Source organism: Meleagris gallopavo, chromosome 2, assembly GCF_905368555.1.
Source record: "Meleagris gallopavo chromosome 2, MGAL_WU_HG_1.1, whole genome shotgun sequence".
Lineage (NCBI taxonomy): Eukaryota > Metazoa > Chordata > Aves > Galliformes > Phasianidae > Meleagris > Meleagris gallopavo.
The window spans coordinates 9,642,025-9,786,203 of record NC_139405.1 but is presented as its reverse complement, the minus strand read 5'-3'; the positions used below and the strand labels follow the sequence as shown (position 1 = coordinate 9,786,203).

Below are 144,179 nucleotides of genomic sequence, written 5' to 3'. Positions count from 1 at the left end.
CACTATCAGGAGGGTTATCAGATGAGGGATCTCTGTTACTGTTGTAAAAGCAGAAACAAAAGTAGCTACCTAGGACAGAAGACTGCTTTGCTTCTGTTACTCTTTTCCAATGCAGTGCCCTTTATATATGCAGGCTGAGTGGAATGCATCATAAAAGGTGACATTTTATAACAGCAGTTTGTAAATTTTACAGAAGCTTACTGCCTGTAAATCACAGAGCTTATTCCCTCACTGACTTTATTACTGCAAACTCAACCATGGATAAACTCCATGCCAGTTTACTTGAAATTTATCTTTTTTATTCAGACTGAACTGAGGTCTTTTAATATTCCTTTTCTTCTAATGATAAAGCCATCCTGATAATCTTATTTCCTTTATAGACCTTCTGGAGGACTCTAACGTATCTGGAAAAAGCAATTCCTGGTTTTGGTAGTTCCTACCTTGCACCTATTTTCCCATGATTTTCTTCTGTCAAAAGATGCACTTTTTTCCCTCATTTCAATTACTGTATTTATTTTTATTCCAAATCCTCCTCAGGCACATAACCCTTTTCAGATCTAAACTATTTCCCTTTGCCTTGCTTTGATGTGCTTTGACTCACTTCACAGCCAGACATCACAGACTGTTTTTAACAGGATCTGTGCACAAACCTGTTCTTTATTGGTAGCATCTACATTTATTTCATAGTGGAGCTACACAGTTTATTCTTCCATCTGTGCAGTGTGCATTTGCATGGTTAGCGTTCACAGGAATCAGTGGAAACTGATGGCACAAATTCCTCATGCATCAGTGAGAGTTTGGTGAACAAGGCAGTAAGTGAATCAAGTTGTTTTTCCAAATAGCTTCAAGGAATAAAGTGCACCAATGAATAAGTTTCTCTCCCCCCCCCCATTTACAGCTTTTCTTTTGTTCTGCTTATGGCCCTCTTCATACTCCATTTTCAATCAAAATTGAAAACAAGCCTAGATTCTACTCAAAACCCTCTTTCATGCGTAGAGAAGACCAAACTCTTTGGAAACAAAGATGGAAAGCTACTTCTTCAGGATGGTTCTTGTTACAATTGCTGGAAAATTCAATCTTATTTTCCTTGCCAAGTCAAACAAGATTTGTAGTCAGGTTAGTCTTAGTTCACAGTTCTTGAATTTGGAGCTGAAAGAGGCGTCAGCTGTGCAAAGGTGTTGATTACGATGGAAATGTGCCAACACAGAACTGGATATATTATGACCCTTACCCAAACTCAGCTGCTGGCCCCACAGCAGTTCTAATTCACATCATTTTTATCAAGGATAGCATGAAGTTCCACTATTTCCTGGGTATATATCCTGATTTATATTAAGTGTTTGGCACCAGAATCTGGCCAGCATTAGAATTCCCTCAAGAGTCTGAAGAACAGCTCAAAGCCAAAGTCCCTCTGGGGGCTCATGAAATATTCTAGCCCTTAGCTAAGGAATGCCAATTGTGTTAGAAAAGTTTGTTTTCTTGCTTGGATGAAACAACACCCCTCTTATGGCTCTTCTGACAAATGGCATCAGATTAAAATTAAATTGTGCAGAGCCCGATTGTCTTTTCATTTTTTTCCACGAGTGTTGGGGAATGAGCTATTCCTCAGTCAAGCTGACTGTAACAAACTTAGTCATTTATACTCCAAGGATACATGGAACTTCAGCATGTTTTTTCTTGAATCTACATGACTCAGCAGAAACAGAGCTCTAAGACAGCCCAGACAAAAATAAATCAGTTGCTTAGATATTTGAGTGACCTGCTACAACTTTAGAGTATAATAGGTTATAAACATCTTAATGCAATATTTAGGTATTTTAAAGACACATTCTTGGTCCTACAGGTGGAGGGAAATGTTTACTGGGATATTCTAAAGTCCTGGAAATCGGGGTTTTCTTACACTCACAGGTTGGGACATGCAGATGGTTGGCTAGGTTATTGTGGGAATTATGTTTTGCTCATTATCCTATCTATTGACCAGTAACCTCAATATCATGAGAGGGCATCTAGCAAAAAAGTTGTGGGCTCCATTCATTTACTCCTCATTCACAGCGATGCCTGTGAAGCAGACATCTAGACAATCAAATTGAACAGCTTGTCCAGTTCAGTGTGGCAAGCTGCTAAATGCCACATCAACTCTAGCATGCAAGCTCCCATATGCTTCAGAGGGAAACCTCTAGAAGTCTATGAGGTTTTCCTTTCAGGTTCAATGTTCTCTTAGGTAAGGAAGCCAGCCCTAAGAAATGATCTTAACACACCATAAAAGACCTAGTAGACATACCAATAGGTGTGCCTGCTTCAGCCTTATGCTGCCATGGTGATCATGAAGGTATTCACATAATATTCACTGCTGATGCTGAAATGGAGATTTCATTTCCCAAAAGACTTCCCTAAAGTATCCACAAGCAAAACACATTTACTTCATCTTTGTTCCTCAGAGATGTTATCAACATTTAAAGGCATTTAATAGCTGCATTTTAAACACTCTGCTCAGAGATTAAATATTGCATAGAAAAATTATTCAATAAAATGGAGCACAAATCATTATAATTCAAAAACATACACCTTTGTTTTTTTACATTACTCCTCCGTGACTGCTTCTGCTAATTGTAGGCATGTTTTATTGGGGCTCTCTTTCGGCTGATTTTTGTTTGTTTTTTAAATACATAGAAAAAAGGTTAGAAAAAACAGCTCGAGGGTGAAGACGTTTTCTCAACTGGCCACGTGGAGATGAGAAAAGACGTTTGCTATATAAAATCAGATTTTTGCTCCATATGCGAAACAACAGACGTTGGACCATTCAGAAAAGAGTTCCTGAAAATATTCTATAAGAATGAACTTTTGAGATTATCTATCACATGTGCCCAGGACATTTTTTTTTTTTAATTGAATTTAATTAGCGCTGTGTAATGACATTACATTTTATAATGCTAATCACATAGCATAATTAGCAAATTACATATCATAAATATGTGATTACATGAATTTGCACCACAGAATTCATAATTACACTTAATTACACTAATTGCATCAATCTAAACTAATCAGCCATACAAATACAAGGAAAAGTCATTCAAACAAAGTCTAGAAACTTTTGAGAGCAAGCCCACATTTTCAGAGTACCCAGTGTCACAGCACTGCCTTGTACCTGGAATATAAGGTATGTGTGTGGGCAATAATTGCTCTGACCTAAGGGAGATTTTATGTTCTCAAAAATCTGCTTCTGCTCTGAAGTTAGGCAAACACAGCTCCATACCTTAAGAAGTTGTTGGAAGCTTGATTCTTTTCCTGTCCACATGAAAATATAGGAAATGATACACCTCCTCCCAGAGAAGGATTTGGTTTCAGTGAATTGTCAGTGCCCGAAAGAAAAGCTGGTATGTTGGATCAAGCAAGAATTTCCCTGCAATTCTTAAAACCTGGATGTCCAGACCCAGACTGCAACCCTGGCCTTCAAGCACTCTTTCTAAAATGAATACCACCACTAGCTCTATTACAGTGGGTACTGTAACGCATGAGTATAATTTACTTTCTTTACTAATTACTGTACTATTTTTCTGTCAGTTGCTTATCACAACTCAAGGGAAGGTTTCAATCATGGAAATATGTAATGCTTTTGATGTGCTTTCAGTAATTAAATCTCATCTTACATGTTTGTATACATTTTCCACCTTTGGGGAGCAATTTTGAAAAGACTAATGGAAGTCCTGCTGATCAGAGAGAAAGACAGGCAATTATGGAGTACTCCCTTCTTTCCTTCTCTTTTATCACTCTGGTGTCTGTAATTAAAATGGTTGTATAGTAAATAAGACTTTATATTCCTCAAATGAAAAAGAGTTGGTACCAATAAAGCATACAGTGTGTACAGAGAGTGTCATCAGAAGGGAAACGAAGAGATGAAGTGCATTTCCCCATGGATGCATTCTTTTAAGTCCTATTAACACTCATAATTTAATGATGGGGTGGATAAACACACTATTCCAAGATATTTAAAAGTGACATGACTCAGATGGGGTGTAATGAATGTGCTTTAAAACGCCCCATCCCTTCTCCAGTGATCCATTTCCCTGGAAAATAACATCAGTTTTTCTTACTTTCATAGAATAAAAGAATAGCTTGGACTGGAAGGGACCTTGAAGACTTAAATCCAAACCCCCTGCTCTAGGAGCAGGGCTGCCACTCACTAGATCAGGCTGTTGAGCGACCCATACAATCTAGCCTTGAATGCTTTCGGGGATAGGACATCCACAGCTTCTCTGAGCAGCCTGTGCCAATGCCTCACCATTCTCAGAAAAGAACTTCCTCCTAACAACAAATCTAAATCTCCCCTTTTAGTTTAAAACTATTCCCCCTCGTCCTATCATTATCTGACCATGTAAAAAGTCACTCTCCTGTTTATCAAGTCAAGCACTGGAAGGCCACAATGAAGCCTTCACCAGAGCCTCCTCTTCTTCAGGCTGAACAAACCCAGTTCCCCTGACCATTCTTCATAGGGGAAGTGCTCCAGCCCTCTTGAGTATCTTTGTGGCCTCAGGTGCGTCTGGAAGCCCCAGGCCTGGATGCAGTACTCCAGCTGGAGCCTCACAAGGGCAGAGCAGACAACTATCCCCTCCCTCGCCCTGCTGGCCACCTCTCTTCTGCTGCAGCCCAGGATGCTGTTGGTCTTCCAGGCTGCAAATGCACTCTGCTGACTCACATAACAGATCTGAAAAATCAGAGTTATCTCTGTAACCAGCTGGAGACTGAGCACATTTGTCAAAGGACTCCCTTGTAAAATGTTCCCTTCTTCTGAACCAAGGCAATGCTTCCCAACAGATGTGTTGCAACCTAGGAATGTCCTGAATGGCAACCGGGAGGTGTTAGAAAACCTCACATTCCCATATCCCCTACATACTCTGATCTTTAATGGCCTTTGTCACTCTCAGCAAGTTATACAGTGTTATCCCCACTCTCAGCAATATAACTGTGCTCTCACATTCAGTGAAAGTGTGAGGGAATGACACAGTGCTTTTCTTTATCCAAAAGCTCCTACCTTGAAAAGGTTCAGCTTAAAGTCATTGCATTGAATACAGTTTATGCTTGAAACCAAAAAGTTTATTTACTGCCTAAAACAGCATAGTAAATATTTTCAATATAGAAACGTTAACATAAAACTTGTCTATTTAAACACATCATAAAATTTCCATGAGCATATCTAGCTATCTTCACTCTAACATAATATGGCATCTCACTACACGTAATATTACCCACAGGATTTAGTTCATTGGAGACCTCCAGCAGAGCAACTGAACCCTTGGTCTAGATCTGCAAAATGACTTAATCTCCCAGGGTACTAAACCAGTGATGTCTTCAAAATCCTCTCTCTGATTCCACCTCACTTGAGAGACATCCCAGGTTCTCTGTACTAAATTATTCTTTGAATGTCAGTAAATATAGATATATATTTATTTAAATTCATAATATATATTTATATAAATGTAAATAAAGATACCCTCAAGGACATGTGCCCTGATCACACTGAATGCCTTTGCATCATCTTTGTTCCCAGACTCCACCGAGAAGAACAAATTCATGGCTCCCCTTCCTGCTTTTTGAAAGACTGCTGCAGCGTGTATATTTATTGGTTCTGCCTCTTCACAAAAGAGAAGCAGAAGAGTAGAATGATGATTTCACATTTACCTGAAAGCTCAGAGGCTTCTGCCAACATACACAATATCCACATGTTTCCTCTCTCCCCTCTCATACAAAAGCAAGTCAAAGCTCATGAGGAAAAGGCACCAGCTACAGCTGGATTTCCCCACCAATTTGTTGAAGGTGCTCCGTTTGACATAACCTAATCCAATATCTACTGAACCAGACAAGAAGCAATGATAAGTATGATCTTTTCCTTCTCTTCACAATGCCAGCTTAAAGGCCTCTTGAGTTCTGTCCCATAGATGGAACTATTTTGGAGGTCAGGAGGGAAGTGGATGATTACATTTCTGAAGAAACAGTTTCTGCAGCCTTCTGCTCACACAGCATCACACTTAAGTCTGGATGAATATAGATCAGTTTTCATTCTGATGTCTGCTCTACAAATAAACATTTATATGCTCAGTCACATCATTTCGATTTTAAGGTGACAAACAACACACAAGGCCTTTTCTAAACAACTAACTCATACTGAGAAATGGATGCACTTCTACCTACTTACTTTCAGAATGAAGCACATTAAAAAAAAAAAAAAGAAATCCATGAAGAAATGTTTCTAACCACGCTGCTAATTCTGGTGAAGCTTTGTTTTACACTGCCTGTTACCCACATTTGGCAATGATTATCTCAGATGCCTTTGCTCATTTACTTTGTGCACTGACCAGTCCATTTGCTTTTCTACTCCTGGCAGAACTAATGACTGAAAACCAAGTGTTCAGACAAATCTCAGTTGTTTCTGCATGCAGTGCTATATTAGGCTGTTAAGATTGTCATGGGATACGCAAAGGTATGTACACAGATACAACTATTTCAGGGATACATAGAAAACAACAGGTTATTAGCTAATTCGACATAGCACTACTCTCTGTCCTCTGAAAACAAAAATTCAGTTGTCAAGAAGAATAAAAAAAAGACTGGTGTAGTATTGGGAATGGTTAAGAAAGAAAAGGCGAAGAAACAGCACTATGTCAAATTGTAGTTCTTCATAGCATGCCTGTATCTTGAATGTCTTGCATTCTATCCCCTTTTATCTCCGAAGGAAGCATTATGAATATAAAAGCTCGTGTCTGTGCCCAAGTGAGGAATAGTTCCGCAAAGGAAATGTGAAATAGATCAGAATTCTGCCTGAAAAAGTGTAAGAGAGACCTTTGGTTCCACAAGAAAGCAGCCTGTTCCACACTCTCTCCTGCCAACATGTGTCCATGAATCTGGTCCTTCCAATCTCAGGGAACTTTTATTCCTACAGCAAAATCTCTTTTGCTTCACCACAACACAGGCAGATGGCTTGATTTGCATCAAGGTGTAATAAACAATCTCCCTTTCAGCAGTGCCAGGAGAGGAAGCACCTTAATGCTTCCCAATGAATGCTGAAAGCCCTGGTAGTGAGAATGAAAGCAACAGGAACCAAGAAACACTCTCAGAACTTCATTCAGTTAAACAGACATCCATATGCACAAATCTCCATAACACACAGCAAAAAATGATTAGGCTATGAATTAATAGGAGTATACATAGTTCACTTTTCTGGCTCAACCACAAGGCAAGCAATGGAAGTTTTCATGGTCGAAGTTTCCTCATAGTCACTGGGCAATTAAACTCCTGCCAGGGCAAGCTAGGAAGGAGGCAGAAATATATACTGGGGAAGAGAACCCATACTGCGGTGAACTTGGGTTAGGCCAATGTTTATTATTTATAAACTACATCAAGCCACATTTCTAAATGAAATGCTTTGTTAAAAGTTCAAAATTATTTATCTTTTTAAACAATTGCCTCCCCCAGCATTTCCTTTGCCTAGCCTATTTTTCACAATCACATACTTTTAAATAGTTGCAGTCCCCTAAAACTATGGGACAAATTATTTTTTCCAAATATGTCTGATCTCTTTCTAAACCTCTGTTCTCTCAGTATTTCAGCATAACTGGGTTGCGAATAGCAAGACCATGCTCCTTTCTTCAAATATAAAGACGATTTAATAAGAACGATAGGAATTGAAAGTTAATTATTTTCAAACTATTGAACAGAGCTGAACAAAACAATGGGAATTCTTCTCTTGACATTAATGGTTTTGGAACTGGGCTCTCATACTTTAACTGCCATTTTGACAGTGCGAGATGAACATTTCTTTCTTCTGTCACAGTGTTCCAGAACACCACACCAACAGGTTTGAAACACACCTTGCTCAGCACAGACTGTATGATGCACCTGAGGGAGGGCCTCAGCAGAATTTTCTCCAGCCAAAGCAACACAAGCAGTGCAGATATTATTACTATATTTCACAATACCAGACCACACATTATTAGTATCCGTTCAAGGCTTAAAAAAAAAAAATCATTTTAAAAAGCTCTCATGGAGCTGCTGTCAGGCATAGAGAAGTAGGAATACTTTGGGGACTGTTAAGGTACAACTGTTGTGAGGGTACACTACTCATTGCAGGTTTCTTAGTCTTGAAAACTGAGAGGGTAATGATGCAGAAGCTAAAACCCAGCAACATTTGGGAATGTGGCAAGAATTTGCCTCGAAGCATCAGGGGTTGTGCTGTTGGAAAGCTCTGGTTCTAGAAACCACTAGATACGAACCTGGGCTGAAATGTCAATGAGTCATACTCCTCCTTAAGTCCAGGCCATAATATTGTTTGCCAACTGAAATGCTCTAAATCTGTATAAAGGTTAACCTAAGAAAAATGAATCTAAAAGAAACTTAGAAATGGGACAGTGAAAAATAAATAGGAAAGGTCTTACGTGGCTCAAGTAACAATTCCTCATCTCCCCAGGAAGAACCTCCACATCAGAGGAAAGATGGGAAAACCAGGCATCCAGGATGTGCTGATTAACACTGGGATCAAACTGAAATCAATCCACGTTTAGGCTTTTAAGCTCTGCTTTGTATGAGTTTATGTTTGTTTGTTTTTTTTAAACCAAAAATCCTCCACAAACAGGTCCTCTCTGTCAGGCCTAATACACCAGGTTAGCTAGGAAACACCAAGAAAGCTCCATTCCTCCTCCTACTTCTTTCAGGATGTTGCAGTTTCATGAAAAGAACAGGAAAACTACAACAGAGAAGCAAATGGGGGAAAAAAGAAAAAAAAAAAACTGTTTTACAAGTGAAATAATTTCCAGTGCAGTTGCTCTGTTCTGTCTTAATATTAACCAATGTTTCATTTTCTGGTAGCCCAGTGCAGGCTGATAATTAGAACACATCCATAACAGCCTGTAAGAGCTAGAGAGATACATCCATGCAACTCTGATAGGAAATCCATCTCAAAATGGAGAGGGAACAGGGAGAAATACCCTAACAGCACATGGTGGGCTTCGTATTGGATCTAGAAACAAACAAGGTCCAGTATACTGGAGCCTGCGAGACATAACAGCTGCAACAGACTTTCTCAGGCTGACACTGCCTTAAGGCAGAATAATTGCAACAGCTTCAAATCATACGTTAGGAAGAGAGCTCTAACAACTGCCCAGCGATACCATATGGTAATGCTTTTAGCATGTAAACAGAGAAAGCTGATAAGGGATATAACAGGAGCTTATCAAATCAACAGCATAAGAAATAGCAGATAGGGGTAAGAGGAACAAATGGACATCAGTCTGACCCAGAATGACTTTTTTTTTTTTTTTTACATTCTTCACCTGAAAGCAGCAGATGTGTTACCAGCTCTTGCTTATCAAGGGAAGAAATGAGCCAGAGGGAAGGAGGACAACAAAAAAAGACTTCTGACAAGGCTATTGAAAATGAATTTCCATAAAATATTCCATCCACATCTCAATCTGCTCAGCCTGAGGTACCTCCATGACAGGTACTGTAGTCACCACTTTACAAAAGTAAAAAGTGGTATACAGAGATTTAGTAATTGGCCCGAGGTTACGCAGGCAGTCTATGGCAGAAACAGGTTTTGCGCTCAGATCTTTAACTACAAAACCCAACGTGAAATGCTGAGACAAGGAAAGTGTTCCCAGAGTGGTACAAATTAGGCGATGGCATATACATTGTGCCTCATTGAGAGACTGTAAATGAATGTTAAACATGGAATTTGAATGCAATTATTCTGCCCTAGTCACAGAATATATTCGAAAAGGCTAACTGGCCCATGTCAGCTTTCATCACCCTTGACTCATGTAACCAGCTCACAAAGCCACTGCTTGATGTAGGTGCTTAAAACTAACCAGGGGGTGGGGAGGAGGAAAGGAAAAGAAATCGCTAAAATTCTACTGTGTTTCTTAAGGTGCTTTCAATTTAAATCTTGCTTATTGCCACTGTCACATGCCTTACCTGGCCTACATCAAATGGTGCACTTTTGTGATTTGAAGAATGTAGGCCAGAAAGAATAAACAGGAAAATATTGGAGATTGTAGGACAAATTGTGCGCTGTCACACAGAAGGCTGACTGCATTAAAGCTGACAGAAATATACTGGTGAAACCACAGGAACAAAAAAAGCCAATCTGACATCTCTACAGAAAACACTCTTTCTTGCAAAAAGAAAGATGAGGAATAAACACACAAAATATTGCAATTAATTTATTACTGTTAAACAGGAAGTGCTTGTCTATTCCTAGTATTCAATTTCTGTTCGTGTAATAGTTTCAAATTTGGACCAGTGCACTCAAGAAAGAAAACAACAAGAAAACCATAGGTATCATTATTGCTCATTTCAGTTAGGCTGAATGATCATCTGGAATGCCTGCAAGAACCCTGCTTTGGAATATCCCAATTCTCTACTCTGCCCAGCAGAAGCCCAGCTGAGATTGCTCTGAAGTACTTCCCATGGAGATCGTGAGGTCTTACAGAGGATAAACACTGTTTGGCAAATAGATTTGATATGACTGATTTACTCAGATTTCTGTATTTACTGGTTTGCCACCGCTATAATTTGTACTTGTTGTCATATCTCACCTGGCCGCATTCCGCACGTTCTATAAGGAGGGTTCTGGGAGAATTCATCTTTCGTAACTTTAGCACCACCATGTGGCTCGGTATGTTCTAAAATCCTATTAAGAAATAAATTTTCTCTTTTTTCTCCCCCCTTCACTATAAGGGATGCTTTCACATAGGCTCTAAATAAACAATTGAAAGCATTCCTCACTTGGAACAGGTGCAAGATAAAATACCTCATTCCTGAGCAATCAAAAATCTGAATTCTCTCTTAGGGCTGTAGGGATCCTATTATTCTTCTTCAAAGCCCCTAAAAGCAAATGCCGTTCTGTGCCTGAATGTACTGGCCAAAAATATTTGTAATCTAACAGCTAGAACATTCAGTTCTCTTTCTCAAGTATTTCTTTTAGGTTATTAAAAAAAAAAATAGCTGACATTGCAACAAATAAGAAGCTGTCTGTGCTGACAGCAGCAGCAGATGCCAAATGGAAGACGCTCAGCGTTCACCTCTCTGAGCGCACCGAAGAATTACCCTCCCAGTTCTTCTTGCCATGTATACACGTGCATGAGGAGACAGGACACCTCAACCATGTCCACGTCTCTCTCCAAGAATGCAAGATGATACAGCCAGGTCTTGGCTTGAAGCACCACTTCACATATCTCATTCCATGCTCTCCCAGCTGCTCAACCAAAGAACGAAGTGACCCACACCCCTGCCTCTGGAAGGGCTGGACCATAAATAAGATGCTGCTGACACTTTCCTCAGCATAATCTAGTTGATGAGTGCAAGTTTTGCCATCAGGCAACAACCATTTGACCAGTAAAGAAAATAAACGCACAGGTTTATCTACTGAGCAAGAAGAATTTCTGGGCAAATACGATGGCTATTGTTACCATGTTCATGTGGATGAGGATATTTAACTGCTGCACTTATTCTTTTAGATACGGAGGAACAGGCATATGTTCCTCTGCTTGTTCATTATGTGAACAGACTAATCAATCTGCTACAAGTTAATTTATGAAAAAAGTCTTAATTTAGCTGAATTCTGCTATATCTCAAACATGTAACAGAATTTTCAAAAGAAAGGAAATCAGAAAACCAGAGAACCCCTACCAGGAAAATATTGGTATAGTGGTCACATACGAAAATTTACAGAACAGATTTGCTTAGGGAAAAGAAACAAAGATAGCTGTGACTTACATTTTGTCTTCTCTGAATAATTAAAAGTCATCTCAAGCTGCAGAGTAAATGCAAACGGCAAATTCTGAAGTTTAACCACTGCTGGAGATTTCATTCCCAAGGTCCTTTTATCATTAAAAAGCAAGATGGGCAACAACGCTGCAGAATCAGCATACAGGAGCACAGGGTGTTGACTCAATCAGGGTTTCAAGAGTAATTAAGCACATATACCTCATAGCTTCAATAAATAACCATCACAAACAGCAGTGGTTTGATCACATTCCTCCCATTACTCTTTCAGATATCAGAAACAGATATTTCTACCAATATTCTGAAGCCAAAGGAATAAAGAGTAGGTTTCCATATGTGTATAAGGAAACCAAACTTAAAATGTTTGACATCACTGATAGATGAGTTGGCCATGAAGGCAAAACAGAACCTGATATCCAACCTGACCATTCCCAACACATCTCCATGCTGCCCACTCAGGTGCTCAGATCAGGTCTCTCCAGTTGAATTTAAATTTGAGATCAAGACTTGCAATAGTACAAGAGGCAATGAACTTAAGTTGTGCCAGAGGAAGTTCGGGTAGGATATTAGGAAAAAAAATCTCTGAAACAGTGGTAGTGCATTGGAACAGGCTGCTCAGGGAAGTGGTGGAGTCAACATCCCTGAGAATGTTTAAGGAAAAGTTAGATGTAGTACTTAGGGATGTGGTGGTGATGGATTGACGGTTGGACTTAATCTTAATGGTCTTTTCCAACCTTGTTGATTTTGTGATTCTGTGATTTTGTATTTTAACATAACATGCCTCAAGAGCAAATTCCTTCCACCAAAGCCCATAATTAATAACAGCATTGTATAGATCACGTTTTAGTACATCAGCTCACCCTCGTATTTGTCATCCAATATTTCCTCATTTCATTTACTTGCTTTCTTCTCAGCCTCTAATTTAGCATACATCCATCTTACCACAGCAGACAAGCAGAGGCCCTGCCATCAAGGAAATAGCCATAACCCTGGCTTAGACAAGAGGGCTACAGAAGAGCAGGTGCCTGCTATGAACCAAGTTGCCTGTAGCTTAGAACCCTTACTGCTAGTCTTTCTGATTTCAGACTTCAAGTCACCATAGTCCCAAAGACACTTCAGTTTTTCTATATCAAGTTCATGACACTATGCAGTATCAGTTTATGATAAACCAAAGGCACCATCACAAGGGTACACTGTGCTGGAGCAGGCATATCTATATGTCTCTTCTAGCCCATACTGAGTCAGTGCTTTTCTTCTCGTTTTTGACATAAACAAGAAATTGCTTGTATTATAAGTTCCATAGTTTTCTGGTCCACATAAAGCAAAAAAAAAGAAAAAGAAAAAAAAAGACTATCTGAATAACAAATCCAATATTTATGCCAAAGTTTTTACTAGTACTTACTGAAGAGTACAGGATCGAGTGCTTGTTTTGAAGAGGATGGTACTCTCTCAAAGAAAACAAGCATGCCTACAAATGCAACATTTCTTTTACTAAGGTATTCAGAAGAAATGGGGTACCATTCAGATTTGATATTGTGAATCTTTTGTTGGATACAGTTTAACAGGCTTTGCTCATAAAGACAGGGTGATTAAATTCATATTAAAAATACTGCTCCTCAAACATACATCTTCACCTGCACTCCAAAAAATTAACTCCTCCCCTTCCATAAACTGAGCTCTCTGTCTCTCATTGAAGAGATAACATTGCATCTCAACCCTTAAATCTGGGCTGTGGTATTGACACCTAAAGGCTGAGCATATTGGTGCTCTGCAGAAGAGAACTCCATGGTCCCCTTTCCTCCAGCAAGCCCACAGAGCATCTGTAAAGCCATCTGCATCCACCTAGCCTGGCATAAAGGCCAAGTCAGCCACTTACTCAAATACTTATTCTAACACCTTTGTGGCTCTCACAAAGCCTCCAAGAAACTGTAATTCCCTGTATAAACCTGGTTGAGGCACATAAATACTGTCCTTCTAACACACACAATAAGTGAGTCCATCAGGAAAAAGGCTTTGGGAATTTGGAGGCTATTACTGCTATACAAAGTCAGATACAGTAGTAGCAAACTGCAGTACCAATAGCAAAAAGTAAGGAAATAACATGAATATGTTTTGAGATGCTGGGACATTAATTTCAAGAGGGGATTCTGAAATAGGAAAAAGTTAACACACTTATCCTTTTTCCACCAAATAGTATAGTGATCTAAATAAAATCCTACACATTACTGGAACTCCTATTTCTCTGCAAAGCCACACCATAAGATCGGCCTAAAAGCCATCTGCTCAATTGCTTGAATTTTCTTTCAGATCATTTATTAGAGGATATTTTTAATGTTTTAGCATGACTAGTAAATATTTTCAGGTTTCAGCAATTCAGTGAACCCAACTGAGTAATAAGCTATCACTGCCATGCATAATCCTTCCTCATGGAAAGAGAAGGGGGAAAAAAAAAAAAGCTTTTAAAGTTAATAGCAGCTGAATATAGAACAAGGAAAAGAAAGATTCAGAATTAAACCCTAGGGGCATCCCAGCAGTAGTACAGCTGATCCAGATGTAACTCTTTACCTGGATAGGAGGCATTGCCTGGATAATGATAATTTTATTGTCTTCGACATATGTACACTGAAGTCCATCCTCAGCAGGCTATGCAAATAAGGAAAAAAATGATTCTTTCAGTTTAAGTCTTCCATAGAAGTGTACAAGCACACTTTATAGGCCTTCTGTTCGAAACAGAGAAAGTGATTATACTCAAGTAGTACTCAGAATATCCGGTAAATATTCTCCTTTTATGAATTACTATAGGAAAACTAATGGAAAGACAGCCTTATGGAACTACGTAGGTCTCACTGAAAGTAACACCTCCTATTTATTTCCATGAAAATTACAACAGATACAAAGAACACAATAATATTACTTAATATAGTAGGTACAAAACAACTTTCCAACATAGTCATCACCATTAGCTGTATATTTTCACCAGCAGCGAACAAAGCACTTGTCTGTACCTACACAACCATCTGGAATGTGGCTTATTTTTCATGCCACTGCAGAAATGCACCACCCACCCCTGCATGCTCACATTCACTGTTTGATCTTCCTAAGCATTCAGCAAGCACCAATGAATGTCAATCGATACTATTTTCTGTACATAGAGGAGTTCAGTGACACCTTTTCTTCATACATACACACTTCCACGTCAAATACCATTGTGTCAGACTGCTCCTTTGCTGCCATCTGTCACATAGCAACGAGATTTAGTGGAATATTGGTGGAAAGGTTCAACCTCTACTGCCATAATACCAACATCTGCTTCTAACGTTGTTGGCCAACATCATGAAATAGGAGGCATTACTTTCAAAGCAGCCCTTATACAGTACTGTATGTTGCATCCCACAGAGGCCAACACAGCTGGACATTCAAGTTTTATGCTATTCATGTATCTAACAAGCATCAGCAATGTCTTTTAATTAAATGAAACAGGCTCTGAGTTCTCAAAATTAATTTTACCATACCAGGGGCTTGATTCTGTCAGTCAATAGAAAGACTAACATGCTATTTTTCTGCATGGCTTTCTAAGCAAGTCTTTTAAAACTTAAGCATTTAACTAAGCCTCACAGCGCCCACACAAGGTAAACAGGTAATCAAAACCAATGCAAAGTTCTATGCTTGAACCCAGAAGCAAATAGCACAGATACACACGTTTTCCTGCAAATCAGATGGGGAGCCCTGAAGATCACACAATTGTAAAATGGCTTGGGTTGGAAGACCATCCAGTTTCATCCCTCTTGCCATAGGAAAGGACATCTGGCTTGCAACCAGGCTAACACTAGATTTCTATTAATAACATTGAAAGAGAGTTTCATCAGCCAGAAAAGTACTGTGAGTATTCATATATCACGTTCAAATAGGGCCTTAAATCCCTAACAACTCTGGAGAATTTAGCAGATATGACAAACTGCCACAGGCCAAAGTACTAACTAGCAACATGTTACAACATGCTGCCATGGTTTAGGACAAAAAGAGTAGAACAAAACCACGTCAACCCACCACCCAGGAACTTAGGAAAGAAATTCAACAGGCCCTAGCTATCACATCTGGGTCACTTCTGCCCATCTAGGCAACTTTATGCAGACAGACACATTCAAAACCTCAATTTCTTCTTTCACCCATATAACAAAAGCTACTACCTGTTCTCCGGTAGGAACAGTTGAGTGCAGTTATTTAGTTCCCCCTCGGAAAAAGCTTTTTAGTTGAAACATCTTCCTGAAGAATATATCTTCAGCACTAGCAAAATTATTTTTCAGCATTCCATTAGCAGGTCTCTCACTCAAAGAGGGTAAGGTTGGCAACTGAGGCAGTTCAGCCATACAAGGATGTCAGCACTGTGATTCTTTTCCTTATTTGGAAGATTACCACTTCACTTAACGTAAATATTAGTAGAATTAAACTCTATCACATTTGTGGGGGAAAAAAAAAAAAAAAATGGTTGGCACTTAATTTCACTCCTCAGGAATACCCTTTTTATCCTGGCAGCAATTTTTAATGCGTAGGGAACATACATACACCGTCTCACCTGAAAGTTAATTAATCCTTGAATAAAGCTGCCCCCTGCATGCTGAGGAGGAGCCAAGAGTCAATGAGAAGCTTCAGAACCAGGCATCTCCTGGTGTGTGAAGAAAAGTTAATTTTTCCCCAGACAACACGGATAGGAATGAGGCAGATATCACATAGAAGTTGAGTCAAAGCATTTATCCCATGAAGCAGCAAAACTGCTTCTGACAAGTTCTTTGCAATAGCAGGCAAAGCATTACTGGAAATACCATTAGCCATATACAAGAAAAAAAAATCAACTTACCCAAGTGGAGATGAGGAGCTCTAGCTGTAGAACACACCTTCTTACAAAGACTTTGTCCTAGAGATGTTCTCCCTTTGGAGGCTAACCCTTAAATGAGGTCCCAGAGTCCACCCCTTTGGGTCAGGTGGTGAGCACAGGTGCAAACAATGTTCCTGTGCTCCCTGGGTCGTGCACAGCCCCTCACCAGGTGCTCAATCACCAGTTCAGGCTGTGTCCTAACAGTTCCCCTGCACAAGGTAATGCATTTTAATATTGATCAGAAAATAAATCATTTATCTCATTTACCATTTAGATATAGGGAGATCTGTTCATGTTCAATTAAAAACAAAAAAAAGCAGTAATTCAATGGGAGTTATATGCAGAAATGCCACTGTTGAGTCTTGCAGTCATTTTCTATGTTAAAAAAAAAAAAATCAGCCTTTCATTAGGTCTGTTACATTTCTTAATTTGTTTTAGACTGTTCACTTCCTTGTTATTGTTGTAAATTCACAGGAGATAATTTTAAGCTAATCTTTTCATCTTTTGTAGGAAGCCCTCATCAATAAACACTGAAAGGATGATTAAAATATCACTCCGTGTAGAACAAACTGAGTCAAAATTAGTGTAGGGAGTAAATTACCCTAACAGAGATGTAACACCAATGCCTTAATTTTATGAAAGATTTATTATTGAGAAGAAAAGAGAGAGAAGAAAACCCATACTCCTAAGCTGTAAGACTATAAACAGGTACTTGTCAAAATAATTTTTTAAGCAGATAAATGATATGCTTTGGTCTAATGCATCTTCATTCATGGTGAAGGAATAACTCAGTGGAGAAAAATGGTACAAGCCTCATCAGCACGTTAGGGATATATGTGCAAACATATGTAACATATCTATCTATTCCTCTGCTCGCCAGGAGTTTCAAGAGCCTGGAAGATCTGCTTGCCTTTGACTCTTTCCTTCAAGCACGCACAGTTAGGACACCAAGCTGTCCACAAAGGAACAGGCTCTGGTGGTAGGACGCAGGTGAGTTATTCCTATCACCCAGGCAGCCGTGGGGTGCATTTTGTGCCAGGTGTGGCAGCGGGATGGACTAGCAAGTGCTAGCAGGACAGCTGCTTTGCACAGCCTGAAGCCGGAGTTGCAGAAGGGGATCATGAGCTTCACATGGGACTTGTGTCTGTCTTGAAGGCAGCTTTCAGGACAGAGCTTGACATGCCTGCTTGAATCACGGTTCCAGGATCCTAGGCACAGAGCTCCCCCTCTCCATAACTCTTACTTACATCTTAGTAAGCAAGAGAGGACTTCACCCTAAAATTGACGAGCACTTTAATTAAAACGCGGACTTCTAAGCTGAATTTCACTAGCTCTGTTATTGTTTGGATTTTTTTTCAGGGAGTTTTCTTTCGTTGCTTTTAGTTTTGTTCCTGGTGAGGAGGATTGCAAGCACTGGGATGGCAGCAGCTGAATCAAATGCAAAGCAATCAGCAAACTGCAAGAGGAGGCTCTCTTTCCTTGAGTACATTTCTACCCAAATTTGGAACATCATGTTCAGTGCTTATTCCCATATCCAAGACCAGGGGCCTTCCTCAGCCTTATCCTCTGTTTCTGAAGAAGCTCCAAACACTGCTTAGCTGCCCGACGAGCCCCTCTTTCCCACTCCTTGCAGGGTTTCTCAGTGACTGGCTTATATTCCTCACCCTTCCCATGCCGCTGCTCCACATGGATTTCCCTAAGAACATTCTTGTTTCTGATATATTGAATTTCTCCCATTCTCCTCTATGGAAACAGGCACATAATTCATTTATTTATTCACCAATGTCCGCTACTTCTGTTACAAAATTACCCTTTCCATTTTACAGAATCCCCATTGCCTCATTCGCTTCTTATTCTTTATCTACTTGAAACATCTCTTATTTATTTTTACCTCTTGCCCAATTTTCATTTTACTTTCTATCTTTGCTACTCTTATGCCTACCTTAATATTTTCTTGTTTATTCTGTAATCTTTTGAGGTCCCCTTTGAGTCTGATCTTTCATAATTCCCGTGCCCTTTGCTGCCCCTCTTCCCGCTGGAAAGTCCCTGTTAGCTGCAGCAGCCTTATTTTACTTTTACAGCGAAGCCCTGCTCTCATCCCAGAACAATAGCAAAACTCCTATTGATTTCAGTGGAAATGGGACTCTTGGAGTGTTTACGGCTTTGAACAACACATAAACCCCAGCTCGTGTGGGAGACAACATAATTAAGCAATAAGGCATGACATACCACGTCACACTACTGATTAATGTGTGCGCTGGGTGTGTAATAAATGCAAGCCTCCAGCACACCTGAGGTGCACATTAATCAGCCCTATTGTACATCCTGATCATTATGAAACAGGTTCTTAAAGCATTAAAATGGCCTATTTTTTTTAGTAGTTGCAATAATTAATCGGAGTTGAGAGCTTCTCTCACATCCACAGCTCCACAGGGCTGCAGCAACTTTTCCAGCTCTGCTCCTTTTTATTGCAGAAATAAAGACAGGCTTCACTACTTGCATGGAAAATCTGCTGATTTACCTCTTTGCCTTTGTCACAGCATGGGGGTAACATGGCATGGTGAGGCCAGGGCCCCCCTCTGCTGATGAAGGAGGGTGAGGGAAGGCCTGTTTCACTCAATTGACATCCCCTAGGAGTGCTGAGCTCCTGCCTTGTATTACGCTCAATGCAGATATGGTTACATCCCACCTATACATACCCTGATAACCGCAATGTGTACAAGAAGATGCACTGAGTGGGTCTGTGTTGCAGCTCAGACACCATTTGCACTGTTATTTGCCCAGAAGAGCATTGACAGCCGTGCTTGGGCTCAATCATGGAGGGTCTTGAGCCCAATAAACTGGAAATCATAGCCCCGTTGACCTGTATCAGCTGTATTTTGCACAAAGGACTGAGTGGGCTTTCCTGTAGACGGTTCAACCTCTGCAAGGCCTTGCATGCAGCCATGTGGGCCTTGCCTAGTGCCAGCACAGCTCAGCATGGTCCTGCTAACATCCCACACTTCCCTCACGCAGCACTGGGCTCACACATAGCCTCTGGCGCTTCCCTGAGCAGACACCTTCAGACTCAGCATTTAACATCATTCTCCTGTAGCTATACCCTCCCTGAAGCCTTTGATGGCTGCCCTCCTGCTGCCTGCATGCTCTGCAGGAATCTAATAGCTGGGGATGCTGAGACCGCAGGCATCAGAACTCTTCCCACGCACCTGGATGCAGCCTGGTATTCCTGACATGAAGCCCTGTCCCACCACCCAGCAACCAGCTGAGGAAGCCTCTGCTCTTTGCACTATCCCTACTAGCTCTGATTGATCTCTCCTCCCTGGATCAGTTTTGCAACTTTTCAGTGCTGAATGAGATAAATAAGGAGCAAGTGATAACAGTAATATAAGTAGAGCTGTCCTCTTCATTCCAGAAGCAGCTACAAGCAGAACTGGAATATAAGCATTTCCTAGTTAGAGCTGAATATAGGAAATACAGAAGAAAATAAAAGTATGCAGAGTGTTTTATAATGAAATGCAGCCTGAAATTGTAGGTTTCTAGGACTCAGCAGAATGCTACAGTTTCTAAATCATGCAATTATCTGCCAGCTCCATAGCCGCCCAATGCAAGAGGGGGAGAACTCACCACAGCACATATAGACAGTGTAATATTTAAATCATCTTTAGGGGATCTGCTCTCAGCACAAAGGCAGCTGCATGCCAGGCACTCACAGGGCGCTGGTGCAAACCTGAAGCAACGCTAACAAAATCCCACAGACAGGCACTAGATGAATGCAAACCAAAGATCTGTCATAAAAACTGCAACACAGGAGAAAAGGGGAGAATGGCTTTAAACTATAAGAGGGGAGATTTAGGTTTGATGTTAGGAAGAAATTCTTCACTCAGAGGTTGGTGAGGCCCTGGCACTGCTGCACAGAGCTATGGTACCTCAACCCTGGAGGTGCCCAAGGCCAAGGGTGGTGGGGGCAGCCCTGCCCACAGCAGGGGTTCAGGCTGGGGGGGGGGGGGGGGAGGGGTCAGTTTTAATGCTTTGTAAAAAAAAAAAAAATTTTAAACAAACAAACAAAAAGACAATGAATCATGCTTTTGGCTGTGACTCTCTGCTCTCCAGCAAGTAAGAAAATTTCAGAAGTTTTTGTAAATAGCTTCCAGCAGAGAATGATTAGCATGAAGTCCAATTGTGTGATTTGCCATAGTATATGGTAAATGTTTTCTGCAACTGAATAAAAGCATGATCCTGCTCTGTAGGAGGGCTGATTTAACTGCTCCACATATCCCACAAAGAAAAAAAAAAAGAAAAGATGCTGTTAAGATGCTGTGAAAAAAAGTACTAAGCATTTTTTGTTCCACTGCAGAAGGTCAGAACAACCTAGCCCTGTTATGGTAACATTCTAAGTTAAACAACTGTAATTACAGGTACAATATATTTCCGGCATTAATGCTGAGAGAAAGTACTACATTTGATGCTAATCACCATTTAGTACTGAACAATCACAGGTAATTATCAAGGCTGATAGGGACAAGTGTCCCCACCACTCCTATGGCAATAGCAGAGACATCTCTTCTGAGGATTTCAGTCCTCTACAGTCAGGTTGTGCTTCTAAGTTCGCCAGAGGTATGAATTTTATCATGTAAAAACATAGATATCTTCAAATGTACAATAAGGTGCTAATTTCATCACAGACCATGCTTCTTACACTCACGTTCTTTAATCAAAAGGACAAAAAGCTTTTCCTCTATTTAGCAAACATACTACTAGAAAACCTCAGCATATCCCTGCAAAAAATAAATAAATAAATAAATAAATAAATATATAAAGATATATATATATATATATATTAGAGTAAAGGCTTCCACGTAATAATTCAGAAAAAAAAAATACATGAATTGACAGCATATTTCAATACTTTGCTGACAATCTCATTTTCTGTGATGAAACATCTATTTCAGATGAAAGTAAACAGGGTACTTGTCCAGGAACCCAGGGAAGCATGCAAACTCTCCAGATCATCTGTCATAAAATAAAAGGATGTATCTGTCTCAGTTCTCCAGTTCTTGCAATGCACAGATAATGATATTAGGAGACCGGCTTTCTCCTTCACTAATACTACAACTCTGTTGAGAAGTGGGGCAAGGCAGAGCCCTCTGGATCAGCTTCACAACAGGGAATAGGACTGTCCTCTAAACTACCTGAAAGGAGATTGTGTCAAGGTAAGGGTTGGTATCTTCTCCAGGATAGGAGATAGCGATAGGACAAGTGGGAACAGCCTGAAGTTGCACCAGGGGAGGTTCATGTTGGGTATTGGAAAAGCTTAAAGAGTGGTCAGGCAGTGGCACAAGCTGCCCAGGGAGGTGGTGGAGTCACCATCCCTGGAGGTGTTCAAGAAACATGTAGCATTAAGGAATGTTGTTTAATGGGCAGCATTGGTGGTAGGTGGTTGGACATGATCATCTTAGAGAGCTTTTCCAACCTCCATCTTGTTGTAACGAATTATTGACCCAGAATATGGTTATCTGAACTGAATTCCTTGCCTCGGGCTCCATAAACAAAAAAATGGGTGCCAATTACTTATCACACAAGCAATTACCAGAAAAAGTCATTAAAAGCTACAATTTAATTAGCAAAAGCTGAACTGCAAGGTGTAGGCTTAAAGCAATTCAATCTTTACTTCAGTCCCACTGATCTTCATAAAGATTTTCCACACATGCAAAAAAAAAAAAAAATTCATAATCCACACTGCAGTGACATTATAAGAAACCCTGGGTATGATTTCCCAGCCTGATTTTATTTTTGCCTACCCTACTGTAGCTGGTAGCACCCATGCACTAACATTGTTCTCCTTTCTGCTTTAATTTGAGCTCAGAGCCTTCCTAAACTGATTTTATGCTTGCTTAAGAAATTGTGTTGCTTCCAGCAAGAAATAGTCATTGGAGGGAAATGCTCTCAGTAAAAACTATTTAATCTTCCTACCCTTGACCTTTCAGTTCAAAACATTAAACAAATCACAAGCTATTACTTGCATTTATTAGATCATTAAAAGCCAAACCCACCTCGTCCCAAAAGTTACACTGGAGAAGGAGAGCCCAAAGCGAGAACTAGATAATTATGGTACAGAAGACCAAACATAAGTGAATTATTCTCGTGACATTTTCCATTCTTGTTACCATCTTTGTAATGAAAATGAGGTGTCAGAAGCTTCATTTATCATACCTAAACTTTATGTGATTTCAGTTATGTGCTACATTACTTCTAGGTTTTCAATATTTGGAAGTTGGACCAGCTAGCCATTACCCTAAATTTCTGATTACAGACTTAACAACCCATGGAAGAGGGATAGAAAGCCCAGTTCATCAAAGCACATTTCTTAAGCAGAGCTGACAATACCTGGCTGTTGAGGAATGCATTTTAAGACTCAAGTTCAACTCCTCAGACTTCATAAACATATAGATACTAAAAAAAAGTCTCATGTAGTAACTGTACTGTGGTCTGTGCCCATTAAAATGCAGCACATGGAGAGAAGCCTTGGGTTATCTCCACACTGACTGCTACCAGGTACAAGAAGAGTCACCATCACCACACCACAGGGCCAGGACCACAATGAAAACCCACAGGTCATCCAAGGCACAGCCTCAAAGAATCACCAAGTCCACGGAAAAGAAAAAAATTGGTATCTCAGTCCACATTTTTCCTTCCTATCTTCTGGCTGAGCTGGAGCTGGGCATGACACCACAAGTCCCCTAATAATTCTTGTGACTTTGGATCTTCTGGAGGACACAAGGGATGCTTTGAGGCAGCACGCAGTGGATAGGAGGAAAAGGAGTTCGAGGCCTACAGCACGCGAACCCAATTCAAACTCCTTTCAACAACCAGAGCCAATGCTGAAGTGTGTCCTCGACAGCAAAGATTCTGTATTTTAAGGGCTCCAAGAGTATTCGGTGCTTTGTTTCTAATTCCTTCACTTAGCTTAAAAAGATTTTTTAGTGACATAAGAGTCCTCCAGTGCAGAGGGAATTGTGTACTTTCAGGAGCAGATTTTAAAAATCACCACAACTGAAAGATTTGTCTGCGCTATTGGTATTTTAAATGAAGAAGCTTTTAGGAGAAAAGGGCAACGCAGGGTGATTTGTTTTCTTCCAGTGACTGTTTCAGAGAAGAAAAAGCATGAATTTCCCTTGCCATCATCTGTTCTGAACTTCAAGTGAGCAGTGGAAAATTCAAAAGGACCTACTATATCAATATACCCTCAGAAATACTTTCATGTTCAACGTGGCCACATGACAGCATTTACTTATCTGCCTCTGCTGATGCCCATTTCTACACAAGGACCTGCAGCACATTAATTTGAAAGGCTAAATTTTGAGTCGTTGGCAAAAAGGGCAGAAAGTACATAGCAGTGAGGAAGTGGAAGATATTGTTCAGGTGCAAGTAAAATATATTTAAGTATCGGACTCACAAGTGTAGAATCAAAAGAAAGTGACAACAAAGCCTTATCTCAAATACACTTTTCAACAACTACTTTTCTTCACTCTGAAGGAGCCGTGAACTTTCTCACTGTGCAACAGCCCAAGGTGAAGCAGAGCAGACGGGAGGGACGTGGCTGGGTGCTTTACTCTTCCCCAGCAGAGGAAGGTTAGCTAGTTTCCTGGTATGGCTTATTTAAAATTTAAAACTCTTCTTTTGGAAGGATTCTCAGCACAAGGAGTCTAAAGAAAGTTTTATGAGATTTGCTGTTATTGCTTGTGTTATTGCTGCTGGTATTTGGACAAAGACATTAAAAGATGTGAGGAAAAGGCTGTTATGCTCATAAATAGGAAGCTTCCAGATTATGCTTTCACCTGACCTTTGGCTGTGTATAATTAGTTGTTCTTAGGGGGCCTAGTGACATCCCATGTTTCCAAATTTTATAGCCAACCCTCCATAATAAGAGAAAGATGACCAACATTTGCTTCTAAAACAGCCAACTTGCTATTAATTTCACACTACCCTGCTAAGCACACATAACAGTGCTGGTCTTGTTCTCTGTTAATAATTATAAAGAGAAATCAGACATTTTTTATGAATCAGATTACAAAAATGCAGCACAGAGACACACAAGGTCATAAAAATTCCAATGAGATAAAAGCATCCCTGTTTACATAGCAATTCTGCTTCATTAGACTCAATGTTTCTTCATTATATTCAATGCCATTTAGTTTTGATGTTCATTTCAAGGCTGCTTATTTATACAAAGTGAGAGATGGAGAAATACAGTAAAAACTCTGTGTTGATTTCAATGTTGAAATGGGTTTAAATATGCAGTAAGGTGTATATACACGTTCTAGGTAAGAAAACACTGTCAGGGTTTGCTTACATATGTTACTATAATTCTATATTAAAAGCAGAATGGAGCTCAGGTATCAGATACAAATCCCACAAGAAAAAGACATTCTTAATTGAAACAGCTAATAGATTATTCAAAAATATGGAATAGAGAGACATTTCTGCATGCCTTTCTATTTACGCATACCTTGTTAGATGAAATTCACTCCTATTTGGGTCTTGAAAGAAGCCTCTTTTTCTCAGGGTTGGATTTCACTTGTTAGTCACCAAGGCATGCATCCAACTGGTGACTTTTTGCCAAGGGACATGGGCTGCTACTTCTTAGGCAGAACAGACTCCTTGCTACACCATCAAGTTACCTAACTTCTTGTAATGCTTTTTATCAAATTTCTTATATACCGCAGCTCAAACCCACTATGGGTTTAATTCTTCATTTCATTGTAAGCTATTTTGCATGTCTTGCTATAGGGTTTCCCTGAAAATGCATAAACTTATTTTAATTGTTCCCAGTGCTGACACTCATTTAATTAAACAGTAGCACTATAGGAAGATTTATGACACAGAAACAAGGACTTTTTTAAAGCAGTAATGAAACATGTAATAGGCACGTCACATTTTAAAAGCCTAATTAAATCTATTGTTTCTCCAATGTCCTCAGCATGTCGCTCTCAAGTGCAAGATATAATTTTAAATGGCTACGATGTTTATTTTGGTGCTCAGAAAAGCCAGATCTGCTTATCAAATTGTTGCCTCAAAGCAAAGCTAAAGGACTATTTTGTGAGAGCACATGTGGTATGTAGCATTGAATATAACCCAGATAAGCAAAGGGAACGAAAACAAGAGGATGTGTTTTGCTCTCCATGGTTCTCATCTAATGTCCTTGGAAGCACAAGGGAGCTGAGTCAGGCTCAGGGAGGGAGGGGAAATCCTGTCCCACCCCATCATGACAGACCTGGCTTCTTACCTCACCTCTGGGACTTACAAGGTGGCAAAACACATCACCAGGATGGTGAAAGGATGGAGCTCTCTGCATCTCTGTGTGGGGAGTAGAGTTGGCTCCTACATCAGTGAAGACAGCTTGTGCATCACCCTGACCTCACAGCAAAGTTGACATTAGCATGGGAACCAGAGCAGGACTATACAAGGTTCCCTCCTAGTCCAGGGTTTTGCAGTTTTTCTTAAAACAAACTATAAAAAAAAAAAAAAAAAAACACCATCATCTTGTGTGCTATCCTCCATGAGCTGAAAGGAGAAAAAAGTGATTGTTAGGATAGAGCTGGGTAGGATTTTCCAAAATGCCCAGCATTAAGTCAAACTTACCCCCAGAAATGGAAGCCCCAAGCACCTACATGCAGAATGAGGCAAGTGCCTCATTTTATTATCATTAATATAGAAAATCCTCCTTTGTCTGTACTCTTGAAACAGAAAGGAGGTGAAACTTTTCAGAGAAAAGCTGAATTCCAGTGAGGAGGAAAGATTTCTGCCTGTGAAGCCAAGCTCCTTTGCCCCAGTGGTGTTTCAGAGCAGAGCAGACCACAAGCACAGACAGCTGTCACAGCAGCGATCAGAGCCATTTCCCTCCATCCTCCCTGCACAGCTAGTGCAATCGTGGCTGATTTTAAAGGCAATCAAATACTGCAAGTCTCTAAAAATGAGAATAATAAGAGGCACCAAGGGAGTCAAATTCCCTTAGTGATCACTGGAGATTATCTTAAATAAGACAATTCAGTACAAGCTAGATATCAAATGTAATAACTCATGCAAAATAGCCTTTTATGGAGAACCAGAAGCACAGCAGTTATTTGGCATGTATAACCTTTTTATAGTGAAGAATACATTGTAATTATTTAGTCTTAAATAAGTAATCACTTTTTTCCTCTTTCAATATTCTGAAAATAATTATATTACTTAAGGTTCATTAACTGTTTCCAGCAGAATAACCAGCTTTATTTGATTAGCTAGATGAAGCTTTTTAGTTACTTTATTTCTTTCCATCACTGATTAAACATTAGTTTCAGAAGATTAGCAACTATTTTCTTCCAGTCAATATGCTCTCTAGTTTATAATCTCTTCTGGGGGAGTAAAAAAATATAAGTAGTAAATCACATTGAAATTCTGTAATTACTTAGAGAAGACATCAGTGAGAAATAGGGCTTGCTATCTTTCAACCACTGTCCTGCCCTTTGCAGCAGAAATGTTGAAATGCTCAAAAGCAAAATGCATGCCAATGTAAGGAACCAAGTTCTCCTGCAACACTCTTTGTTACTGAGAGGGAACTGTGCTCTGGAATTCCTCGTTGGCGTGAAATAAATACAAACCTGATGTAATACATCAGCTGTTTACTCCACTCACCTAGCTTTACTGCCAAAGCACATCACTTGACAGGATGAAATATGAAGTCTTCTTACTCTCCCAATCCAATTCTAGCACATGGAAATGTGCTATAAGCATCAAATATTCAGCATTTATGTTTTTTCTTATACCTGACTTCAGGCAATTCCTGCACCAATGCACTCTACGTTTTCTATGCAGCAAGTGGGAAGTAAACAAGGAAGAACTTCACTGTGAGAGTGATAGAGCACTGGAACAGGCTGCCCAGAGAGGTTGTGGAGTTACCTTTGATGGAGGTATTTGAGATCCAAATGGATGCCTACCTAGGCAACCTGCTGCAAGGAACTGCTTTAGCAGGGGTTTAACTCTGATCCCCAGAGGTCCCTTCCAACCCTTGTAGTTCTGGGATTTTGCTTTGGCTGCCCAAAAGAGACAAAACATGTAAAGCCTGTACATGTGAGACTATTTTTTGTGAAGCACAGGTCCATGTACTCTTGGTCAATCTCATGGACCAAGGTGCACACCTGGCCAGTGGTCAGAAAGCATGTAACCCAGGATACCAGTTGGTTTACGGTTGGACTAGATAGATGACCTTGGAGGTCTTTTCCATCCTTGGTGATTTTAAGTCACCTTGAAAGATCACAATGAGCTTTCTGACATTGTAACACTTAGAGCCAGCTAGAGACAAACTCAGATGCGACATTCCACCATTTTTGGCAGCCACCAGGCCTTGCCACAGAGCTGCCTTAACACACAGTGTCAAAGCACACGTGTACAAGTAGGCAGGGAAAGTTGCTATCTACAATTCGTCCCTGCATTCAAGAATTACATTTCTTTACAGAATCCTATCTAACTTCCCCCACGTTGAAGATCTGGACAGCCAAAAATGAATGACCAAGGGATAACATAATTTACTGCATTACTAAACTCATCAGCTTAGTAGAAACAAGATTCAAAACACATTCGCTCCCAGCTACTGTTTTATCTTTTTTAAATTCTAGCAAACAAACTCTCTATGCCTACCAAGCTTGCAAATATAAGCATTAAGTTTCACATTTCCCTTCACAGTAAAGAAATACTATCTCTGCCTGCTTTGCAGTTAATTTTTGCACCCTTTGTGAGCCATCGTTGCCTGCAGCAGAAAAGCCAGAGCTTTCTCATCTGTCCCTGAAACACATTCCCCTGGAAGCAGGCAGAACTCAGCCAATACATTTGCCTACTGTGACACGCCGTGAGCTTTGGGTAATGGATATTAGCAGGTGGTTCATAACCAACATATGGATTTTTAGTGAAGTCATGAATCTATTTCACAATAGGTAATAAACATCCAATATGAAAATCCAATTGATTGTATCCCCAAATTACAACCTCTCTACAGATTGCAATTTTTTAACTACTATTTATTGGTACCTATTCTGTGCTCAAGGCCTTCTTGTGCTTGTGTCATACAAACGGACATCTAAGCCATCAGTCATGTCAAAGAACATTTATGTTTGGCAACATAAAATGACTTTACTGTAAGCTACATCTATACTTCTCACGAGGTCTTTGCAGACTCGGGTATAAGTCAAGTCAAGGTAGATCTCTGCCTTTCTCTATTTTGACAACATACTCAGCTTACCAGAAAGCTGTAGATGTGTCAAATGGCCAAAAACAGGGAGTAAATCCTGACTACTGAAATTTCTGCTTTTGAGTTGTTGCCATACTGTTTTTCTGAGCACAGGTATGCTGCCAGCTGACATAAAAGGTCCCTTTCGATCTCTTCTGGTGCACAGATGGACAAGGGCTAGCCCTGCCCACAGCATCCAAAGTTAACTCACTGCTAGTACAGAATCAGTCACATACCTTCATATAAGTATGGAAAATGGATGTGATCAGAATATCTCATCTGAATTCCTATACCAAATACGAAGCACATGACCATACAACAATCCCTGCAGCAGTGGGAACTGCTCTACAGGTGGCTGACAGGCAGATCTGGAACACAGCCTTCTGTTATTTACACAAATCAATACCTAACCAGCTGATACACCGAATTCAGGCACCATTTAACACAGCTGTCAGCACAGTTGTTTACACAATGTCTTCAAGCATTATATATGAGTTTTTTGGGTTGTTTTTTTTTGTTTTGTTTTGTTTTTACAGTGGGTAAAATCTGTCTAGAATTCAGCAGAACATTCCCATTTATTATCTGTGTATTGCAGGAAGGATGAAAGAGAGATACCAAACCATTTTTATTTCTTTTTAGGCTTCATGATGGGGTCATGAAGCAAGAAAAGATTTCAGCCTCTTGTTTCCTGACTGTGTAATCGTTTCCTAAGTCAGAGAGAATGCATTACAAAGGAAGAGCTCTATGTGGGCTTGTATAAAGGATAAGGGAAAAATGATAGCAGGTGGTACTGCAGTTCCTCTATTCCCAGAGCATAATCAAAGCTAAAAGATAACTGTTAAATTCTGCCAGTGAAGCAAGGTTTCTCCTTTAAACATAATACACATAAGGCAGGCATTGGGTTGGCTTTGTTGCTTATTAGGCAAACCAAGTTTCAACATTTTAGTGACAATGCTCTTATCTGGAAGAGCAATCAAAAACACGAGTTCTTCAGGATTAAAGGCACAAGGATTTTTTTTTATTATGTTGTTATCTGCGTTGTTACATTTCCAGGTCCCTGAAAATCTGGCTTGCAATAAAGCCAGAGAATGAAGCCAACAACAGTGAGCCAGATACAGCACTAATGTCAGACACTAACTCCATTGACCCCACTGAGTTACTTCTACAGCCACAGTAAACTGGCATCAAGAGTAAGCTCCATTCACAGCTGTAGCTTTGCCAGCCAGTAAGAGAAGATTCTTATTAAGCAGAGGCTCTTAATTAAGGAGTGCAGTTCAGAATTTTAGCCAGCATTAACTGGCAAAGGTTTTTGACTGTAATTCTCTCTAAACTTTTAAAAATTTCTTTTTAAATCTAATGGGTTTGACAGCCATTTCACAGATGCTCCCTTCCTTCTGCTCCAAGCTTCTGCCTGCTCTGCCCTGCTTTTCTACATTTTGTTGATAGATCAGATCTCTGAAAACTATCATTTGCTCTGAAAGTCCCACTACATGCTCTTTGCCAGTGACATTTTGTTCCTTTTCCATTTACTGTTATCTTGGCTGACTTAATGGCAACTCCTTTGATATCTAATGAGTTTCTGAAATGCCCATTTATAAAACGAGCCTCTAGTCCTAGTGGTCAGAGAGAAGTTGGCAGAATATGGAGAAAGAAAACCTTAAATGTTAAAAGAATACACAGCAAACTCTGCCACTTATGCCTTTTCCCCAGTGTCTAGATTTGAGAGAGCATTTTCACAATAAGTTTCTATGGCACTCTGCATCAGGATTTCATTGCACCTTGGTAATTTAGGATTTTCTCTCTCTGGTAGCTGTTGTTATGGTCTGATTTTATCTGTTCCATCTGTGAAGTGCAATGAATTTCTGTTAGACTTTATAGTAACTGTCCTCCCAGCTTAAATCTTCTCAGAGAACCTGTTTACCTGTGCTTACCATGCAGGCTGTGGTGTAATAAGTCATTTAAATTAACTGACACTTGGGTTGTAAAACATCAATGTCTGCTGACCAAGAACTGTACTGCAGTATAAACAGGAAATCTTCACATTAAATTAGTGTTGTACACTTGCATTAAATGCACTTTATAGGGTAAAATCCTTCATGCAATAACAAAGGTAGTGAAGGGGTTCCTTTGTGTTTATGCAACACATACAGTATCAGTATATGGGGTCATCCTAAATGTGACAGGATCTGGAACCTGATAGTGAGCCAGACTCCACTCTGATTGAAACAGTTCATTAGGGTTGTTCTTGTTTTTGCTGAAACAAGTAAAATTTGAGTATTTTTTAGGAGCCAAACACATTTTATGGGTACTGAGCTGACTGAAAGTTACTTGGACAAGGAATGAATCACAGAATGGTTTGAGCTGCATCTAGTTCCATCTACTCCAACATGAACAAGACCTTCTCCTTCAGTAGCCACTACAACTCATCATATAGGACACCAGACAGCAGCTTTCATCTTCAGTACTTTCCCACAATATTTCAAAACCCATCAGTGAACAAGGCATATTTCTTTTTATTCTCTGCTGATTTGTTGTATGGTGGGGCCTCTTCAGCACGTTATCTCCTCCCCTGAGGATATTCCAAAGTTTTTACCTTCAGATCAGCCCATGATGAAATCCAAGATTCCTGGGCCATTGGGGTTCTCTATCCAAGGTCACTGTATAATCAACACAATCTGCTTACTCCAAGTATTATCAGTCACAAGATGTGTGGAGGGAACTTTCCTTTTAATCATCCAATTTAGTATTTAGTTAAGCTTCAGCACCTACCACTTCCAAAGCATCCTGAACCCCCTCATGTGCTGCTAATATCTCCTGTTCAGTAGGAGTGTAGTGTTCTTCAGACCCTCTGTATTCTTAACTCCAAAACCCAAAGGGTTGACCTCAGGTCTCCACTAGCGTTCTTTGCCAAAGGCTCCAAGTGGGGTTTTTCTCCCCAGCTGCAGTGTCAAACATGTATTTTACATCATGTCCCAGAGCTACTGCACGGGCTATCTCCCACTTAATTTGTTCAAAAGTCTGTTGCTGTCCATACAAAATTGTTCTTCCATGTCACTTGATGGAGGGGGCTTATGATAAGGCTATAGTTTGGAATACACATCCTTCAAAAACCCTTTACAACTAGGAAGGATTGTGTTTCCTTCTTACTATCTGTCATAGACACAGCAGTGATGTTATTGATTACATCTGTCACATTCAGACAATGTCCATCTTGCCCTTGTATTCCTAGGAACTGGATTTCCTGTGCTGGTCCTTTAACTTTACTTTGCTTAACATTAAAACCAGCTTGCAAAAGGATTTGGGATTATTCTCTCTCCTTTCTTGAAAACTTTTGCTGTATTTCCTCACACAATATCATCAGTGTATTGTAAATGTTGAAGAGCTCCACCCTGCTCTAGTGTAGCCTGAATTAGCCCAACCATTTGTCATGGGGTATGTTTCCACCCTTGGGGCAAATGGTTCAATGTATAACAAACACCCCTCCAAGTAAAGGAAAACTCTGTCAGTTGAAGCTTACCTCCCGGCTGTCTTTGACTCCAGTTCATACCAGAGTTCTAGAACGTTTGGTACAGCAGCACCCAATGGTGGTGTGACTTCATTCAGACCACAACAGTCCACTGTCAGCTTCCACTACCCATTAGTTTTTCCACACCAGCCATACAGGACTGTTGAAGGGTGAATGAGTTTTGCTGATCACTCCTCAGCTGTCCAGTTGATGGATCAACTTATGGATGGGGAGAAGGGAGTCCCAGTTAGTACAATATTGCCGTGTGCACACTGTCATAGTAACAGGCATCTGCTGTTCTACTTGTAGCAACCCCACAACAGATGGGTCTTCTGAAAGTCCAGGCAAGACAGGCAGCAGCTTAATAATCTCTGTCTCTAATGCAGCTATTTCACAAACCCATCAATATCCCTTTGGGTCCTTAAAATAACCCCTCTTAAGACAGCCGATACCAAGGCTATATGGAGCCCCTGGGTCAGTCACAATAGGATGCTTTTGCCAGTCTCTCTCAGTGATGCTTACTTCAGCCTCCAACACAGTCAATTCTTGAGAACCTCCTGTCACCCCAGAAGTGTAGATGGATTCTGTCCCCGTATGACTTGGTGGCTTCAGGGTTCACTGTGCACCAATATCTACCAGACCCTCATATTTCTGCGATTCTGGTGTGCCAGGCAATCAAATCCTTACAGTCCAGTACACTCGATTTTGCCTTCCCTCCCCCTGGGTGCAGGCAGGCCCCCTCTAGTTATTGCATTCATCATTCATTTCTCATGGGTCAAAAATCAGAACATTTACAGCATTTGCATTGTTCAGCAGTAACTGGAGCAGCCATTCTCTTGGAGGAGCCCTCATTTGTAGTTGACTTCTTTCATAAACACTTCTACCCATGCACATAGGGTTGAGATAGATTTTCTATTCCGCCTCCTCATATCCTCTTCATGATCTCATAGGTAAAACCACAGGGTAAGTACACAGCGTGGACCCAGTATTATCCCCTTCTTGAGCAAGGGGACATCTGTCTTTAATAGCAGAGATACTGGATTGTACAGGTGGGGAGTGGGGGGGGTTCATAAATTTTCACACCACCATTGGGTGCTGCTGTACCAAATGTTCTAGTATGAACTGGAGTCAAATTCATAAATTTTGGTCAGTTGGAACAGTTTTTCCTCTAGTCTCTCCATTCTTTCTGATATTACTGGGACAGCCAAGACATTCATGCAGGGGAGGTGAGGTTTTCTTCAAATTCCCGAAGAGTGTTAAGACACATAATAGGGGTCTCCCTTCTTCACCCCAAATCACTGCTGCTAGTGCACTAGCATACATTATTGGTACAGTTCAAGTGAATTTCCACCACAAAGCTGGAGAACACCTAATTCTTTCAGGATCGTGGTCTGGATTCAAAAAGAGAAAACTGTTTCATTTTCGTCTCCTTTAATTAAAGCACAGAGAGCACGCACAGGCTGGCGCAGTGCCAAAAATGCTAATGGATGTTCTAGTGCAGTTTGGCACATCTGATATATCTGTTATCTCAATCAGGTCATGCTGCGATGTGATGAAACTCCTTTCAAGTCAGCTCGCAGCAGCAAACCAATTTTAACCGTGCACTTCTGTACTTTCTCTTATAGAGACCCTTTCCCCATTTTCCATGCAACACCAAGAGCCACTACACAGTTCTTCATGAAACTCCCATCCTGAGACTTTTCTATAAGGCATGCAGAAGGGAAAAAGGCCACAGCTAGGGTTAAGCTGCTGGCAAACCATGGTACCCACTGCTCTCACAGCCAGGTGCTGACCCACAAACAACCTCCTCATCTCTGATTAACAGCTCTGCCTATCATCTCCCCTCCATACTTCCAGGAGCTCACCAAGATCTGTTTGTACAGCACCCTGGTACACTGTCTGCAGCCTACTCTGACTGTTCCTAAGCAAAAGAGGAACACGGATCATGAAAAAAATTATTAGCAAACCAAGAGACAACAAAAAAAGATGCTCTTCACCCACTTTCGTTGGATGAGAGGCAATCTGTGCTTTCTCCACACTTGTGCTTGCTAACAGCTAACACTCCTCGATTTCATTTTATGATGGAATATTTTCACTTTGGAAAATATTTATTAAGCTGAACCAATTTCTTTCTATTAAGTATTTACATTTAATCATCTAGCAAGCCTGATTATCTCAAGTACTACTAATAATCACCACATTACTAACATCACTATAGTTTGAAGCTCTACAACTAGACATTTCTAATTAATTCTAAGTTAATCAGTTTCATTAGCTATGCAAATGTTTCTTTGGCTTAAAGCATTAAATCAGATTTAACTTGCTAAGACAATATTCATCACAAGTTTATGCAATCCATTATTGCTTCCCATTAATTAAGGCACATTAAACTGTGGCATCCATGCAAAAAAAAAAAAAAAATATATATATATATAAACTGTAAAGCTTTTAACTTAATTTGCAACTTCTGTATTAAGACAAGATCTTTCCCTTTAGTGAATTGTAGAACATATTTAGATGCATCTAAACTTAGATACATCATAAATGTTCCCTAATCACTACATTGAGATTTTTCTTACTACAAGAGCAGTAATACTAAACCATAACACATAAGCATGATCATACTTCTGCCTTAGCTCTTAAGTATTTCAACTGGAAATGTGAATTAGAGTCAACTAAGAGAACTGGGAATGCTATGGTGCAGAATTATTCCTTACGGTTATACATTTTGCTACTGCAGAATATGCACAGAAAATCATTTGCAAGAAATTATTACTGCGGTTAAGTATTCAGAATTGGCTGTACCTTAAAACTTATTTGGGCTAATATTTCATTTGCATTAATAGATATTTTGTCTGTGAAAAGACACAAACACCAGTTTTTGAGCATGGATTTAGCAATGTGGCCTATAGGGAGGAGGTTGTTAGAGATGAAACACTGGGTTCTTAATCCAAAAAACAGACTGGCCATTTGAGAGCACCAGGTGAACCAACAGGCTGCTCTGGAGACTTGAGAGTACTGCGGCAGATTTGGTTGCTGAAGTGCTCCTTGAAGCATCATCTTTGAGCCTGCAGGTGCAGAGCTGAGCACTGAAAATACCAGGTCACACTGGGATCTCTATTTACACCTGTAACAGGCATATATTACCATTATATTTACCTATTTATCAGTAATAGGATCACCAACACATGGATTTCTCATGTACCTTCAGGCAAATGACTCAGCCCTAGATACTCTTAACTTTTGATAACACTGTCCTACTAAGAGGGATGCTTTAAGGAGGGGAAAGCACTAAAAGTGTCACATATAAGAAAAAAACTATATACTATATTACTATATTGGTAATGTTTACCCCTGTAGCACTGCAGTAGATTCACACATGGAAAATGTCTGTTTTCAGGAACACTTTCCCATTCTGTCTGTGAAAACTGGACCCTTATTGTAGGACTCACAATCACTAATTTAAATAGAAAGAGGATCACAGATATAATCCAGAGTCAGTGAAAGGTGATGGTTTTAACAAATTACTTGTTTGACCTTTATGTGATGTTTTCATATCATCTTTCTGATCTGTGTATATTTCATTCATTGAATAGGCAGCATCTCGCCCCAAACCACAGCCTCTGGATCTTGTCTTACAGCGTTAGTGTTGATGAATGGAAAAAGAAAAGAGGATATTAAGTACTGGACTTGGACCCAATTTTCATTTGAATGTACCATTACTGTCACTGGACTTCAAAAAAGCATTCTTCTATTTCAGATGAACCTATGGCTTGGATTATCAAATGCCAGTGACTCCAATGAAAAGGAACTACGTTTAGCATTTTCTCAGGTGCCACCCAGCACTCAAAACAGTCAGATGTGACCTGGAGAACAATCAAGTACAGCCACAAGTCAACCCACCGATCTGACCATACACCATCTTTGATTGTCTTCTACAAGAATGAAGCTCTCACATGAAATGGCATTTGGGGAAACATATATACTTCTCAACCTGAAAGATGACCAAGGGCTCCTTCCTTCACATGTTTTGTACGCGTAACGAACAAACTACTATATTTGGGTCCCCTGTGATGAGATGTGGCTCTCCCATGAAATCCCAAGTGAGATGGAGAGCCTCAGAATCACCTTCCTCTCCCCAGTTCATATTTATCTATCTTCTGGAATACAAATTCTGAAGCAAAACTGAGTCTTCCCAAGCCAGCAAAAGCTTCCTAAACGTTCTTTTCCACCCTCAAGCCCGCAAGCCATTTCTCACAAGCCATCTGCCCTAACTTTGGCATGAGGACAACCTGGTTAGATGAAGGTTGGCAGCAACGTTGCCACTTAAGACAGTCCTCTCTGAAAAAGTAACTGCTCAAAATGAAGTTTCCTTGACCACTCACAATTCAAACAGGTTTCCTTCAACATTTAAATTAAATCATTGTTCCACATAAATAAATCACATCCAAAGAGTGATGTATAACTACCCCAGGACACATTCCACCCTGTCACAGCTATGTAAACTCAGTAAGTGAACTTAGGGAAATGAACAAAAATGAAGAGTTATAAAAGACAAGCATGACTGCCCTATCTGGGTAGAAATGAAGGACAGAAGATGAGAGATACACCTATGTCATACAGCCTTAAAAAGTATTTAATTCTTTAGCTGATCTTTGCAAGGTAAGCACCATTACTCCATAGACATCCATATGAATAGTTTTACTTATAGCATTTGTCCCATTAAACTCAGTGAGACCAACAAACTTCAGTCCCACAAGAATGCTCAATGTGTTTTTAGAGAGACTGCTCACATCCATGCAGTTTCAGTAAGTGAAAGATTTCCAAGACATCAAGGATAATTAAAACAAAAGATACAGCCACTTCCTGTTGTCAGAATACTCCTCTTACTAAATACTGTTAAATAGTTCAGAATTCAAATCACTCCCCACGTTACTTTTGATTCATCGCAGGTTGAGATACTAGATAGATTTATTTCTATTCTGAGAGCCTTTCTCTAGCAGAACTAAGGGCTTATGGATATATGAGGAATATTGAATGCTTTCTTCTTCTACAACTTGGTCAATACTTTTTCCCTAATTAAAGATCACAGAGTAGCCAGAGCTATTTTTATGTAAAAAAAAATATATATATATACACACACACACACACACACACACAGACAAAACTACAAAGAAGAGCGACTGGAAAAATAATGAAGAATCTCATTTAAGCATCACACAACAAAAAATAATGAGAAAAGGTGTGGAAAGGGACTATCTTGACCTCCAGTTGGTATTTTTCAAAAACAAAAGATGAGTTTCATCTCTTAGGCTGCAGCAATTCTGTAGGAACTCAGAAGCAGAGCGCTCAATTCCTGCTTATTTTAAGCCAAAGCACTCAAAGAATATGGCTAAAGCAGCCAACTCCTCACAGCCAGCAGCCACACCAAGAAGCACTCATGACAACAAAGAAAGCTCAGGATCCTGTGGCCTGCTGCCCTTGGGAAGGAGCATAACATCCTTGAGGAAGCATAAGGGAAAAGGGGTAGAAGAGAAACCCCCAAGAAGTGCCTTCCTGATATTTCTGTCACTCATCTGTATCCTTCTGCTTCACTGCTCATCTGGAAAACGCTCTTTTCTCTCCAGTAACCATATGTAGAATCCAACATTTAACTTGGAGCCAAAAAGGAGTGAGGTGTAGGCGGGAGAGTTGAGCCAAAGGGTGCTTGCTGTGCAAAACAGGCACACAGCACTGCTGGCTGGCTGAGCCCAAGCTCCTTCCAGTTTTCCTTCACACTCAGGGACACTTGTTCCACACAGGGGTGGGGATCAGATTTACAGTCAGTGCTGCCTTTGGAACAGCGAGAAAATAACTTCTGTGGTTGGCTGGGAACCAGGAATGCGAGTAACAGACTGTTCAGAGGAACCAAGGGATGAGATCTGGAGCACATCGGAGGGGCACATGTGAGATCATGCATGAGGAAGGGCAGTGGGACCACCTCATGTTAACACATGGATGGTGAGCCAAATCCAAATACATGCATTATCAGAAATGCTGCGCCATCCATCCTTCAGTGGTCTTTGGTGACACGTGCCATTACCCAAGAACTCACTTCTTTTAAATGCTCGTATTATTATGCTGATATTAAAATAAGACTCTAGTGCTGATCAGGCTTCTTTTTATTATTATTATTATTATTTTATTTTTCCCCCGGCCTCCTGCTCGCGGTGGGCTAAACCCAGGGAAGCTAAAGTTGCTGATGTAGCACCTCTGCATGGCCCGAGTGGTCTCTAGTGGCACCCACAGCCCTCCGGCCCCTGCATGGAAGAGTGCCTGCTCCTTTAAGGGCTTCTGGTCCAGGAGGGTCAGGGGGGTCCTTTCCTAAGGCACTGGGATATAAGAGGAAGGGTTTTTCCGCCCTTAAGTCACTAAGTATCTGGAATTCCCTTTTCAGACGTAGACGCACACATACACACACATGCCAAGTATTTCAGACATCACTAGGGGAATGCAGGTCTCAAAAAGATGTTAACAATAACAAATACTAAGAATGTCAATAGCACCACATCAGCAAAGAATTCCTAGCTATTCTGAATCACGATTTGTTGAAAAATAAATAAATAAGAGCAGAGAATTTTTCAGGTTAAACCACAAAAGGGAAATGAACTCTTACCTTCCTTTCTGCAGCAGCCCACAGATGATCAAGCCCCAGCCAGGAGCTGCATTGCTCATCAGGAAGGTAGCAAGGATGAATCCAAATCTCCCTAAAGGAGAAAGGCACCAAGCCCAGAGCTCTATAGGAGCTTTTTGACAGGCACAAACAAGCTCGCTAGGGCTCCTTCCTCTCAAATGGTGATTTGCAACCCTGGGTCCTGAATCAGTGCAGCTGTTTGCCTCCAGCAAATCTACTTTAGTGTGAGCAGCTGAGATTTGTATGCATGCCAGCACCCAGAGTTCCTCGGATCTCAGTTGGTGACATTTGGGATCACTTTTTCTGTTCTATCCCATAAGCTTTACAAGAAATTTACACAACACACCACAGAAGTGGATGCTGCTGGGGGGGTCAGGTAGCTAAAAGCAAGGCTGAGAAGTTTGGAATGGGCCCCAGCTCTTCAATACCAGGTGATACAGCATATGATGTAATCAACAAACCCAAGGGGGGGGATGCCATCCAGAGAGACCTGGACAGACTGAGCAATAGGCCCACGTGAACCTCATGAGGTTCAATGGAGCTAAGTGCAAGGTCTGGCACCAGGGCTGTGGCACTGCAGTATCAATACAAGCTGAAAGGGGGGATGAACGAATCAAAAACATGAGGCCTACTCTAGCTTGCTATTTAAACAGATGACAAACTGAGTTGATTTGATGTTGAGTTGGGAAGAAAAGCTTTGAGTGTTATAAGTTGTTTAAGGACAAGCAGAAAACATTCCTCCATGCTTTATCAGTATCGAAGCATTTTCTGGACAATGGCCAAATAAATACACAGCGTGCTGCACCCTTGGAAAGAAGCACCCTTGGAAATGCTGACCTTGAAATAGTGTTGAAATTGGGTGTCAGAAGGAGAGGTACTGAAGGGAGCAAGCTAAGGATGGCTGACAATACTCTGTTTTGAAATGAATGCTAAGATCTGGATTTATTTTTCCTTTATAAATGTGGATGTAGTTGTCTGTCTCAAGAAATTCTACTTTAACTAAAATTCAAAACCAAAAAATAAATTAAAAATAAGGTGTTAACCACTTTCCAATTCCATGGAATTTCACCAATCTGACTGGATCTAGCATCCCAATCGGGCCCATTAAAAAGAGATCTGATGTGCCATCGCTTTATTTCCAGGGTGGGATGCTAAACCACAGAGCTGTTAGGAGCACATGCATCCATAAAATGAACTGCTGAAGTGCTTCTTGCCTTATGAACTTCTGGAGTCATATTTTTATCTCATTTGCAGCAATGTTAATCCAGAGTCAATCAAATTCAAATGTATGCCATTACAAATGAGAGTAGAATTTGGCTCTTAAATCACAGCAGCAAAGCACAACAGATTTTGTTTCCCTTGGAGTGTTTTTAAGCTCCTGATAGAGCAGCTTTTAAGTTCTTAATAATCCCTTCCTCCTGCATTCAACGAGGTAAGCATCAAACGTTCAGAAGCATGGGGCCTCCTTTGCTCCTCATTATGGCTTTAACGTACTTTAAAATAGTTTTTAAATCCATGCTTAATGCGTGCAAAAAGTGAGATGAGCATCAGGCTCAGACGTGATGGCTGTGTTACCCTCTTTTGACATTCTGAAACAACACAAGCAGTCAGAAGATGAATAAGAAGGCGAAAGGATGTCTGCAGAAGAGGGACTCCAAAAACATTCTGTGCTTCGTTACTTCATGCATAATCCAGCTGACATACGGATTACAGGATCAAAGACAACCGTTTTCCTCACCTGGCAAATAAAGCTTACAGCTCACCACTTCAAACCTCCTCCCCAATTTGTGCTTTAGCTCCTTCATGCACAAGTATAAGTTCACAAGCTGGCTCTTTCCCCATTCCGGCACTCAGACCTTCTTGCAAACAAGGAGCCACAGCCGCCTCATTGAAATCCACAGTTGGTACAGGTAGTGCTAAGTAAAGCTTAAACTGGTGCATCCTCCAGAGAAGTAATACAGTGGCCCCAGTGAGCAAAATGCTGCTCCCTGACCTCCTCCGATGTCCCTTTGTCTTTACAGAACAAGTCTGCCAACCAGACTGCAAAGAGAGGATCAATAACCAAATAATTGAGCAAATAACAGAGAGCAGCTTCCTATAAACAAACCCTCTTGTTATCACTACTAAGGAGAATGGATGGTGGTGGAGTGGATGTGGATGGTGGATATGGTCTGGGTTTAGTTACTGCCTTGTGTCTATAGCAACATCCTGTCTAATAATACCACCACACATGCTTCTTTTTTTTTTTTTTTTTTTTTTTTTTTTTGAGTTCTGGGCCTGGTTACAGCAAAAGAAGTTGAATAATTTTGAAAACATGATAAAAAATAAAGCAGTATGTAGGAGCAGAAGATTCATGTTAATTCTGGAGCCGAATTTGGCAAAGGTGACTGAAGGTGAGTGGTACATCAGTGGGACTGGGGTGTTTGGGACAAGGCAAAGTTTGTTCAGCAAAGAGTACCCAGAAGAGCACTTCAGCTATCCAGTACCATAGTGAAAACAATGCAGAAAGCAGCGGTTCTGCTTTATAGGCAATTCACTGAGCAGTGAGAACTCAGAGCTGAGCTCAGCCCACCGCAAGCCATAGTGTTGCTAGCTCCAAACACTCCTTGCTATGGTACCTCCTCTCAGGATGAATTATGCCCTCATGAACGATGAGATACAAATTACCATTGCATCATCCTACGTCCATCTCCACGATGGAGTCTGAGGCCAGGAAAGCATAAATCATCCTGGCAGATAATAATCCAAAGGATGGAACACCTCTCCTGCAAGGACAGGCTGAGAGAGCTGGGGCTGTTGAGCACGGAGAAGACTGCAAGGAGATCTGAGAGCAGCCTTTCTGTATCTAAAGGGGAGCTACAGGATCGGAGGGGACAGACCCTTAGCAGGGTCTGTGGTGACAGAACAAGAGCAAATGGCTTCAAGCTCAGGGAGGGTAGATTTAGGTTGGACATGAGGAAGAAGTTGTTTACAGTGAGGGTGGTGAGGCACAGGAGCAGGTTACCATCAGTGTTGTGGTTGATGCCCCATCCCTGGAGACTTTCAAGGCCAGGCTGGATCAGGCCTTGGGCAACCTGATCTAGCTGTGTGTATCCCTGTTCATTGCAGAAGAGTTGGACTAAATGAACTTTAAAGGTCCCTTTCAACTATAACGATTCTACGAACCTATGATTCTATGATTCTATAAATGCAGCATCATACATTTCCAGACAAGGTTGGCATGGGAAGGAAGTGGCACGTTTCTTTCTGGCTCAGACTCTGTGTTAACAATATATGGAACTGTAACACTGTGAATCCTCAACTGCAACAATCTTGAGAGGGCCTCAGAGCAAAACCCATACTGTCACACTCTTGTGGAAGCTGCAGAACAAACACACGTTGTGCACACACACAGTGGAGAAGCCAGGAGTTGGACATCTTGCTAAAGGTGATTCTGGTCCCCCCCAAACTTTTTTCTCTCCTTCCTTTTCTTCTCCTTTTTCCTCTCTTGCTCATCCATCTTTTAATAAGTAAAAGCACACCCTTGCTCGATCAACATCTTGACTCCATTCTGAGTCTTAATTTGGAGGGGTTGGGATCAATATAATGAACCACAAGCCTCTTCAGCCTGCAACAGTTGGGCTGGGGAAATAGTGAAGCATCTGTGGCTTGCTTTGCTCATCAGGCAGACAGCACAACTCATGGCAGCCCACGTGCCCACCGCTGTCTTCTGGAAATCAGAAAAGCATATGGTGTAGCAGATGCTGAGCTATCATTCCCCCCTCGGACCCTGTTAAGGGCATTCAGCTAATTGTAGTGTCGTAATTAGCTATGTTCTGTATCTCAAAAGCAATTTCTTCCACACACGAGTATTCCGCTGGCACTGCTTCTCTGAGGAACTATATAAAGGGTTGTTAAGGTTAGCAAATGGAGAAAGAGAGAAAAAGGAGCAAATTAGCCTAACAGCCCTAAATTGGATCTATGACTCCTGCAAGCTGTGAGTTGGCAGGTTTGAGACCTGCTATGGGATATCAAACCTGCAATAGCTCTGCTGTGGCAAGTCCTTGCTCCACCAATCCCACCCCTCAGCTCAGGGGCATCGGATGGGATATAAAGGCTGCGGGATTTTCCTGTTTACATTTTTTTCTTGCCCACAACCTACAGCTGCTGCCCTCGTGGCTGTTATCACTGGTACGATTCCTGTGGGCAAAGGGCTCAAACACACTTCTGCACAGTAGCCTTGAGACAAGGATTCAGAAAAGCTCTCCAACAAGTGCAGTGCTGTCCCTGACTGTGCAGCAGTAACACCAAGCACGTCCTTTAGTCCCTGGGACTTCACTGAAACTTCAGCACATCGTCAAAGCTGAGCTCCTTCTTCAGTACTGCCACAGTAAAGATGGTTCCCTGAGCTGCAATATATTTGTGGTGCCGTTTGTTACGGCCATGCGACAGTATATGCAGAGCCATACAAGGTTCATCCCTGTATGAACTTCAAAAACCATGTAGATGTGGCACTGAGGGCCATGGGTCAGCAGGCACGGAGAGAATGGATGGTGGTTGGGCACGATGATCTTAGAGGCCTTTTCCAACCTTAATGATTCTTTGGTCCTATGCTGTTGTGCCTGTGCATGTGAATTTATATTAGCACAATGTGCACACATGCCTGAATTTATTCATAAAAACATTTTCTTTCAAACAGAAATCAAGTTCTTTGCTTGTTGTACTAATTTGGTTTGTTAAAAGTAAGAGGGTTTCAAAACCTTTGCATGTGGCTAATATCTCCCAGTGATAGTTTTGGGGAGGGAGTCTTAGAGACCTTTCTTGAAAACACATGAAGATAAAGGTAGCTAAAGGTGATCCCATACCCTCTCATTTGGTTTGCTAGTCCTCTGGAGAGTAATTAGCTTGCTTTGTGGGTCGCTCCATCATTTGTTACAAAGAGAGTCCTGAATTCTTCCTATAACTTCTAAAAGTAGCAGTAGTAAATGACAGTAACAACAGCAATAATGACTGTTACATGAAAAATGGTTCCTTACAAAACAGACCTTTGTGAATCATGGAAACAATAAGGCTGGAAAAGACCTTTGAGATCATGATGTCCAACTGTCAACGCAGCACTGTTATGCTCACAAACCATGTCCCTAAGTACTTCTCCATTGTTCTTGAACAATGCAGGGACAGTGACTCCATCAATCTTTCTGAGGAGACATTTTTCCTAATACCAATCTGAAACTCCATCGGTGCAGCTTGAGGCCATTCCCTCTTGTCCTATCGCTGTCACCTGAGAGAAGTCAACCCCACCTCGCCACAGCCTCCTTTCGGGCAGCTGAAGAAGGCAATAAGTTCTCCTCTGAACCTCTTCTTCTCCAGACTGAACAATCCCAGTTCCCTCAGCTGTTCCCCATCATATTTGTGCTCCAGATCCTTTTCTGGACAGACAGGGTCTTGTTGCCTTCCCTGTAGTGCAGGGCCCTACACTGAACACAGTACCGAGATCCAGCCTCATCAGTCCCAAGTACAGAGAGAGGTACAATGACCACCCTGCTCCTGCTGGCTGCACTATTTCTGATACAACCCAGGATGCCATTGGCCTTCTCGGCCACCCTGGGCACGCTACTGGCTCATGCTCAGCCATCTGTCAGCTAACACCTCCAGATCACAGAATCACAGAATCACAGAATTGTAGGGGTTGGAAGGGACCTCTAGAGATCATCGAGACCAACCCCCCTGCCAAAGCAGGTTCCCTACACCAGGTCGCACAGGTAGGCGTCCAGGAGAGACTTGAATATCTCCAGAGAAGGAGACTCCACAACCCCCCTGGGCAGCCTGTTCCAGTGCTCCGTCACCTCACCGTGAAGAAGTTCTTACGCACATTCGTGCGAAACTTCCTGTGCTGCAGCTTATGTCCGTTTCCCCTCGTCCTGTCTCCACGTACCACTGAAAAGAGACTGGCCTCACCGCTATGGCCGCCACACCTCAGATATTTATAAACCTTTTCTTCCGTGCAGTTTTCCAGCCACTTTGTAGTAGGGATGTGTGGGGCTGTGATAAAAGTGCAGGACTCAGCCCGTGGTCTTGCTGAAGCTCATACAGTTACCCTCAGCCCAGCGATCCAGCCTACCCACATGTAGAGCCTCCCTGCCCCCAGGCAAATCGACGCTTCCTCCCAACTTGGTGCCAACCGCAGACTTAACGAGTCCCTCACCACGGGGTACCTCCCTCTGATCCCTCACCAGGCAAACGCCTCTCGCTGGCCAGTTAACACCTCCAGAAGGGACAGCATCACTTCCGCACCTCCTCAAACAGAGGACCGCGGAATGCCCCAGCGCAGATCCGACTGCGGGCGGGCCGGGCGGTGGGTGGCGAGCACGCCCCAGGGCGGGGCGGGGCGGGGCGCAAGGAACGGGGCGCGTGCCGCGGCCGAGAGCAGCAGAGCGAGGCGCGGTGCTGCCGGCATGCTGCCCGCGCTGCTGCCGCTGCTGCTGCCCGCTCTGCTGCCCGGCGCGGGGGGCGGCCGCTGCCCGCAGCGCTGTGCCTGCACCCAGCCCGCCCTGCGCTGCCCTACGCCGCCGCCGGGGGCGCGCCCCGCGCCCGCCCGTGCGTAAGTACCGCGGGGTCCCGGGGGTGTCCTGTGGGGAACTTGGGTGCCCGGAACGGCGCGGGGTCGGGGATGGCAAGAAACGGTGCGGATGCGCTTGGCTGAACTTTTTGTGTTCTCCTGCTGGGGCGGAAGGTAAAGTCACTTTGCGCATCCCGTAACAGCGCCCTGCGGTGGCCCGAGTAACTTTGTATGAACGGGATCGAACGGGTTCGATATCTGCTGTCTTTTCTGTCTCTCGCCGACCCGCCTGACTTCTCGCACGCGCCTTCTCCCAGATCTTGTGCAACCCAGAACCCTCTGAGCTGAAGCACAGCATCCCTCACTGTGCTCCTGTCCCAGTTGCAGCTCCCTGGTCCTCCCAGAAGCGCTCCTTGCACCTTTGGGATGCCCAAACCAGTGACAGGTTGGGGGCTGATTAGTCTCTGCAGGGCGGTCCCACCCTGACTGATGCTTCTCTGGGAACCAGGGTTGGATTACACCCAAAGGGAGTCATGGGGATTCCCTCACCCTATCCCAGCTCCCCAGCTGGCAGAGCACGGCCAGTACACGATATGTATCAGAGCATTGTGATGCAGTATACAAGTTGAGTTACAGCACTTATCTAAACAACCCCAGCGTCAAAACGTGGCGTTAGAGGAGCAGCAGATAACCAAGAGATCCCAGAAACAGCAGCTGTGCTATCTGAGCAGGAATTGAGTGAGATTTTTCTTATTATGCCCTATTCGGAAACAAAGCTGATATTTTCCATTTTCATGCAATTTGTTTGTAAATTTGACTTGCTCTTGAAATTCCCCAGGGATGATACCATCCCTGCTATGCTCATTCCTTTCTTCCCAGCTTGAGAATTGATACGCTCAAGAAACACCAAGTTGTGTTAGTTCAGAGCCATTTGATTAGTTCCCCTGAATTCAGGTGTTGGATACTGCTCTGTCCTCAGTTTGTCCCTCCCCATGTCCCTGTGTTACCATAGTATCAGAGGAAGCTCAGGGAGCTGGAAGTATCCTCCATAGTGACTGCAGCAAAGTCCATTTCTGCCCTAGTGCTGGTAACACTTACGGTGCTGGCAGGGGAAGGGTCCCACACAGCATCATATGGGGAGGAGAGGCATTGCAGAACTCTAGCATTTCATTAGGGTGCTGTACATCTCTCTGGAAACATGTCAGCCCAGAGAGGTTATCAGCAGCTCCAAACTGGTGTGGTTTTTCCACTTTCTTTTTTGATGTACTCTTCCTTTTTTTCTGTCTGCCGCTCCAAAAAGAATCCACACCCCACCCCCGTGACCAGGTTGAGACAGATAACAGGGCCTCTTATCAGTTATATTTTACTCAGATCAGCAGGGTAGGTGATAGGCAAGGAAAAGAGAAGGGTTTTCCTCTTTAACCTTTGCTATAACAGCTTTGCAGCTGCTTGCAGAGTCCAGCTGTGAGGCTGGCTGCAGAAACCTGCCACACAGTCAGATAAGAGTTCAACCGAGATTTTGATCCCTGCAGTATCCTCTAAAAGTCAATATCATATCCAGATATCAAAAAAAAATCCCTCACTCTTTCAATCTGCAGTTGCACAGATATGTCCATCTCCTGGAAATGCCCTCTTACACCCAGAAGTGCCTGGTTTTGGTGCAGAGCTCTCTGCTGGGAGCTGAATACCTTCCATTTCATCTGCGCACTTGGGTGTTGTTTTTCCCTCTCTCCCACCCTTTCATGATATAACCCATCACAGAATCATGCAGTCGTTTAAATTGAAAGTCTTTCCCAGCTTTTTCATTTCATTGTCTCTGTCTTTTCACACTGTACCAATCTCTCTTCATCTCTCTTCCCCACCTGCACAGCTCTATGTACGAGAAGAAGTCTTACAAGTTTACTTGTGTCACGTTTGTACCTGGGTGCACCAGAGGAGTTGTGGTGTATCGTAGATTCATAGATTGGTAGGGGTTGGGAGGAGCCTTAAAGATCAGCCTGTTCCAAATGTAGCATTTGCAAATACTCGCTATAATTTTGGGGGAAAAAAAACCCACACTGATCCAGATTGCTCCAATATGCTGCCTGGGGTGCCCCATCTCCTTATGTTGGTCCCACTGTGTAGACCTCAGAGAAGTCATGCTTCATATGCAAACTTTGATTTAAGTCTAAATGGAGAAGCACCCAACTCTTCCTGTGCCATAATAGGTGTCAGATCCCTAATTCCTTTGTGCTCCTTTGAAAGCCTCCTTTTATAGTGAGGTTCACCTGGCTGTGTACCCCGTGTGCAGGGCTTCTGCGTTACAATGTGCAGCACACAGTGAGTGCCAGGCACCCAACCCAAAGCTCTGGGCCAAGAGCTGAACAAGTGGATGTCTCTGTCATGTCTTCACTGAGGCATATTTGGCTTTGTGGGGACTGACACTGGAATTTAGTTTCAAGGCCAAAATGTCTTTGGTAGGATATAACGTTTGTCACCCATCATCACCTGAATGTACTCTTTGGCTGTTTGTGAGGTATATGCAGCATCTTAGCTCCCATTGCAGGTGGACAGTGCCTGGTCTACAGGGCTTTAATAATCAGCGTCCGTAATTTACACTGCACCCAGAAGCTGATAAAAGTCCTGGGAAAATGGCGAGTTTTCAGTCTGATTTTCAGTAAATACTCTGAATACTTCTGAGTTAAGATCAAGGACACCATGGACTAAAATGTCTGTCACTCAGCAAAAATCCACCTTGTCAGTTCACCTCTGTGGCATTAGAAATATGGATAACCCTATGTGGTTGCATGCCACATGGTGTTTGGATACTCGTATTTAGCCTGGCAATTTCATGCCTAGCTGCCTAGAAAACCCAGTGTGAGGCACCGCTCAGTGCCCAGCAGGCTGGCTGCCTCCCTCCTCCTTTCTGTGCACCTCATCTGGATGCCAAGGATAAAACGCTTCATGGTTATCTGAAGTCACAGTATTGCCAGCCATTGAATGCAATCAGCGAGTACCCATAAATTATTGTGTATTAGACATGAAAGAAGCTAACTGGCTTTTCTTAAATGTACAAAAGTTCTCATCCTTTAACTAACAGAACTCTTTCAAACTGGTGCTGGTATCGTGTATTAAAAGGGGTGTAGTCCTTCTTTCAGAGGCCATACAAGTCAGTTGAGAAAGCTGCGGGTACGAATGCTTTATAAAACCCAGTTTGTTTTTTCTGTCAGCAGCTTCTCCAGCTCTGAGATGAATCACTGGTCACATCTGAGCATCACACTCTGAGTGCTATCCAAAATAAATCGATATATAATTCCTGCCAGCATCTGCTTGACTTTCATTCTGTGCTACCAACATCAGTCACGCTCGACAGCAGAGGCCCAGCAGAGGTCTTGCTTTACTCTGGGCTTTGGGCAGAATTAAGCCTGCACCAAACAGCCAAACTCTGCTAACTTAAATGTTTATACACACACACAGCTGGATTTTGCTCAGCAGCTAAAGGATCTTCTCCAGAATGTCTGGGGTATGGAAAGAGCTATCTAAATGCATTTGTTTCCCTTAGCACAGGCAGGGTTTGAGATGCAAGCAGCAAAACTAAAGCAGAAAAGAAAAGGCTGAAAGCATTTTTCACCTTTTTGTGAATGGAAGATCTTTGTCAATGCGGAACACTCTCCGTGTGCTACATCACTGTTACAAGGATTAAGAGGAAAGTCCAAATTGCCTTTTTCCTTTGTGCTTGCTGTTCTGTGAGATGCTTAATGAGTCAAGGTAATACCAACACAGATGAGTTCACAGATGAGTTCAGCTATCAAGGTGAACTTGCAAGAATTCAAAACAAAATTAAGTATAAATACAGGATGGATTAAGTGCTTTCATGCAGTTTAACTACAGTACCTATCAAAGTGCTGGTTCATCCCACCTTGAATTCAGCCCATCAGTGTGGTGGCAAAGCCAGGAGCACTGTTCCAGAGGCCTTCTGCATGCAGGGGGACAGGCACTGTGGGGTTTTTTGCCTTTTTTTGTGTGCGTGCAGACATTGTCACAAATACATATGTTCTGTTTTCCAAGCAGCCCTAGCTGATGGTACAGCTCTGAAGAGGTTCTGGCTGCCACAGCTGCAATTTCTCAGCTCTTACATTTTGCTCCTTCCCAAAGGTACTTTCGTCAGCCTGTCAATCCCTAGTGCAGGATTCTCTGCAAATCTCTGTTCTCTCAGGGTAAATAATGTGTATGGCAGCATCTGTGTAGGGACAGGTGGAGCCCAATCCCAGTGGTGTCAAAAACATCCATATTCTTATAACACCCCTATAAGGTAGGGAAACACTGTTCCCCTACCTGTTTTACTTGCAGAAAATCAGTGCAAAGAAAATAAGTGACTTGCTAAAGATCATGTTGTATTGCATCAAGGAATTGGTACCAGTCTCCATAGTACATCTAGACTGATTTAACCCCAAACATTACGTATGCATGACAGCCTGCCACGATAGTGTGTAAATCACAGGATGGATTGGGTAGGAAGGGGCCTCAAGGATCATCAAGTTCCAACCCCCTGTCACAGGCACCAACCAACCCAGCCTTAAATACCTCGAGGGTCTGGGCATCCTCAACCTCTCTGGGCAGCCTGATCCAGCACCTCACTTCTCTCTCAGTGAAAAATGTCCTACTGACATCTAATCTAAATCTCCCTTCCTTTAGGATAGAATCTATCCATGCAAAAAAAGTTGATTTCTCTCCTGTTTTTAATCTCTCTTGAATTACTGGAAGGCTATAATAGTCTTCACATAGCTTTCTCTTCTCCAGGCTGAGCAAACCCAGCTTTCTCAGCATGTCTCCAAAGAAGATGTGCGCAGCCCACTGAACATCATTGTGTCCCTCCTTGGGGTGCTCTCAAGCAGCTCCGCACCCTTCCTATGCTGGGAGCCCCAGAACTGGATGCAGTATTTCAAATGGGGCCTCACGAGGGCAGAATAGAGATGGATGATCACCTCTCTGCCCCTGCTGCCACTCTTCTTCTGATGGAGCCCAGGATACCATTGGGCTTCTGGGCTGCAAGGACACACTGCTAGCCCACGTTGCTTATCAATCTACCAGACCCCTACGTCCTCCACAGGGCTGCTCCCAAGGAGTTCTCCTAGTCTGTATTCATATCTGGGGTTACTCTGATCCAAGTGCAAAGCCTTGCGCTTTGCTATGTTGAACCTCAAGGTCCCTCTGGATGACATCCCTTCCTTCTGCTGTACCAACTGCACCATGCAGCTTGGTGTCATCAGCAAACTTGCTGAGGGTGCACACAATCCCATAATTTATCTCACTGATAAAGATATTAAAGAGTACAGTTCCAAGATGGACCCCTGGAGAACCCTGGTCATCACCAATCTCCACCTAAACATAGAGCCATTGACCACAACCCTCAGGCTGTGGCCTTTCAACCAATTCCTCATCCATCAAATTGTCCAGTAAAGTTATTAAATTGTCTTTATACAAAGAATTACGACAACAACAACAAAAACAAAAAATAGGCTTTATGAATAGCAAGGGAACATTTCAAAAAACCCTGACAGCATGTTTTCGAGGATAGTAAGCAGATGTCTCCGTCTAGCTATCTGTAATTTGAAAAACAAAAGAGAGCAATTATCTGTTTGCACAGAGATAATGTCCTGAAGTATGTTAAATATTTTCCTGTGGCTATTATCAGGGAGGGCATGGCCATGGCTGTATGAATTGGCACCATAGTTCAGATGCAGAGCAGGATGGCAAAATGCAGATCTGTCTCCCACAGGACCATTAACATCTCAGTATCTCAGTGAGTGTAAAGAAAGAATTAAAAAGGGAAACGCACACTTGCTTTTAATCGGCAAATCAGTCTGCTGCAATTTAATATAAATAATTAAATCATCAGGCCAACTCAGATCTCCTTTAGCACTTGCACACAGCCTGAGACCTGAAACAAATGTTGTACAGCCTTATGTGAAAGCCACTTATTCCAAAGGAAATAACCTTAAATAGCCTGTAGCTTCACTTGACTGTGAATATAGCAGCTCATTTCCATCAGGTTATACATTTGTTTAATAGTTTATGATTATTATTGATTTGACCATATTCATCTCAAATTTGTGCTATTAAAGAACTGAGCCAGCAGCCTTCAAATTTGTTTCACTAGGATCAATGATAGATGGGTCAGACCCCAGATATACAAAGATCTGCAGGCAAAATAAAGGGGCCCTATGCTTTATTGTGTACAGGCTGTAAACAAGGAAATCCCTTGCCTTAAAACCCTGTCCTCCTTCTGCTCCTTTCTTAGGTCGTTCACTCACCTTCCTGTGAAAGTGATCCCATCACATGCATTCGAAGGACTTCGAGATGCCTTCATCATGTAAGTTGGCAACATTTTCCAGAGACTCTTTATAATAGTGCCTTGCTGGAAGTTTTAACTAAACAAAAACAAAAGTCTCTATTTACATTATTGTAAAGTAAAATAAAAAAATAAAAATGTGTTCCTAAAAAATGCATTCATAGAAAAGAAAAAAGCTACCCACGCTCTCTAGGAAAGGATAAGCTGTTCTTACATACCAGTCATCTCTTGTCAACAATCTTTAAAACATGATTTGAGAAGGTATTGCTTTTTGACAGGGGTTTAACAGATCATGTAATGAAACATTAAGCACATGGGAGAGAACTGGATACTGCTTGATAACAGATGAAAGGCATTTTTGACTGGCAAAGGAGGTATAAAACTATCATAAAGTGTTATCTCTGCAATGATAGCTGTGGTATTCTGTGATTATACAGTTCTGTAATACTCAAATATGACTTTTTTTTTTTTTGCTGTTCTGCACTGAGAGGTAAGCATGGAAGAGGATCTGTAGGACTGAACCCTTTCTTGGCTATTACCATTTACAAGCATGGCAACTTTGTACATCAGGTTGGCATTGCTTCTCCTTGCTTAACTTTGCATCAGTTTTATAGGAAGGGCTCAACCAGAAGGTTGGGCTGACCAGTCCCACCCTTATTTCTGTCATTATTCCAACTAAAAGATGGCAAGTTTGATTCTTCATTACTTTTTGTTTTGTCTGTATGAAGTCTTCATCGAAAGGCAAAGCTGATGACACACCTGTGCAATTCAGAAGCAATTCCCCCAGTAACTAAAAGCAGCAGCACAGATAATGCCACTAACTATTCTAGGTGCAGATTTTAGACTTGCCTTCTTCATCTATAAAAACTATGGTATATCAGATATTAAAATACGCATGAGATGTTACAACATCTATTTTCCAGGAGACAAAAAGAGAATACAGGTGCATTTCACAGTGCATTCACGAAGACAAAGAATTGAAGGATAAGGGTGATGCAAAAGCCTAAATCCTCAGTTGGACTGGTTTCACCTTTAGTGCTCAATGGTTAAACAATTTCAGCCAAATTATAAACTTTTGTGTTTCTGCAGCTCTAATGAGTAGAAAAACTAAACCTAAACTATGTCCATGTCTGTTCAACTAGAGCAGAGTATTACAGTTTGAGCTAATGGCACTTCATCTTCATGAGTAATAATCACTTAGCATTTTTAGATGGGAGATCAACTTAAATCTAATGACTGTCTTCTACCTATATGATTTGCTGCTAATTTTTTCCCAAACTGCATGCATAACCCATTCTTCACAGAGGCTGTTTTGTTCATTGACATTTTTCTCTTCCATAAGAGAATTGACTTCTTTGTGTCTTTTTAATACATCTCTCCAAATTAACAGCATAGAAATCGATGTGTTTGTCTGATGTAAATCTATAGAGTACTACACAGTTTTATTGAGATTCAGTGTTACTTTGAAAAATGCATATTTTTAAATTGAAAATCTCTAAATCATCAATTTGGCAACTCATCACCAACTGCAAATCAAATGATAATTTACTGTCACAGTCATAACTCTTTTAGACATATGTAAGTGGAAAGCCAGTGGAGAGTAGGAAGGATCTGAGGGAAGAACCATGAGATCTGGGGTCTCATAATTCAGACCCTGGTCCTGAAAGAGCCTTTTATTTCAAGTCCTACAAGTAGTTCCTGATCCAACCCAGTGCATGCAGCTAAGCCCTGAGCCTCTTTGAATCAGGCCATCAAGAGACCACTTGACCTGCATCCATCTTTTATTCATGAATAACCATTGTACTATAAAAAAAAATAACTATCTCACTGAATTCTGATGATGGAGAAAATCATGAGTATTTCTGTAGGAAATATACTGAATATATAGTTTTTGGTATGCGTTCCCCTTTGCCACTTCAAATAAAAAAAGGTCTAAGGGTCATCGTGGTCTAAGGGGTTTTATATAAACATCCGTAGGAATTGTTTTATTGTGATCACACTTCAAATAAGATAACTTTCAGAGCTGTGACAACAGTGACTCCAGTTCTATAGGCATGTTCCAGTGTTTAGAAAAAGTATTTATGCTTTACTGACAGGGTATAATCTTCGGTACAGTTTCTGTGCTGTTCCAGTCAATTCTGTCAAGAGAAAATGCTGTTCTGAAGACCTTTCCCCTCTCTATGCATTAATATATACTATTTACTTTCAGGAGTCAATTTTGTGTCACTCTTTGAAACTTAATCTAGAAGGCGTTTGGCAGGCATCACCAAAGTGATTTTTTTTCTCTGTATGCAACATTCTTAACTGTATGTGTGGAATAGAAGCATCGGTATGTGAAAATCATGTAATGCCTATGAAAACAATCATGTTGATCTGTGTAATGATGGAAAAGAGCCACTTCCATAACTTTCCACGATGTAATGAAAACAGCGTTTAAATCCAACAATTATTATATAAAGTGCACTGAGTGCATATTTGTGTGTCTGTACTTATGTGCATTAGATGTCCATCACCACGACTTTATGGGTTTCATACATAATTATCTACATCCTTGTCCATGCAAACAAACACATTAAGTGGGACCAAAAGGCTCACAGACTTGAGCTGACTCCATTTGCATTCAGCCCTCAGTCACTACCTTATCTACAATGTACTGAGAAAGTGGAGATTGGCTGCTCTGGAGATCCTTACTCCAGATGGTTGCCATAACCTTTTGCCAAGGTAGCAAAACGCTGCACTTTCTAACTGACTTAGAGTTTGGAGGCAAGGCAAGGACATTGCTGCACAACAAAAATTGATTGGAGGCTTAAATAGCCACATATAAAAGAAGCAAATGTAAGTAGGAACTTGGTTTCTGGTATCTCCTCTGTTAATGTATTGCTTTGTGTCTGTCTTTTCCATTACAGTGAAATCTCTCAGAGTGACTCCCTAGAGAGAATAGAAGCAAGTGCATTCGACAGCCTTCCCGCTTTGTCTGAAATGTAAGCCGTGGTGGAAAAAAGGCATCCACCTTGTGATATAGGATCGTCAAGGAGCAGCCGACAGAAGAGTATCCCTAGGCCAAATCTTCCTGCATTACTTTGATTGGCTTTGGATGAGATCTGTTCTGACTAACATTTCTGTCCAAAGTGCTGTATGAAGTAACAAGCTCTATGCAGGCTCTAGCCTTGGAGATCTGAATCATGCAAAGACATCTATGTATATGAAGCCCAGTTCCTTTCAGTACCTCAATGACACGACTGGAGCTCTGTGTTTACTTCTACCACAGTGCTGAGCTTTCTAAGCAGAGAAATCAGTCAATAAGAAAACAAAATCTTCCTTTTTGTAGATGCAGTTTTCAAACCCATGTATTTGAATATGCTTAGTATGCAGCTCTTCTTTCGAGCACTGAAACATTACTCAAACAGAACATGTACTAATTTTAAACTTGACCTGCCTAGCACAGGCGTCTGAGTGCATGTGATTTAAAGCAATTGCTAGGAGAATGCTCTGAAATATTTAGTGAAATTGGGAACTATAAATTTGATTAAATACCTCATCACTGCGTTCTTCCCTACAGCATGATCAGTGAGTATTTTAACTACAGTGCAACGAGTGAACGAGGACAAATTCATGGGATTTTTTTTTCCCACTTATGTGAATTCCATCAGAGCAAGATGCTTGCTCAAAGAAGCAGGAGACAGATTTGTCCACCTCCTACTGGGTCAGATTTCCACTAGAATCAATGGTGGGTTTAAGTAAGAAATAAAAGATTGAGCTGATGCATTCATCATCTGCCTGTCTGCCAAAACAAGAAAGCTAAGAAAGACTATTACAGAGCTGCAGGAGAGTAGCAGGAAAACCTGTTTGAATCTTCAATACTCTGCAGGTCTCACGCTTGTTGTCTCAAGCTGCAGTCAAGGCCACTTTTACTGGAAGAGCAGGGGCAGTGTGTTCAGTGCAGCTCTTGGCTTTGAACTCTCCTTGCAAATTCATATGCTAAACGACCTCACAGCTGTTCAGTTAGGGTTTGCTCATCTTTGGCAGCCTGGAGACTCAGGTTATTAACGCTAATGATATCTCATTGTGTATGTAGATATAGAAGAGTAAGTTATAAAACAGCAGTCAGTGCATTTGGCCATCAGGTAAGTAATGAAGTCCTGCATTCCCACCTAGTCCCAAGCTGTATTCATATCCAGTGAGACTCCTCCTAAAACATCTGCCCTAAATTATACCTCATAAACAATCCAGTCCAGTAGATCTTAATACTGGGTTGGCCCAAGTTTGGTAGGTTATTTGATTGTGCATAGAATGCCAGTGATAAAGCAGAACCTTTCTTGGTAGGTTGCTGCGAGCCCAGCATGGATCGCAAAGAAGCAACAGAACACCAACCCACCAGCGACCAGGATATCCAAACCAAGAAAACTCAGTGCAGTGAGCCATGCAAACTCAGGAGACTGTTGGGTTTTTTGGTTTATTTTTTTTTTTCTGGCTACCTAGCCATTATAACCTTTTATTATTATTATCAGTGCATTTGTAGTGCATTTCTAGAATGTCTGTTCACATCCTGAGAGCCTTCCATCACATTCCATACATGGCAATTCTCCAGCAAGGTCAACCACCAGCCACACTCAGGTCCTTCCAAGTATGTAACAATTGTAACACTAGCATATCTTTCCCTCATTACAGATTAATCCTGAACACAAAAAATCTTTTGCACATTGAGGACGGAGCATTCAGAAACCTTCCAAGGCTGAAATATCTGTAAGAAAGTACTTCATTTCTTTTCTGTTTTATTTTTTTCTCTTTCTATGAAGAAGTGGACAGATCACAGAAAAAAAATTATGAGGAAAAGAAGTTCTTCACACACTGCAGCACACCAGAAGTTCATACATCATTTAAAGTAGCATTAATATGCAGCTTACCAGTGGTAAAGTTTTTTAAAAGGCAAGAAAATAAACTAACGTAAGGCAGAGCAGCAATGGATAAAACAATAGCAAAGTCTGCTAATGAGCTCTGTTTAGTGCTTATTAGAGTAAAACTTTCATTTTGATGAGATAGAAAAGGAGTAACTAAGACATCTTCTGTACTCTTAATGTGGAAATATGTTGCTACTCCAGGATGCTGCTTGAGAATGCTATATGTGGTTTTCACAGATCTTAAAAGCACCATTAGAACTAATTAAAAATTATGTTTATCATTCATTTTAACATACGTACCTTTGGGGTTGGCCTCTCCTTGCAACCAGCCTGGTAACCTTCCCTCCTGTAAATTGTGCTTTCCTCTAGGAGCATCTGTAACACCGGAATAATAGAATTCCCAGACTTGACTCAGATCTTCTCCTCGGAAGCTCATTTTATTTTGTAAGTGAAGGCCCACCCCTGCCCAGCTGTGAATCATCCTATCTTGCACCTGTACCTCTGGCAGGTAACTTCTTTTTCCCGCCCAAAGGGAGCTGTGTGACAACCTGCATATGACAACCATACCACAAAATGCCTTCCAGGGGATGAGCAATGAATCGCTGACACTGTGAGTAAAGCAGTCCCAGCTCCTTCTGTGATGGTAATACTGTTGTTCCAGCAGAGCAGCCTCACTTGGAAAAGAATCTTGAAATTAAGCTCCATATGTCTGTACTGTCTCCATACCAAGACTTTCCTTCTAGCACGCTACAGCTGCCTGTGAGATGAGTGGGTTTAATGCCAGGTGAGATGCTCCAGCCAAAGAGAGCCAGAATCATAGAATCACTAAGGTTGGAAAAGACCTCCAAGATCATCCAGTCCAACTGCCTACCTACCACCAATATTTCCCCACTATACCATGTCCCTTCGTACCACACTTATACATTTCTTGAACGCCTCCATAGATGGCAGCAGCAGCTCCTGGCCATGCAGCACAAACACAGCTCTACAAGCACGTAAAGCCAAACTTCTGTGCAACACTCCATGAATATTCGTGCCTGCAAATGGGCTTGGCTGATGCCAAGCATGAGCAGGTACTGCAGCTGGCTAGATTAGGGCCTTCATATCTTCAACACAGATTTGGTGTATTCAGAAACTGATAGGGGAGCCAAAAACAACAACCACGTGGCATTAAAGGGGAGCAATGGTTTAGCTTACAGTATCATTTCCTGCCTCCTTCCTACCAACCAATTCACAAAATAACTTCAGCAAAATTATGATTCTGTGAACGGTGCAAAAAAATGAACGTGCCAGAAATTTTTTACTGTATTCCTAAACTATTAAATGGACCAGAGTCTAACTCACAGTCAGGAAACAACCAACAACAGCTTTTCTCTTATCCTTTTGTGATGGGAGAGAAAAGAATTACCTTATCAGCAGTTTCCTAATTGCAGAGCTACACTGTAACTCCACCCTATAGAATTAACTGCAATTAGCTGAAAGAATTTGAATTGTTGCAGCACGGTTTGGTGAAACACAAGTAATTTGTGAGGGCGTAAATTCAGCCTGTGCTGATACGTTGCATTTCAAAGAGCTAATTTGGGCTGTTCGTGCTTCATGAGGAGGGGGATCAATACAATAAACATGGCTGTGTTTTTTAAGGAAATCGCTAATTTCAGCATTGTGCACAGACTCATATCAAATGCAGCCAGGCATTGCCCAGCTTTTCTCAGGAGCAGCTTCACAGCCTGTTTCTGATGTTCCAAAAACAAATGGAAAATGAACAGTAAAACTTGGAGAGATAAAGAGCCCTCCATAAAAGGCACCAAATTTTATGTTAGGGCTTAATATTAAAGAACATTATATGTGAATGATTATATACAGGTGATACTGGAAACATTAACCTATATCACAACACTTTCTTTCTCCATGAAATCGTACCCACAAGTTAGATAGCTTAATGAAGGAAGGTCCTGGACTGCAGGTGTGGCATGGTCCAACTTTTTAGTATCTGGCCCCAGTGTGGGAATCAAAAACCTAGGGCTGGCAGCAAGTTTCCCTGGGCAAGGCATCTGTGGCAGAGTTCAGGGCTTGCTGACCACTGAATGATGAAAGGCTTTTTCCTACCTCTCTGCACTGCTCTCTTGGGCTCCTGGAAGATGTATGTCCACAGAGAATATGCAAACCAGCAGCACCCTCCGGACTTCACAATTGCTTTGTACACTACACTGCTGTGAGCCTTGTACCTGTACGTGCTTAAATCACAAAATCCAGGTCTTCTGCACGCAGGTTGCTGTCCCAGAGCCAAGGCAATACCTGGAATCACATCTTGTTTCTGGGTCTCATCCCAACGAGGGCACAGAGATCCACAGAGCAAGGAGAATCTGCACATAAGAAGATGATTTCTTGAACACTAAACAGGAAGGTGCTTAGGGAATTTAAGCTTCAATTTTATGATAGTTTCTGAGCTAATGTCAGCTATACTATCTATAGGTATCAAAATTCTTTATAAGCCAGACAATACAATAATTGAGTACAGCATTAAGATTAACTTGTAGTAAAATAACAATCTCATCTTTTCTTGAATTTTTTTCCTTATGCATTTTTGTTAATCGTCAGCAAACTCTATAAAAATGGATTTGAAGATATCCACAGCCATGCCTTCAATGGGACCAAGTTAAATCAACTGTAAGTATGTTGTATAGAACCATAGGCAAGATCAGGTTGGAAGAGACCTCAGGGATCACCTGGTCCAAGCTTTCCTGGTAAAAGCAGGGGCCAGACAATACACTCCTCAAGTCAGCAGCAGAGTGGAAAGCATGAACATGTAGAGGAAATTCAGGAAACTGCATTTTACACTGGGATGTGTCAGTAGTATCTAAATCAATCACGCATGTTCTGGGCCTAACCCTGTGGTTTGGCAAAACCTTTGCTGCATTTCTGTACACGGGTCCTGCTGCATAGGGACCAGAGTTGTTGTTCCTTGTTTAAATCAGAAGAAATTGGAAACAACCAGGATTAAAAGTAGATGCTAGCAGCCTGATGGCATCAATGGAAGAAGGAGTGGCATAAGAAATATAAGCTATCTCAGACCAGATGCTGGAACAAACTCACTGCAATGGGAGGAAGCTTGAGTGGAGATAGATTGGAAGGAGGTATTTCAGGAGGCAGATGTAAAGACTTTATGTTTGACCCCACAGGATTCTGAAGGACAACAAAAACCTGAGGCGGATACACAATGATGCCCTGAGAGGGGCCACCGGGCCAGATGTCCTGTAAGCATCAAACCACTCTTTACCTGGTTTTGTAGACATCCTGTATGAACTGTGTAATGCTCGTGGGCAGCATGCTTGATCTGCTAGCACCTTCGTGTAAAATGGAAACATATCAATGAGGTGCCATGAAATTGCAGGGCACAAAGCTCAGCCTGCATCATGACAAACACTTACCAGCCAGTTTTAGCCTTGGTATTGATCTCTGCCCCTTAGGTATGTAGGTGGCTTTAGTTGTATTTGTGTCAGAGCCTACTGATCCTACCTCTGCACTATATTTCCTGGCATTGCAGAATAAGTTGTATTTTGGTAGGATGAGCATGTTCTTACAACGTACTATTTTAGAATTTGCTTATGAAAGTGAACTGGTTGACAACGTGCTATAAGCCAGTTCTGAATAAAATATATTATTAGCATCCTTATACTTCATTCATCAAGTACATACTAAGGGCTGCACTGGCTGTAGCTGCATGCAATAAAGCCAATGAGTGGCTCTGTAAATAGCAGTCTGTTCCACATGTGCCATTGTATTCCTTTCCCTGGTGCTTTGCATTGCACAGTCTTACTAGCAACACTCACATAATTGTAGCCTTTTCTTTTTTCTGCGTTTAATGGCCTAACTCTGAAATGTTTGGTCCCATACATGGCCTTTCCTAAAGTTACTCTAAGCCAAAGTACTGAAGTTGGTCCTGGCAAGAACAGTGCATTCTAGTGCAGGTTTTGATAAAATATTCAATTAATGCATTAGTTGAAACACCTAGAATGAACCCCAACACAGTAGGTTTTGATTTCCACACGCTAAAACTGGCTCCTGGGTTGCAGGGAAGGGGCCTGGGGCTCCTGGGTTGCAGGGAAGGACTCTGCAGCATCACAGAGTACATCTCTGAGCTGGATACTGAGTGAATTTGTAGATGTAGACCTTCATAAAAAAAAGTGAGTCACTGCAATCTATCTTCATGCTTTGGTGAGGCTTATATTTGTATGAAAAGAAATGAAAGTACTCTTGGATTTTCAGGGACATTTCTTCGACGGCACTGGAGTCCCTGCCTAGCTATGGGCTGGAGGCCATCCAGGTCCTCAATGCAGTGTCATCGTACTCATTGAAGAGACTGCCGCCTCTGGATAAATTCAGCAGTCTGCTGGAAGCCGTTCTGACCTACCCCAGCCACTGCTGTGCTTTTCGAAACCTGAGGACAGAGAAGTAAGTCCAAATGGCACGCTGTTGTATTGCAGGACTTCAGAAACTCCAAAACAGTAGTTCCACTCCGTTCAGCTGGCCTGTCCTGGATGGGTTGACCTACCTGTCTTTCAGGGGAAACTGTGGAATGCAGCAAAACCTCACTCCAAACAACAGATCTCTACTGAATCCAGGAGAGGTATTTCCACTCGTATGGGAAGAGAAATTTCTCACATCCTGGGTCTAGAATCAGCCAGCTGAGATGTTATTCTAAGTTTGCTGAAAGCTTATACTTTTCTTGATATCTCAGTAAAATAGCAGTCTGGATAAAATATCTTTCCAGCACATGGAAGGTATATTTACATCAATAGCACTTGTCCTAAAAACAAACAAATAAAAAAACTTGCAACTTTAGTTATGCAGCATATTTAATGCAAGTGCTACGATGACCTTGTAGCTGGGTTACTCAGTATCTTTCAGATGATAGTAGACAGGGTTGTTCTCCACAGTTCACAATTGGAAACTGACACACAGAGCACTTCCCATCCACTGATTTGTATAAGTCAATATGGGATAGCTGGAGCTAATTTCTCAGCATCTTTTCTTCAACTCTCAGTTGGCTGTAGTCAGCCAAAGCAAATCCTAAAGAGTTTTGCTGAAGTTATGAAGATTCCACACTTCTCACCTACCCCAGATGAAGCCTACAGAAAAGATGTACTAAGCAGCTGTAGGATGCCTGATCAACATGACTTGCATACCATCACATCAGGACTGTGCTGCAAGGCAGGAATATAATCCCATCCTTCAGGATAGAATAGGTGGTGATGATATGCTTTCTCTTCATCTTAATAAGCGATTCCTACTTCTGCAGGAGTTAAGAAAAGACCCTATAGTCAAGTATTTCTAGTGCTGTCTCCTTGTACCCCCTTGAACTCTGTCACCCTCCCCCGTGTATTTTCTGCTTTCAATTTCCCCTCCCTCCTTACATCCCATTCCTTACCACCTATAAACTGCACCAGATGACCAGTGAAACATGGTGGCAAGGTCTTACATATATCTGACCAGGCAAGTCTCAGACTTAAAGCAAATAAAGTCTTCAAACCAAATATTCTTGAGATTTGAGAGCGTCATGAGCTATGTAAGAGAGATAGAAGTTGCATTCAGTCCATAAAACTTTCCTGCACTGGAGTGTGGGCAGAAAAAAAAAACATGCTATAGCAACTTCTGTTGCCATCCCATTATTGATAAGTATTATGATGGTGCTTAGATTGGCATCTTGAAACTTAATTTTTCGTTATACGTAAATCTTTCTGTAAGATCCAGGTGTCTCGTTCTCTTAAGAGTACATAGTATTTAGCCCATACCTTTAAAGCCTCAAAACCAATGACTTTCCCAAATATATGGTCTTGCAATGCGTACTTTTCAAATAGCTTTTCTTTCAGCATGAAATATCTACCTGCAGATCCCAAACAGCTCAAGTTATTTCACTATAATGAGTACATCATAAACTACTGAGATGAAAGACCACCTCATGTGGTATTGCTCACTGTCAGAACATTTTAAGCTTTCCTACCCCTGCTTTCAAAGTCCTGCATGAATATCTGCACTGCCAATTCCAGCTCACTTTACATGCCGGTGAAGATCACTTGCAGAGAAGATGAGAATTTGGCCAAAATCCAGACTGAAAATCAACTTTCTTTTCCTTCTTATTTCAGGCAAAATTCCATGCTTTCCATTTTTGACAACTTCTCCAAACAGTGTGAAAGCATAGTGAGGAAAACAACTAGTGAAATATTGTAAGTACCGCACACAGAAGCTGGAAATTCCAAATATGGACTCTCCTCTTGCTACTTGTATGCTTTTTCCAAAACACCATGCCTTCTTTTTTTGTTAATTCAGTCACCCTTACAAGTTGCACAGTGGTAATTTTACTATCATTAAACCAAGATTTGTGATTTTTATGTTCAAAAGGGAAAAAAAAACACCCTTCCATGTGCTTCCCTCACAACAGCTTCTCTTCTAAATTCTTGAAATGCTTTCTAAACAGTGATTACATATTTAACAAACTTAAGGGCTACCTGGAGACAATTTTCAAAGACAATTGCAGGAGTTTGACTGAATCAGAGAGCTGCCATTGTTAATATGTTTTGCCCATAGATCAAATAATTAGAAGTCTGCAATGTCATCACTTGTGCTAATAGAAAATGGAAAATAGAAAATAGAAAAGAGAATCCCTGAGTTAGAAGTTTGACCAGCCCATGCAGTTTGCGTACCTCTGAGATATCTTTTCATATCATCCTGTAGTTCTGTATGACCTGCATCCAGTAGGACAATGAAAAAGTCTGATATCAAAACTGGTGGGGTAGCACATTATTTCATGGATGAGTTGAAGGATTCGCAAATATTCACACATCCCCTGCCAAATGGGAGACCTGGGGGCTTCTCTTTAACCATGACATTAAGTCAGATCATTGCAAAGTCTTGAAAAACAAAAATGCCAACACATGCAATACAGCTGAAATGTGATTGACTCATTGGGATCTAGATGAACACAGGGTTACGATTCTCAGGCTAAAAGGCTGCAAATTCTAAAGCTTAGGAACCACAACAGAAACTGGGTGAAAACCCAGAGTTCTTATTACAAGGAGAGCTTGTTTTTTCTTATTACATAATAGCATGTTTACAAGGCCTCTCAGAAAAATCACAATTATTTTAATTAATAAGTCAAACATTCTCTGCTCTTCCAGTTTAAGCCAGAAAAGTAAAAGTAAGATATTGGGCAGTTTTTTCATGAAAGAAGAGTTAAGGTAACAAGATTGGCAAGGTATTTACCTAACAAAAATAGCTGAAAAGCAACCCAGCTTTATGTGGCAGTTACAAACCTGCTCCAGAAAGAAAGAGATTAACATACAGGCTTCAAGAACTGCAGAAGGTTAAGCATGTATTTCAGTTGTCCTAAACCTATGACTTTTCTAAACTAGTGTCCTCAATAGAAATGTTTTCCAAGTCTCACATCGAAGACTGAGTGTTTGCCCACCAAACACTCACAACTGGGATAACTGTGATATTGGTAGCTATTCTGGCAGGGAATCAGAGGGGACAGCACTTGCTTTTAAAATGTTTCTTCTATGATAGGCTTATTGACACTTTGATAGGTTTACAGATGATCTGGAGATTAGAGATCACTTTAGAACATCTAAAACATTTACAGGTAGGCATTTTTCCAGTCTAAATTTCATGTATTCCTAGCTGTTGCCATACTCTATCTAGTTAATGATGCACTCCTCACTTTATAACGCTGCAATCAAATTTCTCAGCACTTTTCAAGCCACATGTAGTCTCAGAACTTTGTTGAGTGTTTCCTCAGGGAGGCAAGGGAGCAGAACCAAAATCCTTCAGTTACTTTAGTTTCTATAACAATCTGATAAACCCATACGCATAAAATCTACGATCCATTCATTCAAGTGCTACTATGATTTGAACTGCAGTCTACTGGCATACTGAGAAAGATGGCTCAATTACAAAGCAGTCAAGATAAAGTGCTTACAAATAGGTAAGCTGGGTAAGAAAACACTTCTGTGGATATAACCTCAACCCAAGTTTGCTACCCCAGCAAAAAGCATCCTTACAGGGGCTTTGATGCTTATAAACATTCAGTAGAAACAAATATAGGAAGTGTTTTAAAACAACTGTCATCTGTTGTATCTTATAGAGTGCAAGCAACATGTAACAAATAGCTCACTTCTATTTGGGTGGGTTGTTATTTTAATAGTTACAGAGATGCTTCTTTCAACACATCGCTGTGGCCAGCGGAAAAGCACACGTACCCACTTGGAACAGGTGAAGAAGCCTTTCCTTACGGCTACTCAACTATTTTTTATGAGGATGAGATGACAGGCTTTGACTTTGAGTATGACTTCTGTCAGCCCAAGATACTGACGTGTACTCCAGAACCAGATGCTTTTAACCCCTGTGAAGACATCCTAGGATACAGTTTTCTCAGGGTCCTGATCTGGTTCATAAACATCCTTGCTATCGCTGGCAACTTGATTGTGCTCCTCGTCCTCATAACCAGCCACTACAAGCTCACGGTTCCTCGCTTCCTCATGTGCAACCTCTCCTTTGCTGATTTTTGCATGGGGCTCTACTTGGTGCTCATTGCTTCGGTGGATGCTCAGACAAGCGGGCAGTACTACAACCACGCCATAGACTGGCAAACAGGCAGCGGCTGCAGCACTGCTGGTTTTTTCACTGTGTTTGCAAGTGAGCTCTCCGTGTACACGCTAACGGTGATCACCATAGAAAGGTGGCATACCATCACCTACGCCATGCAGCTGGACCGAAAGCTACGGCTGCGGCACGCCGTGCCCATCATGCTTGGTGGCTGGGTGTTCTCTATCCTGATAGCAGTGCTGCCACTGCTGGGCGTCAGCAGCTACATGAAGGTCAGCATCTGTTTGCCCATGGATATTGAAACAGGGCTTTCCCAAGCCTACATATTGCTGATCTTAGTGCTCAACGTTGTAGCCTTCGTTGTCATTTGTGCTTGTTACATCAAGATATACATCGCTGTGCAGAACCCTGAGCTGGTAGCTGCAAATAAAGATACCAAGATTGCCAAGAGAATGGCCATACTGATCTTCACGGATTTTACCTGCATGGCCCCCATCTCCTTCTTCGCCATATCTGCTGCCTTTAAGGTGCCTCTCATCACAGTGACAAACTCCAAGATCCTGCTGGTTTTATTTTACCCAGTCAATTCCTGCGCAAACCCGTTTCTGTATGCAATTTTCACTAAAGCATTCCAAAGAGATTTCTTTCTGCTGATGAGCAAGCTAGGTTGCTGTAAGAGCCGAGCAGAGCTCTGTCGAATGAACTACTTCTCTGCTTACACCTCCAACTGCAAAAATGGCAGCTCAGCCCCAGGCCCCAGTAAAGCCTCACAGGCATTGCTGCTTTTGTCAGCATCAGAGAAGCTGTGCAAAACAAGATGCTCTACAAAGAAAAGCCAGCCAGAGTGCTAGTAGGTGCTATGCTCTATGGTGCCAGCTGCACCAAGTAGGGATTGTTTCATATCTTGAACTTCTCACAGTAAATAAAATCATGAGTCAATACTTCCTATGCAGCATTACTGTTCTGAAATTCAAAGCGATGTTCTCCTTTTTCTTCTCTAGTAACAACAGGCACAGAAGGAGATTAGTAGGTGAATTAGGTGAAATACTTCCTCAGGGAGAATCAAGGGAGTCCAGGAGTATTTAAGGTGCTCTTCAGATTAATGGGTACTGTAGGGTACTGTATTGACTGCAGATCTGCTTTCCTGCAGTAGTGCCTGTCTGCCACCCCTCATCCTTTCTTCTCCACTCTCGCCAGCTTCGCTGTCATGTTGGGGGGGGGTTTAAAGAAAGAAGCACTAAAGTAGATGCCTCCTGTATTTCATCAACAGAAACATCCAATTACACAGCCACCTGCTTAAGAACAGTGTTCAACAAGACAACTGGACCTGTTGAATCTTTGTTGCTAGAAAAGTCACAGTTTACATTAGATCTCACTTGGAGCATACAGGTAATTTATTTAAAAAAAAAAGTTAACCCACATGCAGCCACGTATGATCCAGAAACAGAAAGAAAAGAAATGCAATAGCAGCAGAATGCTGAGTGCTCTACACAGGACTGTATTTTATGTATCAAACACACCCACACTGGCCACCTAAGCTGTTAAGGGTCCTTGTAAGCTCAGCAGTAGGATAGATGCTGCCTTATTTCCTCTCCAAGGACAATACAGTGCCCTATTCACATCTGCCCTGTCCCCAGTGTCACCAGTGCCAATGGCATTAAGAATGCCCTGGTGACTCCTCAGCCCTCACATTCCAACCTCACTCCCAGCTGACAGAGCAGAGTAGTTACTTTGCAGCAACTGTGTTTTCCCATTGAAAATCATCATTTTTTTTCACCACATGTTTTCCAAGGCTAATAAGATCCAGATTTGTGGCTGCATTCCCAATTTAAATAACAATTGAGTGTTCTTTTGTTATTGCAACATAACAGAGGGACTGTTATTGGCCTCTAGAAAAGCTCATATTCCTGTGGACAGAAAGGTATACAATAGCCAGGGCCTGCAGATCAAGTCAATTCACCAGTTACTTACTCTTGACAGGTTGGTTGGATTCACCATCTCTCATGTGAAGAGCAGGGAATGCTCAGTCACCAAACCAAATTTGTAGCTTAGGACTCCTACATGGTGGCAGTTTGTTTCACAGAATGAAAAGCAAACATTTTATCCAGGCTTGTGATTAAAGTTTTAGAGTATTAGATAACATTCTGTAGATAAAACTTAAAATACCTAAGGACAGATCCTCAGTGGAGCAGTACTTCCTCCAGAACAAATGTAGCCTAACAGGTCCTTGAAAGGGCAGACTGTAGTTGCCGAAACACAGCACTGCAAATTACATTTGCTTCACAATAATGACAGTGATTCTTTAATGCTACACCAGTCAATAGCACAACTTATAATTGTGTTAATTAGAAATAACATCTCCAACCCTCCCTAACCTTCCGCTTAATGCCGTGCTTTCAATCAGTACAACAGCTCAGGAACAGGTGACATACACACAGGGAACAAAGCAGGACTGAGAAGCAGAGGAGACTATTAGATCTGTGGTTTAGCAAGCAGTAAAAATTCCAAATGAGACACCTCTTTATAGGTATCAGATCCTGAGCTTAGCAGACAAGGAAACAGGACTACCAGTAAAAGGAACTGGGGAAAAAACACAAGACATGACAAAACTGTGTGTCCAGCAGACACCAAATGATTTACTTAAATTGCAGTTCATCAGGGTGAAAAGCTCACTCATCTCAAATTTTTTTATATACAAAAATGAACAAGTAAATTATTGGTTTAGTGATTTACTAGCAATTTAGATTCACACTAAGCTTCACATTTAAGTTACATGTTATTCTATGTCATTATTCCTGGTAAGCTTTCTTTTGTAATGTAAGATCTTAGACAGTCATTAATTGAAGCATCTTCAATGGTCTCAACTGATATTGGAGACACACTTGTGTTATATCTGCAGTGACACATTTGCTCGACTGCAAACAGTGACAATCAAAAGCATTAGAGCAAAATATGAAGATCAAAAACGCTCTGATCTGATCACTGCTTAAGGCGTAGGTTAAAGTAATCAGCAAACTGAGCTTACATTTTAATAAGGAACATTTTTTTCCAGTCTAAAAAAAAAATTCCCTAACTTCTGATATTTTGAGTTAGCTTTAAGTGTTCACATTAAAAGTAGTCTTTGAATTTATTCAAGAACACTTTAAACAAAACATAAAGGCAATTCTTGTGTAATTCAATGAAAGAAAATGGAAGTCATCCCTACTATAAGATGCCCATATACACAGTCTACAGCTCTGGTCTGGGAAAGTCATCACAGGCACTCCCAGGGAACGTCTGCAGAGCAGTTTTGTAGGAGCCAAAAGATCTGCTGCTAAAATATGCATTTAGCAGCCATTTTCTCAAATGTGTCAAAGGGTCAAAAAATAGAATGAGAAATATCACCAACCCGTAAGTCTTACAAGCAGTTTGGAGAGACAGCAGTATTAAAAATATACCTTGTATTCCAGATGACAAGTTTCTATAATGAACACACATGGACTACACAGAATTTGCAGCAAGACGTGGGGGGAAAAAAAAACAAAAAAAACACTCACATCTCACAGAACATTAAAGCATGATAAATGTTTCAACAACAAAATACAAAGGCAGATCAGGCTGGAAGTTAGAAGGCATATAATAACTATGAATTAGGACAGCTTAGAAGAGGAGAAGAACCATTTCCTACTCCAGTTCTTTCACGACATATCTAAGCACCCAAGCACAGATGAACAAACTCTGAAAAGAGACAAGGAGAGATGAGGTGAGGTATCCCAAAGGTGCTCATAGCACTGAGTCCTCACCTTCATTTAGAAGCAGCCTTTAAAACTGTAACCAGAAAGATGCAGCAGTTCATCTTTAGAAGTGGCTGATAATCGGATGCTCTTTAGCCACTTAATTTTACAGTGACTAGCAAAAAGAGGCCCTGTTTTCAGTAGAATCATTCAGAGAGTGAATGGTACATCCAGTCATGCCCTGTAAATTCATCTTGCCTGTGCTGCACTCTTCCTGCTTCCAGGCTTACTCAGCCTGCAGAAGGAAAGGTTCCTGGGAGACTTTTTTGACTTACCATACCAAAAGGAGGCCTACAGGAAAGCTGGAGAGGGGCTCTTTGTCAGGGAGTATAGTGATAGGATTGGAATGGCTTTGAACTAAAAAGGGGTAGGAAAAAGACATCTCAGTGTCATTTGCACAATGCTTCATATCATTATGAACAAGGTTTGGTTTTCTTTCGTTTCTTCCCCATATTCCTTCTCTCCAGCTTTCTCATTAAGTTTCCTTCTCAAGGCTACAGCATCCTCCCAGAGAGTTGAGAAAACCAGAATCACAGAATGGCTTGGGTTGAAAAAGACCACAATGCTAATCTAGTTTCAAACCTCCTGCTATGTGCAGGGTCACCAACCACCAGACCAGGCTGCCCAGAGCCACATCCAGCCTGGCTTTGAATGCCTCCAGGGATGGGGCATCCACAACCTCCTTGGGCAACCTGTTCCACTGTCTCATTACTGTCTTCCTTCACCAGATGCAGCCAGGACAGAGGGTTGCCAGACCCAGTGAGCGACGCTGCCACTGCTCTTCTGACAGATTGATCCCATTCTGAGTCAGCCTGGTATTTAACTTCTAACGTTGCCCTACAAGAAAAATGAGTTAGCTAGGAGAAAGCTACAGCTATGAAGAGATAGGGCCTGGACCTAAGGGCACAGAGCTTTATATTTTTAGAAGAACAAACAGGAAGCTAATGTTTACTACTACTGGGAATGCAGTGCCCATGGCAGGGTGAGCTACTGTCACATGCATGGCTTCTACACATTTCTCTAAAGACAGGAAAAAAAAAACGCTCAACTGCTAGAAGACTATACAAGATGACTTTTTTTATTATGCACAATTTGCATCATTCACAGCCTACTGGTCTGTAGTCACAGAATGTAGTTGATACATGCAGAACCAAAAGTTAAATGACTTCACGTTGACAGTGAAAATAAATCACATTCAAATGTTAAAATAAAAAAAAAAAAAAAACTATTCATTGCATCCCAGCAAGCAGAGAAGGTATAGAATAAGCAATAATAGTTCTCATCTATTGAGCTCAAGGGTCTTCCACCCACATTTCCCAACCTGCATGTAAAATACCTGCCTGTATGCTGAAGTCAAAAAGGACCACCACAAATTAACAACAAATAAAAAAGCAAGTGAGAAGAAAGAAAGAGGAGAAAAATACTCAGCTGAAACAGCCACAAGTTTCATACTTGCACAGATGTTAAATCTGAGTCTCTGAAAATAAGCATCACTTACAACTGTGTAGTTTTATACGTCAGGTCATACTCCAGCTCTTATTTAAGAAAAAAATAAGAAAACTAAACCACAATTTACTTACATACAGTCACTTAGTATTCTATGGCTTTCTTGAATTACTAACAAACACAACATTCTAGTCTTTAAAGCTATTCAATTCAACAGTACTTTTTGACTGGAAAAGTAATGAAATAATCAGAAGAGAAAAGATTGTTTAGTAGTTAACAGTACTATTTTAATTTGCATGTATTAACAACAAAGATTTTTACATATTTTAGCTAATTGTATGGGTTTTTATAGCAAAATATAGAAAGTTTAGTTGTTTCACAGGTGGTTTGTAAAGGAACAATGCCAGTCTTAACATACATACGACAGTGAGGTTTCACCACTCTGCATCTCCAACAGCTTTTGCAAAAACATAGTCTTTACCATCAAAGGACATCACTCCATCTTTCAAGAAGAACTTCCATTTGTTTTTACTTCTATGTATCTGATAACACACACACACACACAAAAAAAAAAAAAAGAAAAGGGTTTTTTAAAGCACAAATTGGTACGCAAAATTTGGTTTTATTTTAAAATGGCAGCTCCAAACATGCAAGATACTCTTTGAAAATGCCACAAATACTCAATAAAGGCAGCGGATATCAACTGTTCATCCCAAATTCCTTGCCCTCTCCAGAGAGCAACTTCCTGAATCTTCCAATTTTTCCATCTCCCTTTGAAAACACTAATAAACTATAAAACAACCCTCTTACCCCCTCATCTACACCATCCAGTAGAGAAAGGAAACTGTATGAAAGCAGAGAAAAAAAGAAAGCAATATAAATATTGTACCACTCCCCAATACACTGCACCTTCCAAACAAGTACAGCTTAACCACAATGCAGTCATTTCCTTTTCCCATGTGCACGACAAAGCAATACTGCATGCACAGAGGATGGTAGGGTAATACTAAAAACAGAAGGGCGTTGCTCAAAAAGCAAAAGCTGCCATACAAAACAGCAAGATAGACTTTACATATTATTTCTTATTAAAGGCCTGCAAGAAGATTCATACTACAGAAAGTTTATGTTTGATAGCAAAGAAGGAATTTAAACATCTCTAAAAGTTTCCTTTGTTGTAAGCATCAGCTTATCTTCAAATTCAGGACGTGTGAGAACAGGAGGAGAAAGGACAGCCATTTTGCTTTTGGCATTCTTTTACAGGTAACAAGATAATTTCATAGGTAACTGTTTCCATCTACTTTCTATTACATCGATATGTTTTATTAAATCTACGTTGGAAAAGGGGAAGTTACCAACACCTCCCTCAACTTCCCTAACTGCCAATTTCCAGAGGCATCTGATATTAAATTTCCTATAGACTTATCTAGTGTTGAACTTCATGCCAGTTTAAGAAAAAACACTGAACTGATTTTTCAACTCATTACAGACAAAACTTGCTATAGATGTGAAATCCACTACCTATAGCAATCGTGGTATCAAATTAAGTTACGATGCTTCAAACCTTTGTGTACTGGTACGTCTGCAACAACACAGACTCAATTTCTGATGCCTTCTCCACACATATCCCTGCAGCTACATCTTCCAAAATAACTATCTTCAGAAGCTCAATCTGTTATACTTTAGTAAAGACAGTTTTCTTAGCAGCCCATTGTTTCCTAGAACACAGATCCCTTTAAGGCAGACCTAGCTGAACATACAAGAATTATCACAAGTCTCTTATGAAAGCATAAAAGCCAAGTCAACCTTTGCAAACTATTGGAATCTTATTCCATATTTGCTTTCAAAATAAGATACATACTTTGCTTTGTCAGCCTTTAAGCTATAGACATGTAAATGTCCAAAACAAACCAAGTACTTCATTTGATCTCTGAGAACTCAAAATAAGGCTATATTTTCAATATTAAAAATAAAACAGGGCAAAATGGCCATTAGCAATTGTTTTTCAGACAACAGAATTCTTGTACTAAAATCTTTCAAGAAGCACTTCAAAGTGAGAACTAAGAACAGTACACACACTTGTTTTCTGTTATCCATTTCAAAATCTTAATCCATGGCTAAAGTGCTGCCATGCATCCACGGAACTGTTCATGTTACTTAGAAATTAAGGAAGCACGTAAGCTTTAGCAGGTTTACAAGTCTTAATTTTGAAACATTCAACCTTTATCTCATTCCCCCCTAGTAGGCCCTTACGAACAATTTGATTATCCACATTTCAGAAAACAACACACAAATCTTCAGACTACTGGCAGCTAATCAATCTATTACATCTATTACATTAGTTTTTCTTTAAAAGGCACCAAAAGCAGGCCAGATCTGAAGACATTTAAAGCAAGTAAGGGACAAAGACAAAACTACATACCATACCTTCTCATACTGACAAACTATCACGTTGTTGGTGTCAAACAAGTCTGCAATGTCCAGGTCACTGACATCATCATCAGAATTTAGTGGGTCCTAGAGAATAAGACTGCATTTAAGTGGTACTTTATACATTTTTGCAAATTAGTGTTGAATATACTTGACATTATACACAACAAGAACAATAAAGTTTAACACTCAAAGAAAGAAAGACGTAAAAGCTATGAAAAATGATGCTGTACAAAGCTCATTTATAAGCATCTTCACAAGTCTACGTTCTCAAAAACTAAAGCATCCTTCCTCTCAAAAACAACAACAACAAAAAAAAACACACATGGCAAAACAAACAAAGTAAAACAAAGCAGAGCTGCTAAATGCCACAGCTGCACCTGGTAACTGGTATACTCATCAGTTGATGCATATTGCCCAGTGTTGTAGTTGATGCCCCATCCCTGGAGACTTTCAAGGGGAGGCTGGATCAGGCCCTGGGCAACCTGACCTAGCTGTAGTGTCCCTATTCATTGCAGGGGAGTTGGACTAGATGGCCCTCAGAGGTCCCTTCCAACTCTAAGGACTCTAAGATTCTACAATATATTTTAGTTCAGATTCTGCAAGTTAATGCTCTTGTGAATCTCAAGAATACACACACACACACACACACACACACACACACACACCCCCAGCATCTTCTCTGGGAAACAAATACACTTGTATCACTGTCCTCTATCCAATTCTCTGTAGCTCTCCAGAAGGAAAGATAAAACTATACTATTTTCCTAATCTTACTTAAAACTGAAAGAAGTCAATTTCAGTGAGGGCAGGCATTCACCAGAGAGTTTTAATTCTGCTAATGAAGTATTTTAACTGATCCAGTAAACATATGACTTCTCAACACCTTTCATTTGTTCACAATCCTCCTAACAAGCTCTCTAGCAATTCCTCAGCAGCACCTCCTCTTGAGAAGAAGCATCTAACTATGCAGTCTCTGCACTATACTCCACAGGAGCTGTTGTATCCACCTCAAACACTGAGTTACTGGACCTACTTTATTGTAACATCCTCCAGAAGGCTTGAAAGTAAATTACCTCCTCAACAATGTCTGTTTGGGGCTCTTCATTGTCACAGCTGCTGCTAGACTCAGAGTTTGAAATACTGTCAGCTTCTTCATCTTCTTCACCCTCTAGAATCTTCAAATCCTCTGATTCAATAATGTCAATGAACTCATTCTCTTCTGTATCTTTTGTATGTAGTACTTCTTTCTTGGGAGAACCATCACAAGTTCCATCTAGCTGAATTACGCCTTCAGCGTCACTGCAGATACCCCTCTCTGATTGTAAATCAGATTCCACTTGCTCAGTAGGTTCCATCTGAAAAGAATAAAAAAGACCAGAGACAGCCTGTAAATTAGCACCACATAGCTTTCATTGTTCAATATAAAGCCTAAGATTTTTGTTTAATAAGTGCCCTAAATCTTGTTGCTTTAAGTGGGAGTTTCGAGTCCCAGCCTACTTCTAAACCCCAAGTATGTTTGAAAAACCTTGTTCCTACATCTACCACAAATGGAATCAATGTCAAATATTCCCTAAGTAACATAGAAATACATTTTCTTAGACTTTTCTTTAAACACTATTGTAGTCAAAGAACTTAAACAACTTCTTCAGAAAAAAAAGATACCCATGCTGGCCTCTAGAATTTCTACTGCAAAGAAAATTCCAATTACTTAGAGTATTTCTTATTTTCAAAAAAGTCAAGATGTATTCATTCCTTTCCCTCATTTCAAAATGCATTTTTAAATAAGATATAAAAAGATGAGAGAGTAAATACTTCAGTTCTTCAAGTTACTGCTCATAAAAGCATTAGAATTTCTGAACAGGGAACTCACAAGAGTGTAAAAGGGTTTTAAAGTTTCAGTGATCTTTGGTTTCACATTCAATTTTTACTGTAGCACTAAACTGACGTCCACATACAGTTTCTAAATCAAGAAAGTAAGACTACATGTTGACCTTCAGTTCTTCCTCCAGTCTACATCAACTTGCCAAAGTGTAGATGAGCAAAATAAGATGCTTTCTATTTACTGACATTTTTCGTTACTGCCATTCAATTTGTATTTAATAAATTTGCCTCAATTTTATATAAACAGTACAACTTGAAGTCAGCACGCCAGCCTGAGCTTGAAATATTTGCAAATGATTGCTGGAACAAAGACTAATGAAGTCAGGACAAAGGCTTGTTAAATTAAGTCATTTAAGTTTTCCAACACAGCTCTAGCTGGATTCTAGTCAGGATTTTTTCTCCCCTGTGAAAATACATTTCCTTTCTCCAGATTCTCACTTATGAAATCTGATATTCAGCACGGACTCTCAAAGTAAGTTAATTGTCCTTCATACATTATGAGTTAAAACTAAACTCTGTTGACATTCCAAAAGCAATTTGACCACAACTGGCCGCTCTCCACAAGCAGATTCAGCATCAGAAAGACACTGTAGCCCTAAAACCATCATTCACATCCGCTGAGAGGCCAGAAAAATCTCAAAAAATAGTCTATGAATCTATGAATGCATTACAACTATCTAACACACTTCAGTCTTTCAAACTGATATTCTATTCAATCCAATTTTTTTCAGCAGTATTAGTAACCAAAGTTCTAAATGTAAAAATAAGCAGTCAGCTACTCTGTTCAAAACAGGCTCAATAGCAAACTTAAAAATTACACCTGTTGTTATTGTTCAGCTGCTTACAGATGCATTTGATCACACCTCATTCAAAGCTTGTTCTTCACACAACCATTTACAACAGATGCATTTTCACCAGCTTAGAAATAAAAGGCTCCTACCTTGTCTCTGGGAGCCTCTCTGTCCTGGTCTTTCAGAGCAGCGTTATCATCTAAACTTTTGCCTTTTATAATCAGCTCAATGATATCATCAGACACCTGCTGTTGCACTGTTTCCTGAGGTTTCATGTCTAACTGCCCCTCCACATCTGGCAGCAGCACACTGCCTGGGTCATTTGCCAAGGATTCAGCAGGAGAAAACACTTGAGAGGATCCTGAAGTAAACACAGCTGTATGAAGATTGCCGTATTGGGATTTTTCTGTTAACTCTGCACACTGATTCAACACTGCATTAGTCGCAATTTCCTGCTGACTCACTGCAGGCTGCTGAAACAGCGCAGTATTGGTGGAGTTCTCTGGGTGTTTATTCTGTAAGGCACTCGGTTGAAATATCACAGTTTGTTGGACTTCAGTCTTCTGGGTTTGCAACGTTTCAGCAGTTGCCTGGAGAGAAGATGTTCTCACTGGAGCAACACTAGCAACATTTGTTTTCAGAACTGAAGGTTGGCCAATGGGCTGAAACATCTGCTGAAGAGGATGTTGCAGAATACTTGCATCTCCTTGGCCATGTGCAACCATAACAGGCATATTTACTTGATAAAGCTGCCCTACAAAGAGAAGGGTGAAGAACTGCTTTGTAAGGTTGAACTACAGAGACAATAGAAAATACCCAGGTGTTGTGGTTTAACCCAGCAGTAGCTAAGCATAACAATCATTCATTCACTCTCCACCTACCTGGTGGAATGGAGGAAAAATTAGGAAGGGAAAAAAAAAAAAAAAATAGAACACATGGGTTGAGATAAAAACTATTTAATAAGATTATGAAAAGGAAGAGGGATCATAGTTATGATAATTATATATATAAAATAAGTGATGCACAAGCCATCACTCATCACCTGCCAATTAAGATGCAGCCACTCCCCAGGCAGCAGTCCACCTGATGAACTCCCCCCCTTCGACCCCCCCTCCCCCCCACCAAACTTTCCTTCTGCATGATGCTACACAGTACAGAATATCTCTTTGACCAGTTCAGGTCAGCTGCTCTGGTTCTGTCCCCTCCCTACAGTTTGTGCCCCCTAACCACCTTCCTGGCAGGGCAATAGGAGAAGCTGAGAAAACTGAAACATCCTTAGCTCTGGGCAGCACTGCTCAGCAACAACCAGAAACATCAGTGTGTTATCAACATTGATTTTCTCCTAAAACAAAAAAATGTAGCATCGTACCAGATTCTATGAAGAAAAATAACTCTGTCCCAGTTGAAACTAAGACTTTAGGCAAAAAAAAAAAAAAAAGGAAGAAACAGGAGGTATACAAAGTAGTACTTTCCAAGCACAATTTGACCCAATTAAGAGCTTAGAGGCTTTTTCAATCAAAGCTTCCATCTAAATTACCATGCTTAATACCCATTTATGGTATTTATGATTTGTGCCTCCACAGTACCCTTGGAAGCAAGCTCAATAATTTTAATGAAACAGTAAACTGATCCCTATGTACAGAGATAGTTCATTCTTTTAAGGCCTTTCAGCATCCCCACAAAAAAAAAAGAAAAAACAACATACAACCACACAGCACACAAAGCTTCTAGTTTATCTGCCCTCCCCTTGTATGAAAACTACTCTAAATGCTGAATGCCTTGTTATCATCAGCATTAGAATTAAGATACCAGAACTAAGTTCCCAATTTAATTTATACTTGAAATAGACATCTAGTGGCATTATTGCTCGAAGAATAGCAGTTTAAGGAAAAGTCAACCCATGAAGTTATCTTCCCACTCATCACAACTTAAGCAGTACAAGTAGATTTTGTACAGCACTACAGATGACTTCATCAGTAAGAGTGATTAAAAAAAAAAAAAAAAGGGTGATGGGTGCTAAGATTTCATTTGAATAAGAAATCAATTCAATTCTGAAACACCAAAACACCATTACTGTTTAAAACAGAAAGAATGCCCCTCATGCAGAACACAGAGCCAGACTGACAAAGGCATACATTTGCCCACAGCTGTAAAACAAGCAAACAAAAAAAACGGCATCACCTGGCAGCTCATCTTAACTGATGCTACAAGTATACACAACTGACACACCAACTAATCAACTTAATTACTTCCTCCATGCAGCAATTACAAGCTACAAAGGAAGAAGATAACTGGCTCTACCCATCTATACTTTAGCCTCACATTTATTTTATCTACTGCACTCAGGACCATCTATATCCATATACAGTCAATGCACTCTAATGTGTTACATCTCCTCTTTAATCTTACCAGATGCTGTCTGCAGAGTCAGTCCAGCTGGTACATGTATGGGATAAGCAACACTGGAAGGGAGAGTAAGAGTTGCACCTTTTTGTGGAGCACCCTGAGAAATGCAAGAAGTTTATTAAGTAACAGCACATACCTTATTCTCTTAGGGCCCTAGATGTCACAATTAACATCCCCAAAGGAAAAACAAATGACAGCCTTTTTGTAATCACCTTTACTGAAGAGTTGCTTCAGATGTTTGATATATAGGCAGACAGTATTGACTGCAGAGATAATGGCTTGCCCCAAGTTCTTCCATTTATCATATACTTAAAATTAACAAACCACCTGCAGACCCTCAATGAACACATCTTCCAGAACGATACCTTCCCATTCACAGCCTCTTGTACCCAAGCTTACGCACACTGTACAGACTCCTCACCTAAGCCTATGAGGACACTTGACATCATTCTCTTTTCTCCTGGAAAGAAAAGAGTTGGATATAAAGGTCCCTTTCAAACTAGCTGTTCCTGGGAAACGCACATTTTAAATCAGGGAACTTACACGTTACACAAACACCTTCCCAATATTGTATTTCAGCTTGGCAAGCTCATTAGCTGGAGGCCCAGGAGGCACTCAATACATTCATCATGCTCTGAATGATGATAGGGCATCCTCCCCTACCCAAACAAGTTCTGCTGTGCCAAGAAATCAGAGCCTATCACTTCAAAAACACTCACTTTTGTCCAATCTCTATGCCTCACAGATAATGCTGCTTCCAACTTGACCAGTGGCAGCATCTCCCAAGCACACATCACTTTTAAAACTCAGTAATAAGAAAATTGTTGCACGCATGTACATTTTCAGTACTACCAATCTGTGGGCTAAATCTGTGCAGCACATTTTCCAGCACACTTCTGGGTCCACTGCTTGCAGAACCAAGTGGTACATCTCCATCCTTTTTCCACTGCTTAGACAGCAACTGAGCCCTCCCTCCATGAACTCTTAGCTTTTGTATGGTTTTCTTCAAAAATAAAAGAGAGCTAGACATGACACATTTAGTTTCTTCAGCTGTGGAATCTCTGCCAATAAGATTCCCATTCCCTTGCCTATCATTCCATGTTGTACAGATAAAATAGTTATTAGAAATGCTAACTTTTTCAGCTCCTAAATATTGCCCTAAGGCATCTATGGAGGGGAAATGCTTCATATTTGCCTCCCCACCAGCCTGTTAACAACTGACAAATATAAGTATTTTGAATTCAGAATAATCAAAACAGAAAAGTCACTACAGCTACATACCAGGTCTGCTGCCATGAAATGCTGAAAGCCTCCTCCAGCTGGGATAACTAAAGAAGCTATTAAAAGGGAAAAGAAAAAGAAAAAAAGCTTATTTAGACAGAATGTCTCAGAAACAGTTGAACATTCAGTTATTTACAGCATGAAGTCCTAAAACTAAAGCAATCTAACTTCAGTTCATACATGTTAGATCAACAAATAAGCACATCTAGATGAAGCTGCTGGATGTTCTTCCTTTTACATCGCTTCAAGCTTACGCTATACTCAGAGCATCAGGCTATACCTTGATATGTGAAACTTGCATTCTATTAAAAGTTCATCTTGGAGATTTTGTTGGTAAAGATATTTCTATTCAATGAATTTAAGAAGTTGCAGTGTAAAGGCCAAGTATGCCATTAATACAATCAACACACATAAAATGCACTGCCTTGGCAATATGAAGAAGATGTATAAGTTGTTTTCTGCTCCAGCAAATATCCGATGGTGCTAACAGTAAGACGGGTACACAAAAGCATTAATACTGACTTAAAAGACAAAACAAAGGGAAAACTTTTGCAAACTTCAGGCACAGAAGAATCTATACATCCCTAACTAGTTTGAAAACATAGGACAATTCAAATCCTACTAAAAATAGACAAAAAAATAAAAAGTTCCCTGAATTCAACAGATTTGACTGTGTCTTTCCAAAACATAGGATTAATGAAGTTAATTAAATATAAAGCTTCCAATAACAAAAACAAGCCCAAATCTATTTCCCCTTTAATAATGTGGGATAAATAAAGTATCTACCTCCAAAAACAGTCCTTTCAAATAAGACTGTAAAAAATAAATAGATGAAAGGTACCTAGCCTTGAAAGGTTCTCCATGGACACAAGCACTATGATACATTTTCATTGAACAATCACATATGATTTTTGTTCTTTGTCAGGAAAGGTCTTTGTCCTCTCTCACAGGCCTCAGCTGAGTATTTCATTCTACCATGAGATTATCATACTGGTCAGGTGGACCACTGAAGCCTTAATCAAGAAGAATTAAGTGCTGCTCACTGAGCCTATGTAAAAGTCACATTCTTCTGTGCATTGTGAATGCTGTTTTTAGTACAACTAATTGAAATGACAAACCAAAAACTTGCACTCTGTTTGAGTAAGGGCTGGAATTTTAAGATGTTCAGAACTAGACTCAACTCCAGCATGACAAAAGAGCTCCAGGACACAAGCATGTCACATAACCCCCAGCACACACTGTGCCATACATTATAAAGGATGCAAAATCTTAACCCATCTGGTGAATTTGCAACTGAAGCTTTACATTTCCAGACTGGAGGCAAGAGGACAAAAATTCTCTTCACTTTTCCCTGTTAGAAATAAATGGCAGATAAAAGTGCATCTAGACATACCTGTACAGCTTTACTCAAAGTTTATTTTTCTCCCTTACTGGTTAAGCTCTGCTTTCAGAGTGAGACATATTGTCCTGTGTTACACTAGATATATACAAAAGCATGGCAAAGACCATTCCAACATCTTCAGGTCTTCGAAAAGATACTTAAAACACTGAGCTATACTTAGACTGCATCTGCAGAGTCTGACCTGTTGGAGCCTGCAAAACATGATGAAAATTGTGTGGAACCTGTAGAGTTAAGTGTGAAGAACGGTGGCTGTGTTTGAAGAGGCCTTCTGTTGCTTTAGACTGCATAACCTTGGTTTCCCAGAGCTGCAAAGAGAATATTAAAGTCAACTGATATCAGTTTTAAAACCACTTATCTTATACGTGAATCAGGTATTTCTAGATTTTCCAAAAGTAGAGAGTCATAGAACATGCTAAGATAAAAGCTACACAAAAACAGTCCAATTTCAGGCTCCACATCATCCACAACCCAAACCCTATGTCTCATAGCACTGTCCAAATGCTTCCTAAACTCTGGCAGCTCAGGGCCATGCTCACTGCCCTGGACCACCTGCTCTGTGCCCACCACCCTCTAGGGCAGAGCCTTTCCCTAATCCCCCAACCCTCCCCTGATACAGTGCTCAAGGTGAGGCTGCACAGTGGAGCAATCCCTTCCTTCAGCCAACTAGCAGTGCTGTAAACCAGTTCTATACAATAACCATGGCTACAATCACTACTAGATTCTGACTTCCAGAAGCCCAGTACAGCATTTACAAAATATTTATAAATCTAAGCTAGAGCAAAAATTGACACACTCTAGGAGACAGAGAAACAGATAACTACACAGTATTTATTAATACATGGAAAACCAACAAACCTCCTTCAGGTTTCTCAAAACCTGTTTATCTACTCCCTCTTCTGCAAAAAGATCCTGAATACTTTCAATCACATCGTCAATAACGGACTTGTAGAGTTTAGGCTATGCCAAAAGAAAAGAAAAAAAAAAAAAATCAAGTTAAGATGACCGGTAATATTTGAAGTGATAGCATAAAGTCTAATCCAGCCACATAAACGACTGTTACAAACTGCACAACATGAATCAAGCACTTCAATACAAGTATTCTGCCAGGTGTCTGGAAGCCTACCAAAAACACAAGCCCACTTGTTCCTTTAAGCCTATATGACCCAAGATTGTTCTCATTGTTTGAGACAACAGCACGATGCTGTACAGTTGCTAAGTTACAGTAATTTTAACTCTTTAGCTATCAGTATATATCATTCAACTTATACGACAATAGGGCTGTAATGCAACATTTTATTACTTCATCCCTGTTGTCTTGGAGAGCAGACCCACTATAACAAGCTTCAAAATGTAGCCATTCAGATCAAAATGGAAGTTAACAAGCTCTGGGCAGTGTAAGGCTTACTAATCACAGCAATCACTACACCTCAACAGCATACTGATACAAGGGGAAAGATGAGGTTAAGGCAGGACTTGCACTAAGTACAGCTTTAGAGCAAGGACAGCTATTTACTATGCGATATACTAGGCAACAACTCTATAAAGCAACTGAAAAACGCAATCATTGCCTTCAAATCAGCAAAAATAAAGCAGTGACCAGGAGGAGAGCACCCTAGGCAGCCCCAGCCTAGCTCCCTGATGAACACCCGCCCCACCAGGCTAGGGGCAGCCGCTTCTCCCCATCCCCCCGCTCAAAGGAGCGGCTGCAGCCCCTCACCACGGGGTTGCCGTGAGCCATGGCGGCAGCCTCCCATAACGGCCCCTTCCGCCTTTAAGGCGCCGTTGCCATGGTGACGCGGCCTGGTTGCCGCCGGCCCCAGCCGAACCTGGTAGACATGGCGGGATGGGGGGAGCTAAGCAGCACGTAGGGACCTGCTTTCTACGAGGGAGGTGGAAAGCTAGAACTGACTGTGACCAGCCACTGCCATTAGCTCCTCGCAAAGGAGGAATTAAGTAGCATCTCCAGTAACTGCTGGCTGGAGCAATTACTGTTTTGTGAAGCTGTGCTACTCTGTAGTTGTTATTTTCTCTGGTCTTTGGGGAGGGCTTTATGGGTTTTGCCGTGCTTTTGGCTCCTGTCGATAGTCTCACAGTAATCGTATCAGTGTGGACCAATAGCTAAAGCACCAATGCAAAAGCAGCCAAGAAACTAAAGCTTTTGTCTGAGGCTTTTCGGTGGCCTAGAGCAGGTCATCTTGCTGCTCTTTGTCTCCATTTCCTCACCTGCAAAAAAGCAGTGCTATTGTAAGATTGCTCCCATTGCCTACTGATGAAAAGTGCACTAGCAAAGCTACAAATTGTTATTAGTGATAGCATCAATTGGAGAAGAAAGTGTTTTAAAAAACCCATGCTTTCCTCTGCTCCCATTGAGCTTCTATCTCTGAAACAGCACATAAATTGCCACACATTGGGTTTCAGCTGAGCACTGGTTACAAACCCAAGTTTCTTCTTTCAGATTTAGAGGCCAAAAATTGACCAATACCTGGACTGTACAAGGCAGCTGAGGTGCCCAGTTTGGACCAGAGCTCTAGCAGAACCTGAAGGCAGTCAGAAAATCCAGCTTTTGTTCATGATGGAAAGGAGGCTTAGTTTGGAGAAGTATGGTTGCCTCTGTAGTGCAAAAGTATACCTAGGAAAGCTGGCTAGAAAAGCATACTATCTTGCTGTAATAAACTCTGAAGTCATTCTTACCTTATAAACAGGGAGAAAGCTGAAGCTCTTGTTAAGTAGCAGCAGTCTGGTACAACTACACAAATTATTGCTTACATTTGCTGCAATCTGTTCGTATGTTAATATAGAGATTTACCAATTTAACAGTTACATCTGGAAAAATGTTCATTATAATCATGTATGTAGCAGAATGTATATTCCGGTCTTCCTTCCACACCTATGTTGGTGTTATTCTGCTCTTCCTGAGAACCTAGAAACATCTTTTTTCTTTTTCCTTTTTCTATATTTAGGTAGGTATGTAGTGCTGCCTGATTTGTAAAGAGAAGACTTACCCTTAAGCATTGATTTTAAGGCTGGCTTACACAATCTGAAGAATGAAAATATTTTAACGAAAATCCTGTCAGATCCTTAATTATAAAGCTAGACTAACACCCACAACATAAAAAAAGAAGCAACATCCATAATCATATTCTAAGTTGCATTTTTACAAGTGAGACAAAGAACAAGTGCTATTCGCTGTTGAAGTAATTTTGCTTTGTAACAGAAATGTTTAATGATACTGTCTAGATCTTGAATCAAATGACAATTGCATATTCAGCTGTTCTGTACACCCTGCATCAACACAAGAAAAAGGCAAGCCATTGCCTTTGCTTATAGAATAATTTGAATAATAGAATGTGTTTTTAAAGCATGGTGTTCACTTGAAACTGTCTGGGATAGCGCATACCAAGAGAGCCATTATTCTCCTGTCTGATTAGCCCTGTCGTGTTAGCAGAAATAGCAAGAAGCCTTTAGGATCTCACTGGGCCCTGAAGATTGCAGATGGTGATCCTGCAGCTGGCTGCAACTTATTCATGAGACAGATAAACCTGATACATAGCTATCTATCTGCCAGCATTACCACAAGGCAGTTTTGTAAAGGTGGAAAACATGCAGAAAGAAAAACATTTATAAATGAGTTTCTCGCTTTCTACGATCTTTCATTTATGTTACAGAGTTCCTTGTACTTAAAACAGTTTGCATATATGACTTCAAAAAGAGGTGCAGACTGGGGAGCTTGGTTCTGGAGGACTTCTCAGCTGTCTCAAATAGAGGCCAGGTTACTTTGGATACGCCCACAAGGACATTTGCAGACCATGGCAAATGAGCTACGCCTGCACTTCTAGTTAACGGTGTGTTTCTGTATTTTTATGTGTCTAACAAATTTCAGCAGCACAAGGCACTGTAGCCATATCCCGTGTGTTGTAAATACTGTCCTTTATATTGCTGGTAAATACCAAAGCCCCACCACCAAAGTCAATGTGTGAATTCCCTTCGTGCAGGAACAGCACTCTACACCTACCCATAGTACACAGGTATTGCTTAGAAGAAAGTAAAAATAGAGGGTGAGGATACAACTTTCCAAGGCACACAGTGAGGTTGCAATAGGCATTGCCTGCTAATCAAGGCACTTGGTTATCACCTGAGGTCTGGCAACTACCTGATAAAATTTCTGTTAGAAATTACTAGAGAAGATATCTTCTCATCAAGTGCTGTGATCAGTGTGTCCACTGGACAAGCATAAAAAAAAGCCTGGTTAATTACATCCTTAAATTAAATCTTCCTTGAATAAGAACATCTATAAAAATATCCAGTAATAGCAGTACTTAATACTAATTAGCTACTTTTGGTATTGCTGATCTTAACACAGTATCAGTGTCCTGCAACATAAAATGCAAGCCTGTCATGATTTTCATGCTTATGCATTTTCTTAACATTTAACCCCACTCTTAAGTGAAAAAATGCACCAGATATTTTGCCCAGCCTCACACAAAGCGGTTGGGAACAGCATCTATGTTTCATCAGTCTTAATTCAGCTTCCAGTCCAGCCCTCCCCACTGCAGTTTCTTTAACAGCTCTCAAGTGTTTTAGAAGCCAGGCTATCAAAAAGATTAGTATGCTGTTCAGATCCTCCTGATTTTTCAGGGTTTTGTCAGTATTTGGGATAGTGATGCTTAAGGGCACCTCAAACATTCATTTACTGGACAGGTTTTAATTTGTAATTATTTATACTCCTCTTGATACGTGACGTCTAGGGAAGATTTAATTTCGGGTGATGAATCTTTATTATTCATTTTAAAAAATACTGTTTTCCAATGCATTACCGCTTGAAACACTGGCCTCAGCGAACTCAGATGCTTGGTAGAGAATGCCCTCTGCTGTTAAAAACCAGTATTGCTGCTGTGGAGGAACAACTGCAGCTCTACCCGACTCCTTCTCAAGGTATTATTTTACAACTACCCTCTCGTTCCTCTTGCCAAGTAAAAGTAATCATTCTTAGAAGAAAGTGGTTGCAGAATCTGGGCAGTCCTTATGCAGCAGCCTTGACATGGGCAGAACTATAATTTCATTTTAAAGATATTATCTAACATGCTGCCTTTGTTTTCAGCTGTTTAGAGATATGGTGCTCTGCTATCATAACCAATTTTATTAATAGTGTGGTTTTATTATGAGCTCCTTCATTCTTTTGGAGATCTGAGACAGATAAAGCTGGGACCTGTGATTTGTTCCTCTCCCAGTTATGATGTGTGACTCCTGTTTCCTCAGATGACTCTCCCGTTTTTTTACCTGATTCAAACCACTTCATCAGAGGAACTGTAGGAAAGGCTTTCTCTGAATTCAATTTAATGATACATTTTCTGGATATTGGGGAGCATAGAAGAGCTCTGACCTGTAAAAAAGCTGTATAAAAATGGCATTCCTGGTAGACTGAATACACCAAATAGCAGAATACAGCTCTGCTCTCTAAAACACCCAGAAACTCAGCATAAGTAATCCTAATTAAGGATGAAATAAGCTTTGCCTTTCCTGAATACTCAACCTCCCATCTTGTATCCCCAAAAATGCTCTAGCCCTGCTCCAAGGCTTCGCAACTCCACTGTTCTGTGTCTAAGAAGTGATTTTTCTAAAAAATTACAGGTCACTTTTTTACTAATTTTACTAATGAAAGAGCTATAAAACAGCTGAACATAGCACATGCTAGGAGATTGTCCTAAAAATAAATGTTTACATGTTTTCACCTGACAGAGAGACAGCAGCACAGGATAAGTGGCATGGTTATTTTATACTTTAAGGCAATTCCTTGAAGTGCTGCCCCACAGATCTCTGCCTTACTCATGTATTTCCCCACTGCGACTTCACCACTTCACTATGAATTGCAGCTCATTTCAAGAACAGACTGAAATTTCTGAAGGTCTTCAATGATTGTCACTAGGTTATATTCAAACATCCCAGGGAGTTTGGAGAAGCACTGGATAGGAAAAAAAACATTCATTGGCTTACTATTGTTATGTGAATGAGGCAAAAAGCCTGCAGTATATGATCATTAATGGAATATGTAGTTCAGCTTTTTGTGACCAGCATCATTTGAGACTGGGAGTGACATCCCCCACTCATACACACAGTGCAATTCCTTTTTCTAATGAACTGCAGTACTCACCACTACAAGATCAACCAGTTAATTACAGTAAATCTAAAGCAAGCTTGATAAATTTTTAGTGAGGGGAACGGCAAGAACAAGAAACGGCAAGTTTGAAATACAACTTTATTTTTTTAATCAATATGCAATCTACAAAACGTTATTACAGGATCATCAGCATGATCTGTTTACAGTTAAACTGACAAAAATAAAATTATATTTTCCATTAAGAATAACAGCACTGCTTCAGAGTTATCAAAATTACAGCTAAGAATTACTAACTGCAGCAGTTAGTTACCGTGTTTAGTCAACAAAAAGACAAATAAATGTGAAATAAAGATGTGGACGCCAGTACTGCAGCTAAGAAGTCTGTCAAATAAAACAAATGCTACTAGAAGCAACGTGTGAAAGTATATTTTCAAATGTAGAGTTTTGGACAATTTATATGGCGCATAAGGATGACCATGGCTTGGCATCACATTCAATGGAGTGCACCACCACCCTCATTTTTAAGAGCTGCTCCCTGCCCAGGAGCAGTCAGAGCATCATTCCCTGTCACTGCAAGGCTTCAGCTTTGACACCCAGTTACACCTCCTTTCATCTCTTTTGTTCTCTCTTCTGGTTGGAATAAGCATGCATTTCAGGTTGCTTATTGACCAGCATCAAAAATATTCTACAGTGTTTTCTTTTCCTGCCCATTACAACTATTCATTTCTTTTTTCTTTCTTTTTGCCGCTCCTTTATTCTTACAGACTTTGATGCAGATCCCATTTTGTCAGTTAAAAGACTTCCATTGACTTCAATGGGTGTTTTTGAATCCAAAGTTATATCAAGTATTATCTATGGCAACACAACTAGTGTAAGAAACGTTAATGCAAAGACATTTGTCAGTTTGAGCAAATACAATAGATTTGTAAATAAAGAAAACGCTTTAAAAATAGCTGTTCTCATTGATTTCCATTTAAAATATAAAACATCCCAAGCTCTGCTTCTCCTTTGGGAAGGAAACACAGGTAACATCTAAACACTGCCCTGCAGTAAATTTTAGTGAAGTGTACGCATCTGAAGTGAGCAGAACAGTTGGAAGAATTTCAGTGAGTGCAGGTGCTAGCTGCAGGCAAGCACAGCTCACATACACACAACCCCTGCTTCCTTGTACCATGCCAGCATACCTCATGGGCTATTTAAAGCTCCAGTCCCTCTGTCAGCTGGACACTGAGTACCTCGACATGTTATAGCAACTGTTCCTTACCCAGTTCCCCCCCCAGAATGCAGTTAGACAATTTACTGCCCAGATTTCTAAACAATAAAGATCAGTATGTTTACTTACCATCAGCTACTATAGCATTCATAGAAAATGTTAGCAATTAAGTGTTAAACACTGAGAATATTTGTTCAACTGGTTATATTCAGTGGTATCAGAGCACGCAGAAGAAATATTAGAAAAGGGAAGCCAGTGTTTCTGCTTTAGATTGTTGCAATAGAAAGGGAAGTTAGAATTTGATGGGGAGAATTAGGTCAACCCAAACTTTCTGTCATTGAACTGCCTTACATTTTTCAATATTCTGACAGTAAGGCACAAAATCACCTGTTTGAGACTGAAGAGGGTAGTTTTTCAGCCTTAGACTTGTTGTGAAAACCATGAATGAAACAGTAACTTTCTTTCTTTCATTCCATCTTTGTGGAGTGGATTCCCTGTGACCCTGATCCCATTCCTGTTAAAGCGAACAGAGAGTCTGGCAAGCCTTAGATGGAAATTCACAATTGTGCCATGTGGAGAAAGCTGCAGCTTGACCTATCTCTGTTAATGAGCTCAGTAAGGCGGAATGATCACTTGCACCATACCAGATAGAATAAGGACTGATTACCAGGAAAGGCAAATTTATAATGCAGCTTTGCAGCTCTACCATAGCCATGGACTTAAATGAATCACAGACCTCTGCCATGGTGCTAATTATAAAAGTGTTGCCCCAGCATGCACTTGTATCACTCAGTTCAGTTCGGAAGTAAATAAACCAAAATTAAATTTGAATACAATAAACCAAACATGATTTGAAGATGCTAATGGCTACTAAAGGCAAAAGAGGAATGGAGGATGCAGTATCTGAGACATATTTTGGATCCCTACTGTACTCAAATGCTTGCTTAGATTTATGATATCACATCTGCCAATAAAAAGGGATAATATAAAGATGACAAAATAGCATAATAGTCTTTCTGGGGCTTTGGCAGTGTAATACCCATAAAAGCCTGCTCCCAGGACTTACTACAGAATCTATTACCCATCTCATTCTCAGCTTCCAAACAGGGAGAAAAGTTTATTGTGGTGAACTACGTTCATATTACAGCCTTCTGTTTCCTCCAACTGGTAAGTTCCTCAGTGCATATCCCACGTTTTTCTACTTTGGCAGAATAACATTTATCTGTATTTTTACAGTGCTCATATAAGCAGTTACAAGCTGTAGAAAAATATAAAGTGAAACTCTGTGCATTACTGTATTTTTGTTCTCCAAACATGTCCATTTCAAGTAAGGATTGCTTTAGGAAAAAATAAAAACATACTAAGAATATTTTTTCAACTTACTGTATTTCTTGGAGTGGGAATTACAGCCTGCATAAAATGATTAAGGGAATAACGGCTGTAAGGAAGTGAAGAAACTCTTCCTAAATTACAATGATAGGACATTAATACATTAATAAAGTGTTAGTAGCTATTTGGTGAAGTAACACAGCTTCACTTCCTTTGTAACAGTCTATTCCTGCACCGTTTCCCTCCAGAAAGGCCGTCAGCCAGTGGCACGATGAAATCTCACTTCCCATGCATGGGAAGACATGCTCTCTGTCTTGAGGCTCCTTCAAGCAGCAGTGCAGAAGCTCCTGCAGTTTCCAAAGCAATATCTGGACCCTGCATCCTAAAGGAGCAATTGGTAGCAAGTCACCATTTTTTTCAATTTACACTCTGCTGGTGTAAATTATCAGAGCTTCATCAAATGAAAAGGAACTGGGCTGATTTATGCTATCCGCCCCCTCACTTGCTGCAGCAGTGGAAAAAAAAAAGTCTAATGCTGACACAGACAGAAGTGCTGGGAAGAAAAAGACTGCCACAGAAAAATGAGGAATATTACTGCAGGAGAACTTTTCCCATTTTACCAATGAAATCACCCTGGTTCTAACTCATTAGTTTAAGCTCTCATAGAGAATAATATTACAATTTGTTCTGCTCACATAAATTGTGGAGAACAGAAATATAGGGGATGGAGGATTTCAAGCATCACTAAAAAAGATGTAATTGGTCCTGCTGGACCCTACACAGATGCTGGTCTGCATGTAAGAGCCCTGGCAGGTTTTATTGCTGATATTATATGTCCAAGTGACTCAAACTCTTTGAGTAGTGCTGTTAGGTTTCAATGTGGAATATGAGATTGTTCCCAAGTCATAGATATGCAAGAGGAAAAAATATATATTATGATCAGTCAAATAAGTGCTCGTATCTTGCAAACCTTTATAAGCAGACCTTGTCCATATCGGTTTTTCCATGACAGGAACATGACTTGAACACAAGCCAATAGAATGAGTGCTGATTTGCAGAATCAAACCCAAAAGCACTTAAAAATATATTCAGTGACTTCTTTTATGTGAAAGTAGGTCATCGTGCTGTTTCTAACAATAGAATTGCCTGTGTAAATACCCTACAATGATGGCCGTTGTTCTCTTTCACTGCATCAAGCAGTTGCCAGCCTTATCTGGATCTTCTCCATCAAGCCTAATCCACTTCTTTTCAATTTCAACCTGTAGTTAGAAAACAAAAGGCAGGTAGAATTAGCAAACAACTGAAAGCATGTTCTGCAGCAATGGCACAAATAATAGCTTTGATGCAGAATTAAGACATTTCCAGACCAACAGATTTCAAAACTACTGCTCCCAAAAATAGCTCACTGAGGAAAAACAAGGCTGCATTTACAGTTCTGTTTTTCAACATCATCTTCGATCAGACAAGGAATTATTTTTTAATGGTTCCTTGCTTGAAGCCATTATCTCAAGCAAATGAAAGGTTAGGATACTGTATGAAGAGAGTAGGGCAAAGAAAGAAAAGGAAAAAAAAATGGAAATGCAGAACTGAAGATACCTGGCAATGGTAAAAAGCTTTCTGAATCACGTGCTTCTGGGGCTGCACATCACTCTCTAAGCCCAGTGACTTCACTTCTGTTCCTGAGGCACAGGCATCGTGAATAACAAACTGCACAGTGGCGAATGGATACCAGTCAGAAGGTATTTCCTGGTCTGATCCTAGCTCCAGTTTGTAGGACAGGCTGTGTGGCTGATCTGCACCTTGAGAAAGGAAGTGACAGACAAACAAACAGAAAAAAAAGCATCAGTTAATTATCTTTTTCTTTGTTTCTAACGCATGGTTAATCTGCTGGCAGGAGATCACAGCTCTATTTTTTATTAAGGCAAAGCTGTTATGTTGTACATTATCCTATCAAATTTGCTGCTTGGACATATGGAGGCACCTTACTCACTTTTTTCTCTTCAGCACACTTTTCACTGTAGTTTTACAAATTAATTTACATACAATTTATTAGATCCTCCCAGCTTCTGATTAAGAAGAGAATAGTAAAAATGGCTGCTAAATTCAGACTACAAGGGAATAAACTCAGTTTTCACTCAAAAATACAATTCTTACTTTAAGTCTCATAGAAAAATGAAAACTGGAAGACCCAGCTTAGCCAAGACAGAGATGCCTCCCTGTGCCCAACAACCACGTTTTTCAGAGCTTTCTGCTGTAGGAATTTCACTGGGATGTTGATTGCAAGAAATACAGCTATCTTACATACAATCATTTATTACTGGAGGTCTATGGTAGGAAGATAAGGGCACAGCTCAGACTGCAGCTCAAACAAGATGTGGTGCAGCTGCCAGGATACAAGCTGCCTGCACACCTTTTCTAGTTTTGCTTCTGCTATGGGAAAAGAACACTTCTACTTCTCCCCAACGAAGACACTGCTGAAGTAACTGTCCTGTTGTAATGTGGGAATGGTAAAGGAAACCATTTCTTTCACCTGGTACACAGGAACACCAGGGTGAAATGCCAGCCTTCCAAATAAAAAAAGCTGAGATGGGCAGGACCACTAGGAAGGAAAGCAGTATAACATAATAAAAAGAACCCTTTCTATCACATCTGCATTGTCAAATTCTTCAGGGCATAGAGAAACAATTCTGCCTTTCCTTTCTTCTCCAGCATCAGAATAAACAACCAAGTTCCATTTGGCTTCAGGCCAAGAAAAGCAAAGAAAGGATTGGTCGAATTTTGTGAAAAATGGGCTTCACACTGTATATTTGGCTTTTATCCATTATACTGACTGGCATCTCAAAGTTTAAGCAAAAAGTCTCATTCTTTCTTCTGCCAGTTCCAGCTATCAATTTTGCACCCAAATGAAAGAAATACTGAAGACAGAAGTAACATACACCGAGCTTTATCCACCCATGGGAATCATCAACATATCATCAACATAGTGCTGGGTCATTCACGGCACTAAAGAACATTGATACCCAGTTTACATAAAGGTCTTAGGCAAAGAAATGCAGTGCCAGGGGCATGCAGCATGTGGACAAAAAGACATTACGCAGATAGATAAAACTGTAATTTCAGGTATTTTATTATAGAAATGAAGGAAGGATCACAGTCAGAAGCAAGTATTCTAGCTCTTTGAGAGGGAAGCTGAGAAGGACTAAATAACTGTGAGGAGATGACAGCTGGTCACTCATACACAGTGACAGGCAGGTCTGTATCCCACTGTGATGTGGGTCTTGTCCATGATTTCTGCTGGTAATCCCTTCCTGTGGCCAAGCACATTTCTCCCACGCTAGCACTCTCTTGCTCCATAATCACTCTTCCAGACTGCCCAGACACGACAAAGCAATCCGCTGCTGTGCAAAGCCTTTCCATTCTTCAATCTGCTCTTGTTCCAGCAGTAGTTGTGACAGCAACACCAACAGTGAAGAAGACCAGATGTAGCACTCCATTCCAAAGCTAAATTGCTGGCTGCCACCTTGTATCTGGCACTGCAACCCACCTGAGCTGTACTCCTCATGGTTTCAAGGACCTGCTGAGTTGGGATGTGCTAACTGCTCAACAGCCACAGGCATAGAATCCCAGGCAAAACAGCAGTGGCTGCAACACTAAGGTGGCAGATCACGTTCTCTCTCAGCCTATTGAGGCTATGGTTGATAACAATCTGAGGAGAAAGAGTTTGTCCAGCAGCATCTTTTTTGGAGTTCATTTATGATGGAAAGAGTATACATCTAGGGCTTTTTGGAAATCAGATTCTTCCTGTGGGAGGGAGGCCTGTGAAGAAACAAGTAGTAATGGGAGTTGTCTGGAAAAGCATTTTGTCTTCTGAGAATGGCAATCTGTGAAATAACCACTGCTTGAATTTTTTCTGGATGAATAAATGTCGATGGTAAATGTCCACATGATCTCAGATGAAGATATAAATGGGCTGTTCCTCTTGGAACTAGAGGATGCTAGAGGATCCTCTTTTAGACAAGGCGTAGTTATGATTCAGATACCACATAGCACTTAAAAATACATCTAGGCTTCTATTCCAGGTAACACAGGCTGTGACAGGCAGAGCGCTTGATGTGATCTTGGTGTTGGGGTCTGGTAGGTTCTGGGGCTCTTTCTTTCTGCTAGGTTGTAGCCTGCAAAAATAAAGATTACAGTTTTGGGATCTGGTTAAGGCTCTGCCCCAAGTCCTCTGGAGCAGCATCCACTTGGCTCTTTTACTTAACCCCAAAACATAGGAATTCCCTCAACACCTACTGCAACAACAGAGGTACTCACCGTTTGTAGACAAGTTCCTCTGCCTGCTGGTAGGCACTAGTAGGATCATCAGCTGTTGGATGTGAAGTGATCAACCAGCACAGCACTCAGAAGATGCTGAGCATTGCTTCAGTTTTCACCTAAAATTTGCCAGTCCTCATCAGCTCTGCTCCATGAAACTGTTGTTTCCCAGTCTAGTACCAACACTGGAGTTAGAAGAAAGAGAGGCTGTGTGTACAAAATCTTTTGCAAAAGAAACAGTAATGCTAAATAAACTAGACGTTGGCCAGAAACAGAGAAAACGTGGCAAAAACAAGCAGGCACAGGGTAAACTTGTAAAGTTGCCCAGTGGAAGCTAAGAGAACATACTATTCAGATGCTTGTCTAGCTGTGCAAAACACGTACTTTCAGGCATCATGGAGACATGGCCATCTGGCCTGACGGAAACAAATCACTTCTGAAAGGTAACTGGATAATCTGGGGAGAAAAATGGAGCTTTTACTGGCTAACTTGAGAGACAGAAATCCTGGGTCTGAGGTGATCAGACAACTTGTTACAAGTTTTTTGAACTAAGAGACCTAAATCCTATTTTACATCTGCCAATCTGGTTCTTATCTCCAAAAAAATATTCCAAACTATTGCTCCAATCATCTGAAGAATAACAAACAAAAACAAACAAACAACTGTCTATGAAATGAGATTCAAACTGTCATCTGGCATTCAGATAGCGCTTCACAGGCTATTATTAATCTAACTTTGCTGCCTTTACTCACGCTATTTAGCACCCAGTCACCCAAGGTAGCATTCAAGCAACCTTGATCTGAGAAAGGCTCATGAATTCAGACAATTCAGTCCATAGCAAGGGTCCAAAGACAGATGGGCATTGCAGGAAATACCACAGGCAGAAATTTACATAGCAAAAGATTAAAACACAGCAATTGCAAGTGTAGTGCCTCCCAGGCTCCCCAGGCAACACATTGCATGGCTCCTCCAGTGCAAAGGCCAGCCCCAGCACTGTGCTGAAATCACTGAATGTTCTACATTTCTATATATAAAGTCCTGATTTCACAAACAGCAGATTTACTCAATATGCAGAAACTTAATTGGATTAACCTTTCCAAGGCCAAGGCTTTTTAACCTTTTGTCAATCTATGCTAACACTCAGGCTCCTAACTGTCCATTTATACATCTAAATAAGCACAGGCAGCTTTAAAAATCTGTGGTATCTCAGAGCTGACATAGCGTTCGCTTCACCAGCAGTCCTCCACAGAAGCAATTTAGTAGAACCCAGTGAATACTAACGCATTTCAATGTCTATAAATGGAATTACAACATGACTGCAAGCAATCTTTCCCTCCTCCCCCCCCCCCCCCCCCCCCCATTTTTTAAGCCTTGAACAAAAGCTTTTTGAAAGCAAAAACCTCGGCATATTTTTTCTTGCTGCAATAAACACATTAGGAATGTTTACATATTTCCTTTAGTTTGATTGCCTCAAGATTTTTGGCATGCCTTGGGACAGTTCTATTTTTAAAATCTTCACTGTGTACAGAATACTTGATAATAAGCTTTAAAATTTGACTGGGCAGAACTACTACTGAAATGTTTTCCCAAACACGTGAGCATTCCAAGAATACAGATGATTTTGCAGATCTCAGCCAGAGGAATTATTCAGATATCCAAGATTTAAAGTACTCTTGAAAAACAATGTAAAGCTGTAGGATGCCACAAAAAGAAGGTTCTTATTTTCAAACACCAGAAATCCATGTTTAATTGTGCACATCTAATCTTAAGGTGAATGAACTGCAGGGAATTAAAGACTTAAGAAAACTCATAATCTTCTTTAAAATTGCCTGACTAAAGCTGCTGACTTGATTTTGCAGAAGCAAACCAACACTAAAGGAATATCAAAAGGAATACTGAAGGAATATTAAAAGTGACCCAAAAAGGTAGTCCTGTAAGTCGTGAGAAAACATCCCCCACCCCATTTTTGATGCTGCGTAGAGCCAAGGGTTGGACTCGGTGATCCTTATGGGTCCTTTCCAGCTCAGGATATTCTGTGATTCTATGATCACTTCCTCTCCAAGCAGTCATTCAGTTGCAGAGGAATCAGGACAGATCATATGGCATTGGCCACAGGTCAAGGCAAAGGAAGAGGAAGAAGTGAGATGGTGTTAACACAGTGTCCTTTCTGAATTTGACCTCTGAAGCATTTGTGTCCTCCCTCCCACTGTTTAGATCAATAGAAATGGAAAGGCAAAATTGCTTGAGGTTCAGAAGACCTGAATGCCTAAACATTACAACACAAAAGGCACCAGCACCACAACACAATGTCATCAGTAAAACTACAAGTTCTGGTCTGCCAGCAGCCACACAACACTTCATGCTCACAGCCACCACATCAGCATGTTGATGCAGGATGCTTTGGAATGATATTTTAGCACTAAAAGCAATCTAGTTCATCTACAGACTGAGGATACTATTCTTATTTCATTTGCTCCTGCTTCAATTCTTCTGTTGATATCACAGTCACATAGTAACAATCAGAAGTATTCAAATACAGAAATGTAAATTAAAAAAAAAAAACAACACATAATTAAGCAACTAAGCAGACTGAACATAATTTACAGTTTGTTAAAATAGAGAAGAAAGTAATCCATGGTAGCATCTTTGCCTTTACTTTTTTTTATAATTGCTTTGAATATGAAGTTTTGCCTGCTTACACATCTACTGTCAGGTGATCGTGTCAAATTAGCATACCTGAAACTAGGTATTTCAAAGACTAAACCTTCTCTGAACATTTTAAAGAGGTAATTAGTCCAGACAGAATATTACAAGACTAGCCCAATACTATACATATATCCCCTTTTTAAAAGTACAGATTTTGCCCAAAGTTTAGGTAATTGCTTTAATAATCTTACAGATTCCCAAAGTCTCAAATACATATAAATACCCATCCAAGGAAAGGACCAAGTGCATTCACTCAACAGAACTTAAAGCAGAATAATATACTCTTCAAGAGTTTGTATACCTTTAGACAAGGTGTACTTAAGCCTAGTAATCTCATAATATCATAGAATGGCCTGGGTTGAAAAGGACCACTATCTTCACCTAGTTTCAACCCCCTGCTATGTGCAGGGTCACCAACCAGCAGACCAGGCTGCCCAGAGCCACATCCAGCCTGGCCTTGAATGCCTCCAGGGATGGGGCATCCACAACCTCCTTGGGCAGCCTGTTCCAGTGCATCACCACCCTCTGTGTGAAAAACTTCCTCCTAATATCTAACCTAAACCTCCCTGTCTCAGTTTAAAAACCATTCCCCCTTGTCCTATCACGAGCCACCCTCATAAACAGCCATTCCCGCTCCTGTTGATACGCTCCTTTTAAGTACAGAAGGGCCACAATGAGGTCTCCCTGGAGCCTTCTCTTCTCCAAGCTAAACAAGCCCAGTTCCCTCAACCTTTCCTTACAGGAGAGGTGCTCCAGTCCTCTGTCATCAATATGATAAAAAAAATAGGAATTTTAAAACCATATATTTCTATGTTCCTGTGTCTCTAAATTATATTTCTTTTTGCAACTAAAGCAAAAGGGAGCCAACTATTTTACTTAGTGAAATATTAACAATTCCGATGTCCATGAGTATAAATCTAGCTGGCTTTATTGCTGTAAGTATCTACTGAGGTATCACCATCAGAGAGCAACCGGAATGAAGTGGGAGTCATTCTTTGGCAGTGCAGTAATTGCCACAAACACACCACCTCAATGCACAAACCCATAGAGGAGGCAGTAGATAACAGCCTTTGCAGAAGCACAGACAAACTGCTCCGAGTTTGACATGGCACTTTCTAGTTAAAGATTATATCTACCATTTAATAACAGAGACTAGAAAGCCACAATGCAGCAGTTCCAATACCACCCTTTCTATTAACTGTGTGGCACTGGGTTGGCACCACCGTCGAGCAGAAATCTGTGAAGCTTAAACCCTTCCATCTTTTCTTACTCCAGGCTTGAGGTTTACTCAAAATGATGAGATCCACTTTCATGCTACTGTAACCTTACAATTACTGACTCCACTGAATTGGGAAAATGCCCTTAAATAAAAAAATTATGCAGACAAGTGTAAGAACAAAAACCCTGAGAAGACGTGCACCCAAGCCCATCAATTTATAGAGCGAATTATTTACTTGAGTTTTTATCTGGAAGCCTGTCTATCTTCCACACAACAGCCCTGTAGGCACTCTCATATTTTGCCGTTCCAATTGAGACTTGTATTACAGGATCAGATTCGATCTCATGTAAAGAACCAAGGCACGTTCTTCTGTTCATTTTTGCTTTTAGGGACTTCTGCCTTTGCAAGTTCATGGTCCAAAGTGCTTTGACCCACTGTGCAGGAACCGGAAAGTGTATCATAACATTTTCACAGCATTTCACAGAGGGCAACCGTGTTGGGATCAGAGCAGTTGAAGACATATTTATAAAAGCCTGAAGTTCTACATATGCCCCCTGAACTACAACCATTGCCTTCAGAGAAAATGGAAGGTCTTCTCCATGATACTGTGTCCTGAAACGCATTAGCTCCAGCCTACAGGCATCAGGGGGTGTAAACTTGATAATTCGCAATTGCTCAAATTCCTGTATTTTGACACAGTTGTGGAAATGGCAATCAAGAATCTTGATCCATTTCTTCTCCACCTCCTTCTCAAAGTAACGCTCATCCCTCTTCTGGAGTTCCAGGTCATTTAGAGTTAGAAAACAGTCAGTACCTCCATTCACAAAACACAAACAATAAACATGTGTGATAACAGCACTTTCTACGAGCTTTCCTTCTCCTTTAGTGACCTTTCCCCAAAAGTTATCCACTATTTCCAGAGTCATTTCTTGTTCTTCATAATTTCTCCTTTGTTTAGAAGTAGTAGGAAGCTTCATAAGCTCTTCCTCAACTGTTACAAGGAAATCAGTGAAGTCATTATAATCTGTGGTTCCCAGCTTTAACATCTGCTCAACCTCTGGCTCATGGATCACTTCTACCTTAGGATGATACCTCCTTTTCTCTGTATAAGATACACACTCAATCTTTACGGTGTGAATTTTTTCTGAAACATTATAGCTCTCTAATTTGGGTTCAGATAGCCTACAGTGTGGCTGAAGCTGGAATTCTTTGAAAGGTTTTTCGAGTCCTTTTTCATAGTACATCTGTAATATTCCTCCAGCCAGGACTCTAAGGTAAATAGGGCCCCATTGCCGAGATGACATCATATTCTTCTTTTCAGGAATCCTCAGCATGAACGGCCATCCATCAGCTTTCCGGCTCCTGAACAGGCTGTGAGGAACAGCTGGGGGATCTTTGTGCCATTCATGAGAACTGGAGATGGGCAGAGTTCCCACAGCATCAGAGCCATCAAATTGCAGGTGTTCAAGCCTCTCACAGATGTAGCTGAAGGAGCCCTGGTTAAGGCTCTTCTGATCATGGCAAAGCTCTTTTTCTTTAGAATGACAAGTGCCTTTATCAAGTACTTTATCTTTCCCGTACACATTAATGTTAGCTGGTGATGTGCTGAGTGAGCATCCTTCATTCCAAAAGGGACTGGAAAAACCACAGTCGGTTTGGAAGTATGGGAACTGCCCCACTGCTGATGACTCTTCTGACTTGTCACAGCTTCCTTGCAGATCAGTGTTTCCTTCATCTACTGATTTGGAGACTGAAGTCTTAACTGAACCATCATTAGTCAAAAGAAGGCTGCTGGGTTTCTGCAAGGCTAGGGAAGAGCAAACCCCAGGTGATGGAGGGTTAGCACTTGGTGGCCATTCAGGAATAGGATAAAGGACATGAATCCCGTGCTTCTGGATGCCTGGGTATTCTCTAGTAGGCGTAGTAAGTGGAGAGTTACTGGGTGGGCCAGGACTCAGGTAGAAGTCAACTACAGGAGATGAGAGTGGAGTGCTACCTGTAGAAGATGATCGACTCGAAGATTCATGCACAGTAGAGAGATTGAGTTTCAGTCCGTTTGCTTTACAACTGCTCTGATTATGCACCAGTTTCTGAGGTGACTGGAAGAGTGGTTCATCATCAAAGGTAACCCAGTTGGCTGGATTTGTGGAACACATCTTGTAGGAGAAATCTGAAGCACTCGCAGATATATCACCCACAAACCATCTATGAAGAAACAAGAGACATAATCAGAAATCAATTCTCTTGAAAGAAAAAATGCGAGAAACCCAACCCTTACAATACTCAAACCACACAAAACTTAAAAATCACGTGCAGTTTATAAGCCATAGAGAATCGTGAAATGGTTTGGGTTGGAAGGGACCTTTTAGACCATCCAGTCACAACCTCTCTGCTGTTGGCAGGAACACCTCCCACTAGATCAGGCTGCCTAAAGTCCCATCCAGCCCGGCCTCAAACAACTCCAGGGATGGAGCAACCACAACTTCTCTGGACAGTGCATCACTACCCTCATAAAAAATTTCTTCCTTTCATCCAATCTAGACATACCTTCTTTTAGTTTAAAATCATTGCCCAATCTAATATATTTTGTGTATTACATGTCCTCTCTGCTCTTGTCATAGACAGTATGATATCCCATGGGTGAAAAGGACCGCATAAAAAAATATTTTCTACCATACAACTTAGCTGCATAATACAGGCAGAGATTTTTCTATACTATGCCTCTGCTTCAAATGAGGTTTCTTATCTTTCTTTCCATTAAAGAACAGTGTTTTACTCAGAATGGTGCAGCTGTCTCCAAGAATAAATCTGGTGCCACAGTGAGCTGTAGCAACTCAGTGCTGATGGAAAAGGTGCACGTATTACTGCTGTCATGGTAAAACCAGTCCACTAAGTTAACTCATGCAATGAACAGCCACTGCAAGGCAGACACTCTCACTGTGTTACAGGCACGGGTGACAGCACCCATATGAGCATCTGCAGGTGAGAGGCCGCAGAGAGGATGCTGCCAACATCAGAACCGACCCATGGCTCACAGCCTGCTCCGTGCTCATACCTGAGCTGCCTCCTGGATCTGGGCAGTTATCACTTCTGTTCTTTCACCCCTGGACTAACACCCTTAGGGATCACATGTATCACAGTGAAGTTAGAGAGGGGAGGTGGAAATGCTCAAGAAAGAGCTAGCCATAAGAGAGCCCTTGTGAGACCTCACCTGCAGCACTGTGTCCAGGCCTGAGGCCCCCAGCACAATGAAGATGAGGAGTTGTTGGAGTGGCTCCAGAGGAGGGCCACGAAGATGTTCAGAGGACTGAAGCACCAAGAAAGGCTGAGAAAGCTGGGCTTGTTCCGCCTGGAGAAGAGAATGCTCTACAGAGACCTCATTGCACCCAGAAGGAGCAAAGAGAAGGAGACCAACATTCTATTTGGTCTGTAGTGAAAAGACAAGGTGGAATGGTTTTAAATTAAAAGAGGGGAAACTGAGGTTAGACCTTGCGGAAAATTCTACACTCAGAGGGTGGTGAGACCCTGGCACCCTGCCCAGAGCTGTGGGTGCCCCATCCCTGGAGGTGCCCAAGGCCAGGTTGGATGGGCCCTGGGCAGCCTGAGTTGGTGGGAGGCAGCCCTGCCCACAGCAGGGGTTGGGGCTGGGTGAGGTGTAGGGTCCCTTCAACCTGAGCCATTCTGTGATTCTCTGATGATACAAATACAATACACTTCTGCTGAAGTGCAGACTAAAAGCCTTCAGCAGAGACGCAATGCTGCCAGTCAAGGCCAAGTAAGTAACAACATATGCTATGTACTGAATTGGCAGGCATCCTGGAAAAAGCACCAGGCTTCAAATCGATTAATAAAACCACACTTCATCAAACACATTAACTTTGGTAAAGTGCACAGCTAGATGTCCTCTAAGCAGGACTGTAACCAGTATTTACTGGTTATTAATTATGCTTGCCTTTGATGTTTTAAACAATTCACTGAAATATAAACTCACTGTAGGATGCATCATCCCCAAAGTTCTTCCTCCCCACTGCTCCTGACTTGATGCAGAAGTAAGAAATAAATTGCTGATGACTGCAAAGGAATCCACTACAATGAAGCACCACAGGGCCTATATAAACACTGTTCATTTGAGAAACATACTCTTATTGTGTCAGAATGCATTCACATTTGCCTGAAAGCACAAGGAAGGCAGAGTTCATTTACACAAAGCCACCTGCACACGCATTACTCTGTTAATTATGCTTAGATAACGATGGCTTAGAGCCATTCTCCTTCATCTACAAACAGACATAGGCTATTTTCTAATTGCAAGGCAAGGATGTGTGCATATAATCACGTAACCACAAAAGCCATTCCTCATCTGTAGCATTTGGAGAATAGTCTGTTTCTAAAGACAACAAACTTCAGCCAAGTTAAATCTTACGCTACAAGTCATTATTGCTTAAAATGTCTCCCTTAATTCTTGGCTAGTTAATAGCCTTGAAGAAATCAAACTGTGACACGAAGCACTCAATCTACTGCTGAACAAATACATGCTTGGCACAGAGACACTCTGGGCCTTCATTATTTTTCTGACCTCTCGACTTTTTTGTACAGTAAAAATATTTACGCTATGCCAGTTATTTTATAAGCGTTCTCCTGTCCACATATAGAGAGGGGGAGGAAAAGAGCAAACAAGTTACAAACGGCTATCATAGTTCAGACACACAGCTACTACTGTATCCTTCACCCACTCCACCCCTTCATCAAAGTCAAAGGGAAGGAAAATCACAGCTTGTTGTTCTCTAGTTTGGTCGTCATTTTCCCTCCTGTTTCACGCTCCCCTCTTCTGTCCCTTCTGTGGTATTAACGACTATTTCTATGCATAGCAAGCTTCAATGCTTTCAGCCTTGCTCCATCCGCATCTGGCATTTACAAAAAGCAAGCAACTGCCAGATAAAGAAGAGCACAGCCGACAGCAAGCTCTTCTTGCTGCTCGGGCTCTGGGAGAGATGCACAGGCACAGCCTGACGGAAATGACGGCGAGCTCAGCAGGCTGCCAAACCCAGCCTTGCCTCCCACTGCTGTGTGCTGAGGGGCAAACCACCAACTACTAAAGCAGAATGAACAAAAAAGACAAGATTAAGTGGAAACATAAGCAAAGACTAATGCAGTTTACAGGAAAAAAACATGCCTTTTGCATCCTAATTCCTTCTCACACGGCGAATGAAGTTTTTTGGTACCCTGTAATATTTCCAGATGTTGAGCTATTTTTTTTCCCAGCTCCTGTTGCTACTCAGACTTTGTAAAACGTGATGTTGCAGATTACTGAGCATGTTTCTTCCTGTTACAAAATGCACTCATAAAGTTGTTTCAGCATACCTGCCAAAGATTTAACTTCAGTCACCACATGTCTGTGAGGAAAATACTTGGGTAGATGGAGCTCTCCTCTGCACGTTCCTGTCAAAGCCTGCAGGTTTCACCTTTTATTACTTTTTCAGAACCAAAAAAAAAAAAAAAAAAAAAAAAAAAAAGGAACACAAGAAGCAAATGTTGCAATAGAATCAGAATGGCCTGGGTTGAAAAGGACCACAATGATCATCTAGTTTCAACCCCCTGCTATGTGCAGGGTCACCAACCAGCAGACCAGGCTGCCCAGAGCCACATCCAGCCTGGCCTTGAATGCCTCCAGGGATGGGGCATCCACAACCTCCTTGGGCAGCCTGTTCCAGTGCGTCACCACCCTCTGTGTGAAAAACTTCCTCTTAATATCTAACCTAAACCTTCTCTGTCTCAGCTTAAAACCATTCCCCCTTGTCCTATCACGAGCCACCCTCATAAACAGCCATTCCCGCTCCTGTTGATACGCTCCCTTTAAGTACTGGAGGGCCACAATGAGGTCTCCCCAGAGCCTTCTCTTCTCCAAGTTAAACAAGCCCAGTTCCCTCAACCTTTCCTCATAGGAGAGGTGCTCCAGCCTTCTGATCATCTTAGTGCTCCTCCTCTGGACCCACTTCAAGATATAGATAGCAGTTCCACTGCTACTGCTCCCTGATCACCCCAACAACCACAAGGAGTGGAGAAAAAAAATCCAAAGAGGTCCTTGAGGGCTATTTTTGTGGTGTCGTGTTAATACGATGACATGCACCCTCTCCACTGTCACAGGCAGCACCATCCACCGAGCACTTAAACATTCACAGCCTTACCTACTTTATGCAGTTTGTTCTCTGATGCTGTTACAATAAGTTAATCTTGCCTCTCGAGTTCTAAGAAGTGCTTCAAATTCCTTCTTAAGAATTAGGGCATTCTTCCTTTAAAAGGCAGTAGAGTCAGGATGCAAAACAGATTCGTCTGGGCTCCAAAAAGCTCCCCTGGGATGCGTGTAAGCGTAACCCAAGCACTTTAGGTAACAGGAAAACAACACGAGACGCCCTTGATCTCTATGACCACATATGCCATGCAGCCCATAGCATCTGAATTACATGCACGTGTAGCATCTCATTCAGATATGTGACAGGAAATGCCCTTTTTAGAATACTAGGATTACAAACAAAGCTGAAATGACAGTTGATCCTAAATTAGACTCCAGCAAACCCAAAAGCTGAGACTCATTTCAGCTCATCCCATTCTGTCCAAAATCATTCTTGCTGTTTATCACATGAACTCAGTCTCTCAGCATCTAACAAACAGAAGTTGCAGCTTAATTTCTTCATTTTATTACCTCAAGGACATAAGGAAGAGGATCCCTGTACCAATATTGTGAGATTTCACAGGCTGTAGCTATTACTGCTTCTAAAATCCCAGATCAAGTTTGCAGATAAAATACTGCTCAACTTCTGCAATCTGCTGCTGCAGTGCAAGCATAAAACTTGCTTGCTGCAAGGAGCAACTCAAAGCATTGGCTTTGGTATGTTTCATCCTTGTTCCTCAGCCAGCTGAGGTCAGCAACCTCCTCCAACTGTGTCTGCACTGCCCTGATGGACTATGACCCCCATACATCAGCACATGGACATTTCCAGGAACATCTCCATCCATTCTTTGCATGCTAACTGGAAATATAACACAAAACTCTCCCTAGTATGCACTGTCCCATAACAACACCATATGATTTTGTTGTACAAGTATGCAGACAATTCTTAAAGCATTTTGCCATAAAGTGTAATGGCTTCATGGGGAGGTAGAAATTCTCTGCAGATTAAGCAGTAACACACATATGGTATATAAAATACCCTAAACATTCTAAGTCCTTGTAATAGCCAACGAAAATATGGCAATTTTATCTCTGAACTTTATAGCCACCTTCCTTGTATTGCTGTGTTGTTTATCATATAACTACACTGAAAAAAAAAAAACAAAGACAACAAAAACTTGAAGAACATCTTCTATGTAAAACATAGGTTGATTTACGCTGATTTGCCTCAAGTTTTGTTACAAGACTGCTATGGCTGCACTTTTATTTAACTCTGCTCCACATCTCCGAGACATAAAAACATCTTCAACCTCTACTGCAGCAAACACAAACAAATGACAAAGCTAACTGGAAACAGGAATTTCTTGGCTTTTGTTTGTGTTTTGGGCTTACACATGGAGTCTCCTGCTGTATTACTCATGTGGTAACTTCTCAAAAACAAGTTGCTGCTGTAAGGGTCAGCAATACTTCAAAGCGTGACAAGAACTGGCGCTTACATTGCTGGCTCTGCAGGGCACGGGCACAGCTGGGAGAAGCTGTCGGGGTGGAATTCTCTGCTCCCAGTCCCAGCAGTGCATCCTCACATCCTCAGCATGAGGCAGGAGCAGCTCTCTCCATCCCGAGTCATGCACAGTTTATGGATACAGCAGCTGATATCACACCCACAGGTGTGAAAAAATTAACACTCTTAATGGCATCAGCACACTGCAGCTCCAGCAGAGCTTATGCTTGCGGTGGGAATAAAGCAAATCTCACAGCTGGATACTGTCTGTGCTGGGGGGAAAAAATAAGGTAGCAAACATACAAACACTGCAGCAAGCATGGGGTAATAGGCTACCGTGTCATTAAAATGTCATGTCTGTTTACTGGCCCAAATGCTCTCTCCCTGGTGTGCCCAAAGCTGAGGACAAAGTGCTGCAGAGCAAAACACCCACTTCTCTGCACAGCCAGACAGGGATGGCCTATCTTGTTCTGTATATACTAGAAGTCCAGCTGGAAGGGATCTTCAGAGATCATCTCCTCCCACTGCCCAACCACCTCAGGGCCAACCAAAAGTTACAGCACTCAATGAGGGCGTTGTCCAATGCCTCCCGAACACTGACAGCCACAGGGCACCAGCTGCCTTGCTATGCTGCCCCTTCCAGTGTCTGACCACCCTCAAGGTGAAGAAGGTTTCCCAATGCCAACTCTGACCCTGCCCTGGCACAGCTCTGTGCTGTTCCCTCCTGCCTTTGGTTCTCAGGAGCAGAGCACCCGCACTTCAGGGAGTGGTTGTATGGCAATTCCGCTCTGCTACCCCAAACCATTCCCATCTTTGCCATAGAGTAACCACACCAACCTTCACTGGTAGGTGCTGGAAATGAGCTTCTCATGCCCGGAACAATTCTACCAGCCCTTCCCTAGCACTTGCATACCAACTAATTGCAAAAACTGCCTTGAAAAGACAACAAAACCATGTGTGATGACTGCTTCGCTTATGCAGAGCTCCCTGTATGGCATACCATGCTCAGGCCCTCAACTCATGTGCATGTTGTCATGGACAGGATGCCACAGTCAGCATGGAATGGAAAAGCTAATTTCAGGGCCTCTTTCCACAAAACTGTGCGCTGGGGGTAGAGATGAAAGACGTATTCTGACAGTTTTACATCAGCATTTAAAGCTTTGCCATACTGGAGTGTTCTACAGGCAGCCCTGGCCCCTTCCTCAAGAGCAGCACAGCACAGCCAGCAGAGCCCTCTGACACAGCAGCACAGCTGGCAGAGCCACCATCTGCAAATGCTGCACCTCTCCCTGTCACAGGGCTTGGGGACTCACATCAACACATCTCCATTGTGTTACTGAATTGGCCCCTGGCCTCAGAGGTGAATGTTGGTGAGACTGCAGCAGAGGTTGAACCTTCCCACCAACATCCCTCTGCGTTTATTGCCGTGGGACAGACGGCAGCAGAGGGGCGATCTGACACTGTGGCATCTGACATACAAGTGCGGATGGAACAAAGGTGAGTCACTGAATTGCTCCATGCAGAGAAATGGCACCCACTGACATTCATGGATACTTGCTGAAAGTTTACCGAGACCCAACAGTGAACATGAGCACAGTGAGGCTGTGGGTGGTGTTTCAGCAGTGGCAACAGCAATTACCTCCACTGGTGCAGATTTGCACAAGTGTAGCATGCAGGCTCTTGTTCATCACTAGCAAAAATGCAGAGCTAACGACAGTGACTATGTTGGAAAGTAGTGTTTTGTAGCTGAGAATTTGCTCTATCAAGAAGTGTTCTATCAGCCTTTGTAGTTTCCATGAAAATAAATAGGAGGCATTACTTTCAGAGCGACCCACATGCAATTCCCATCTCAGTCATACAGGAATCCTCATCCAGATTCCTCTCCAGAATCCTCTAGGATGGACGTGAGAACAGCCCAACTCCCTGAAGCAAAATACTTTAGCTCTCACTCAATACCAATCAGAACTATGAGGCAGGGCTGGCAAACAAGCGAAGCCGTGCCCTCCGGCACCACCCGCTGCGCTGCCGTGTCAGAGGTGACATCCACACACACAAACACGGTCTTCATTTGCTTCAATTAGAGATCTGGACTCGGGTAGCAATGCGAGAAAGCTGCTCCGTTACACTTACACACATCCCATTGTTTTCCCGAGTGAGAGAAAATAACTTTGTGCGGAAGGAGGGAGGAAGGAGGACAACGAGACCCGAGCGCGGAGCCAGGCCCCAACACGGCTTCTGATCAGAGCAAAGCCCAGCACGGCTGCTTCTGTTTCTCCCTCTGTTAGGCACGCAGGAGATCCGCGGCCTCCAGACGGGGACCACGGAGCCGGCAGGGAGATGAGCGGTTCCGATGTAAGATCCCTCAGCCATCGCCTCGCTCCCGCACCGAGCGGCTCCGAGTGCCCCGCGGCGGGGAGAGAACATCCCAACCCGGCAGAGTTTAACGCAGCCGGCTGCGCTGCTAGAAACCGCGAGAGAGCCTCCAGGAATTCATCCCGCTTCCGTGCTGTACGAAAACAAACCGAGAGCCCAAACTAAGGAAGAATCAGCCCCCGCCGTCCGGCGCAACGCCCGACCCAAACGCAGCTCCGCGGCCGCTCCCGACGGCGGCTCGGGGCTCCCGGCACCCCCAGCCGCGCCCCTTCGCACCGCTTCGCCGCCAACAAACGCTTACGGACGGAAAAACAGAGCCAAACGTTTTTCAACTCGCCCGAAACAAGAAGCCCACCCCCCCGCTCGCCCTCGAGCCCCCAGCTGCACTTTCACGAACTCCAAACTCCGCTTTAGGCGCAGACGCTGCCGCCTGGCCCCGACTGCCCGCGCCCCGCTGTCCGCCCCATCCCGGCATCGCTCCAGCGACCTCGGGAGCAACTGCTTACCCAGGAGGGAGACGCCGCCGGCAGCAGACGCGGCAGCAGCGGCCGGCACCGGCCGGGCAGGAGGCGCTGTCGCCCCGCAGGCGGGCCAGGATCCGCCTCGCAGCCCCGCCCCGGCACGGCTCGGGTGGGATGGGGTGGGATCGGGTCGGGCCGGCTGGAACTGGAGTGGCTTCGATAGAAAAGGTTGGCCCGGCATGGGATGGCATGGCACGGCTCGGCGAAGTTCGGCTTGACGCAGCACCGTGCAGTTCGGCACGGCGCGGCTCGGCTCAGCTCAGCCCAGCATGGCACAGTACCGTTTGGCACGGTTCAGTACGGCTAGGTATGGTTCAGCACAGCTCAGCAAGGTTCAGCTCGGCATGGCACAGCTCAGCATGATTCGGCATGGCTCAGCACAGCTCTGCAAGGTTCGGCTCGACACAGTATGGCAGAGTTTGGCATGGCTCTTAGCAGCCCAGCTCAGCATGGACTAGCATGGCTCGGCATGGCTCAGCACGGCTAGGCACATTTTGGCACAGCTCAGAGTGGATTCACACAACTCAGCTTGGCCCAGCAGGGCTCAGTTTGGTTTAACACAGCTCAGCACGTCATGACCTAGCACAGTTCAGCTCAGAACGGCTCAGCACAGCACATCTCAGGCTGACCTGGCGGGGCTCAGGTTAGGTTGGGATGTTTCAGCCTGGCATGGAACAGAAACTGGAATGGACCCAAAACCGGAGGTGAACTGAGAATTGGAACCAGAAATACGAATATAACCAGAAGCAGGATGTGAACTGGAAGTGGTCACTGGGCCAGAAGTAAAACTGCAGCTGGAAGGAGATGTGGAACCTAACGAAAAAAAAGGGACTGGAAGTGGAACCAAACCCTAATTGAAGGAGCGGGAGTGAATAGCTAACTGGAAGTGAATTCAGACCTGGAAGTTGAACCGGAAGTGAACAGGACAAAAGAGGAAATGGAAGTACAAATGTAATGGAAGCAGACATGAAACAAGAAGTGGAATTGTAACCCAAAGTAAAACTAGAACCAGAAGTGATCGTGGAACTGGAAGTGGAAAGGAAACTAGAAGTGAAAATGGAAGGAAATGCAGAACTGGAAGTGGAACCACAATGGGAAGTGGAAGTAAATGAGAAACTGGAATTGAAAGTGGAACCAGAAGTAAAAGCGGATTGGAGCAGAAATGAATCCAAAACCATAAGTGGAACATAAAGCCAAAAGTAGAAGGTGAACCAGAAGTGGAAATTAAACCAGAAGAAGAAGTACAACCTGAACTGGAAATGGAAGAGGAAGTTGAAATGGAATCAGGAGTTAAAATGTATTGCCTGTGTCATGCAGGCAATGAGCTCTGGGCTGAGCGAGGTGCTGCCTGAGGCCTCGACAGGTGTGCCCTGGAGATGCTGGAGTGCACAGTGGGTTGTGCATCCCCCATCTCCATGCACAAGCTTGTGTGGAGGCTGTTGCCGAGGCACCATGCACACCTCACAGCCCGTGGCAGAGCTGGAGCAGAGAGAGCTCCTCAAAACACAGGGCAGCACTTGGGTTTGGATGTTCCTCCAGTGTCCCCAGTCAATATGGGGTGCCCTTCTCACTGAGTCACCCACGGATCTCGCCATTAGCTCCTCCACACACTTATCCCCATGTGCACACACGGTGTCCAGACTATCTTAAATAAACGGCATCTAAAAAAGGAGATAGAGAAAGGGCGACTCACACTGCATTACCTTTGATAGGAGTGGTGTGGTTGGTGTCACAGCTCTGACTCAAAGCGAAGCTCCTGAAGCGGGTACCAGGACAAGAAGAGCAGCTGTTGTTCACAGCATGAAGGTGGGGGCCAGGCTGACCCTCCTGCCATGAATTTTTGGCAGGACACTCCATTCTTGCAGCTTTACCTAGATTCTTCCTTGGCATGAAGACCAGTGTTACAATATATAAAAATCACCAGGCCAGGTGATTTTTCAAGGAGCCAGCTCCATGTACCTAGTTCAGGCTCACTGCTCAAACTTCACATGAGGAGTCGTAAAGGCTGTTTATAAAAACCAAGGGGATTTCTTTATTTTGGTGTAGTGATGAGGACCTGGGACAGCATGCAGGGGCTGGCAGTGAGTTGACAACAGCCCTTGGATGAGCAGCCTGGGTGGCTGTGCTTGTTGCAGAGTAGTCTTGCTCCAATTATTGCAGGGGAGGTGACTAATGATATATATATATGTATACATGTATATATATACCCACCGTGAGATTAAGGCTCTTTGCGAGTCAGTATTGCCCAACCAGTTTATCATATGTTCCTGGTTAGTTAGCTTGGGGATGAGGGGGAAGAAGAAAGCGATAGTGAAAAGATAGAAAATAAAAGCAAGTGTTCATTATAGGAATGCAGAGACAGTGACCACTGCAGTTTCACAACATTCCATGAATCTGGGAGGCAGCAGGGATGGGGAGTGCAACTTCTCAGTCAGTGATGGGATGTTCTGAGCAAAAAGGCAAACAACAAAAAAAAGGTTTCAGGTGAAAATAGGCCAAAAGGCATAAAAAGGCAGCAGTCCTTTGTTTGCAAAGTCCTTATAAATGATCCGGTCTTTCTCTGATTTCAAAAGATAACAACACATTTTGCACATTCAACACTACTGCGCAGCCTTATCTACCCCTGTGCAGCCAGGGCCCCTCATCTTAGGGTCACTTCCATCCATCTCGGAAGCAGAACGTGAGCTGGGATCCTCCCCTTATCTTTGTTGCCCCTGGCAACCACGTGTAGGCAGCAGGGAGTCCTTTAGAGTGTCCCACAGGCCTCTCAAGCAACTTCTGAGACAAAAAACTTCTTTGTATGCACTCACAGGGGTGCAACACCATCCTCATGCAACAGCAGGCATTGGTTTCTGTAAAACTCAGAGGTGTAGGAACCTGGGCCAAATCTATCTTTATTTGTTGAGAAATTACCCTACATTTTTGAAAACGGCAGCCTTGCCTATTAAAATGAGAATATGATCACTGGAGTGTATTATACATAAAGAAAGAGCACATTTTCTAAAAAAAGGAAAGGTTCCATTTTACTTTTAGATTGACACGAAATTATTTTATTCAGCTAGATGGAGCAAGGGAGCAAGCAGAATATTAATTGTTTGGCAAATTCTATGTTAAATTGTAATGCTTTGTACTGGTGAGCATTTCACATTTTATCATCATGGTGGTAGGAGATGGAGATCCCTTCTCTAAGCCTGAACTTGGAGTCTTTCCAAGGGAAGGGAGACCTGGGCTGGGGGTAACCACTGGGTTTCCCTGGTCAGATTAATTTCTCAGCAGATTCCTTCACATCCACCTGAGGCAGGCTGCATTTGCTGGGTTGGCAAGCATGGATATTGCAATGCTGCTTCCATGTGGTAAGGCCAGCTGGCAAGGGGCTTCAATGACTGAACGCAACCTTAGTCCTCTGTAGAATAAAGAAGGTACTCTGCTAAAACCTTGAGGTGAGTAAGCAGGAGGTAAGTGAACTGCTTAGTGTTTTAGGAAGCATCAGGAACATCCTTTTTCCTTAGAAAAATATTATCTGATTTCTTGGGGAAATCTATAAGCAACATATCCCCTTCTCCAAATCTTTATTGCCAGAAGCTGTTGCTGCTGCCTAGAAAAGAAAGTGATGACAGGAGCTCTGAGCAGCAAAAGAACGAGAGTGGAGCACGTGGTCTCAGTTATTTATTGGTCTGTACAACGTGCATCTTCACAGTGCTGTGACTGTGGAATGGAGTTCCACCTGTAACACTGAGGTTATGTGGCGAGGCATTATGTAGATGATCATATATTGTTGTAAGGAGGATCATATATTTCAATGTGCATTGTACAGAGGTGGTGAGTGTTGCTTGGAGGAGGCATACAGGTGTTTGGGCTCTATAGTGTAGGTGGGTGTATCTTGTAGGATTATTTACAGAGGCATGACTTTGTCTATGCATAGGACGTGCTTAAAACAATTTGGCATACAGAACAATTATGGTCAGATGTGCATCAGTGTGACACTTGTTTGGAACAATGGGAGTGTATTTTTGGAGGGTGGTGAGGTTGTGCTGCTGTCTCAGTTCAGCATAGGGCTGTAAAATGAGGCTCTTCATTCATGGTATGCTTCTTCAGAAAAGGTCCTTGTGCATGGAGGTAATATGGGGGGCAGTGTAATATCAGGAGTCATGCAGTACGTGGGTTACATGGGAGATGTTACATAGGAGAGAGGGACAAGCACAGTGGGGGCACTGTATGGTGTGGAAGAGTAGCACATGGAAGGGTGTTAAATAGGGGGCAATAAGCACTGTGTGGGGGGCTGATATCTGGTAAATGTCTGATGTTTCTCTGCATGATCCCAGTTCCACTGAGGGCAGGAGAAGAGAACAGGAAGCCCAGCTGCCTCTGTGCATCCACTCCTCATCTGAGGGCATAGGTAAGTTAGCAAATGGAAATTGATTATTGAGATCCAAATTTTGTACGTTTAAATCATGGGGAAATGAGATTAACACCTCTCTGGAACAGTCCACAAAATGGGAGTGCGAGTAGGAAATAAATTTTAATATACTGTAGTACAAAATTTATAGTAGCAAAACAAATCAGTAACTGTGCAAAGAAAAAATCTTGTTTTTTTTAATAGTAATATTTAGAAAGGCTGATCATAGTCCCACTGAAGGCAATGGGCATAATTCAAACCCTTCTTGTATAGGGACACAGAGGGAAGTGAGCAAGAGTTGTTTTGATGGATTAGATAGATATAGAGCTCTGGATCCTGTTCTGGGAATCAGGCAAAAGATAATGTCTCCACCCAATGGGTTTTAAAATAATTTAGGAACAAATCACAGCAGGTAGGTGTAACAAACCACTGGAGGAATGATATGTTTGAAGGACAAATCTAGCCAATCAACAATGAGTAAAAGGCAGGGGCAGTATAAGAAAAAAAAAATCAAAGAATCATAGGGGTTGGAAGAGACCTGGCCCCATCCATTTGCCTCCCACCTCCCACTGTTGTCCATCAAGACCCTCAGGTCTTCCTCCACAGAGCTGCTCTCCAGGAGAGAGGGATCTTACAGTATGATCTGCAAAAAAGACTCATAAGTAAACATGGCTCCAGCAGGACTGTGAGTGCAGAGAAATGACTGTGACCTTGTTTGTGAGACTGAGTTTAATCCAGGATGTCCTCCAAACTCTTACCTCTTACCTCCCTCTGATCCCAAGGCTCTGCCAGCTACAGTGGAGTGGTTTGAAGTTGCTGAAGTAGGGAACTGGGCTCTTAGTTTGGCTAGTATAAAAGCATGGATTATTCACAACATGTTCTACATAGTGGTAACCATTTCTTGATGAAGTTAAGCTAAGATTTTACTCTGATGGGACTTAGCACATGTTGAAGTACTTCACTGAACGTGGATGAAGCTGAGTGTTTTAAATCCTTCACTGAATGAAGACTTCAGCTTGTGTTTTATTTCTTATTGAAAGCTTCCAGGCAAGGAGACATTTGGCCAGACCTTCAGTTGCTCGGTTGGAGTACGTAATGGAATGCTTTTGGAAATTTTCAGGAAACTTTCTTTGTTTTCTTTGATCTAAGCATAGAAAACAATATAGCCTTTACCCACCTAGGAAACTGTCCTGAAGCTTTTTGTGTTCCTTGTTGTCTTGGGAACTGGTTTGAAAGGGTTTGCAATGGTCATTGCCACAGCCATGGGGAAGAAACTCGGTGTCAAGGATAACTGCTGGGGAAAGCTTGTGATGTGCCTGTGCCCATTTTCCGAGGGGAAAGTAACCACAGATTGTTGGGTTGTTGTTTGGTTGGGTTTTTTTTGTTGTTGTTGTGGTGATGGGGAAATTACATGCCTATTTGCCAAACTGCTGCAGAGGAGCCTATGTACTTCATCTGAGCCAACTGGCCAAAAGAAGGCCAATATGTGTAAAGAGTTTTCTGCCCAAAACACTTGGATTGCTTGCTTTGTCATCCAGCAATTTGGATGTTTCTGGGTAGGTAGTAGCCAATAATTTGATTCTCTTGTGTTGTGCTTATTATAGGTGAAGTTAGGATGATTTGTGGATGTACACGTGGAGGCACAGGTTTGTCATGTATTATGGGTGTGTTTATGTGAGTGGATGCAACCAGTCACATTTGAGTATTGTGTGAAGCTGGTCGCATGCCAGTCAGCTTTGTTTTGGGAGCTGGGTAGCTATTGCCATGCTTACTAGACTGGCTCTGCTAGACCTAGTTCAGTGAGTAGCGTCATGCCATGTTTAATGAGACTTTGTCTGAATCAGCTGGGAGTGGACATACTGTGGAGTGTTCGTATTAGTGTTGGTATACTCCTTAAAAAGAATTGTGCATACTTATTTCACCTTTGCTGCTACATCTGGAGTTGGAGATAAGGATATATAGGAAGGATATAAATCACGCTCCTCTCTGAGGTTTCCAGGAGAACTATCAGCAGCCCTACTTTGACTGTATCTTGCGTAGATCAAGTTGAAGAGGAAAAACAAATGGCCTGTCTCTTCTGCCTGTGTGTGCTTCTCACTGCTACACCTTTGCCTAAGCTTGCTAATACTGAATACAAATATTGTCAGAGGAGGTAATCAGGAGTCCTTAAAATGTTCTGGGATGTAGATCCCAAAGATCACGTGTCGGCATTTAAGACTTCACCTATATTAAATTATTTATTGAGCAGGAAAAATGAGTGCTTGGTTTCCAGAAAAAAAATTTGTGAAGACTTGATTGACAACTGTTTGAGCAGGCTTCTGCCAGCATTTTTCATGTTTTCCTTGATTCCTGTATTCTCAGTGGGCCTCCATGGAACCAAACTGGGCTGTGGGGAAGGTGGATGTTTTGCTTGTGCTGTTATGATATCCAAGTATGATCCCTTCCAGAAGAAAATCCTATATCCTTTGCAATCTGACAGAGTGTGAAACAAAATAGGGACAGATCTAGGTCCTTGATGTGCCAGATGTTGCTTTATATGATTTTTTTAATGTATTTTTTCTGACAAAGCATAAGTTGTCATTTTCAGAATGCACACTCAGATGGCCAAGACACGAAGTTAAGTAAAGTAAACTCTTATGCCTTGAAATCTGGCATGTTTTCCCCCTGAATGTATACTTCCTCATGCACGAGGAATGAGAGAGAGTTAAGACACATGGAATAATTCTATTATTCTGACCAGTTGATTCAGGAGACAATCCCTCAGCTTTGTCTTGTTCATTATGTTAATTCTTTCCTGAAGGAATGTGTATACCAATAGCCAGGTCATACAAGTACTAAACAGCCTAGAAAAAATGTATCTAGAATTTCCCTATGAAAATTCTGGTATTAGTGGAAAACAGATTTTAGTTTGGTATCTTTGATTGTACATTCTCCATATGCTAGATGGTCAATGAACTGACTTACTGACAGTTCACCTGCCACTTCCCTGGGAAATGGTTGACTTAGGCTCTCTGTCACCTACATGTTGCTGAAGGAGTCTTACTTTTCCTTAAGGTATTGAGATGAGGTTAAAAGACATGTTGCATCCAGTGATACTAGCACCAGCTTGGATCCCTGGAATGAGTGCTGTTCTACACACTGACAGAGTGAGCAAAAATGATGCAGAATACCTGCTAAGTGAGTGGGAACTCCAATATAATAATAAAGATGGTATGAGGGAGAAAATCTAGATTAAAGATTACTTTCTATATCCATTAATGCCTCTCCCATGTAGGTAATCAAGTGAGTGATATGTATAAATAAAAATTCTCTCTAATTTTCAGTTTTCTAGAATATAGATTATGTAGAAGAGAAAGTACTCTTGTCGTAAATTAGCTTCAGACCTTTTCAGGCTGGCTTTGGCAGCTAGTTGGAAGCCTGTCATATAATTCATGTAAAATGTGTACACCTCCATGGATAGAGCCCTGTTTTACCTGGATAACTCCTACCACATCCTCAGCGTCAGCAGTGTGGGCTTTGTCTGAAAGACCAACTTACCATCCAGCACAGCTTTCCATGGCTTTGGAGGTCCTCAGGGGATGATGAGTGAGTGCTGGATGAGTGACCTTGCTCAGAAATGTGGCCTGCCATCTGAGGAGGAGGTACAGATTCACTGATACATTTCAGATCAGTCCTGCCTTTGAACGTGTTCTGAGAACTGTACAAAATTCCAGAAAATTATGGAGCATAAGAGCTCTTGTGTCATTTTTGCTAAACCCTTAGCAGAATCTCCAGTTTGTTCTGTGAGTGTCCTATTGTGACATGGATTGTCTTCTGCTTCCTTGAATTCTCTCAGTAGCCTCAATTGTTTAACACCTGTTTTACAACTAGATATTCAGAAAAAGCCCAAAGGCACTAGGCAACTTCATCTTATTTCTTAGTCTCTTGAAAATTTCTGGCCTTCATGTCAAATGTCCCTTTTTCCCATAAATGGATTTATATCTGTTAATTCTAATGCTCTGCAGGCTGAACAGAAAAGAAAAGACAAGGAATCAGTGTGCTTTTGCTGTCATCTTTTAAATGGACCTAGTCTACAACATTACATTTGGCACGTCTTTTATATGTTTCTTTGGGAAGGTACAGCAACTCAATCTTTATAATGAAGACCTGATTCATTTCAACCAAATATTGAAGGGATTTACTCCATCACAATGTCAGGATGAGTGTTTGACAAGCTCTAGCTATCACATCAGGAAGAAACTAATTGGATTTCTAACTTCTGGAGTTGTCTTAGCAGCTTGAGTGATGTGAAGTTAGTCCATATATTTGCAAAACAACTTCCAAACATTTCTTTTAAATAAATTCCTTCAGGTCCACTGCGTGAAGAAACTTCTCTCAGCGACTTGGTATCTTAAATAAGGCAGGAATTAGGCCTAGCATAATGTTATCTTTTAAGAGAGGGAAATGTAGCAGAGAAGAAGGGTCTGTAAAGTATAGTCTTTGCTTGAATTTTTACATGACTATCAGGACAGTTTGTGTAGGCTTTCCATCTCTTTAACATCTCTCTGAGTTGGCTTATATTCACAACTGAGTATCTAATAACCAGGCAATTGCTTCTCTAATACCTAGGGGGGCATCCTCAATTCAGATTTTTTCTTGCAGAGACTCATAAACAAAACCATTCTTTTTTAAAAATCAGTGATTAATGTAGTCTATTGCACTCAGTCTGTGCTGCATTCACATATTTCACTTCTGCTTTGATACCCAATCTGTCAGAGGGAAGCATGACACTGAGTTGCAATGAAAGCCTTATGAGCATGCAAATATTTTTTCCTTGCAGGCAGAATTGCTGGAAAAAGAGGGATGTGTATTATTCCCACCAAATTTGGCACCAGCCACACTGTCCCATTTCTGAGCCAGGTTGGTAAATCATCTTTTCAGTAGAGGTGTAAGATTTATGCTGCCTCTCTGACTTTCTTCTTTGTCCAGAAAAAAAACCCAAACACAATGCAGTTAAGTTTCCATTGTTTGTATTGCGTTTGTTTCCCTGTATATTCCCTCTTCATCAGTAGTAGAAATACTCTGACACTGAAAAATGACATCTTTGTTCCTATGTTTAACCTGACTTGATGGAGTGTCAGTGGCATTGGCAAGTTCAGGTGAATAGTGCACCTCTGTTTCAGAGGCATATTAGGGTTACTTCACCTACATTCTCAGCTGAAAATATTGGCTGAGGTTTGCCAAGTCACCTTCTACAGAGTTGCAGATACTGAACCAAATTCACCTCACTTGTATACTAGTGGCTAAAGCCACTAGGTACACCAAAGAACATTCATTCTCTCTGTAATTTGTAAGCAAGGTCTGCTAGACACTTCACTGGTTTGTTTATGGTTAATTGGATTAATATTCCCTTTTATACGCTGGAGCTCTGGTTCAATATATATATATATATATATGTATGTATGTATGTATACACACACAGATGGCTCTGTGTCACTTAACATGTGGTGGGACTGAGATGGGTCAAGGACTTCACACCAGAATGATCCAGGTAGTAATGAGCTTGGACTTTAACAAATGAGGCATCTTTTAAGGCAAATTACACTCAACCTGTAGCATTCTCTCAGGCAGCTTGACACTGCTGCTGGGTGCACATCTAGGGTAACAAATCATAATTAATTCCTCTTAACTGTTTCAGCAGCTGGGTTTTCAAAGTACTACTGCATCTGAGCAGGAGAATTAGAATTCTCATCTTGTAGGTAGATAATGCAAGTTATGGTTACAGTCTAACCTTAAAGCAATTTATTTTCGTCCCATGAAAGTACAGTTTGTGTATTTGGTATATTTGTCACATTGCATTTATCTGTATACTTTAATATCTTAATAGGTAAAAAGGCCTAAGAACAACCATGCTTTTTCTTGAAAATAAATGGAAAATCTAGTAGGGCTCTTAATCCTCTGAGACTCTTGTAATTGAGAGAAGAACTTGGTCTCACAATAATGAAGTGAATGCCTGTTGTTTTGGCAAAAGTGTGCACATGTATTCATGTTGTGCTTGAGAACTAGCCAGAAAATTGCTAAGTTTGCCCCATGTAGACATGAGGTCAACTGAGTCTCCAAGGAAAGAGAAACTTTTCACTGGAAGAGGGTGGAAGTTGCAGTGTGAACCCTGGCAGTGTAGGCAGTGAATGATCATGCTCCTCTATAAGAAGAGCCACTTATCGATCGTTTTTCTTTGCTCTGCAGATTGCTAGCAGGTTGCTGAGAATCTCCACCTCCAAAATTTATGTCAGTTAGACCATCATGAACACTATCCCAAATACCTCCCCAACAGCTGGATCTGTAAGTGTGGATATCAATGCAGTGACCATCTATGTACTGATAGCAATTTATTAAGGCTACTGGATCTTAAGCTGGGGCTCAAGAAGATGATAACTTGCTGTGTATTTATCTATTGCTTAAGGAAAACAACTTTAGAAAGAGCTTTGCAGGCAAAAGGTATCCCAGAACTTCTATAACTATCAGGGGGTGTTAGATAACAAGTGGCCATATTTTGTTCTTATACTTTTTCTTTCTCATTCAATCTTTTTGTAGTCATAAAATGGAGTCTTTGTGATTGTTCAGAATGAACAGAACAATTATCCATTTAAATGGCTGACTATCTTAGTAATTAACAAGATCTTACACTTGAAGCACAATGTTACTTGCAGGTGGTTTGTGGCTTATGCTGTGGAGCCAAAGACCTCTAGGCGTTATATACTTAGAGCAAGTATCTCCGTAGCAATGGCATCATCATAGTTGTCTCTGACGTGGGGTGGAGTTATCAAGGCATCTATTTATAGGGCATATGACATTTCCATTGAAAAGGAGAACTTAGTCCTGGTCATCCTCAAGTTTGAAGCAAAAGTAAAAAATTGAAGTATTTCAGGCAGGTTTTATTTTTCTGCACAGCTTGCTTGAGTAGGCTGAATTTCAGCAAGGATTTTGTTCAATGTTAGGAGCTCACCTTGCTACACGTGTTAGGGTGACCCACTGCTAGTTGGTAAAGTTCCTGTATAAACAAGTGGATTTAAGGTATTCTGTGAAATGGTCTGGGAACTTCTATGCTGTATTTGGGATTCCTCTCTTCTATCAGCATAATCTGTTTTAAAATTCTTTTCAGTTTACGTTTCTCCTACTCAACAAGCCATCTGCTAGTGAGCTTTGTTCCTTTATATATGTGCCAAAGTCCTAAAGGAAATATTGATTTATTATTAAAATTCTTTGAGACTTTAAAGTGTTCTTAATACTACATGCTGTCTTTTCAAGCCTTATAATATTGCTTTTCTCTATTTGTTTTTAGAACGCATGTCAGACCGCCTTAAAAAGACTTGAGCTGATGAAACAGTCCAATCCTAAAGGATTCGGGGACTACCAGGTAAGTAATCTGTCTCACCAGACAAATGAGCATTGTCAGACTGTTTTCATTGGCACCACCCTGAATGCAGATATATCTTTCTGCATCTTATTAGCAGAGGTTTGAGGCAAGAGAGCAAGTGAAACAGACAAAGCTTGCAAGGACTTGTCTACAAATCCCAAGTTATGACTGATCCTGGGGCCTGCCTATGACAAACTTTACCAAATAAGTCTGAAGTGGTTACCTATATTTCTGTAGATAGGCTCCAGTCCTGGTCAGAGAGAAGTCTAATTGTTTTCAAATTCTTATTCACCATGCCAGATTAAAATTGCCTGTGAGATCCGTGTTAGCCTGTCAGCAATGGGGTTGGATTCTATAGAATGAGTGAGTATTCATACTGCAGAGGCAGTTCTTATTCAGTTGCATTGACTGCATCCAGGGAGATTCTGGGAGGATTTATAGCCCCAGTCCGTTTGTTTCAGGGCTACGTCTCCTTTCCTACCTAGAAACATTACACATGACCTCCAAGAAATATTTAACTGCATTCAAAAAAGCAAAGGATTTGCTACTGGACTTGTAGGAGTGAGTCCATAATAGCCACCATCAGCCCTGAGATTCACTGGAAAATAAAAATGACTGAAATAGTTTCAATTGGGTTTGGGAATATAGGGCAGTTTTATCAGATTTCTACTTATAGCTTTTCATGCTTTTCATTTCTGCGTGGGCTTGATGGAGGGGATAAAACATAAGAGCATTAAGATTTTTATAAGTTGTGATGTGGTGGTATTTCTTTTGACTGTTTGTGGAATGAAATCTGATTTTGTTGTTTGTTTTTCCTGTCTAAAATTCCTGACCTTGGCTACTACTTCAAACTAACAAAGAGAAGCCATTCTGCTACTTCAGTTACGGTTCTGCTTGCTCTGAGGTTGAGATGGATTGCCTGACAGGTGACCACAAGATGAGGTGGTCAGCAGGGAAATGGCCCCCTGTTTGGATAAAGAAAACATTAAAAGAAAGTGAGCACTGGCTGTCAGCCTGTCCCTAGCTCTACCATTGGTCCAGTGTGGCCTTCTGTCCATTTCCTAGTTATGGGATTTACTTATGTGAGAGATAGCAGCACTGCCTTAGCAGAAAGGAACAGCAATGTATCAAAATTAAATAAAAATAGCGCTGGAATCTTTTAGAAAGGATGAAGAAATAAGACAATTCATTAGAATCTGACCTTATGCCCTAATGGGTTATGCTCAGGTACAGAGCATTGCTCCTGGCAGCTTGGACCCAATCTGTGCTGGTTCCGATCGATCTCCAGGGGAAACTGCAGTGAGTTATTTTGTTTTACATTAGGGATGAACTCAGTTTAAAAGATAGCATGAGCAATTGAGCTTGACGTAAGTTGTTGAGCACTGGCCAAGAGTGGGTAGTGGTGGATAGATATATTACTCCTCCTTATATGAAACCACAATGCACCAGTTTCATCAGCCGTGCTGATTTATTCTTTATTTCTGTCTCTCAGTACATTCATGCATTGTTATGGATTCTGGCACCAGACTGAATCCAGCCATGGATATAGGACAGGTATGTGAAGCAGTATTACTAATTTCACCGTGTTAGAGATCACACTGCTCTCAGACTTTTCTAAATGAACCATTAATCCTCTTTAGCTTGTGCATTTGCAGATTTTAATTGGGTACCCAGTGAGAAATTTTAGGCTGGCTATGAAAACCAGTTTGATCCACAGTTAACTGTGCAACAGGCACAGGGTTGTGAATGCAGAGGAAACTAGTTACAAAGAACTTATGTATTTTGTGCACTAGCAATCACAAAGACGTTGTTCTGCAAATAAAGGTAATAAACACAGGGATGTCTGATATACTGAGATGTCTCATTAGACATCTGCACATCCTTACCTAGCAATGCAGTACTGTTCCTTTGCTAACTCTAGGTGTCAGTATAATGCAACTCCAGTGATGCTGCCGCAGGATTTAACGAGGTGCAGAGCTCTACTATCACTGAAATGAGACTTCTTTGAAAGCGACGTTTTCTGAGAGATGTTTTCTTAGTAGTGGCCAAAGGGAAAGGGAGCCTTTGTCTTCTCAGCCTGTCAGATTGGGGCTGGGACTCAAGATATGGCTTATATGGAGCCCATCAATGAGACAGCAATTTCTTCTGTCCTTCTATGAATTGCTGCAGAAGATCTGGGATGGGAAAAAGAGAAAAGGGGGTAATGTAGCTGAGAGATCATGGAGGTGGGTTAAGGAATGTTTGCGGAGAATTCTCAGAGCAGTCAGTCGAATATCTGTCTCTGTGAGCACAGAGTACAGAGCTTCCTCATATAAGACTGTGTGTACGTGCTCCTCACAGCTGCTTTATCAACAAATTCATGTCCTGCACTTAACAGCACATGCATTTGTCTGTATGTGTAAATTGCTTCATCTACCAGGAAATTCAGTTACACCACACTGTGAACACAGGAGTTGTACACAGGTGCCAAGCTGTACTCAACAGAAAGGTAAAGGGTTTAGAGATGAAAAGTAAGGATTTAGCCAGGAATGGAGGATTGAGAACTCTGAAGTCATCACTGTTTATTTGTTCTTGTGCAGAAAAGAACAAAAATGCATAATGAATGTAACCTTGTTTGGGTGTTTTTGTGGATAAGAGCATTTGTCCAAGGCCATGGGCTCTTCATCATGAAGGATCTGTGCTGCTCACCTGAAGGGAATTTGTACACTTGAGAGCCTGTGATGTACAGAATCCCCATGTTTGGAGGCATCCCAGCAGAATTCTGTGTGTCCTCTTTGTGACTGCCCAAAGAACAAGGCCATTTATTCATCCAGGGTATACCTGCAAGATCTGCAGGCCTTTAATTGCTCAATGCTTGTGTAAATGTGTGATAAAGAAAGAGTGCATGCAATCAGAGTAGGTGATTTTTGTCGCACTGGCTTTATTCTAGGTTCAGGATGCTTTTCTGTTCTTTCCCAGAAACATGAGTACTGCTCCTTATTGTAAACAGGAACAGCAGTAGCCTGCACAATGCCACTCTGTTCAGTAGAGAGAACTGAAATGACTTTGCTGTGCCAAAAGCTCTATCTCTAACAGAATCTGCAAGCCTCCTCTGCATACTGTCTTCTCCTGAAGTTCTCATTGCCTTTCCTTAGCAGTAGGGACACTGCTATGGTTGACACTTTCAGCAGTATTACTTCCCCAGATCTGAAGTACCAACATCTTGCATCTGAATTTTCATGTTTTGCTTCCTTTGCTGTTTTATTCTGCCTTTAAACATAATTATTAAATATAGTAATTTAATAATAATTAATAATTTATCAAGTAATTATTAATCTAATATTATATTAATAATTTAATATTAAAATATTGTAGTATTAAGTCAATGTGTTCTTCAGCTGCTTCAGTCAGTGCTGATCTCTGCAGCTATATACTCGTGTATATATTTACATAGCAGGCCTGCATATACAGCATGAGTTCACTATACTTAAGGCTAAACAGAATTGCTTACTGCAACTTTTTTTCTCCTCTTTACAGTTCCCTTCTGTAAGTCATACTCTGTGCATGTGTGAAAGGAAAGCTTGAGGAGCAAACTCTTCCTGTGAAACTAGGCTTATACCAGAGGGACTACAAGGCAGTAGGACTATAATGGAAGAAAGCAATCCATGTTCCGGCTCAACTACTGTGATTCATAGAATTTTCACATTTAATTTCTCAATCTCTGTTTCCTCTACAAGGAAAGATTGCTGCCGGATTATAGCTGTGCTGTAGATTCAAATGAAGAGTAAGTGGAAAATAATGTTATCTAGATGTAACTGAAAATCCTACAAATTTCATTTAGAATTGCTGCAAGGATGGGAGATGCTCATTGCAAAACAGTATGAGATTACATGGTTATTGTATTGGGGTTGTTGGTTTTTTTAAACAAACAAACAAAACGTGGGAGATAATTATCACCTTATCACCTATTCTTAGTCCAAAAAGGACTTAAAAGCACTGAACCTGTACAAACAGTCCTCAAGCGGAGACGCAAAAAGGCATAAGAGACACTGAGGGCTGGATCCTACTATGTCCCCTCAGCACACACCACTACAAAGAGAAAGATAAGCAGGAATTTTGACATTAGCTAACTGTGATGAAGGTCTTACATATGTAATGGCAGTGGTTCAGAAGGAGATCTTAAAGTGTGACCAATAGCTGGTTTATCCTAAATGAAAGAGGATTGCTTTGTCTACAGCAATCCTAGGGCTATGCCGGGGACTAGATGGAATTTTAGTTAATGTGCTATCTTGTCTTCTCTGATTAAAGATGAAAGCTGGAGATGATAAGGTTTCTAACAAAATACTGATTCATTTGACACGTTCAGCCTATTTCCTTCATGTCTTTCCCTCATCTTTTGAACACCAGAGGACATCAGAGAAAGAACCTGGGAGGAATGAAATGTTCCTGATTGTTACTCCTGAGGTGATTTATACCAGCTTAGGTGAGGTACAGGACAAGGGCAAAGCTGAGGGATGGGTTGGCTCTGGGTGCTCCCTAGGTTCAGTCTCCTGCTTTAATGTTATGGCCTTGCTACCTTTTCAAGGCAACGCTTAGTTCTGCTGAAAGTAAGGGAATTGTATATGTCTGGGAACTTGTGGAAAGGTGAAAGGACCCTTGTTGGCTGGTGAGGATGGACCAGCACTGTGATTGAGTCTGAAGAAGACAATTGGCTGCTCGGGGCTCTCCAGCAGTGTGACTGAATTTTGAGGCAGGCCTGGCCTTCTCAAAGCACAGCAGGGTTGGGAACACCATCAGCAGTTCCCTAGGAGGTCTGACACAGTGCCATCTCACCGGTTTGCATAGAGTAGGCAGATGCTGGCTGTGCTGCTTTAGGAGTTTTCATTTGTGTGAGCAGGCTCGTCACAAAGGAGCCATTGCCAATGCTATTGGCCCAGAAGGAAGAGAGTGCCCAGAGTACAAATAGGAGTGCATTCAGCGCCCATGAGGGTGCCCCCAAGTGCTGGGTTTGTTGAAAGCTATTCAATCCACCACAGTGGATGTGCAGTTTTCTATGTTCCAGTGCCATCCTGAAGCATATGTTTCTCCAGGACTTGGTCCTGCATTTTGTAATGCAACTCAGCCTTGACAGTGTAAAAGGCCTTGACACCTTGTCCCTGGCAGTGGTCAATCTCAATTCTCTTCCCTTTCAGTTGGAGCTGTGGCATGGACAATCACACAACATGGAGCAAGGGTCTTCAAGAGTTCATCTAGTTCACAGCACTTGAATTAATGCTCTCTGATATGGTCCCTCCAGATGGAGCATTCCTACCAGCTCTCTGGAGTGCCGAGGTGGTCCGACAGCAAGCTACGAGAAAATGGGAAAGCAGAAAGGTCCCAGCGGTAGAAATGAGCCAGCTGCTGCTTCTGCTGGAGGGACAGCTCGCTGAGCAGCTTCTTGGACAGCCAGCTATAAGTCCACAGCACGTGTTGATCGGTGAGCTCAGGGAGGTGGGTGTTGGCCTTCAGCCTGGTGCGCTGCAGCAGGTGGCCCAGCTCCTGCCTAAGGAAGCCAAACATCAGCACGTAGTCGTACTGAATGAGGCAGGGCAGGCACAGGCTGACGAGTGGTTTCCAGGCTGTGCCGGCTTTTTGCAGCCCCATGTCTAAAGCTTCCTGGACAAAACTGCTGAAGGAAGAGCTGCTGTGCGTGCTTTGCAGGTAAGCAGCGACCAGCCTCTGGAAGGGATCCCTGACAAAGAGCACTTTGGTGTAGGACCCTATCACAGCTTCTATCGTGCTCAGGTTAAGTTTGCTCAGCTCTGTCTGCAGAGTGTGCTGCTGAGTGTAGGGAAGCGGTGCCGGGAGCGTCCCATTTTCTTTCTCTTCCAGCTCTTCCAGCAGCTGCTGCCATCCCTCCACTCCTGTTGCCGGCACCTGGCAGTAGAGGAAGTTCAGCTTGGTGCTCACCCTCACCCTGGAGAGCAGATGAGCTCTCTCCTCTCGGCTTGTCTGGAGCATGGTGGCTTTGCCTGACTGGCTGCAGAAAGCTCTCAGGCTTTTCTTCCTGAGCTGCTGAACATGGAGGAAGGTGTCCAGTGTCAGAGTGAAATCCTCCTCTGCCTTGGGGGCCAGGTCATCTGGGAAACACCATACAAACACAGGAGGTGAGGGAATCCTTGCTGTGACCCTGAGCCAGCACCCCAGATGTTGTGGGCAGGCTCTCTTCCAGTTAGTGCTGTTATCTTAGGGGGGTAGAAGGGGTAGTGGATTCTGTTCCTGAGCTCTCTGAGCAGCCCCCTATGACTGTGAGAGCTCACGGATGCCCAGACTATGCTTTTCCCAAGCTACAGATTTTGAGTGGTGATCGAAACAGTTGGTTTGTGCTACAGATCTAGTTCTCTGCTAAATCCATATTTTTGTTTTTAACTCCCCTCTTTCAACAGAGATGAGCTTGCCAAAGAGCAAGTAGAATCAGAAGTGTTCAGAGAGATGAAGGAGTTGTGAATTTGTAAATATAAATACACGCCCCCCTACAAGCCCCTTTGGATCTGTTAAGAGTTAAACATTGGATATTAAACATATGTCAAAATAAGACATCATTCTCTGTAGCTAGAGGTGATTTAGGAATCCACATGGCTTAGCTTCCTGCATCATTTTGGCATATAAAGTTCTTTCTCCTGAAGATGAAAAGGAAAAAGCGAGTAAAAAGCTAAAAGCACACATGAAGAGCAAAAGCAAATAAAAGGACAGTTGACAGTTGCTTTGAATTTGTCAAATTTCAGCTTTGCTCCTTACTTTTTATCTTCTTACTGTGGATGTGATGAGGCCATTCCAGGCTTAAGGCTCACATCAAGGCAGAGATTAATATGTTCCTTGTGATGTATGTTTAGTACCACAAACTTGCATTTGGCAGCCCCGAGAGGAACATTATTTTTGATGGTTTCTCCTGGGTCCTTGGGAAGTTAAATATTTTCCTCTGATTTGGGGATGTTTTCGGGCATGGAAGATAAGCCCTTCTCAAAACTATGGAAAAAGGACTCCAGGAATGCAGGAAAAGAATGCAGCAATACTTGAAGCTACCTTGAGGTAATCTTCGATGCACCCAGACCAAAACACTTGCAAAATACAGCTTGTAGGATTTGTAGGGATTGGAGGGGAGCATGCATTATGCAGGCAGCAGATGCATTATCCAGTTCACCCAGCCCCCTCCAGCTTCCCCCCAGAAGCAGAGCCTTGTTCCCTCCCATTTCCCCATAGCACAGCTTTTTTGAGTTACTTCCGTGAGTCTGACACCTTGTTCCCCCTGGCCCTGAGATAAAGATCCCCTCTGGGGACATAAAGCCGCAGGGCCCCACGGTGAGAGCTGTTCCTGTGGTGTGGAGCAGCTCGCCCTCGCTGTGAGCATTACCTCCTGGGGTCCAGAGAAGCCTCCAGGTCACAAGGATGATGATGCCCAAGGTGGCTACAATGACGATGCGGAGAAGGAAACGCATGGCAGAGCCGTACTGGGACCTCAACACTGAGCGGGGGCAGACATGGAGGACGGGTGTCAGGAGCTTCCTATGTTGATTTAAAGCAAAACACGCCCAGAGCCTGGGTTAAAGTACTGTTTGGGCAGCTGTTTGGCTAAGGGGCAGGGAACACACAGCACAAACACACTTCTGCTTTGTATTTACGAGAATAAATCAGCTTATTAAATCAACGTTTGAACCATCCACATCACTGCAGTCCCCATCAGAAAGGAGCCACATGCCGGCATCTCCATGCAGAGCCAGATGGGGTGAGACATCCACAGATGTGTCATTCTCCATCAGTATAGCTGCTTGGTGAAATGCTGTTTGGGGTGTTGGCAGCACTGGCTATAGGGAACTGCACAGCTCGGGAGAAGGGTTGTACAGGTGAGTGCAGGGCTGCACATCCTGCCATGCTAAAAGGGGAACACGCACAGGGGCACCTTCTCTTTCTTCCCTTCCCCGGGAAGCCTGACCTGTGAAGATGACATCCAAGATGAGGCTGGATGGGGCTCTGACCTGCCCATAGCTGTCTCTGTTCATTGCAGGGGAGTTGGACCAGGTAGCCTTCAAGAGTCCCTTCCAGCGCAAGTGGTTCTATGATTCCATGAAGATGAATAGGAAAGGGGCTGCGGCACTCTGGAGGTGCCATGGGTGCATTTGCCTTCTTTGGGAAAATGGAGCTGAGTTTTTCCCAACAGAGGGAGCTCTGGGATCCCCATATCTCTTGCTCAGGACATCAGGCCTTGTGTCCCTGCAAGCTGTCCCCCACAACTCAGTAGCACAGCATAACCTGATGCTGGGGAGTCAGTGTGCAGGGCCAGAGAGGAAAGGCCGTCGTCTTCCTTCCCAGCTGAAAAGGTGCATTTAAACTCAGCTGTTATGTGCGCTCCTCCTGGTGCAATGGGTAGACAGAACAGCAAGGTTTGCAGTAAGATTACAAAACAGAAGGGCAGAAGGAAAGACCCATGTTCTCTTAGCTAACAGCTGGCAGTTGCACTTGTCTTCCTGCACTAAGCCACAGTGTTTCGGCAGGGACTGCCCCAGCTGCAGCCCTGGTGAGTGAAAGTGCTTGAGAGAAGGGCAGTTTATTTTTAAGCAGACTTGTCATGCATGCAGTCACAAGGCAAAAGCAAAGCAATGTTCTCTGGAGAAAGTGTCCTACCTTTCTGAATGCATGAAGAACAAGCAGCGCTCATAAAGGTTTGTTAGTATGGATCTCCTAAGAGGAGCACAGGACACAAATGGTGCTTGCAATTCTGCAGCTGTGTGCTCACTCCTAGATCCAAGGGTTGGTGTAAGCATCCTAACACCATTCAGAAGACTGCAAAAAAGACATTTGGTGGCTTTTTCCTCACCAGCAGCAGACCACATGCACAGCAGCATTAATCTTGTGTTATTCCAGCAGCTGCAGAGCTGCCTCTTGCATACAACTGAGACTGCTGTGAAGGTAGGTATGGGACGGGACAGAGAGAAGAAAGGAGCCTCTTGTCTCTCTCTCTAACTCGGGCTTGCTATTTATATGCTTAGTACAGTGATTTTTGTCCCCAAGGTATTTCTGTTTTAGATATTTGTGTTGGTGCTGGAAACCTTTCTCAAATGTCTGCTGACACTTCAGATTGAAACTTAGAGGTGGGCTTTCCTCATTCATCTTCCATAGACCTCTCAGAGGTGGCCAACAGACCTCAATCTGAAAGGCTTCCTGCCCCATGTTGTAGAAGGCAGCATTGTTTTCAGACTGGAGTTTGAGCCAGACAGGAAAACTCATCCAGCTACGAAACAGAGCTGTACAAGGGAATTAAGGAATTCATTTGAAGCTTCATCTGTAAATCTTTATTTAGGAAAACTCCTACTGCTATAAACGTGAGAAAAAAGTTTTCTGATACTTTAAACAAGTAAAAAGATCACCTGAGTAAGGATTTCCAGATTTAGCCTAACCAGTTGCTCAAGCTGTGTTGCCTTGGGCTCACTTTTTTTCTCATAGGACTCAAACCCTTTGGAGATATTCTTCTGTGTCAATAAACATCCTTGTCCTGAGCCTTCTCACATTCCTCCCACACTTCAGAATTTTGCAGAGCATTGTTTTGTGTGACCATGACCTACCCGAAGCACTGTTCCTCCTGATGCCGGCCTTCGTGGCACGCACATGTGAGCGGAGGAAGGCAGGTCCCACTGCATGCTTGTGGGAAAGTGAGATTTTCTAGGTGATGACAAATACTGCTGTATTCAGCAAGGGATATTTTTACCTTGGGGATAAAGGAAAAGCAGAATGGAAGCCTTCTTTTTCTCCTGCTTCTTGTTTGGAAGGCTACCATTTGGAAACTTGGAGACGACATCCAAATTTTGCTCATCTCAGAGCAGCAAATAGTGTGAAGTTGGACCAGTCACTGCAGAAATGTGGCAGCAGCCATGGAAAACAAGCTGCCCTTCTCCCAGAGCATTACTTGGAGTGGGATGAGTCTTTTACACTTGGCCACGAGGGGAACAGACTTATTGCAGGTCACAATGCACACTCATGAAACTGCCCTAATTGCATGGGGCAGCTCAGGACAAGGTTTAGCACTTCACCACCTTGAGCTGGAGTACTTTGACAACACCAGCTCCTTTAGACTTCTGGTAATTTAAGAGTTATAGATCCATTATATATATTATATATCCATTTTTGGCAGCTTCAAGTATGAATGTCTCTTGGTGGGAAGCATTTGGGATGCTTCCCTGCTTTGCTTCCACCAGACAGGGGTGCACTAGGTCTGTATCCGTATCTTCCAGAACTTACATCCAGTGCTCCTGCTAAACCACAGGAAAGGAAAGAGGAGAGGAAAAAGTTTGTGTTGCGTTTGAGGAGTGGAGCAGGTAGGACAGTGTTTAGAGGGGTTGTACAACTCGAGCTTCCTGTTTTCCTGCAGCAGGAGCTGTGATTGTCACTTATTATTCAGCTCCTCATCCTGGGAGGAAGACAGTATCAGGCTGCTCGGGGGCAGCAGGATGTTTATGTGATAGGCTGAGTCAGGGTACTGCTTTTAGTACTCTCTAGAGCAGAGTAATTGGGGGAAACATACATTTTAGATTATATTTTCTTTTAAATAATGGTCATAAATACCTGAAGACCTTTGCAATTGCCATGCAGTACTGTCAGGGCTGAATACCTGTTCTTTCTAAGGTTATTACGCAAGAATTTCACAAGGTGTCATTAACTGTTGGTAATGTAGTGATGGTTCATGTGATTAGCCATGCTAATTGACTCTATCAGCTGTTAAACTGAGTACTGGCTACACTTACATCAGCACTCACGGTGGTGAGGAGGGGCTGAGGCAGAACCAGGCCTGATTTAACTGCACACTGCTTGGCTGTAAAACACCAGAGCACATTGGGCCTGACAAGCCTCTGAGCTTCCTGGCAAGGAGATGGTGGTGGAGAAAAACATAGAGGTGTTGGGAAGGACATCTAGGATGTAAAACTTGTAGCCAGGCTTTGCTCTTCCTGCTGTGGGCCCCAGGGATGGGGAGATATAGGCTGAGAGGAAGGCAATGACGTGGAGCAGGGCATCTTGCACATCCTGTGATCCCCCTTTCTCTGAGTGATGGCATTCCTGTCAGCCTGGCATTTCTCTGCCCATGTCAAGACTTAGAGCTGGGGCTCAAATCAGCTGCTCCCTGTTCAACACTTGTGCTGTCAGCTCAGCTCTTCTCTCCTAGCACTGCTCTTGCCCGAGATATTGGCTTTGGCCTAGCTATTGCTTCTCCAGACTCAGCCTGATGGACACTGCAGTGCAGGGGAAGAGCTGGGACTGTAAGGCTGGAGTACATCTTTGCAGCCTTTCAGGAGGCTGCAGCAAACTGTGGGCAATTGGCAATGTTAGCTCTAGAATGCACACTGAGGGATGTGCTGAGATGTCTGCCCATTGCTCTTCATATTTCCCAAGGGAATGATGCCAAGCTCAGCTGCTGGCTGTGAGATTTATCTTGGAGGCTGTTTGTTTCCATTACTCCTACAACATCTTCTCAAATGCTTGGGGATCTTGGCCTTTTAGGGAGGGGCAGTCAGGCATGCTTGGGCTACTCCACGTCAGGCTTCACGGGATGTTTTTGCTGACGGATGAGTAACATTTTTTGGGAACTTGGGAGACTGATCCCAAATTGTTGCTGTCCTAGAAATGGCGGGGGAAAACACATTTAAGATCTGTTTGCTTTACTTTTTTTTACCCAGACAATAATCCCCCATGTTTTCCCAGGTTGTTTATATTTAGATAAGGCTGTGCAGCATCCTGTGAAAGGAAAATGACACACATCTACCCCTCTGGAGGCAAGACAGCGTGGAACAAGTAGACCTGACTGAAGCAAAGCACAGCTACCATATAAACTGATGTCACTGATGCTGGGGGTGTATCAAACATAGAATCCCCATCCCTGGGCTGGGTCTGTAGGGTGGGAAACCCTCTCCCACTTGACTGTGCAGTGGGGTGAAACCATGGGATGCTTTGCACTCCCCCTATTATATGATGCCACCCTCCTGGAAACCAAATGCATACTTGAAATGTCTTTGTGGGAGCTTTGTGGGAGCAGCCCACTGTTGCTAGGCACAAGCAGGAAAGTTATTAAAACAAATCTTTTTTTTTTAAATTATTTTTTAAACTACTCAGAGAGTAATTGCAGAGCCCTTTGCTTGTCAAGGGAGAGGTTATGCGGGGAGAAAAATGCATCACCCAGAGGCCCAACAGTCCCTGGGATGTCTTAAGGGATAGGAATATTCTTGGCACAGAGGGGGGGAGGGAAGGCAAATACTGCTCCATCATTGCCTGGCTCAGCATCGCCCAGGAAGCTCTGCTGGGTTCATCTTGGGGCAGTAGCTTTGGTAAAGCGTCAGAAGCTTCAGCTGCATCCAGCATCCTCCTCCCTGATCTCAACATGGGACAAGAATGTTCTCTTTGCTATTTCTTTTTTTTTTTTTTTTTTTAATTTCCTCTGGGTTATTTTTATCAAAAAGTGAAGAAAAGAGAAACTTCTCTTCCTATTGTTTTTTTACTATTATTACTATCATTTGGGAAGGAGGAAGAAGGGAAATGATCTTCCTCTCTCATTCAAAGCTAGCAAATGCAGCCAAAAATCACTGCCTCCCCCCATTATTTGTTTAATTGGTCCTACTTGTCTGTAAATTGGGCATTTCAGTGGACAGTCAGACTTTTAGATGTCCTACTCTGGATACTGGTAAGCCACAGCTTGTGAGGGCTGCCAGGATCCCCGGGAGCTGCTATTCCTCGTCCACTGCTTTCCTGGGAAGCTGTTGTTGGTCAGAAATAGAGACAGGATCCAGAGCCTTTTGCATGACCTCATAGCATTCATTGCTTTGATTTGAATGTGATTTCTTTCTGGTGTAATCAATGCAGTATTCAGTTCTTAGATGACTGTGATAATGTTTGGTGAGATTGCATTTGTCTCCCTGCAGGTGCTGAGATGCATTTCATTTACAATTCTCCCAACGGGCTGTGGACAGGCAACTGTTTCTCATTACTCTGCAGCACCATGGATCCTAAAGGCAAAGAAGTCTGAGTCTGAAAAAGCCCAAATATTTCAGCTGTACTTATAAGCAGCGATCTGGTGCTCCACGTGCCTGGTGTTGTGCATTCAAAGGCAGGCAATGAATCATAGAATATTCTGGGTTGGAAGGGATCCACAAAGGTTGTGGGCACATCTGGGGCTGTGAGCACTGCCACAAGAGAAACAGCTATGACAAACCTTACGTTGCAATTTTCATTTTATTCATGAAAGCAATGCAGTGGCAACTCTGCTATAGCAGCATTACCTCTCTCTTGGTGCTATTTAAGTCAACCGTTTTAATTTTTGTAGTGGGAAAACCTGTTTTTAGAAAGCAGAATAGCAGCTGCAGGCTCGGTGGCGATGAGCTGGGTCAGCATGGGGGTCAGCTCTGCGGGTTTTTGTGTCATCATTTTGTGGAGAAGTGACGGGTTTCCATCAGTGTGCAACTTCCCACAGCAGCAGGATGCTTCCTCCTATTTTGAAGGCTCGGATTTTCTCTGAGCGTGGATTCAGTTGAGAGAATTGAGATGTACTTTTCTCTTCTCAGGGAAAAACTATGCAAATGTCCCCTTTATGCCACGAGGGAACTAAAAATGTGGTTTTGAGGAAATAGAAACAGCAGGGTAAGGAGAGAGTAGGCAAATCTGTGCTCACTGCGCAGCACCGGTTGTCACTGTGTGGGAGAGCAAAAGCCCACGTTGGTGCTGTTTGCAGGCTGGATATTGGGAAGATCTTCTCTAAAAGAGCAGTGGGGCATTGGTGCAGGGAGGTGGTGGAGTCACTGTCCGTGGAGGTGTTCAGGAACCATGGAGATGTGGCACTGAGGGACGTGGTCAGTGGGCACGGTGGGGTTGGATTGGTGGTTGGGCATGACAATCTTAGTGGTCTTTTCCAACCTTAATGGTTCTATGATTCTCCTGTGCTGCAGGAGCTGTGCCAAGCTGCCAGCTGAGTTTCCTTGCACACTTCACAGGGGTTTGGTTTTTTCAGGGCGTTTCACAAAGCAGCAGAAGGACAGGAGTGTGGGAGCTGTCATGGGGAGTGGGAAGAGTGGGAGGGATATCTCTTCTCTAGACCTTGTGTTTATCTCCTCCTTGATGATCCAGCTCAAAGGGCAAGGATGTACCTCCTCCGAGCCTGAGGAACTTGCTGTTTTTTTGCAAACATATACCTGGGAAGGATGGAAAGCCAAATGCCACTACTAAAAATATTTAGGCAAAACAGAGATTTTCCAAAACAGAGTTCCGGAAATGCTAAATTTGGTTGTATTTTATCTGGGGAGTGGGGGGTACAACTGCTTTATATATATATTTTTTCCCCTAAGACAAAGCAGGAACAATGTCAATGCTGAGCACTGTTGATCCTGTCCTCTCTGCTGCTGCACTTTGAAGAGCCATCAATAACCCGTCAGCCACCAGCTTCCCAAGGAGGTGGCCCCACAGAAAAACAGGAATCCCTTATCGGGCGGCAGGAAATTCTATTTTTATGTGGAGTTCAGAATAAAAATAAGAAGGAAAGATATACACAGGACTTGTGGGCTAAAATTAAACCCTTGTCTTCTCCCCTGCTTCTCTCCATATGGAGAAATCAGTGATGTACGCCAAGAAGGAGCTCACGATGCTTGGAGGGGTTTGCCCTGCTCATCTCTGAGCAGCAGGCTTTGTGAGTGTGGATTAATTAAAGCACCTTGGATCCCTGCTATGGCCATGGTGTACACCTTGGGCAAACAAGATGTTTTTTTCCTCATCTTACTCGCATGGTTCTCTTTGAGCAGAGAGATGTCTGATCACCATGTGAGCAGCCTGAACCCAGAGCCAGCCTTCCAGTATTTCTGTGGCTCCAGTATTTCAGTAGCGACAAGAATGGATGGATGCATCTTTAGAGTCTATCTTGTCCAAGTGCCCACCACTGACAGCTTTAGTTCTGCAGCAGACAGACCAGCATATCAGGATGAGGTCTGGGTTTTGAGCACTATTTTACCCAGTTCAGTATGACCCATAGCAATGATGTAAGCTGTGAGCCACAGTTACCAAATCTGTTTCCTTTTCATTAGTCCAACACTGACAAGCATTCCTCCAGACCAGGCCAGGCCAGGTTTTACAGCTCTGGTGTGGTGACAGTGCCACACATGCGGCACTGCAGATGCATATAGATGCATATAGATGCATATAGATGCATATGCAGTGAGCACAGTGGCAGTGCTGCATGTCCCATGGGCACCACCACTGGCAATGGGCATCCCTGGTGGCACCATGTCAGGAGGCAGCTGGGCCATTTCAGGCTTATCTACAGTGGCTCTATGGGGTTGGGTCCTGGAGCTGAAAGACTTCTTGCTTGGCTTGCAAAAATAGATCCAGAAAAGTCACCCAGAAGAACAAAAGCACAGGATCTGATTGGCCATGCTGCTGGTTTTTATGTGTTCACATCTATGCTTTAGGAACATGTGCAATCCACCACTCGCCTGGGAAAAGTCCCTGCAAATGGGAAACAGAACAGCTTCTGAGGTCATCTGGGGGCTTGTTGCTCTACCAGGGAGTTTCCAGCTGTGTGTAACCAGCTGCCTGGGGGCAGAAAAAGGCTTTGGCAGAAACCCACAGCTTGCTTTATCAGTACGTGGTCAGGAATGTGCATTTTAAGATTTGCACCACAGCATGTTTTGTTGACAGCCTAGAAAAGAAAGAGGTGACCAAATAGCAGAGAGGAATGTAGATGTCATTCAGCCAGGTGTGCACAGGTTGGGGGTCCTGGAGCTCCCCAGGAATGTGCACATGGAGCTTGGGAGGGCCTGGCTTTGCTTGCCTGGTACTGCCAGCAGCTCTACCCATGCAAAGCCTTTACAAAACTCTTCTGATGCACTCCGTCTAAGAAGGAAAAAGCAAAGTTCCTCCATGCACAAAGACCAGGAAACAGTGTTTTCTGCAGCGAAGCTTTGCTCTGAGTCTTTGGTTACAAAAGATTCTAGCCTTGCTCAGGGAAGGAAAACATAGGCCAAGCACAATGCATAAGTTTGGGGGCAGCCCAAACTATGTAAGACCCTACAACTACCAGTCAGTGACCTGGCTTACCAAGAAAACGAGGATTTGAGAGCAGAATTGCCTTCAACTGAGCTAGTCTTCTCATTAACACAATTAGAGGCAGGTTTGAAAAGCTGAGAGAGGGATGCTGGGTTGTGTCAGGTTGTGTTGGTAGCCTGGACAGAAAAGGCATAGAGAACAGGTAGGAAAAGTGGTTGGCTGTGAAGGGGGTAGGTGATAAGAAGGTGTTTGGTGCTGGACTTGGTTGTATTTGACAGCCTTAAGCTGGAGGGGCTGCCTGGCTTGTTGGTTGTCTCCCTGGTGTGGTGTTTGCCATCGTATTATTCCTAGAAGACGGCTCTTTGATACCAGGAGATGGATGGCTGCAGCATCCATAGCTGATCTGTTTGTGACTAGCCTTTGTAGTGCTGTCTCTTGAATTTTGATGTCACAGCATCAGATGCTTCACCTGTTTTCTTGCCTGCTGAGCCAGGTACGTGGCAAGAGCTACTGCCAGCTTGGCTAGCTAGTACGGGCAAAGAATTAAATTGTGCTGGGCAAGCCTGTGTGCGAATAACTGTGTGAGGCTGACACACAGGGGAATATGAAAACAAAAATGCAAGTCTAAAGTCTCTGCTGTATTGTGCAAGTTCTTCTTGCTTCTGCTCTTTACAGTAAGATAAGGTGGTGAAACTTGGTTTAAAGAAGTGATGCAAAACCATGTCTGGCTTGCTTTAGAAAAAGCACTGACATGGGAGTGTTCTTCCCCTGTAGGGCATAGTCTCTTTCAAATTTCACACTTAAAAATTAGCTCGCTTGTGCATAATTTTTTTTTCCTTTGCAAAACATCTCCTTTCAGTTTTGCCTACGTGAAATCAGTTTCAGGCTGTCCAGATTGCTTCTTGGCCTAGAGGGCCTGGGAGGGAGGTTCTGCTTTTGCTTTCTGAGGGGCAGAGGACATGGGCTGCAGGACGAGCTACTCTTACATCCCTTCCTAGAATGGGCTGAATTGCAAGCTCATTATTTTAATGAGATGACTTTAGGGGATTAAACGTTAAAATCCAGGACGTGAATCTGCTAATCCAAGGGAGGTATTATTTATCGGTACTTGATACTGAACGAAATGTACGTAACATTCTTCCTTTCTTCTTGGAATAAGTGAGGTTTGGGTGTCCATTTAACAGAGGTGTGTCAGAGTCTGTGTCCTCCACCAAAAGAACCTTGGGCAGGTCAGAATGGGAAGGGTTCAGCTTCAATATGTTTCTGTCCCCTGCTAGGGACAGAGCTGGGTATGCCTCTGTGCTGAGGCAGCATAAAAGTGAAGCATGTGAGGAGACAGATCAGGACAGGACTTGTGGTGTGTGCAGCAGCCAACCCAGTATCCTCAAGCAGCCATGGATTCGAGCCATGCCTCCTTCCCAAGTAGGCATGCTTGTTGTTTTGGACATGGTCTCTTCTTCTCTTTCAGAAGAACAGAATATTTTGCAACACAACTCATTTGGAGGTGGGAAAAAAAATAATCTGATGGCCCTTTCTTTTCTGAGATGCTTGAGAGAGTTGATTTTCATTAAGAAAAAAAAAAAACAAACACTACACCAAGAAAAAAAAAAAAACAACAAAAAAAAACACAACCAAAAAGAATTCAAAACAGGAAACTCTTATCAGCTTGCCAGGAAGCTCTATTGCTCTGTGGAAGTGTTACTGGACGGTCATTGCTACATTCAGTAGCTGTTTGGGAGTAATTTATGGCTTTCTTATGGGCGTCAAATCTTCCATGCAAGCAGGGGAGAGGCCCTAAAGCTGGAAAGGGTAGTGGTAGGAGAAGGAGGGTGGAGGGGAAATACCAGGGAACAGGATTTGTATTATCTCACTCCATATATTTACAATGATAAGAACTTCATTGTTTTCTGTAGTAAATTATGATCTTGGGTTTGTTCTTTATTCAGATCAGGAAACAACAAACCAAAGTCTTAACCAAGAAAAAAAAATAGCAAAGAAAAATAGCTTAATCTTCAGTGGCTTTTGTTATTCAGCAGAAGTAATCAAGGCAGTCGGTGTGATAGGTGACTTCTTGGAAGGATAATTTCTAACTAATTAACCTATGAACTGATGTGCTCCTATGCCAAATGTCTCTGTGTGTAAAGCTATATCCAACAAGTAAAACCAGTCAGAGGGGCTTGGCTGGCTCTTTTTCATGCCCCATTTCTTGTGGAGGGCTTGCTCACACCCACAGGGCACGCACTTATGAACTGTCTTTGGATTAAAGAAAAAAAGCATTCTGCAATGTAATAAAATATATCTGATTACTCAGTGTGTGTGTTGTACTAAATAGGTCTGGAGCTTACAGCTCTGTCAGATGGCTGTGTTGAGCAGCGCTGGCTCCTTGCCCAGAATTTGCTTTTTTTTCTCCTCTGGTGCATCTGTTTGAGTATCTGTGGGTGGCTGTCATCCCTGCAGCCGTGTGACGTTACGGCAGTCCTCACCACGGAGATATCTGGTGTCCAGTCAGCTGCGCTGGGCATGCACAGTGCAGAAAAGGAAGCGTGATGCTACTGCCAGGTTATCGTCTTCATAGCGCTGACTGAAGCACTTGTTTGCTTATCTTTCATTTCTGCTAGCAAATCTCTTTTTAAAAAATAAATAAAACGGAACTTTTGCCTAGAAATCTGAGCTTACGGATGCTTGAGTGGAAAAGAATTATTTCAGGCAAGCACTGCTTCACACCTCTCCTTCTCCCCCATCCCTACGTGCCATTTCTGGTGAAACAGCAGATGGTCCTCATGCAAGTAAAGTGCTTTATGCACCATTGGCTTGGCAATAGTGGAGCTGGTTCAATCCTGCAACAGGTAATGTGAACGCAATTGGAAAGCCAGATGTACCTATGAGCTTCCAAGCTGAGTCCCCTTTTGGAAAAGGTTTTGGAACAAATGCAAAGATAAAATTATTCCCTTTTTAAAAGGGTGGGCTTAAACCCAGAGCTCTGTGCAAAGACGTGAACACGCCAGTGTTCAGCACTTCTGGAAGATGAGGCAGTTTTGTGATCACTTGAAGCCTTTGGTTAAGCATAGTTGCAGCAATGATATCAGAGGTATAATGAAACACCTGCACTTACATGTGAATCCATTACGTCCTCTTTATATGCACTCATCTCTAATAGGGTATTTAAAGAAATTTCTACAAAACACAGTAAACAGTCAGTGGCCTTTTTATACTTCTTGGACTGCATTCAGGGTTTGCACTTGAACTTAAGTAGGAAGTAAACAGCTTTTTGCTGTGGCTTTAAGAATCCTCCTACCTTACAATTTTTTCTCTGGCTGTGTTCAGAGCCTTCCCTGTCCCTTAACCTCTCCCCTTTTGGGTATGTAGTTGAATACAAAGGTTGCAATATGCTACGTGTTTTGCATGCTTGTCTCTGGTGAGCTGATAATAGCAGCCTATCTGTTTCTCCAGTAAGACAGCCATTGGCTCTGTCTTGTTGAAGTCAGCAGTGGTCAGAGGACAGCTGTGGAGTGAGCCCAGTGGGATGTCCCCAGCAGGTCCTGCTGTGGGGCAGCGCTGACCAAGCTGTGCATTGGCTCAGATGATGCCTGATGCTGATTATCTGAGGTTCCTCAAGAATAATTAAGGCTGTAAGTTAATTGGCATGTCTGGTAGTTTAATTTCAAGTCTGTAGCCAGGATGGCAGAGTCCTTGTTTGTTTGTTTAGCTGGAGAGGAACAATGGGCTGAGAACAGGTCCAACTAGCCCTGAAAACATGGGAAGCAGAACTGATAGCTGGAAGAAAGTAGTGAAAGGCTGTCAGTCTGCCTTTGTTTGTGTAGAATGAATTGAATGAGTGAGGCAGGCTATCAGAAGCAGATAATTAGAAATATTTGTGACCTTGGATGATCCCTTAGAGGGTTGGGATGAGAAGGAGGCTGGAAAGGGCAATGTGTCCTCATTTGTCACATTAGCAGTTCATCATTTCCTGGCTTATTTATCTTGCTCATGGAGAAGATGTTTGTGTTTCCTTCTGGGTGGGGGACAGACAGCAGTTGCAGGATGGCCAGGTTGACTTTCTATGGAAGCATGAGCTGCTTCCACAAAGCTCTGCTTGCACCAAGCCTGCACAAGTGTTGCAGTTTCTCCAATTTCCACCAAGTTTCCCTCCTGTCCACTCATCCCCCCTACAAGTGATTGATCCCTTTATGCCTTTGGCAGCTCTTTCCCAGGGCTGGGTTATGAGCAGTTCTTGCTGTGTTGTTTCTAGGGTACTGGCAGGGATTGGCTTTCTCCTGGGAGAGAGCACAGGACAAAAGTCCATCATTTCTGTCTCAAAAGGTCTCTGTGGTTGTGCAGTGTGGATGGAGGGCTATGCTTCCCCAGCTCCCTCGTGGGAGGAGGATGGTAGAATGTCCTGAAGAGATGCATTGCTATGAACAACCATAAGCACAGGTTGTGACTACTACTTCCAGAGCTGGGAAACTGAGAAACTCACAGGTAGAGAAATACTGCCAAGATTGAGATAATGTCGTGCTTTGAGGTTGAATTGAAACTTAGAGAGTAAAAGGGGAGGGAAAAGCTGTTCAGGCCCAGGATTTCCCAGTCCACAGGCAGCACGTGATCTCTACTCTCTTTTGCTCATGTGTTCTGACTAAAGTCTGACCACGCATCCTCCCCAGCATCTTCTCTCAGACAGGGAACACAGACTGTAAGACTGGAGAAGTGCTGCAGGCAAAGAACTGGAGTGATTGAATCAGCAGAGCTTGAAGACAAGCACTGTTACCAAACCTCACTAGCCCTGTTCCTGTGAGGTGTTCACTGGAAAAAAAAAAGAAAAAAAAAAGTTTCATAGTTGCACAGGCAGCTGTAGGCCATGTATTGTGGCCATTGCAAGAAATGACCCATGACTATGGCTTAGTTACCATGGATCTGGATGCCTACAAGACATTCAACTACTTTTGTTGTGTAGCACTGCTGTTATTGATGGGTGCAGCTGCCAAGATAGAGTGTATGGCTTAGTCAATAAATGATTACTGGTCATAATGTGTACTGCCTGCCATAGGCCTTGGGCTGAAGCAGGTTGGAAATGGAAGAAAAAAATAAAATAGAGCCCAGTGTATCATCAGTGTTTGACCTACGGTGCTGGTGACTGCTGATGGGACCCTGGGAAGAACATGGCCATTTATGTGGTTTAGTTTGAAGAGTGATTTATTGGAAGAAAGGATGCCCACCAGCCTCCTTGTAGCCCTTGGAAGGATGATTCACCAAACATGTTGTTAAGTGAAGGACTAATCTTCCTTGTGGCAAATAGGCTGAGTTTCCTAGTTTGCAAGAGGTTTGCTCCGTGCTAGAACTGGATAATTGGGTGCTAGTTATTTTTTACGGATGTTTAGACTGCTTAATGATCTTTCTAGATGTATGCAGGAATTAACTCTTGATTGCTACACAAAATAAATCTTCACTTAGAAACTGGGTCCTTCCGTCCAGTCAGAACAACTGCTTTTGGGAATTTAACACACTGCTGCCAGCTGGGACTCCAGTCACTCTCCTTTGGTACAAATCAAGAGATGCTTGTGCTGGTTGATAAAGAAACCTTAAAGATGGCTGGATATGAATGCTGATGCTCATTGACACAATGTGTAACGTGTTGGTTTGCCATTGAAAACTTCAACTTGTACAGTGTTTATGTTCCTGACTAGCAAAGGAAGCAGCGGGTGTGCCACGGTGAATGTGAGCTGTACTGCTTGGGCTTTCCTCCCCTTTGGGCAGTGAGGGACTGTTTCAAATCAGGTTCATCCCACCTTAAATACTAACTTTGTTACTCCATCTGCATTGCCTAAGGGAGCTGGAAAGCTACACAGTAATTGACTTGCATGCATTAGCCTTGAACTTAGCAAGTCAAGTTTCTAAACCAAGGCTTGTTTACTTCAGTCTGCGCAAGGGGAGTGAAAAGGGAAGGGCTTCTATGCACAAGGAAGGAAAGTGGGGGAGAAAATCTATGTTGTAAAACACCACAAAAACAGCTTGGGTGTTATTGTAGTCAAGCTGCTTCTCTGGAATAACAGTGCTGTTCTCCTTGGGTGTTTCCAAACACGCACCTCAAGCTTTTAAGGATGTGAGGACTTAGACAATCCTAAGAAGAGGTTAGTCAGTCACATTCCTTGATTTGTGTGTATGTGGAGTCACCTACACCCTCTTTTAGCCAATCCCATAAGGGGAACACTGAAATAACCCCACAGGAGAAAGTTACCATTGATAACATTGATGCAAGACATGTAGCACGTTCTTAGATGAAATTTGGAGAAGCTCCTCTCCAGTTCTTGCTGGGCGTTGTCAAAACATCATTCTATGGAAGGTCAAATTGTTTGTAACTCTGTGTTCCCCAACCAAAGGTTGTCATATGGATAAAGCATTAAGGAATAATGAGACTAAGTTAAAAGAACAGTTTCCAGACATGAATTTGAATGTCATTGTTGTATGATGTTTACATCAGAACTTCTGATGATGGAAAAACTGATTCTACCTTTTTGTTTGATTCAAAATCCCTCTGAATTCCAACATGCTGGCTAAGTTCCAGCACAAAGAGGTAATTGCTTCTTGCTAAACTACACCCCTCCTTTAATTTTATTCGGGGAACTTAGTGTAACTACTGCCTTCCGCTCACGCTCACGTAAGTGGCTGCATACTGCTGTTGATCCAAACTCTTGGCATTATCCGCAGTGGAGAACTTCATTTTAATGGAGCCCACATATTATCCCTTATACTATGTAGGTTCAGATATTTAAAAAAAAAAAAGAAAAAAAAAAATCCTTCCCAATAAAAGGATAGACAAAGTACACTTCCTATCAAGATACAATGGATTTCTTTTATCTGAGGATGGGAAGAGAGAGGCATGAGAGCATCAGAAGAGTGATACCTGTGTATTCATGTGATACAATCCACTGTCCACACCCAATAGCAAATGAATAGGTTCCTCTGTGTAATTTCCTGGGGAAACCTGGCTCAGTGACTGAGAAATGCTCCTAAGAAAAGAACTGCTATTGATATATAATGGTTTTCAGGAGCATGATTCCACAAACTGGCAAAGAGAACATTCCCAAGGTGTGGTGAAAAGCCCATGTAGCTGGGGTTACCCAAATTGTCAAGACCCCAAGTAAGAAAAAGATGAGGGGACTGATAGCAGCAACAGTTGCTGTCTTGGAGAAGGAAATGGAGAAGGAAATGGAGAAATATGTTGCTTTTGATGGCCATACTGAAGGCTTCTAATTTTTATACAGAGAAACTCAGGATGCTTGTTTCCTCTCATTTCCTGGAGCACTTAATAAGAGTGAAATATGCTGTATGAACTTGTCTGAATATGGAACTGTATGTAAACTGCCTTTCTGGAAACAGAGCCTTTCAAGTCGCTGTCTTGATCTCTCCTGTAAGAGTTGTTTTTTCTCCTGCATTGCTGTTGAATCACAAAGCAATCATCTAGTAACCGTTTGTCACTAAAATGCTTTCACCGGTTTTCCCCTTCAACAACACCAGGGAAGTTCCGCTCTGACAGCGCAAGTGGTTTTGAGTACATGTTGAAAGAGCAGGGCTGCAGTTTCATTCTGCGTGCTTGACCTGTCCTGGCTGAGTTGTTTGTGCTGTTATAACTGCTGTGTCCGTGTCCCAGCAGAGATGCAAAGAGCAGAGGGAGGAGCAGGGGCACCTGATGTAGTGCTAATATGGTGCAGTGGGGCTTACAGCTGCTACAAGCAAGAGAATCTTTCCATTTTCTGTTTAATGGCAGAATTTTCAAGATGGCCAAAACAAGTCAATACAAGAAAAATGTTTATTCCAAGTGTTTTTAACCACTGAGGCTAGTGGTGCCCAGAAAAGCATGGAAGGGCTTGTTCTCTGAAAGCCATCTGATACATGGGATGGATTTCTGGCCTTCTGGACACCTTGCTGGTGAATACTAGAAAAAGACTGGAAGATCTCACCCTCTCCTGTCTCCCAAGGGAACCACTCAGCTCCTGCTTCTTAAATGTTTAATTTCAGCACAACACAATCACAAACACAAATGCTCTGT

The 144,179-nt window shown here is 42.1% G+C and overlaps 4 protein-coding genes and 1 long non-coding RNA gene across 13 annotated transcripts; 2 read left to right on the top strand and 3 right to left on the bottom strand.

The window, feature by feature from the left end:
- Positions 1-45,478: 45,478 nt before the first annotated feature.
- LHCGR (luteinizing hormone/choriogonadotropin receptor) lies at positions 45,479-74,190 on the top strand. 3 transcript variants are annotated; one of them, XM_085218873.1, is made up of 13 exons: positions 45,479-45,665; positions 51,904-51,975; positions 54,861-54,935; positions 56,623-56,697; positions 57,222-57,296; positions 57,385-57,462; positions 59,451-59,519; positions 60,032-60,106; positions 61,119-61,304; positions 62,996-63,076; positions 64,436-64,491; positions 66,724-66,842; positions 69,955-74,190. In XM_085218873.1, exons 1-13 carry the CDS (start codon positions 45,520-45,522, stop codon positions 70,030-70,032), a joined length of 1,185 nt encoding a protein of 394 aa, XP_085074999.1. In that variant the 5' UTR covers positions 45,479-45,519; the 3' UTR covers positions 70,033-74,190. The 3 variants fall into 3 exon arrangements, with proteins under 3 accessions (XP_085074999.1, XP_010704943.2, XP_085074998.1); XM_010706641.3 differs by lacking the exons at positions 64,436-64,491; positions 66,724-66,842; positions 69,955-74,190 and adding an exon at positions 65,053-66,394 and having other exon boundaries at positions 45,485-45,665; XM_085218872.1 differs by lacking the exons at positions 45,479-45,665; positions 64,436-64,491; positions 66,724-66,842; positions 69,955-74,190 and adding exons at positions 45,739-45,797; positions 65,053-66,394.
- On the bottom strand, positions 70,284-82,601 carry GTF2A1L (general transcription factor IIA subunit 1 like). Its single transcript, XM_085219335.1, has 9 exons — positions 82,581-82,601; positions 81,719-81,820; positions 81,045-81,168; positions 79,462-79,517; positions 78,184-78,277; positions 75,924-76,528; positions 74,176-74,457; positions 73,097-73,186; positions 70,284-71,214 (listed from the first exon to the last, which is right to left on the bottom strand). Exons 1-9 carry the CDS (start codon positions 82,599-82,601, stop codon positions 71,107-71,109), a joined length of 1,482 nt encoding a protein of 493 aa, XP_085075461.1. The 3' UTR covers positions 70,284-71,106.
- A 4,501-nt stretch (positions 82,602-87,102) lies between these two features.
- Positions 87,103-108,414, bottom strand: STON1 (stonin 1). 6 transcript variants are annotated; one of them, XM_085218878.1, is made up of 5 exons: positions 108,309-108,414; positions 97,995-99,964; positions 91,117-91,319; positions 90,679-90,779; positions 87,103-89,902 (listed from the first exon to the last, which is right to left on the bottom strand). In XM_085218878.1, the coding sequence occupies exons 2-4, from the start codon at positions 99,913-99,915 to the stop codon at positions 90,705-90,707; spliced, it is 2,199 nt and encodes a 732-aa protein (XP_085075004.1). In that variant the 5' UTR covers positions 99,916-99,964; positions 108,309-108,414; the 3' UTR covers positions 87,103-89,902; positions 90,679-90,704. The 6 variants fall into 6 exon arrangements, 5 of the variants coding, with proteins under 5 accessions (XP_085075004.1, XP_085075001.1, XP_085075003.1 ...); XM_085218875.1 differs by having other exon boundaries at positions 87,103-90,779; XM_085218877.1 differs by lacking the exon at positions 108,309-108,414 and adding an exon at positions 103,945-107,496 and having other exon boundaries at positions 87,103-90,779.
- Positions 107,996-126,100, top strand: LOC146544862 (uncharacterized). Of its 2 annotated transcripts, XR_014881856.1 has the most exons (7): positions 107,996-112,719; positions 117,539-117,618; positions 118,945-119,040; positions 120,041-120,115; positions 121,608-121,669; positions 123,632-125,794; positions 125,966-126,100. It is a non-coding gene; the product is annotated as an uncharacterized LOC146544862 (long non-coding RNA). The 2 variants fall into 2 exon arrangements; XR_014881855.1 differs by lacking the exons at positions 121,608-121,669; positions 125,966-126,100 and having other exon boundaries at positions 123,632-124,422.
- On the bottom strand, positions 123,016-127,625 carry LOC104909553 (carbohydrate sulfotransferase 8-like). Its single transcript, XM_031552345.2, has 2 exons — positions 127,485-127,625; positions 123,016-126,213 (listed from the first exon to the last, which is right to left on the bottom strand). Exons 1-2 carry the CDS (start codon positions 127,567-127,569, stop codon positions 125,402-125,404), a joined length of 897 nt encoding a protein of 298 aa, XP_031408205.1. The 5' UTR covers positions 127,570-127,625; the 3' UTR covers positions 123,016-125,401.
- Between the last annotated feature and the right edge of the window lie 16,554 nt (positions 127,626-144,179).

What these genes read in the sequence shown, in the direction of transcription:
- LHCGR (XM_010706641.3), top strand. Translation starts at nt 45,520, where the DNA reads ATGCTGCCCGCGCTGCTGCCGCTGCTGCTGCCCGCTCTGCTGCCCGGC. An exon ending in CTTCGAGATGCCTTCATCAT is followed by an intron (nt 51,976 to 54,860) that starts GTAAGTTGGCAA and finishes TTTCCATTACAG; the next exon opens with TGAAATCTCTCAGAGTGACT. An exon ending in CTTCCCGCTTTGTCTGAAAT is followed by an intron (nt 54,936 to 56,622) that starts GTAAGCCGTGGT and finishes CCCTCATTACAG; the next exon opens with ATTAATCCTGAACACAAAAA.
- GTF2A1L (XM_085219335.1), bottom strand. Translation starts at nt 82,601, where the DNA reads ATGGCTCACGGCAACCCCGTG. An exon ending in GACTCTGCAGACAGCATCTG is followed by an intron (nt 76,529 to 78,183) that starts GTAAGATTAAAG and finishes TTCTCTTTGTAG; the next exon opens with GGCAGCTTTATCAAGTAAAT. An exon ending in GAGAGGCTCCCAGAGACAAG is followed by an intron (nt 74,458 to 75,923) that starts GTAGGAGCCTTT and finishes TATTCTTTTCAG; the next exon opens with ATGGAACCTACTGAGCAAGT.
- STON1 (XM_085218875.1), bottom strand. Translation starts at nt 99,915, where the DNA reads ATGTGTTCCACAAATCCAGCCAACTGGGTTACCTTTGATGATGAACCA. An exon ending in GCTTCCAGATAAAAACTCAA is followed by an intron (nt 91,320 to 97,994) that starts GTAAATAATTCG and finishes TCCTTTCTCAAG; the next exon opens with GTGCAGATCAGCCACACAGC. An exon ending in AAGCTTTTTACCATTGCCAG is followed by an intron (nt 90,780 to 91,116) that starts GTATCTTCAGTT and finishes TTCTAACTACAG; the next exon opens with GTTGAAATTGAAAAGAAGTG.
- LOC104909553 (XM_031552345.2), bottom strand. Translation starts at nt 127,569, where the DNA reads ATGCGTTTCCTTCTCCGCATCGTCATTGTAGCCACCTTGGGCATCATC. An exon ending in GCTTCTCTGGACCCCAGGAG is followed by an intron (nt 126,214 to 127,484) that starts GTAATGCTCACA and finishes GGTGTTTCCCAG; the next exon opens with ATGACCTGGCCCCCAAGGCA.